At 37.4% G+C, this 125,445-nt stretch overlaps 3 protein-coding genes across 4 annotated transcripts; 2 read left to right on the top strand and 1 right to left on the bottom strand.

Moving 5' to 3' along the window:
• The first annotated feature begins 28,759 nt into the window (after window positions 1-28,759).
• LOC149819072 (uncharacterized protein At1g51745-like) lies at window positions 28,760-40,615 on the top strand. Its single transcript, XM_089983967.1, has 3 exons — window positions 28,760-29,078; window positions 37,031-38,055; window positions 39,029-40,615. Exons 1-3 carry the CDS (start codon window positions 28,897-28,899, stop codon window positions 40,117-40,119), a joined length of 2,298 nt encoding a protein of 765 aa, XP_089840093.1. The 5' UTR covers window positions 28,760-28,896; the 3' UTR covers window positions 40,120-40,615.
• A 14,128-nt stretch (window positions 40,616-54,743) lies between these two features.
• Window positions 54,744-100,983, bottom strand: LOC149819071 (DNA (cytosine-5)-methyltransferase CMT2-like). Of its 2 annotated transcripts, none has more exons than XM_089986034.1 (21): window positions 100,489-100,983; window positions 100,262-100,296; window positions 100,065-100,164; window positions 80,550-80,654; window positions 80,350-80,466; window positions 80,064-80,163; window positions 72,918-73,123; window positions 72,727-72,792; window positions 72,393-72,644; window positions 71,012-71,070; window positions 70,878-70,944; window positions 70,442-70,771; window positions 70,310-70,378; window positions 70,145-70,231; window positions 69,991-70,078; window positions 56,181-56,302; window positions 55,784-55,888; window positions 55,625-55,668; window positions 55,481-55,550; window positions 55,297-55,400; window positions 54,744-55,129 (listed from the first exon to the last, which is right to left on the bottom strand). In XM_089986034.1, the coding sequence occupies exons 1-21, from the start codon at window positions 100,858-100,860 to the stop codon at window positions 54,958-54,960; spliced, it is 2,670 nt and encodes an 889-aa protein (XP_089842160.1). In that variant the 5' UTR covers window positions 100,861-100,983; the 3' UTR covers window positions 54,744-54,957. The 2 variants fall into 2 exon arrangements, with proteins under 2 accessions (XP_089842160.1, XP_089842161.1); XM_089986035.1 differs by having other exon boundaries at window positions 100,065-100,155; window positions 100,489-100,933.
• Window positions 100,984-118,863: 17,880 nt separating this feature from the next.
• On the top strand, window positions 118,864-121,722 carry LOC149819070 (transcription factor EAT1-like). The gene is made up of 3 exons (XM_089986339.1): window positions 118,864-119,682; window positions 120,286-120,744; window positions 121,627-121,722. The coding sequence occupies exons 1-3, from the start codon at window positions 118,864-118,866 to the stop codon at window positions 121,720-121,722; spliced, it is 1,374 nt and encodes a 457-aa protein (XP_089842465.1).
• Window positions 121,723-125,445: the final 3,723 nt, after the last annotated feature.

The following is a 125,445-nucleotide window of genomic DNA, read 5'->3' as shown; positions in this document are numbered from 1 at the left end:
AATGATTGTTTGTATAGACTTTAACCCCATTTCCCTTGATGTCTTAAATACAATATCTTGATAAAGTTTCTTTGTCAACGGATCCACTAAGCTTTGACAAGATTTCACATATTCAAATGAGACTACTCCTTGCTTGAGTAAACTATTTACATAATTGTATTTTACTGATATGTCTAGATTTTTATCATAAATATTACTTTCCGCTTCGTATATAATTGTTTGACTATCGCAACACATAGCTATATGGAGTATTGACTTATCTTCTAATGGTATTTCTATTAAGAGATTTTTAGCCACTCAGGTTCCACACTAGTTGATGCTAATGTTATCAACTATGCTTTCATTGTAGAATAAATTATTGGATTTGCTTCTTAGATCTTGAAGCAATTGCTCCAGATCTAAGGGTAAATATTCAACTAGTTGTGGATAATTACTCATACGAATCAAAATTTCATATTGCATCACTGGACTCTTTAAGTACAATAGGTTCTATTACATAGAATATTTCATATTCTAGAGTTTATTTTAAGTACTTTAGGACTCAATATATTGCATCACAATGCATTTGTTCTAGATTGCTCGTATATCAGCTCAAGTTGCTCATATTAAAAGCTATGTCTAGTTTAGTTTCATTCATAGCATATATGCAACTGCCAATAATACTTGCATACTCTAATTGAGATATACTTCTTTTAGTGTTAATCGATAGCTTAACACTATGATCAATCGGAGTAATAACAACCTTATAATCATAATGATTATATTTTCTAAATATTTTATCAACGTAGTGAGATTGAGTTAATGCATAACAACTTTCATGTCTAATCAGTTTAATATCAAGTATAACATCAGTTAATCTCATGTCTTTTATGTCAAATTTAGATGAAAGAAAACTTTTCATATTATTTATGCATTCTACATTATTATTCTTGATTAGCATATCATCTACATAGAGACAAATAATTATAATATGACTATTTTCTACTTTACTATATATGCATTTATCAAAGTCATAAATTCTAAAACCATATGAAATGATTACTTCATCAAATTTTTTATGCCATTGTTTAGGTGATTATTTTAAACCATACAATGACCTTAACAGTTTGCAAACATTCTTTTCTTGACCTGGTGTGATATAACCTTTAGGTTATTCCATATAAATTTCTTCTTCTAAGACACTATTGAAAAATGCACTTTTGACATCAATATGATAAATTTGAAAATTACAAATTGATGTCAAAGCAACCATAGTTTTAATAGATACAATCCTACTTACAGGAGCATATGTGTTAAAATAATCAAGTTTGACTTTTAGTTTAAAATTTTTAGCTATTAGTCTAGCTTTAAATTTTTTAATAGAGTCATCAATTCGAAGTTTTCTTTTGAAAATCCATTTTTATCCCAAAGGTTTAAAATCGAAGAATAAATCAACCAAAACTCAAGTTTTATTTTCTATAATAGAATCTAATTCATTCTCTATAGCTTCTTTTCAAGGAGCATCCTTTCCAAAAAATAAACAAGATCTATATCTATTATATAGAGATGAAAATCAGAACCAAAATCTTTTTGTTTTCTTGATCCTTTACTTTTTTGAATTTTAGAATTTTCAGGCTCATAAATTTTTTTCTTGGATTATTTTCAATAACTTTTGAAGCTTCGAGTGATTTTAAAGTTAAATCTTCTCTCCGGCTTAGATAGACTCTAAAATTATTTTGGTTTCAATATCAATAAATCTATGTCATACTATTTTGAAAATATCCAATAAAGACACATGTTCTGGTTTTTTGACCTAGTTTGGTTAACTTTGGTTCAATAAGTTTTACATAAGCAATACAACCCCAAACTTTTAAATAATTTAAATTTAGTTTTCTCCCTTTCTAAAGTTCATAAGGTCAGTGTTTAGCTTAGAATATGAAACTCTATTTAAGATATGACTTGAACTAAGCAATGCATCACTCTACAAGTTATAATTTATATCAAAACTAATAAGCATTGAATTAACCATGCCAATTAGTCATATTTTAATGTTCAAATACACCATTATGTTGAGGAGTATATGGACTAGTATTTTATCTATATATTTCATGAATTTTACAAAATTCAATGAACTCATTTGAAAGCTATTCATCACCTCTATCAGATTTAAAAGACTTTATTTTGTAAGTATAAAAGTTTTCAACCTCTGCTTTAAAAATCTTAATTTTTTAAGATGATTTATCTTTTGTTTTCATGAGTAAGATATAAGAATATTTTATGAAATCATTAATAAATGTTATAAAATAATTGTTACCCCTACTAGTTAGAGTATTTTTCAAACCACATACATAATTTTATATTAAATCTAATAATTTAGAAGTTCTTTCAACACTCTGAAATAGCTTTTTCATAAACTTTGCCTTAATACAAACATCACATTTTCTAAGAGATTCAATTTTGTATTTAGGAATCAATCCTAAGTTACCCATGCTTCTCAAATATTTATAATTTACATGTTTTAATCTAGCATGTTATAAATTATATGACTCAAGCATATAAACAGAAGAAGAATCAACTTTATTACTCAAATTGAGTTTGAAAAACTCATTGGTGGTATAGCCTTTGCCTACAAACTTGTGGTTCTTCGATAGTATAATACTGTCGAATTTTATTACAACTTTGAAACCATGAGTTGTAATTAAGCAGATATGCAAATATAAGATTTTTCGTGACAGTAAGTACGTGATATACATTTTGGAGGGTTAAACATTTTTTGGAGGTGAAGTAAAGTTTCACATTTTTTTTTCATGAACCTTATGTTTATCACTCATATAGATTATATGGTTTTCCCCCATAGTTTTGTATGTTTTGACTATCATTGCATGAATGGATTATTGATCTAGAATCCACGTATCACCTTTTATCCGAATTAATCATAAATATCTTACTAACTACCGCCACTAGTCCGTTATCGGGTTTATTAGCTTTATTGCCTTAAAAAAATTTCGTGTGTCGACATTCTCTCATATAGTGACCTGATTTTTCACAAGTATAGCAGAAAATAGTCTTTTTTAGCATCGAATTTAGACTTCTTGTTCTTTTTCTTAAGTATGGATTTGAGTTTTGGTTTGCATTCAACCATGTTAACCTTAGCATGACCTTCTTTCATATCATCTTTCTTATCTCGAGATTGAGTTTCCTCTTCGATTCTAAGATAATGAAGAAGTTCTAATGTAAACTCTTCATTCTTATGTTTCAATTCATTTTAACAATCTTTCCAAGATAGGGGTAATCTTTCAATGATTGTGGCCACCTGGAATGATTCATCAAGCTTCATACCTTCAGAGTTGATCTAATTAGCCAAGATCTATATCTCATGGACTTGAGGTAGCATTGGCTTATCATCGAAGAATTTGAAATCCATATACTTATTAACCAAAAGCTTATGATTTTCTCCATCCTCTATTTTGTACTTGCTTTCAAGGGTTGATCTAAGCTTTTGCCTTCTCACGAATGATAGAACGATGGCCTGTATTGGGTAAACCTAACAACCTCAACACGCACTACCTTGAACAACCTATTGACTAGGGTTGAATCGGGTATGGATCTTGGGGTTAGATCTGGATTCTAACAGTAACTGAGTCGGGATCCAAACAACAATTAGATATGGGTCTGATCAACAACCGAATCTGGATTCTAGATAGGGATCTAAACACAACTGAATCTGGATCCTCGATAGAGATCCAAACCATAATTGGAAAATAGCCTACTATAGGTATAACAACCCATGCATAATACTCCAATTATACGATGTTGGTCAGACTATGAACCATTTTGAGCAATTTTGGTCAGGATCACTAAGCACTGCAATGAAAGAGGACCCACTGGTAGCTAGCCAGAGAGTCAGACTAAGGAGCTATACCTGCCTCTAAGGTTCATGGATCATGCTACATCTTGGTCTGCCTAGAGTCTCAAATCATTGTGTGAAACATAACCCTTAGGATACATTATGAAACTATTGCTTTTCTCACATGAACTCCCTCAAGTTCATTTTTTCTCTATCTCAAGTAAGTTTCTCATAGTATTCTTAGGGTTCTGATATTTACAAAAATCTAAGCATATAGACGATGCAGTGTCTCTACATCAATGTAGTGTCTCTATATCAATAAATCGCTGGTGGCCGACTCTTATGGCGGCTCTCACTCTGACTATCATCAGGCAGCTATTTTCATCTAATGCCTCTTCCAAAATTTATGGGGTTAAGTCTAACATGCTAAGATAATTCAATTTGCAGTAAATATAACTAAAAGAAAGGACTCAAGAAATCACTCAAATACTCAATTTCTTCACATGCATGTAGTTCTATATTTTTAAGAAGCATAGAATATGAATTTTTATCTAAAATCACATAATTTTCACAAATGCATAGAAAACTCAAAGATACATAAAACTATTTTAGGCATTATGGCTAACTCGCATGTATTCATTCAGCCTCTCAAGCATGCACACAATTCATTTCTAGAATACAACATTATATATGAAGTAACGACTACATTCTCAAACATATATGATTTCATGCAAACTATCTCATATACGCAAACAAAGACATCATTTATTATTAACTAGAAAATGCTCATAATATTCCTTATGTAACGTCCCTAAAAAATCCAAAATCAATGAAAATCAACAATTAAGGGCTCCAATTCAAAAAATAGAAACACCATTGTGATGAAGATTACATACCTAACATGCTGGTGGAATGGAAATGAGCATACTCCGCTGGGCATAGATCCCAATATAGGAAAACATGCATAAAATAAAATAACATAAAAAGAACCCTAGTTAGGTCATATGACTAAAGTAAAAACACCCAAAAAAATTCAAAATACACTAGAAGAAGAAGGGGATGGGGTAGAGGAACTCACCATTGGCATCAATGGTGGTTGTGAGACGGTTTGAATCAGCTGGGACACAATTCTCATGGCTGCAAAGGCGCAAAAAATTGAGAGAACCCTCATTTGGGTGAATCAGCTAGCATAACATTCAAAAGAAAAGGGGTAGAAAAAGGGAAAGAAGGAGAGAGATGAAAGAAGTGATGAAGAAGAGGTAGATGGGGAGGGAAGAACTCATCAACGGATGTGAACGATGGCGGGCTTGGCATAGCTCCCAATGAAGGAGATGGTTGTAGCTGTAGTGTTTTCCCCAAATCAGAGTGGGTTGCAACGACTCCTTCCAAGATGGGTCAGCTACAAGAAATCAAAAAGAGAAGATGAGTGGTGTTGAAAGTGAGCTCTATTGTAAAAAACCCTCCGGCGAAGTCGTCGGAGGGGATAAACTTAAAAAAAAGAAGAAGAGAGAAACGGTTTCCCCAAAGGGGAAACCGCGTAACGGGAGGGGTGAGGATAAACCTCACCCCCCAAAATCCGCGGGGGTGAGGGTTATCCTCACCCTGCGTGAGGGCTATAAAAGCCCTCACACAGCCTCCTTCCACCGTATCTCAACGAGCGGCAGAGGGAGAGATAGAGAGAAAAGGGGAGCGAGAGAAAGAGGAGGCGCTTACCGGTGGCGGCGGTGACGACGGCAAGGTAGGTCTCAGTCTTCTCCATCTTCTTCTTCGTTCTTCTTTCCGGTTTGGAGCACAGAGGGCAAGCAGCCATGGCTGCCGGCGAGCTTCAGAAAAAAAGGAAAAAAAATCGACAGAGAAAGAGAGAGAGGGGTCGGTCGGCCCCTATGGCGGCCGACTCCGACGGCCGGCCCCGGCGACCGGCCGACACCGTTGGCCAACCCAGGCTGGTGGGTGCAGAGAGAGGGTCGGCAAGGGCCGACCCCCTGCACCTGAGATTGGAAGGGGCACAACCCCTTCTGCCCTTTTTAATCGAATGACCGGTTCGATCCGGGCACCCGGACCGAACCGGGTTGGTCTGGGTGCGACCCAGACCGAGCCCACCGGTCTGGGTCCCACCCAGACTGAGTTCTTAAAAAAAAAAGAGGTCGGTTCGGCCTGGGTGCGACCCAGACCGAACCGGGTCGATCTGGGTCGCACCCAGACCGAACCGGGTCGCACCCAGACCGAACCGGGTCGATCTCGGTCGCACCCAGACCGAACCGGGTCAGGTGATTTGGGTGAACCGGTTCGGGTCGAACCGGTTCAAGCCAAACTGGTTTGGTTATTTCTGGTTCAAGTAGAACCGGTTCAGACCGAATCGGGTCTAAACCAATCCGGTTGAACCAAGGTCCGAACCGAACTAGTCGGGTCTGGATCTGGGTTTTTAGTCTGGACCGTGTTCGATCTGGACATGTCTTAGATCCAGATTAACCGAGTCTAGATCTGACTGGATCAGTCTCGGATCTAGACCCAGTCAGACAGGTCTGGACCCAGTTAGATTATCCTGGATCCAGTTAGGCATATATGGATCCAATCAGACTGTCCAGGATCCAGTCAAGCAGGTCCAGATCCAGTCAATCTATCCTGGATCCAGTCAGAATAGAATGGATTCAGTTCGGATTCAATCTGACTGTTTTGGATCCAGACTGGATGTTCCAGATCGGTTTGAATCAGTTCATATCAGGAATGGATATGGATCAGATCAAAAGATGGTCTCGAATTGCCCCGAAATTTGAAATGTACCAAGATACCCATTTGGATACTTGATATCCATTTTAGTAAAACAAACATATCTTCGCACTCTGAACTCAGAATCGAGTGAGGTTTGGTGTGTTGGATTTGTATTGAAGAGGGAAATCCATTAGTTCATAAATTCCAGTCAAACTGATAATGCAGAAATCGTAGATTCTTAAGTAAGGTTCGGTAGGTGTATTTTGGTAAAAGGTTTTGTGAATTAATTTAGATATGTTACTTTAATGACCAAATCACATTGTTAGAGCTTCGCGAGGCTCGATTTCGGAGAGATCACAGGTTCACACTTGAGGTAAGAGATGTTATAAGTAACTTTAGATGTGAATAAACATTTTTCATGTTGTTTGTTATCGTAGTGCTATAGATGTTATGTGATTAACATGATAGCTTTGAGTGAGGCCATGACATGCATAAATTTCATGCTTGACATTATGAGTTAATTTATATACACATTTATTGTGATATGCATGTTAGTTTTGATATGTCATGCATGATAGAAAGCGATTGTGTTTGTGATTGCATGTCTAATTGATCATTAATATCATGCATTGTGATGAGATTAAGTTTAGATTAGAGTCTCATTTAGTTCCTTCATGTAGTATGAATGGATATGTAGAGTTCAGCATGCAGTACCCCTTAAATCCCGGAAGTGGTGACCTGTGGCAAGGGCTACCTAGTTCGCGGCCAGAGTGCAGCCACCATGGAGAGTGGGTTGCCGGTGATTTAATGATGTAGAGTCACTACATCATTGTGTGCTAAGTGAGAGCGGTGTGAGTCCTAATGTCATCATGAGATTAAGAATGAGATTGTTGTGATTAGTCATGACCCCACTCGTGAGGGAACGAGTGAACTATGAATTTGAGAATATTGTTCAATGTGTGAACTTAGTTATGACTTAGGATTTCACTCACACTGGTTTGGGACTCTGGAGGACCCTAGATGGTTGATAACCATCATGGTTAGGATGTAGCATAAATCATGCCGAGATTGAGAGCTTGACCTTCCGGCTAGCTACCGGTGGGGTCCCCGTGGTGGTTCACTATAGTGCCTGGTGGTCCGGGGACCACTAGGAGTGTGTGGTTCATTGTCTGGCCAATATGTAGAATTGAGGTGTTCTACAGGGTTGTTACGCCCATAGATGGCTATTACTGGTATAGCCAGCCTAGTGATAGTTGAGGGAGAGTGTATTTGAGAATGATAATGGGGGTAATTAAAATATACAAACATGTGTGGTGTATCGAGAACTAAACTAAGACTAGGGGCTTAGAGCTCACTATAGTCGTAAATTGATTATTTATTTACTTATAATTATTTCTTACTGGGTTGTAGACTCACCCCCATTCTTTTTTAATTACAACTGTAGGTTCCAGGCATTAGTATCAGTCAGAGTGTGAGCAGTTTCAGCAGAGCATTTGGTATAATTTCTTTTCTTTGTCATTGAATAAATTGTAATTGCTTTTATTCTGTTATGAATGATGAACATTGTAAGAAAAAGTTGATTATAGAAATAAAATGAAAAGTTTTTTTAGCCACGTTTTTCTCTGTGTAAACTTTGTACTATTTCCCTCTAGGAAGTAATACCAACCGAACTCGAACTTCTGAAGTTCCAGATTGGGGTGTTACATCTATCAAAAAGATGGAATGGCTGGTGGTCTGTGCATCGACGAAACAAGAGGCTCTGACGTCCAGCTGGGGTAGTGTCATCCTCGTAAAGGAGGCAAAACCAGAGTGTGTGAAGAGAAGAGGAATAAAGGTGTTTATGGTTTTGGGGATATTTGGTTGGAAATGAAAAGAAAAGGAAAATGAGAGCATTTGGCTGGGGTTTGAGAAGAAAAGGATTAGAGGGTAGAGGGGGATCGGGTGCCCTAGTCGGCCCCACCCAACTTAACCTTCATAAAGCCTTGTGCGCAAAACATCTTGGGTCTGGATCGGGTCCGTTTCCCACTCAAAACTGCATAACACGACACCCACAAAAAAAATACAAAACAATAATTATAACGAAAACAAGAAATTTAGTTTTTGAAATAATAACAAGAGTAAAATAAGTATTCAAATAAATATTTAAATCGTAAGAAACAATTGTCATTATTATTAAATTGGGTCGACCAATTTGGGTCCAAACCCACTTAAATCTCAAGTCCATATTAAAAATCCATTTGCATTTTAAATCTTTGAAATATATTTAGAACCTCTAAAATCCGTATTAAATTATTTATTTTGACAATATTTAAAATAACTAATATATATCAAAATTAAATGGTCAATTAACTATTATGTGACCAAAATACCCTTCTTTAGAATTTTTTCCAAAACACTACCAAAATGCATCTAGTTAAATTTCAAAACACCTAAATGAGTTTGTGACTTACTAAAACAAATAATTTTCATGATAATTTAAATATTTTAACCATATTCTGTCAAAAATAGTTTTAAAAATACCAAGTTTACCATTGTTAGCTAGAAATGAGTAATTGAGCATGTAAAATACCCATAATTGACATTTAAAAGGTAAAAACACATTTCTAATTTGAAGATAAAACTAATTTTTTTATTCTTTTATAATATCCAAAATTTATAGGTTTTACATCTTACCTCGAATGCAAGCACTGAACTTTAACCTGCAGTCGAGTCACTCATAGTAGTAATAAGATTTGTTCAGTACATAAAGACTCACTTAATTACTATAAAAACATCTCTTATATTTTATAAAATTACCAAACTACCCCTCCAACGGTTGTAAATCATAGGATAAAGGTTGGGTGGATGAAATGGAAAAGTGCAACTGGAGTGTTGTGCGATCGTAGAATGTCATTGCGGTTGAAGGAAAAGTTTTATAGGACGACTATTAGGCCTGCTTTACTATATGGTACGGAATGTTGGGCTGCCAAGAGACATCATATTCAAAAAATGAGTGTAGCTAAGATGGATGTGTGGAAATACAATAAATGATAAGATTCGGAACGAGGAGATACGTAAGAAGGTAGGCGTTGCACCCATTGAAAATAAGATAAGAGAGAATCGTTTACGGTGTTTTGGACATATTCGACGAAGGCCTAATGATGCTCCAGTTAGAAGGATAGAGAAATGGGAAAATATATTAGTTAAAAGAGGTCAGGGTAGGCCTAGGAAGACATGGATGGAGGTGATAGGAAAGGATATGAATGCTTTGAACCTCACCGAGAACATGACATTGGATAGAAATGATTGGAGGAGAAGGATTCATGTGGAAGACCCAGAATGATTTTCTTTTTTGGTTCATATCGCCGACCCCAAGTTTTGGGATGAAGGCGTAGTTGTTGTTGTTGTACCAAACTACCCCTCCAAATGGCACTACATGTTTGGTAATTAAAACAGGACAGACAAATTCTCTTCTGCGTTCTGATTTCAATGAACTAAACCTTACCCGATTCTGAGTCTGAGGTGAGGAGTTATGAACGAAATTATGAAGCACATGCTTTAAGTGTAAATTGGTCTTTTTACTAACTTAACCCGGTCCAGGTCAAAACTGGGCTCATTCTAAGTTCAGTCTAGGATTGACCAACTGAACCCAGGCTTGATTGACTCGAGTTTCACATTTCATATATATATATATATATATATATATATATATATATATATATATATATATATACTCAAATAGAGTTCGACCCAACCCAAGCATGTTCAACCCATTTTCTCTCTCACTTTCTTTCTCACCCACTTCTTTATGGATTTACTAACTTCTCAAGGTATTGACTGCGGATCTACATTTATATATAGCTATAAAATGTACCGAATTCACTTTTTTCTGTCTCTCTCTTTTGTTTTTCTTTTTGGTTTCACTAAACCTAACCCAGACGTGGCTAGGTCTAAATTCAGTCTGAACCAAACATGACACAATGCCTAGTCTCGGTCTCTCTCACTCACAAGTTATTCAAACTGGACCCAGACTGATTCGATTTGGGTTCAATTTGTAACTTGAAACCAAGATAGATTGTTTTCATTCTCTCTCTTCATCTCGTCTCGTATGGTCAAGCTCGGTCTGGGTTCGAACCCAAGCTAAATTAGTTTGGTATGCCCTAAATAGACAGAGACAGAGAGTGCCCGCTTTTTTGTCTCGCTTCCACCAACCCGACTCAGTTTGGGTTCGAATCCCGACCAAGTCGGCATGTCTTCTGATGACAAACTGAGACAGAGATCGACCCGCTATATGTCTCGTGCATATTGACCAGACTCGGTCTGGTTCCTCCCAGACCGAGTTGGTCTGTCCACTGTCGACAAATCGAGACAGAGAGTGATTTTTTTCTCTCACTCTCTCATATTTGTGATGATGCTAGAAACCCCTTGTCGGTGTCGTCACTCTCTTGTCTCTCTTTCGAATGATGCTGGCAACCATGCATGATTGTCGACAGAGACAGAGGCACACTCCCTCTATCGTGCATCTCTCTTTCTCTCATTCAGGCAACCACCCCGGGTGGCCGACCTCTTCTCTTTCAACCTCGTTCGGGTTGATGACGGCAACCACTATAGTTGTCGGACTCGTCCCTCTTATACAAAAATGAGAAATGGTGGGCGACTTACCTGCAGGTCACTCTCCTCAGTTGAACGACACTTTGGTCGTGTGAAGTGTTTCGAGAATTGTTTTCTAAAACTTGGAGGGCTTCATCAGTTGTTGTGCAGGAGGGCTGCTTTGCGTTAGATCTTATCCTTGGCCCTGCTATAATTAGACACGAAAAGAAGTGGAGGACTATTTGAAGAGTTTGGTTATTTACACTGTGGTGGTTCATATGGATGGCCAGAAATGATGCTACTTTTCGGGATGTCCCGTTCAACCTTAACTGTTTGACTCATAGGATCTTGACTGATGTGCATGCTATCTTACGCATATATCTCAAAGACCTGCCTCTGCCTCCAACCGATCTTCATCTAGATGTTTGTGGTCCTTAATGAGTTTTCTATTTTGTGTTCGGGTTTTTTCTGTTTTTTGTGTAAATAGTGTTTTCATGTTTTGCTGTTGTGTTTGTGCTTGTGGGACTCAACGCTTTGTTGAGTTTCACTTTTAAGTAATGTTGATCGCTTTTCGGCTCTCTCTCTCTCTCTCTCCCTCTATCTTACATCTCTTTCTCTCTCTAAAAATGGAATGGGAGAGAGTGGTCATGAGTTTATATAGCCTCATAAGTACGTGGGGGTTACCCCATTACTCTCTTGTTTTAATGTGGGGTCTTCCCCACTATCCCCACTTTTACAATAAGTGGGGGAGGGGGGAGAGACTCCCCTTTATTACACTTAAATAGAGGCCTCTCCACTCTCCCGTAGAAATGGGCAGATACTATTCTACAAGAAACATCTCCATGCTTACAGCAAAAAAAATAGAAAAGAAACCTAAGAAACATATTTGCAAGTGTGAATGGCATGCACTTAAGGATGTCTATAAAAATTATTGAATAGATAATAATTACATTATTGAAATGCAAATTACTTCTAAAGCCAATTGTCTTCATTTGTATTGGACTAGTAATATTTCTAAATATGTTGTCTCAACTTCTAATATCTGGCTTTATATATAGATAGGTTTACCCATATACATAATATATATATATATATATATATATATATATAATAATGTGCTTTTAGTTCCTCTTTTTCGTTAGGCTCCTTCAAAAATCATAGTTTTAAGTTTTTTTTTCTCACGTATGACACCATAGATGTGATATATACAGGTTTTTTTTTGGTGATCCAAAATCAATGGCTGTGAAGGTACCAGTTCTTTCTGGCTCATAAAAATATGTTTTTTTCATCACAAAACTTGATCCAATAGCCTATTCTCACTAAATCGAACATGCTAAACACATGTAACAGTTCTGATCTATCATAAAACAAAACCTATGGGGCAGAACGGGGCAGAAGGAGAAATGGGGCTTTAAGTTCAGTTCACACACACACACACACACACACACACACACACATATATATATATATATATATACTAAAACATTACCTATATATAAATAAGTTTTAAAATTTATTTTAAACCTTATATAAACTTTTCTTGGTTAACTAAAATGATATGTTGAAATTATCATTTTAACCTCAAAAGTGTATTAAAAAAAGAACCTAAAAATTTGGCATGAATGAAAAACGTGCCAATGTCTTCAAAATTGAAGGTTGATGCCTAAAAATCTTTATGCACCACAAATTTAATTTTTGAGGCCTATGTAACAATTTATACTAAAAAAATATTAAACCTGTAAAGACTACTTAGCTACAAGCCCAACCCAACCTAGTAGTCAAAATCATGAAAATAAGAAAAAAAGATTAAAGCCACCGGCCTACCAATTTAATATTTTGCAAAGGGCCTGGTTCTCTATGATACTTATCCAAATCTAGGTGAATGATCTGGTCAAATTGGCTAGGGTCAGAATTGGGTAACTAAACATCTAGAATTGAGCATTATCCATATTATGAATATCTAGATGAGACTTATACTTAGGTGGGTTATTAACAATATCTAAAACTAAGGTTTATTTTTTATATCGCCAATCTTTAGGTACTTATTTGAATTTTTTCTCAAAAATAAAATATTTTTTAAGGATAAATTGGTAAGTTTATCATATTAACTCAACTTTGAGTTAAAGATAACCCTAGTTTAATTGTCTCGAATACATTTTTAATTAACAAAGCATAAATTTATGGGTGCTTTTAATAATATCCAAAACTTAAGACATGTTTTTATGATAACTAGAACTTCACTTGCGTCTTTGAAAAATTCAAATCTTATTCAATTACATATTCCTAAGATAACATTGAAGCTAACAATTAGGAAAATGAAATGATCTTCTTGGTCCACTTTTCATTTTCTACACCAAAAAAAAATGTATATATATATATATATATATATATATATATATATATATATATATATATATAAAAGAGAAATTTCCCCAAGAACAGGGACCTAGCCGCGCTGGCTCCATCTGCCGTCCTGGCTGCTTAAAACTCCGTGGGCTTACCCCTGCCCTGGGATCAGTTTCTCTGTGTAAATATCACCAAAAAAAAGTAATCATGTGAGTTTGAGCATAATCAACAAAACTTTGTTTAAAACATGTCCTTTTCAGAGAGACTTTGAAAAAAAAGAAAACCAGTGAAGCTTGGTCCTATTAAAAAATCAGCAAAGAACATGTTTTTTTGAAGAAAACATTTATAACATGAAAATTTACATAAAAAAACATCTTAAAAAAAAAAACTCATATATAGTTGGTTCTTGAGTTAGGATCACATTGAGTCTTGAGCTAGAATCCCATATTTCTCACAGTTTAGCTTGATTTTCTGGGTAAAATCTCATAAATATGTTCCTTTCTTTGGCCACCTTATAAAAGTAAATTTGAATTAAACCCATCTATTTTGTCTGAAGATCTTTTATAATTCATTTTTTATGCCTTTTTTTTCAGCCCCATCCTTTTGAATGTGATACCTTTTTAATAATATAATGTTTGACATTTCAGATTGGGTCCAACGGAAAGTAACTGGGTTTGACACAAAGGCACATTAAATGATAAGGAAAAGTGGGGAGGGGGTTACTGTGATCATCGCAAAATTTTTCCTCTTGTGGCTTTCTCTCTCTTCCTTCTCTTTTTCTTTCTAATCCCTATTTCTCTTTTTTGAAGAGAGAAATAAAAGACAAAAAAAGAAGAGAGAAGAGAAAAGAAAGGAAAGAAGAGAGAGGAACTCTTTTGCGGGGTCTCACTTGACCTTGATTTGAAAATATTTAGAACATTACTCACCTCCATTTTGAAATATTTGTGGGAAAATTGGGAGACGGGATTCGCTCGTCGGTACGAAATTCGATCGTTCCTGGCGCCTTTACCAAAGGTAATCGAACCAAGGATCGAATTTATGCCTCTTTGCTTTGCTAAAATATCATCTAAGAATTTATTCTAAGTCTAAATGCACAAAGAATCATGCTTGTGCGATGCAAGGATGTATGCTCTTTTGAAAAAAAAATGATTTTGAAAATCTGAGATTTTCCAAGTGAAAATGTAATGATAAAATGAAGAAATGATTTCTGAATAGTTAAATTTTAACTTAGAGTTTTGAAAAAGAGATTTGAAGTTCTAAGTCTTTTAAATAATCAGAGTTTTTGGGAAAATAAATCTTGTCTTTGAGAAAGAATGATTTTGAACCTGAGATAATAAGGTAAAGGAAAGGAAGTTTCAAAGTCAGAAATGGACTTTGGATTTAGAATTTTGAACTTGGATTTAGGAGAGGAAATGAATATTTGAAATGAAATTGACTCTTATATTTGAAGTTTGAAATCAGAATGAGATTTGAGAAACTCAAATAGAATTGGATTTAAGAGATTAAGATGAAATATGAGAAACAGAATTGGTTTTTGAAATTTAGGAATCAAGATAAACTTGGATTTTGAAATCTGGAATGGAATTTGGAATTGGATTTGAAATCTGGAATTTGGGAATGAAATTTGAATCCAAAGTCTGAATTCTAAATGGAATTGAATCCGAAGTTGGGGATCCAAAATGAAGTTGAGCTCTGAAATCTGGATTCCTAAATGGAATTGGATCTGAAGTCTGAAATCCAAGATGAAGTTGAATTTCTGGATCCTAAATGAAATTGAATCCAAAGTCGGAGATCCAAAAATGAAGTTGAATTCTGAAATCTTGATTCCTAAATAGAGTTGGATCTGAAGTCTGAGATCCAAAAGGAAGTTGAGTTCTGAAATCTGGGTTCCTAAATGGAGTTGGATCTGAAGTCTGAGATCCAAGATGGAATTGAATTATGGATCCTAAATGGAATTGGATCCGAAGTCTGTGATTCTAAATGGAATCTGGATCTGAAGTCTGAGACCCAAAAGTGGAGATTGCCTTTGGAAATCTGGATCCAAGTTGGGATTGGGTTCTAACTTTGGATTTGGTTTTTGAAAGTCCAAATGGGACTTTTGAAGATGGGTATGGGTTTTGAAAACCCAGATTGAATTTAAGACTTAGGAAAAATCAAATTTTGAGATTCAGAATCAATCTCAAAACCTTGATTTTGATTTGAGAAACATTTTGAAGATAAAGAATAATTTTGAATTTTGAAATCAGAAGATGAATCAGAAATTTCAAAGTTAAATTGAACTCTGAAATTGATTTTGAGATATGAATTTGAATCTGAATCTTGAAAATGAATTTGGAATTTCAAAGTCAAATTGAACTTTGAAACCTGATTTGAATATGAAATGAATTTGAAATCGTAAAGTTAAATTGGGCTTTTGAGATTTGGAACTAAAATAGAAGAGATGAATTGGAATTTACGAGAATTGAAGATTGGTTGAAGAAAAAAATCACTCGGAGTTTTGAAAAAGAAAATTTTGAAAATATGATGCAATTCTATCCTAAATGATGAAATGGGTTGAAGAATTTTGAAATTGAAGCATATTTCATTCTTTAAATGAATTGAAATAAGATTGAAGATATAATACACTCCTGACTATGGTCATTGAATGTATTATATAATAATCATATTTAAATTCAGGTGAAGAATAAAACATATTTTGGTGCTTTTATAGAGTTTAAAATGAAATTAACTCTCAATATATCCTGACTATGGCCATTGATATATATTTTGAGTTAATTTTAATTTAAACCTTGATAAAAGAAGAAAATATTTAAAAATATGATGATTTTTGAAGAGGGATCCAGTGTGGATCCGGTGTTATTCCATAAAAGATGAAAATCCTAAGTTTTGTTTACATCCTGGCTATGGCCATTGATGTAAATCATCAACTTAGGATTAATCACCTTTTATAAAATGGTGCATGTGCCATTCGTGGTCCTATTTATAAAATCTTTGAGAAATAAGATGAAAATGATATGAAAACAAGTAATTCCATATTTACATGCTCATGCATTCTAATCTAGAAGTTGGAAATGTAATATTCTTATTAATGATCTAACTATTACATTACGGAAATGGATTCTAAAATAAAAAATAAAAAATGAGAAATATCTAACTTAAGAAAGGAAGATTTAAATTCCTCATATATTCCTACAAAACAGAGTTCGCATGAGCAATTCAAGAAAAATGTCATATTGAAGAACTAGCATGCATATATATATATATATATATATATATAAGAGCTAAATGAGAGTATACATATTTACAGTACAAGAGTAGCATCCTAAAATTGAGTGTGACAATGTAAGTGTAATACACTGAACTAATAGGAAAATATTCATTGGTATTGGTGGTAAATGCATATTAAACTAATGGAAATCCAACCTAAGAAAGTGTTTTGGCCACACCAAGGACCCATTTAAGCTCATAGTTATCTGCATTATCCATAAAGTAACATCTCCAAGATGATATACCTTGACATATGTTGTTTACATATGATATAGTTTGGTATTGCATATCACAAACTTCAACAATAACTTACTGCCATAAATTTCCAGTAGTAGTTCAAGGACATTGTCATCAAGGACAAGGTCTCCATATAATTATATCTAGTTCTTACCTACTCATAGAGATAGAGACACCTACACGTAATATTCTGGGTGCACATGAAAAAAATATATCTAAACAGAAATCTAGTTTAGGGATTTATCTGGGAAGGTCAATTCCATCTAATTGCCTCATTTCCACCCTATGAGAAAAAGCTAATCGTTGCTAGAGGAAGATTAATGTTAATATCACATTTTCATGGCCATAGGCTATAGGTGGCATGTGGTAAACAAGCCACATGAGCAGAGTTTGTGTTGTTGAAGTTTGGCTAGTTTAGGCTCAATATGTGTTTGAGCTTAAGACTGAGTTTGGCATGTTTTAAACTTGAGCTCAGCCACAACCTCTCATAAAGCCACACTCAAACTGACTCATTTCACTAGAAGATAACTTTAAAGAATGACAAAAAAAAAATTGATGTTGTCAAGGTAACAAACATTCATGAAACAAGGAAGACCCCAAGCCCATGGATTTTAGCAACTCTATATTGATAGGTAAATACCTAATCAATCACATGAAAATAAGAAAACACTATGCTAAGCTGAGAACCATATGTTCAAACTGATCAACAAGCTGATAGTTCACCTCTCAAACATAAATTATCAAAGAAACCTGGACATTAGTTTTTTTATTTTCTGGTAAGAGATCAAATATTTGCTAAGAAAAAATTGCTTAAATTAGTGGAGGGAATTTATGCATCACATAGAATTGATTATCTGGTAACAAATGAAAAACATATGAGGATGAGGCACCTTAACAGCAGCCAACACAATCGGCAAATAGATCTCAGGAAGCCACTCGTGCCTTTGGTAGCTTGGAAAAGGTAAAATGTGGACTCTGCTAGCTCAGTTCTGGAAGCATCCCACACCTCTTCCCCACGAGAAAAAACTCACGATGTGTTGAATTGGTAGCTTGATTTCCCAGCAGTCTTTCTAAACCTCTGAATCTGATGTTTTCAAGATAAAAACAGGCGCTGCATTAATTCCAGCATAGATAGATCTGAGTCCTTCCTTTTGTGACTTTCCACAGTAGGCAAGCATTCACCATGAACATGCATCCAGACGCAGCTTCAAGTCATGGAGCATGCGTTTCCAGTTGCAGAGATGCAGATCTGAAGGTGTATAGTGACGATGGAACACAGAGGATGGAGATGGATAGTGTAGGATGTTGCGAAGGCAGTCAACCCCATGCCTTCAATTACGTGGCTTTTGTCGTGGAATTCGTTGGCTTCCTTCAGGCAGAAGGAAGGTGGGGAGGTGAAAAAGCGGTGGTGAAGAGGAGGGAAAGAAGTTACGGAGGTGAAAGCAGACAACTGATGGTGGGCTGGATTTGATTCCTTCAGCCGATCAGAGGAGAAGACCAGGCTCGCTTGGCTTCATGCAGAGTTCTCTTCAATCGATCGAAAGTGAGAAAAGAAGAAAGGAGAAGAACGCAAATGGAGGGGTGAAAACCGGATGGGCTGAGGGTTTCCCCTTTGTCGATTTTTAAAGAGGAGAATGGAAGAATCGGGAAGGGGGAGGGGTTGTTAAGGATCGACGGCTAATGGAGAGGAAGAGGATCAGAGGGCGATGGAGTTCGAGAGGGAGAGTGAGAGCCCCGCCGCTTTCCTGGCCATCCAGCCTCTTACGAAGGTTTCTCAAACAGAAACCCTAAAAGAAATTTGCAATGGGACCCTTCATTTTTTTTTCAAAATTTTTCAAAAGGGGCTCCTTTATAAGGTTTTCTAAAAAGTGGTTCTTCATAAAAACGATTTTCAAAAGGGGTTTTTAGAAAAAGGATATTTTCAAAAAGGAGGTTTTCAAAACTATTTTTTTCTTTTCTATTTTTTTGTTTTTGTATATATATATATATTTGTATTTTCTAATTTTTTTTGTATTTTTTTTTAAATAAAACTCTAAAACTATGGGATTTCTAAACTATTTTTGCAAAAATTTGGAAATATTTACAAAAGAAAGGTTTTATGAGAATTCAGGTTTGATTTCTTCAGAAAATGGGTTTAGATTCAAGTTTTGAGAAAATGTTCAAGTTTTAAACCTCAAATCGAGGAATATAACACGATGGATCCAAACGGATACCGGACGAACTGTCTGAGCCTTTCAAAAAGTTATTTTGGTAATTTTGAGAATTTGGTTTAAAAATTGGATGACAAAGCTCAGATTTGGATTCTGATATTGGACCCAGATCCGAATTCGAGTTAGATATAAAAATGAATTTAATTTCAGTAAAACCTGAGAAATAAACTGAAATTTAAATTTAAAACTGACTCAATTACTCAGAAAATGGGATCAGGGGCAAAAAGGAAATATTTACAACATTTTAAAAAATTTGGGGTGTTCACAGTTACCTGAATCAGAATAGTTCACATTCAATATGGGCATGAGAAGGGTTCACATGCATGAATGCCATGCATGTAACCCACACTCTCCTCCCACTATAAATAGAAATGCATGGTAGCTTGATGAGTGCAACCATGGTGCTCTCTCACATTGGGTTCAAGGGTCATGCTCAACTTTTGACCTGACGGCATGGGCTCATCGTGGGCGTCGATAGGCAGAGGAGAACGTTGACAACCCACGTCACTGCAAGCTTCATCCATACAAAGGATGGCCGCTTCTGATATATCTTTGTTCTCCATGTTGTTTTGGACAACATTGGGTTATGGGCCCACACTTCTCGCAGCCGTTGTGCATGTGGGTGTGTTGGCGCGTTATGTCGAATGCTCGTCGAAAAATTCTTTTTGGTTTTTTTTTTCTCTCGTTGGACTCCCATATGGTCTTTGGGATGTCAGACGGTGATGGGGAAGGAGAAGGTCGCTGCACCACCGCTTGCGGGCCAACAACTATTGCTACCTCCCTGTGGAGGCGATGGTGGTTGCTGCCGGCGATTAGGATCGCCAAAATCCCTGCTTCAGTCATTTTTTTTATGCACCCCTTAAGGAATGCCCTTGACACCCCCACCACGGTAAAGGGATGCTTTTGGATGCCAAAAATTTGGATCGGATATTGTCGGGTGACGATCGACCGCCTGAGGTCGGCCATCGTGGTTGGCATATCAAGTGGTGGGGCAGTGGAACCCCATCTGTAGTTATTGGGGTTGGCAGGCGCTACAGACGTCCCTGGCGTTGACAGCTGGCCATTGGCGGCCGGTCGATGCTGGTGGCTACCCAGGGTTGACCGCCACTGGCGATGACCGACGACGGAGGTCGGATGTCGCTAGGTGGGGATCAGTTCACGAAAAAATTGAAATGAGAGGTCGCTTTTTTTTTTTTTCTTTCTAGACTACCGACGACAAGACGTTGTTACCGGGGGGCAGCTTTAGCGAAGGGATGTCATCACCAATAGCATCTCGATCCACCGCTGGTGGTCGATGGTTGAAATGGTAGGCGCCAGAACACCAGGTTTTCATTGTAGCTTTTAAGCTACAGTAAAAGATCTGACCCGGGGGTAAATCCTATTCAGATCCGGACCCATTAAAAAAATGGGGTGGGTCCGGTTGGATCGGGTCATTGCCTGCCCTATCGGTACTGGACCTGGACCCGTTGTGGGTTCCAGGTTTGGGTCTAAAATCAACCCGATGTGATCCGAATTGGGTCTAAGATTTGGATCCGATCTGGGACCCATTGAGACTGGGTTTGGATCCTGGACTGGGTCTAGGATCCAGATCTGACCTGATATCTAGTCTGAATCCAGATCAAATTTAGTCGTGAGATCCAACCCGGGATCTAGTTTGGACTAGGCTTGGATCCTAGATCAGGTCCAAGATCTGGATCCGACCTGATATCCGATTTGTACTGGGTCAAGATGTGGATTGAGTTTGGGTCGTGAGATCCATCTCGAGATCGGGTTTGGATCCGGACTAGGTCTGGATCGTGAGATCTAACCGAGGGCCCATTTTTTATTGGTTTTGGATCATGGGATCTGGCCTGAGATCCATTGAGACTGGATCTGGATCCGAACTTGATTAGGTCCAAAATTGGATCCAGGCACTATTTACCCCTTTTAAAGAGTTGAATCAGTTATGTGGCTGATACAAGGTGTTTTGAGACTGGTTCAAAACCTTTTTTGATCGGTTTCAATCGGTTTTTCACTAGTTCTTACAAGTAGAAACCCTATTTTCATGAATCAATGAATGAACATAGGTTTTCTTATTCGATTTTAAGGGTTTATAGGCTTTAGTACATGTTTTAAACCGGTTCGACTATTTTAGGACCTGTTCAAAGTCTTGGTTGACTGGTTTGAGATCGTTTTAGACTGGTTTGAGGTATTTTGTGACCGGTTTTAATACTTGGACCCCAGGTATTACCTATAAAAGCATGTTTTGTCATTTTCTCATGCTTTATGTATATTTATTATCATTGATGCATGACTTTTGCATGACTCATGCATGTATTTTATGTTGTTTTCAGTTATCCATGATATTTAAGCATGAATTACAACTAAATTCATAACATATGTGATGTGTTTCATCAAAATTTTATTTATGCATATAAGATGAAACATCAATTTGTATTTTTTATGTTATAATACATAATTTGTCATGAATATACATGCATTATCATTTGTGCATAGGCATGCACTATAATACAAATATGTTTGTTATAAAATATCTTGATTAACTGACTCATGCAATCACCAAAGTAATCCTGAGTTGTGTTGATTAAGGATTCTTTAGACCACATTAAAATTTGGTATTGTGATTGTGTGTGACTTTATAAAACAATGATTCTACCCAAAAATAGGTCATTATGCTTCAAATTCACGTAGGGTTTTATAGTAGGTGTGTATATTAGCCCATGAAGCATGTTTGTTGGTTACATGATCTGCTAATTTCACTAATTAAACTTAATTTCTTGAGAATTGAGGAGAAGAAGCGACTTTAAGTATTGTTATTTTCACCAAAGTGGAATAATAATGACCATATTATGCTTGTCTCAAAAAAGGTGAATAATAAAGGATCCCAAATTTTACCTTTTCAACATAAGTCACGTTTGAGCATTTATATGTCTTTTCCTTTTGTTCTTGCAGTATTAGTTTTTTTTATCATTGACGATTCTAATAATATCTTCATCTTAGACAGATCCAATTTTTTGGATTGGAAAGATATAATGTTATTCACTCTATGTTACATGGACCTAGATTTGACTATTAGAATTGATGAACCTCTTGCTCTTACAGAGCAGAGTACAGTCGAACAGAAGACTACCTCTAAGAAGTAGGAACCCTCAAATAGGCTTAGCCTCCTGCTTTTGCAATCAATAGTGGCTAAGAACATTTGACACACCATCCCTCACTACAAAACAGTGAAGGAATTCCTTGGAGTCATTGAGGCTCAGTTTGTCAGCTTTAATAAGGTTAGAGTCAGTACCTTGATGTCTAAGTTAGTGTTTATGAAATATTTTGGTGATAGTCACATCCGACAACACATCTTGAAAATGAGAAATGTTTCATCTCGGTTAAATGACATGAAGTTTGTCATTTCAAACTCTTTTCTAGTCTATTTGATTTTGACCTTATTGCCTATTGAATACGGACACTTCAAGATCTCTTACAACACATATAATGATGAGTGATCCTTTAATGACCTCTTGACCAAATGTTTTGAAGAGAAAGAAAGATTGAAGGGTAACATAGTGTCGAGTTTACATATGACTTGTCATAAGAAAAAATATAGGGCGAGGGCAAAGAAGGGTTCCTTCAAGAAGAACAAAAAAAAACTCTGAAAGAGTTCCAATTCTCAGGCGAAAGCCAAATCTCAGGCAGAAAGTTCTTCTATAAAGTAATTCTTCTATAATAAGAAGGGATATAAGAAGGTGAACTCCCTGAAGTATAAGAAATGACTTAAGAATAAAGGTAACAAGTCATTTATTTTTCATGAGTGCAATTTAATATATGTTCCATTGCATAATTGGTGGATTGATTCTGATGTCAAATGCAACAATAAAAAATTAGACATTGTGCATACAGATGTTTGTGGCCATTTTTTCTTGTATTACATGGGTGAAAAATATTTGTTCACCTTTATAGACGATTGTACATAATATATGTATCTCTACTTATTATTTAAAAAATCTGAAGTCTTTTGGGTTTTCAAGACTTCAAGAAAGAAGTAGATAAATGAACTGGTGAAGTTATTAAAGTGGTTAGGTCTGATAGAAGTGGCGAATATTATAATCATTTCACTGAGATGAGACAAAAAATGGTCATTAGCATGGTTTCTAAAAGAGAAAGGTAGTATACCTCAATACACCATGTCTGGTAGTGCTTACCAGAATTGTGTAACTGAAAGGATAAATCATATGCTTAAGAAAATGATTTGAGTGATGTTGAATCACTCAAACCTTCCCTTGACCTTTTGGAGTGAAGCTCTTAGGACAACAATTCACATATTGAACAAGGTTCTTACAAAGGTTGTCCAAAAGACTCTTTATGAATTATGAACTGGTAGGAAACCTTCTTTGTCATATATGCGCATATGGGGATGTCCAACTGAAGCTAAGTTGTATAACCCACATATAAAAGTCTTTGATCCTAGGACAACAAGTGGATTTTTTATTGGTTATCTAGAAATATTAAAAAGCTTTAGATTTTATTGTTTATCTCATACACCACAGATAGTGGAAACACATAAAACAATATTTCTTAAAAATAGTTATATTGGGATAAATCTATCTCAAAGTTTTGAATTTAAGGAATTGCATAATTCAGTTTTCATAACTACAAAGAATAAAGGCTCAGTTTTTTCAACCATTGTCCTTTTGGATAATACTAGGAAAAATCCAATCAATGAACATCAATTCCAAGTAAATCAAGTTGTTGATGAGGATATATAACAATAATAGGATACAAAAGATGATTTTGAACCACTTGTAACACATGTATAGCGGTCCACGAGGACCAAAAAATCTACTATCCATTCAGACTATGTGGTGTATTTATATGAGTACCATGATTTCATAGACATTAATGATGATCTCTTAACCTTTGCAGCAGTCATTGAAAGTAGAAGATCGATATATTGGATCAATGTCATGAAAGAAGAGCTTGACAATATGTCAAAGAGCCAAGTATGAGATCTTGTACGTCGACCTGATAGTGTAAGACCTGTTAGTTGTAAGTGGGTCTTTAAGACCAAAACAGACTCCAAAGGGCAAGTGAAAAGGTACAAGGCTATGCTTGTTGCAAAAAAAATCACACAAATTGAGGGCATTGATTATAATGAGATTTTTTCTCTTATCTCAACTAAGGAATCATTGAGAATAATCATGACCCTCGTAACTCATTTTGATTTATAGTTACATCAAATGGATGTGAAAATGACTTTTCTGAATGAAAACTGAAAGAGGTAGTATATATGCAATAACCTCTTTGTTTCAGTATAGATTACTCAAATAATTTATTTTGCAATTTGACGAAATCAATCTATCGACTTAAACAAGCTTCCCGCCAATAGTATAAAAAGTTTAATAAAGTGTTTTTGAACTTTTGATTCATTGAAAACATTGTTGATTAATGCATATACCTTAAGGCTAGAGAGCATAAATTCATAATTTTGGTTTTATATGTTGATGATATTCATCTTGCAACTAATTATTTGAGTATGGTACATGAGACAAAAGATTTTTTTTCTCTCATTTTGACATAAAGAACATGGGTGAGGCCACATATGTCCTTAGAATTGAGATCTGTTGTGATAAAACTGAGGGTGTCCTTGGCCTCTCTCAGAATTTCTATATCCTTAAGGTTCTTAAAAGATATGAGATAGATAATTATTCTCATAGATCGGCACCCATTGTGAAAAGGTGATAAATTGAGCCTAAAGGATTGTCTTCAGGATGATAATGAAAAGACTTAAATGACAATTGTCTCGTATGCTATGGCAGTTAGAAGTTTACAATACATGCAGACCTGAACACGACTAGATATCACATTTGCTATGTGAATGCTTGGTAGATATCAGTCTAATTCAGGCATTGTGCACTGGAAGGCAGCGAAGAAGGTCATACACTATTTGCAAGGAACGAAGAACTATATGTTAACTTACAGAAAGGTTGACCACCTAGAGGTCATTGGATACTCTAATGTAGACTTAAAAGAATGTATCAACAGTAGAAAGTCTACTACTGGATACATCTTCCTGCTGGCAGGTGGTGTTGTCTCATAAAATAAAAAACAGTCTATAATTGTAGCTCATACTATGGAGGCAGGATTTATTGTTCTATACGAGACTTTATCTTAGCCCATTTGGATAAGAAGCTTCATTATGGGTCATCGGATTATAGACTCTATTGAGAGACCACTGAAGGTCTTTTGTGATAATGAAGTTGTCGTGTTCTCAAATAACAACAACAACTCTACCTCGTGTCGATACTTTAAGTTAAAATACTTTGTTGTTAAAGAAATGACTATGAATCATTTAGTGTGTATTGATACAATCAGTACAAAGAAAATGACTATGAATTCCCTTACTAAAGGGGTAGCACCGAGATTATATTCTCACTATGTAATGGGGATGGGTCTGTTTAATTCCTTCTAATGTATGACAATACATTATAGTTATATGTGATCATATTTATGAAACTAAACTGATTCTCTATAGTTTTTGTGCATTGTTGATTCTGTATAAAGTATCTCTCATTTGGGTAGAGAGAATAGTAGAATAACAATATTAAAAAATCAATAGAATGAGTTAGAGACCGACCTTTTAATAAATGTAATCTTAACACGCTAAAACACTGAAAAATTAATAATATTGTAATATATAAAAATATGACATCTCGTATAGAGGTGTTCATCTCCATAACTCATATGATTCATTCTTGTGATACAGGATAACATGTAAACCCACATGAAAATTGAATCAAGATAATGTTAATGAACCTCGATTATGTATTTTTTCATGTCAATGGGTCAAGTGAAAGAATGTTAGACATTTCAGATCGGGTCCAATCAAAGGTGACTCAATTTGACATAAGGCACACTAAACGATAAGGAGATGTAGGGAGGGGGTTATGTGAATATGAATAGTTCACATTCAATATGAGCATGTGAAGGGTTCACATGCATGTAACCTCCACTCTCCTCCCACTATAAATAGAGAGGCATGATTGATTGATGAGTATAACCAAGGTGCTCTCTCTCATAGTGGGTTCAAAGGTCTTGCTCACCTTTCGACCTGACAGGCTGGGCGCCACTTTTGATATGTTTTCATTCTCCTTGTTGTTTTCGCCAACATATAATTCAATATTTATTGATGTTTCACATGTCATTAACCATGAGCTTGAGTAAGATCTTAGTCAATGTTGTTCGCATTTCTCATTGTTATCTCTAAGCAACACAATAAAATAACAAAGTTAATTAAAAAGGCACCCAAGTCCTTAGGTTCCAAGTTATAAACCTTGTAAACAAAAATATGATCATATTATATAGACAAGTAGTCTACTGCAGATCATACATGCGGGGGCATCTGACTCATATAAGTTTCTTTCTATGTAGGGGTTGTTCATTTTTTTGATGTATTCACAAGAGAATCCTTTAGATTTTTTTGTTTTAATTTGCAAACTGAGGGATGATAGGGGCTGAATGAGATAGCTGACTGATTAGTTTCACTGTCATAACCAAGGGATCTTATATTGGAAGCTCAACGGAGTTATCCTCTAGCTTGCTTAGCATTAGCAAAAAAAAAAACGGCTGGAGGATAATCTAGTGGGATTCGAACTCAAGACCTCTTCGTTAGGACAGTGCCATCAGTTAAAATTTATTTGAAATACTGTACAAATGGATATTCAAACCACGCAAATAGGAGAGTAGATCAGGTGAAATCACATTGGACACTTTAGTGTGCCGCTGCACCTGATCTGCCGTGCTTAAATTGCCTAGCATTAGCAAAAAAAGAAAAGGCAGAAGGATAACCTAGTAAGATTTGAGCTTAAGACCTCTCAGTTATGATGGTGCCATTTATCTGCAATAGTAAAACAAATAGGGTTTCAAACAACATAAATGGGGGTGTCAATGGGTTGGGTTTGATTCGGACCCAACCCGTACCAAAACCCATAGGGTTAGGGTCTGGTGATAAATAAGATCTGATTAGAATTAGAATTGGATCCAATTAATATATGAATCCGGGTACAGTTTGTGAAATTTCATACCAGACCCGGGCTCAACCCAAGTTCTGACTAAGATCTGGAAATTTTCAATGTAAAAAAGATAAAAAAATATTATTTACTGGGTATCGTCCTGGTCTGGTTCATGTAATCCTTACAGGACCCGCCTGTGGTTTCTCTTATGGTAAGCCCAATTGAACCCGGTTCTAGACCCCGTACCATCATCTCAAATCAGGTATGGGTATGGTTTCAGCTGAGTCCGAACCATACCCGATGACACCCCTACACATAAATAGCTACTAAGACACCATACCATGCACTATTCAGTCCCCCGACTCCCCCCATCTACAATTACACAGGTTAAATCAGTACCATATTATTTTAACTGCATATGCACCGACACCTAGGGATGGCAGTGGGGCGGGGTGGGGGACAAGGTCTCCACCCCCGCCCCGCCTCAAGATTTTATCCTCCACCCCCGCCTCCATCCCCGGCCGGGAATGAATTTTATCCTCCATCCTCGCCTTCATCCCCGTTTCATATCCTCCATCCCCGGTTCAAACGGGGATGAGGCGGGGCGGGGATATTGCGGGGAAAAGTGGTCGGGGCGGGGTTGAGGCGGGGAACGGGGCGGGGAAAAGTGCACGTCCATCCCTGCCTCCACCCCCGGACGGGGATGGATTTTAACCTTTGTCCCCGCCTCCATCCCCGTTTCATACCCTTCATCCCCGGTCCCAAACGGGGCGAGGCGGGGCAGGGCCCCGCTTTCCCCCGGTCCACTGCCATCCCTACCGACACCAACACATGCAACCTTTATAATTACATCAACCACTGTAAATCCCTACTTTCTCTTTCCATCTCTCAGGTAAACCAACATATTGAAGACCCAGTCACCTGTGAAACCGACTCGGCTGAGACAGCTCAAATGACACAGATATCATTTCACACAAGACAATCCAACAGATGAAAATAGATTAGCATCTCCATCCCCAATGACCACTTATGAACCGATTCATCCGAGACGATAAAACCGAGTCTGTAAAAAATCTGGTACGGGAGTATCTTTCTATTAATAAACCAAAACCCCAATCAAGAGGGTTCACTGCTGTAAATAGCTTTGGTCAAAGAGTTTGCCCTAATTACCTCCGCTAATACCCTAATTATTTCCTTGGATTAACCCTAACCCTAGATGGGTTTGAACCTCTGGTTAAGAAAACCTTACTCAGGTCCGGCAGGTCTAGCCCCTCCCTCCCTCTCCCTCTCTCACACTGCAATTTTCTGTGTTCTCTCTCCTCCCCTGTACATCTCGAAACTACGGACAAGAGGAACAAAAGAAGAGGGGAAAGAAGGAAAGAACGAGAAAGGCCGAAAAAAGAAAATAAAACCCTAAATCTCGTTGGGACAATGTTTGGAACTCCGGAGACATCGCACCCATGATGAAGAAATCTCATAATTTCACGATTCGGATGATTTTATCAGAATTTGGACACCACCCACATCGAGAAAACGACTCTACCCGTTGGATTCAGAAACTGTGGGCCTTATCCTTGTAGGTTTTGGGAAAACTATGTGTTATTTTCAGAGGTTCGATGGAGGATGAGCGGATGAGCAGCGGTGATTTTGATCAGATCTATGTGAACGTGAGTTTTTTTTTAAGGGAAATAGGACTTTGGATTTGTGGGTGTCCGTGGTTTTGATCGGAGAGATGGGAATTCCTGAGGGGGAGGTGATGGATTGTAGCGTGGGTACCATAGTTTGGGTGAGGAGGAGGAATGGGTCATGGTGGCCGGGAAGAATTCTGGGGCAGAGCGAGCTCTCAGCAGCGCACTTGATGTCGCCGAGGTCGGGGACGCCGGTAAAGCTTCTTGGAAGAGAAGACGCGAGCGTGTAATCTCTCTCTCTCTCCGTTTTGTACTATTAGCTTGCTCTATTTGTTGGATGTTGTTTGAAATGGTTGGTTTGATCATTATCACTATGTAGAGTCTATACTCCATAGAGTTGGGTTCAGTCAGATTGTATGCGGTTTGTGCTTGTTTTTTGGTCCAAAATATTTCGAATGATTTGGTTCCATCAGTAGCATCATATTGAGCTTATACCTCTATACAGTGAGTTCAGGGTTTATACTTTGTGTGTGTGTGTTTTGTTTTTAATTTTCTTGAATGTTGTGTTGGTTGAATGCTGAGAATGGGTTTAGTCGTTTATTTGTTACCTGCTGGAATTTGGTCTCGTCTTCAGCATAACTTTGGTATTTCACTTGATTTTCTGTCTGCCCTGAATTGAAAATGATGCAAAACATGGCAAATTTGAGCAATTAACATGTTGTGGACATTGTACTTTTTATTTGATCTTAAGATCAGCGATGCTTACAGTATTGGAAATTGTTCGTTGGTGTTACTACTCTCATAGTTTGTTCTCTTGTTTCATGCCAAGTTATTTCTCTGCCATCCACTTTCTTTATCTCCATGATTGAGTGAAATATAGAGTTGGTTGCAGAAAAAAACTGTAGAAAAACATCCTCTGCCTTTGTGTGGTTGTTGGAATACTAAATGTCTCTCGAGTTAATTGTGGAAACAATTAGTTTATAATGGTATTGTGTAAAGTAAAGGATATTATGTGGTGCATCTGCCACAACTTTTATGTAGTGAGCTTGAAAATCAAACACAAGTTATGATTGTTGAACTAACCCACCCATTATATGTGTGGGTCAATAGTGAAAGTTATCAGTTAGTTTCTAACTGTTGCACGATGTTGTGTGAGGAGTCATGAACATTTGTGTTTGACTACAGATTTGAAGTTGTTTGACTTGGTTTATTGCGGGACTATTGTAAGGGATAGCCCGTTTGTTTGTTAGCCCATGTGAACTTAATTATATTTTTGTTTTGTTCATGAAGCCAAGCACATTAAGATCCCTGTAATTGTCTGGGAGGATAATCACTTTTATTCTATACTTCTTTGAACCGTGTATACTTTCAATTCTAGTTAGCTGTCTCATATGCTTGCATAATTTTATGGATTGAAAAGAAAATTGGATAAGTTCTATCTGCAGACATTAAGGCCTCCTAAAAGGACCATCTAATTTCATTGAGTTGTTCCAATGAATCAAAACTTCTGGTTATTAGTAAGCTTGCTTTTAAGGAAATTGGATTGTAAGCCATATTCTCGTTTGTCACATAGACATTTCATTTAGCATTCATGTGTTATGTTAAAAATGATGGCATACATGAAATGAAACAAGGGTGAACAAATATAATGCCAACAAAGGGCTTATACACACACAAATCGAGGTTCAAATGAACCGATTACAATCTCGTACGAGATGAAATATAAAACAGCAAAAAGGCATAAAAAGCCTATTGGAAAAGAGAAAGAACTTTTATATATAATACCAAAATGCTTCAAAGAGCAGTGTTTTTCAATTAGGGAGTGAGGCTCTATTTATAGCGCCTCACTCAAGAAGTGGGAGGCAGTCCAACAGTCACTGGACTGCCTTCCAACGTTAATATTTATGACCGTTGGGAGGCAGTCCAACGACAGTCATAATATGACTGTTACAAGGTTTTTTAAAAAACAAAAAACTAAAAAGAAAAAGAACTAAAAAGAAAAAGAAATATTACACTTAAGTCCCTAGTGGACTGTACTATATACAAAAGATAGAAATACCCTTGTCAGGTATTTGTATACATATAATTTTAACACTCCTTTTCAAACTTACAGTGAAATCAACGAAAGTTTTCTAAGAAGATACAAAAATCGAGGCAATGGGAGAGCTTTGGTGAAGAAGTCTGCAATCTGAAATTCGGACTGGACATAAGGCAACATAATAGTCTTCTTCAAATATTCTTAGCGAACATAGTGACAATCCATCTCAATATGTTTTGTTCGCTCATGAAATATGTGATTGTTGGCTATATAGATGACACTTTTGTTATCGCAGCATAATTTTGAAGATTCGGAGACATCAACACCCATATCAGAAAGTAGTGCTCTCATCCACATGACTTCAGTGGTTGTGGTAGTCATTGCCCTGTACTCAGTTTCTGTAGAGGATAAAGACACTTTCTGTTGTTTTTTGTATCGCTAAGACATGAGGGAATCACTTAAAAATACACAAAAGCCAGTAGTTGAGTGACGATTATTGAGATTTTCTCCCCAATTAGAATCAGTATAAGCAATAAGATTTAAGGATGAGGAAGAGGATAAGAATAACCCTTTAGATATTATTTTCTTGATGTATCGAACTATTCTTAATACTATATTCATGTAGACCGTTGTGGGCGCATGTTGAAATTGACTCGCAGTGTGTATGGCATGCACAATATCTGGCCTTGTAATGGACAAGTACATTAATGATCAAATAAGTTGTTGATAAGGGGTTGGATCATCTAATAACACTTTATCTTCAGCTCGCATTTTCGCATTTATCACTTCAGAAGTGTCAGCATTTTTATATTAGTGATTCCTGAACGCTCAACAATATCAGTTGCAGACTTGATTTGAGATAAAATGTATCCTCTTAGTGAATAGACTACTTCAATGCCTAAGAAGTATCTCAAAAAACCAAGGCCAGTCATATCAAAGGACTTTTTAAGCAAAATTTTAATATCTTCAATTTCCTTTTGATCATTCCCAGTGATTATCATATCATCAACATACAAAAGAAGAATGATCAATGAGGTACCTGTAGATCTCACAAAAAGATAAGTGTCAGTGAAACAAGATTTAAATTCAAGTTTTAACATTGTACCACTAAACTGATCATACTATGTTTTGGGGCTTGTTTAAGCCCATATAGGGCCTTTTGAAGACAAAGAACCATGTCATTGTCAATAGTCAGATCAAGGGGAGGATCCATGTATACTTCTTCATTTAAGTTTCCATTTAAAAATGTATTCTTAACATCTAACTGATATATCAGCTATTTTCTAATGGATGCTACTGCAACTAGAGTCCTAATTGTAGTCATACGAGCTACTGGAGAAAAGGTTTTATCGTAATCTATACCATATTCTTGAGAATATCCTTTTGCAACTAGCCTTGTTTTATATTTCTCAAGAGACCCATCACTTTTTGTTTTAATTTTAAACATCCATCTACACCCTATTGTCTTCTTTCCGATAGGAAGAGGTTGAATTGCCCATGTGCAATGCATCTAATTCAATTTTCATGGCTTCAATCCATTCTTTTATATTTTTAGCTTCGTTATAGTTGGATGGTTCATGATAGGAATGAATGGATAGAAGACATGCCCTATAGTTTGGGGAGAAGAATTCATATGAGACAAACCTACTTGGAGACCTATGTGTTCATTCCGACCTTCTAACTCTAGTTTCTTCAGTATTTGTTAGTTGATCATATCTTTCAAGGGCACATGGATGTTTCCCATTATTTCGTCTGGAGTATTGAAGAAGATCATGAGATGGCTCACTACCTGAGTCATTAATAGACTTGAAAGTTTCAATATTATTACTAATACCTTTATTGGGTAATAAATTAAATAAAAAATCCTACTCGGGTTCTTTCTTAGGAACTTCAAAATCAAATCTATTGTCATTTTCTAAAAAAGTATCATTTCTAGAAACGTAAAGTTTATCATAATATCGATATCATTTTCTATTATCAACATAACCAAGAAAAACACATTTTATGTTTTTAGGAGAGAGTTTGTTATATTTTTCAAAAAGCACGAAGCATTTACAACCAAATACCCTTTGTCTTTTCAAATTAGGAGAAATTTTAAAGAGATTTTTAATAAGAGATTTGTTTTTCAATGTTTGAGAAGGCATTTTATTTATTACATAAACTGCGGTTAGGGCAGCTTCGACCCAAAATTGTTTTGAAATTTCTTTTGAAATAAGTAGAGTTCTAGTAGTTTCAATAATGTAATGATGTTTTCTTTCAGAAATCTCATTTTGTCGTGGGGTCCTAGGACATGATTTTTTAGATATAGTTGAAATTCATTCGAAAGAAACTCTCTCCCAGAGTCAGAGCGAAAAACTTTAATATTTGTTTTAAATTGATTTTTAACAAGATTATGAAAGTTTTTAAAACATGAAAAAACTTTGGATTTGAGTTTTATGAAGTAAATCCAAGTATGTCTACTAAAATCATCTATAAATGTAACATAATACGAATAACCACCTTTTGACATAACGGGAGCGGGACCCCATACATCCGAATGCACTAATTCAAAATTTTCATGTGACAGAGCGGTTTTAGATCCAAAATGTACCATTTGCATTTTTTCAAGTATACAATCTTCACATACAAAATTTTTATCTTTACAAATTTTTTTCAAAAATGAAAAAAGAGATAATTTGGATATACTTGGATGTCCTAATCTTTTATGCCAAAGATCCAGATTAATGCCTTTGATATGATTGCAAAATGAGTTTTTTGATAAACACAGAAAATCTATGTAGTAAAGGTCTTCTTGTCTATGGCCTTGCCCAATCAGCTTCCTTGACTGGTGATCCTGCACCCAACAAGCTTTAGATGAAAAAAATACTTTACAACCGTAGTCAGAAATTTAGGAGACCGAAAAAAGATTTAAATCTAGTTTGGGAATAACTCTCACTTTTGGAACAAATTTTTTTTTTGAAATATCATCAAGGTTTCTTATGCTTTTGACTTTTAAAGAGGTATCATTGGTACTTGATACCAAGGTTTTAAAACCCGTGACTCGGAACTCGACTCGTTCTTTATTGACTCGTGACTCGGCGGGTCAACTCGGTGACTCAGACCGGGTTTTGTTAACTTTTGATTTTAAAAGAAAAACAATATATAATTTGTATCAAACCATGTTTTTCAGTAAACATATAGTCTAAAGAGTTGACAATAAAAATTGCAAGTTCAGAGTAGAAAAAGTACAAACTTCTTCATAACAAGGTTACATGGAAAGATCAAGTTACATGAAGAAACTTCTTCATAACAAGCATGTCTTTGGTATTTAATGAAGGCCCCATGTAACTGAGTCTAGAAACATACTTAAACTCAAATTTCTAAATAGAATGGTTTAGGAATTTCAGCTAAACTTCTCCAGAAGACACCCTAGCTTTTGTTAGCTCTCCTTTGATCCTTTCTAGTGATCTCACCTCATTGAGAACAACAACACATCATCTTGCATAAAAAGCCAGATTGAATTAGTTGCAACAAGGTAAAACAACAATAAGAGAATGAATCACCAGAAGAAATTCCAATTATGACCAAGGGAAATGTTGTCACATGGATACATGTACAAGCATACTGTACAAGATCAGCACAACTGGTATGATATGGGTGTTTATGTCAAAAAATAAGGATGACAGGGTACAGATTGTTATGCACAGGTGTGATACAGACTTTGTACAAAAATGTATTTTTATATACAATGAAGGATATGATATGTGTTCATAAAACAACACTCAAAGGCACCCAACACCAGAACATGAAGTACAAGCACCGATACGTGTATGCTTCACTTTTTTGTTAGATCTTTGAATCATTTTTTTTGCCAATATGTTTAATCAACACATAAAGATTGATAGATTATTGTATCTTTGAATTTATTATTAAATTGTTATTTTGAAATACCCAAAAAATCAAATTTCAAATATCCCAGAACTCGGCCGAGTCAAGGCAGGCCGAGTCAAGGCGAGCCGAGTTTACCCTGCTGGGTTGACTCGCTGGAGGGCCGAGCCGAGCCGAGTCACCGAGTTGACTCGGCGAGTTTTAAAACCATGCTTGATACACATGAAAAATATGATTTAGTGCAATCGGATAAGGGAGACTCATTGTGAGTCATGTGAAAAAAGGCACCCGAATCTAAAATCCAAGAAGTTTTACCTGGAGGAAAGGAGGAAGAGATGGCGGCGCCGGATGTAGAAGGGGTGGCCTTAAGAAATTGTGAGACTGCCTCTGCTATTTGAGCAAGGTTTAATTCATTGTAGTTGCTCCTTTTTCTTGATTCTTGAGATTCTTCACTTATGCAGATACTTTTTTAAATTTGGGACACTCTGGTCTTATATGCCCTGGTTCCTTACAATAATAACGGATAATTTTACTTTTGTATCCTCCTCCATCATGTCCTTCCCCATTGAACTTCTTCTCAAAGTGAGGTGGTTTATATGTTTTCACAAAGTTTCTGGGTCTTGCCATGATAAAAACCTCATCATTAGACTTGTGCATTCCAAGTCTTGTCTCTTCCTAACAAAGTTGAGCAAGGGCCTCACTTATAGAAGTAGCAGTGACCCTATGAAGTAAGAAAGATCTTACTTGCTCAAATTTCGGTCGAAAGCCATAAAGGAAAGAGAAAAGATTCTCTTTCGATTTGGGATCTTCTTGTATCAATGGCCGAACCTTCCCATTTTTGTTTTAAATAGCTAATTCATCCCAAATAAGAGATAAGATACCGTAAAAATCTCTTACACTCTTATCTTCTTGTTTAGAATTACGCACCTGATAATAGAGTCTAGCCTTATCCTTTTGGATAAAGGTACCTTTTAGAAAGTCCCATGCATCACATGCCTTCTTGAACTTGATAATATTGGTGGCGATTTTAAACTCCATGGTATTCATAAACCATGAGAGTATTTGTGCATTACTTGCTTCCCAATCTTCCATTTTATTTTGATATTCTTGCAAGGCTTTCTCCTTTTCTTCTTTGGACAAGGCCTTGACTTGATCTCCTTCTCTTCTTGTCAAAATGAGTTGTGGTTCACAAGTAGAACCACTAACAAAACCCCATAATTTTTTACCCTTGATGTGATTTTTCATCGCCGTTGACCACATTAGGTAATTGTTTTCGTTGAGCTTGTAAGTGATGACGGTGGCGGACTCTCTTTCTCCCATGATGAATACTTGAATATTTAAGTAGAGGATCAAAGGAGCGAAGAATACTTCTTCGCTTGAAGTAGATACGTGATTCACCTTCTCTCAAGAGCCATGCTCTGATACCATGAAATGAAACAAGGGTGAACAAATATAATGCCAACAAAGGGCTTATACACACACGAATCGAGGTTCAAATGAACCGATTATAATCGCATACGAGATGAAATATAAAACAGAAAAGGCATAAAAAGCCTATTGGAAAAGAGAAAGAGCCTCACTCAAGAAGTGGGAGGTCGTTGGACTGCCTTCCAAGCCTTCCAACATTCATATTTATGACCGTTGGGAGGCAGTCCGATTACTAGTTGGACGGTCTCCCAACAGTCATAATATGACTGTTACAAGGTTTTTTAAAAAACAAAAAACTAAAAAAAAGAACTAAAAAGAAAAAGAAATATTACACTTAAGTCCCTAGTGGACTGTACTACGTGCAAAAAGACAGAAATACTCTTGTCGGGTATTTGTATACATATAATTTTAACAATACATGCCTCTGATGGACATGATCAACACCATGTCACTTATTTCATCTATTCCTTTTTATGACCTTGGTCCTTTATTTTTGTATTTACTTGCACTTTTTTCCTTTAAAATTATTCGTTGAAAGTATGTTACTTTCAATTCTCAAGTTGGATTTATTATTTGAGGTGAATTAGTTATGGCATAGAGTAGTTGTTCAAGAATTTGCAATTAAAATCATATTGATGCTTTCTTACATTACATTCAGAATTTTGAATACACATACACATATCTATATGTATTTATGTGTGTGTGTGTGTGTGTGTGTGTGTGTGTTTGTGTGTGTGTGTGTGTGTGTGTGTTGCCACCATGTCCTCTCATCCTAGTTTTGCAAAGCTCCTGTGTTTCACCAAGTGCGTTTATGTTGTTTCCGTATCAATTCCATGCCTATGTGCTGCAGATTCTTCAAATTAAAATCTTATGTCACATAAATGTGCAATGGTTTTACTCTTCAGAGATTGGTACAATCTGGAGAAGTCCAAGCGTGTGAAGGCATTTCGATGTGGTGAGTTTGATGACTCTATTAGAAAGGCTGAATCTTCCCTGGGCATTCCAGCAAGGAAAAGAGAGAAATATGCACGTCGAGAAGATGCCATTCTTCATGCTCTCGAGCTTGAAAAGCAGCAACTCGAAAAGAAACAACAAAAATTTGCTGGTATTTCTAACTCTATGGATGATAAGAGGCTTCCTATTGTGAAAAAGGACTTGGAGCACTCTTTTCCTTCAAATAACAATTTCAGGGAACATGAACCTAAAGGTATAGCTAGATATATGAATATGAAGTCACAGCTACTTTCCAGAAAGATGGGTTCATCCTTGAATGAAGAATACAGGTCAAGTCCTATATCTATACGAAAGATTAAACAGCCTAACCAAATACGCTGGGAAGATGATAATACTGAAGCCATGCCTCGGATGAGGGGCCTACAAGACTTTGGACTCAAGACTGCATCATCAAAGAGAAGAAGTTCCTTCTCAGCATTTGAAGGTAGCAGAAGAACCCTTCCATCTGAAAATCTCGTTCGTGCTCTCTCTTCCAGTGGTCGTGTCTCTGGAACTGCACATCTGATAAGCAGCAAGAGAAGTTCTTTTGCCATAAAAAGGAAGCGGTCACATGGTGGCTCAAGTGAAGAATCTCTTGTTAGGAGACGTGATAGGCGACGTACTCTTGTCCAGGTATTGCAAAGTAGTGCAAAACTACCAGTATGCCAAGCATCACAATCTGATGGTGTGCGTTTGCCTATTTCAATGCAAGGGGAAACAGTGCGGAGGGATACTTTGGGCTCTTCAACAGGGGGTAAAAACCCATCATATGATAGTATGGGCTGTACTGTTCAACCCCAGTTTGGGGCGGGTAACTCTCTTCTCTATCCCAGTTCATTGACAGAGAACAGGTTGATGGATGAGGGAGAATCTGATTCTTGTGAGCAGGATTCCTTTAATCATGACATGGAGGAAGAGGAGGCTGCCATGGTTTCAGGTTTGGCAATAGTTTTTTCTCCATTTATCCAGAAATACTTGTGTGTTTTGGTGCCTGTTTATTGATTCATGTTCTGCTCCAGATTGTCCACACTTTTGAAGTTTTGAATATTTATTTAATATACAATACGTCCTATCCAATTTGAGCGTGAACTCAGTATAGACCATATTATTCATGTTTGTTTTATAAATCCAACCCAATAAGTGTGATGGCTATAGTTTTTTTATTAGAGAACATCGATTAGATGAGGAAATTTGTTAGGTTTAAAAAAAAATGAAAATCAGGTGTATATATTTTTCACCCAAACTTTTCAATAAAAAAAAAAACAAATTTTCTCATCGAAACAATTCAAGCCAAAAGCATGTTTTCTAGTAAATAAACAACAATAATCACATCTACAACAGATTGATCAAAAAACACATTCAGCTGAATTTTTGAAGTGTGTGTGTTTGTCTATATATATAGCGATGCAAACATGCTAAATGGAGTTTTCAAGCTGTATTTTGAAATTCTGACTGTTCAGATGTGATCTACATACTTGATTTTATAGAGACCAGCTCTTGGAGCAATTGATTCCGACACATGGGTGGGTTTTCACAAGATTCAAAAAATCAATGGTCCAAAACCTTTGTGAATTTTTGAGGCTCTAAATATTGTTTTTTCATCGAAAACACATGATTCGGGCATCAATTCCTAGTAAATTGACCATGCCGAACACATCTATGGGGTGGGAATCACGAGAAAAGCACCGGAAAAGCCGAAAAAACCATTTAGCATTTTTGCATATAATATATGTATATATCACAAGTTGGTGACTGCTCGTTACCCATTTAGATAATTATGTCATGCTAGTTTAATTTTTTTTTTATGATGTGAAATCAGTGTCAATAATTTTATCAGTTGGAGCCAGCATTTCTTCTTCCATCCTTTTCTTGTTACCCTGATCATATTTGTTATGATCTGTTCTGCACAGATGCCTCTCAGATACTTGCTGTACAAGGATCAAGAAACACAGAAAGATGTCATAGATACAGTTCATCTGTTTTCCGAGTTCAAGGGCGGCCAGGAAAGGTGAGCAGTGATGATTTTGATGACTCAGGATATTCACATTCTGCATCTCAGTCGCACCCTTTCAAGCAGCGTTCAACCAATGGCACCAATGGTGTGTCCAAATGGCAGTTGAAAGGAAAGCGAAACATGCGAAATCTAAGCAAGAGGTATATGGATATACCTAGTGGATGTGCTGATGAAGATTTCTATGAAGCAGGGGAGAGTATAATGAGTATGAATTCAGGGCCGTGGTTTTCTCAGGAAGCTTTGGGTGGTTATTGGGAAGAATCGGATGATTGCTTTGATCCAAGGTTTTATGCATCTGAACTTGACCCGATGTATACTGAGCATGGTCAAGATGGGATGTTTGAATCCATGCTGGTCAATGTCGACCTGATGGTCCAAGCAATCTACCAAGGTGAGCATGTCCCACTAGTTTCTTTGATGAGCAGATTGAATGGAAAGGCAATAATTGGACATCCCGTGCAAATTGAAGTCATGGAGGATGGTTCTTCTGAGCTTCTTCTTGCTGGCTCCAGTTTCCATGATGATATCAGTGAGAAAAATGAAAGTGCACCACTTCCGCCTGTCTGGCGAACAGCAAGAAGAACAGCAATGCAACGAGTACCCAGGTCCCAGCGCTCTGCTCAGGAGAATGAAGTGAGCTTGGTACAGTATTCATCTCTAGAGTCTAGACCTCTGCTGAATATGGCGAACACTGCAAATGCTAATCACAGTAGTGGGTCAAAGAAATATATTAACCATGCTCGTCGTGTTCCAATGGGAACGAAGTTGTCAAGAAAGCTTTTGAAGAAGGTATGCTTATCTAACCAGAAAACCAGGATGCTTTCATCATTTGCTGCTGAACAGAAAGCCAATAGTAAGAATGGTGGTCCAGAAGGGTCAGCACCTCTAGTAGCAAGCATCCCTGTGAATGCTGTCTTCGATAGGTTAAAAAAGTCCTTTGGTGGCGTGCCTGCAGCTCATATAGCTGTGAACAAAGATGCTGACTAGGAATCTGATGGATGGATGGGTATAGCAGGGTTGGAATTCATCATCCCTTTCTTGTATCTGGGCCTGGTTCTATGGCTTCTAATATATGATTGGGACCCCTTCAACACACTGGAAAATCTCTAATTGCAGTGGGATCTGCATCACTTTGGGGTGAAAGTGGTCCATCTCCCACAGTCTTTTATAGGTGATTCTGATCAATCAACTATTTTAGAAGGTGATTGTTTCATGTTCTGCAACATGATTCATCCTGTAATTTTATTTCGGCTTAGGAAGAGTAGGTGATTTACTTCATTTCCGTAAGCCTGACTACTCGGGGCTATAGCTGGTTATTCACTGCTTTCAACTACAAAGCCTTTCTGTATAGTATTAGCTGAAAATTGGTCCAAAGATCAAGCTTTACATGGATTAATGGACTGGCTGACTTCTTGTAAATTACTGCAACACTTTTTAGCATATTGATCTAATCTTAATCATGCTTCCAGTGCAGATTAACTAATTTTTGTTATTCAACCATGGTTGTAAGGCTCTCATATGTAATGTCTATGTGAACAGTATGTCCAGTTTTGCCTAAGCATTAGATATATAAAAGTCTATCATTTTGGGAATTCTTACAAAACAAATTAAAGCATCATAATACCTGAAAATTAAGTTTAATCATTAGATAAGAACGTCATGGTAATTAATCCCTAAGCATTGGTTTAGTTGCTTAAATAGTAACCTGTAGTAGCTATAAGATTTGCTGCACCCTAAAGGTTAATTTGTGTGTGTGCATGTTTTCCCTTGCATGGTACCTCTCTGATTTGAGTTGTTTGTAGTAAATCAAGAAAGGAATCTAAAATTTGAAGTTGGAAACCTTCAAATTTGTTTCAGAGTGCCTTTGCACATGATCCAATAAATGGCTTACTAAATAACTCCAGGTGTGGGAGCCACCATATGGGAAATTTTTGGCCTGTGTACCACGGCAGAAGGTGGGGAACAATTTCATACGAAATAATCTCATAATCCAAATTCTATCAAAGATTGATTCACATGTTTGCTAATGCTAAATTCTCCTATGAAGCTGTATGCTTCCCTGGATGAGAGTATTTTATACCTTCGGAAATATGCCTTTGGGATGTATGTCCCCCCTTCCAAGTGCTGTTTTAATTAAGACCTTTTTCTCTTTGGCACTCGACGATTTCTAGAAGTTCCCGTTTTTGTCGTTGGGGTTCCAAGTTGCGTGAAAGCATGCAAGACTTTGAAAGGCAAGCTAGGGTATGAACCCTATAGGATTCAAACCCAAGACCCCTTGGTTATGATAGTGTGACTTAACCATCCAACTCTCCCATTCCACCTCAACAAAAAGTTACGAGGTTCATGAATTCTAATTGTTGTGTGTCATGAGCTGCTCACGCTCACGATTACCTGCAAACATGTTGAACATAGCAGAAGTATCGATAGAGTCCATTGACTTGATTACTGCTTCTGCATCCAAATATATCCGTCTTGTTGGCTCCCAACTTAAAAGACAACATATTGAGCATGCTGAATGCAAATGCAAGTCTACTTGATTCATGAAAATGGGAAACTTCGTGAGAAACAAAAACGAGAAACCAAGGTGTTTTTTCCTTTTTCTATCTTCATGCAAAATGAGAAATGAAACAAGAAATGCGTGCAATAAAGGGTTTTTTTTTTATTTCAACTTATATGTTAAAAAATGAAACAAGGTTTTTAATAATTGTCTTCTGCTATTTCCATTTGGAAGTGGGAAACAGACGAGAAAAACATCAACTTTTTTCCCAGGCATTCCAAATGCTAATAAAAACAATTGTCCAAACACTTAAAATTTTCTATACGAGAAATTTCTCCACCTCCACAGGTAGAGAAAATTTCCATATAAAAAGTTTTCCGATCTGGGGCTTCTCCCATGTCAACAATCCCCACTCCCCAACTGCATTTGGGTTGTTGCCTTGGCCCTTGGGAGCCGCACAGGAAGGTGATTGTTGACGGTTGTGATCGCAGTTCCCCTGCTCCAAATAAAACTTGACTCTAAGACTCCAGCCAACAATCAGGAACACTCAGAAACGGCGTGCTTTTCTAAAGTTCGCTGGATTCCATTACTGAAGCGTTATATATCAGGTGAATAACAGACTTGAAGTTCATGTAATAAACAGAAATGGAAGCTAAAGAAGCTGGCTTTCCCAAACACAAAAACAAGCATTAAACTATTTCCCCAGCTTATTCCACAAATTAGCAGCTCTTTGAGCTAAAACATTACCAGTTCTTCATGTTATAGTAAACAAATGAAGAATAACAATGCAACCCCATCAGCACAAATAATAATCATATCAAATATTGCATTTTAGGTTTCATAAGTTTTATTATTGTTTATTCCGGTGTTTTTTATCACATTTTTTACTGAACAATTATTCAAAATTTGCCACCAACCGGTGCTCCAATTGTCTGGTAGGAGCAGCTAGTGCACGTCACCTTGTGTTGACGTTGCAGGTTCAAAACCTAATGGTATAGTTATATAACTGGTAAGGGGCTGCCTTTCAAAAAGAAATTTATTCCAAATTTGTCACCATCCACTTTTAGTTCGTTACAGTACACACACGTGGGGAAGGGAGACCGTCCGACTAAAGAAAGGTACAACCCGTACAAGCCACTTTTAAAATCATATTTAAAAACATTTTCTGGCAAATCCGACCTCATGAATATGATATTCATGATTAAAAAAACTAAGACTTACTCTTATTGTGAACTTTTTTTATGCATAGATTTATTTTTATCAAGAAAACTTCAAAAATTTTAAACGACTGATCTTTAGCACATTATAAAATCCTACCTAGACATCTAAAAAACTAAAAATGAAACTACTGTCCTATAAAAATGGCGTGTTCTAGCAAAAACCAACAAATATGTATTCTAAAATCCTCCCCAATGTCAAAAATAATTGATTCTCAACTTTTTAGGACAATTTGATCCTTCACAGCATTTTTGTGTGAACCTCTTAAACATTAGCACAAATACTGTGAACCTCCAAGTATAATTAAAATTACCGAGGAGATTCATAACATATTTACGAGGACCTTCTAATGTTCACACAAACATGTTGCATACCTTCGAATATGGATAAAATCACCGAGAAGATTTGTGATATATTTGTATGGACCTCCCCACGTTTGCACAAATATGTTGTGAACCTCTAAATATAATTAAAATTATTGAAGTGATTCACAACATATTTGAATGGACCTCCCAACGTTCGCACAAATACATTGTGAACCTCTGAATATGGTTAAAACTAACGAGAAAAATCACAATATACTTGCACGAACCTCCTCACATTAGCACAAATATGTTGTGAACTTATGAATATGGTTAAAATCATCAAGAATATTCACAATATATTTGAGCAGACCTACTTATATTCGCACAAATATGTTGTGAACCTTTTCACAACATATTTGTGAGAACCTCCTTATATTTGCATAAATATGTTGTAAACCTCCGACTATAATTAAAATCACCCAAAAAAATTCACAACATATGTGTGCGAACTTTTCACATTTGGAGAAATATATTACAAACTTTCAAATATGGTTAAAATCAAACTAAAGATATTCACATGTTATTTACGTGGGTCCGCCGACCTTCATACAAATATCTTGCCAACTTACAAAATATTAGAATCAATCAAAGAAGTTTCGTATAGTATTTATGTGAACCTACCAACATCTGTACAGATATCTTGCAAACTTCTGAAAATTAAAATCAAACTAAGAAATTTACATAGACCTTTTAACATTCACACAAAATATTTTAACATCTTATAATTATGATTTCATACTCATAAATACTTGTGTTTTTTTCCGACTATGTTGTGAATCTTCTTGATGATTTTAACCATATTCAAATATTCATAGCATATTTGTGCTAGTGTGAGGAGGTCATTGTAAATATGTTGCCAATTTCTTTGATGATTTTAACCATATTTAAATGTTGAGAACATATTTGATCGAACGTGAGTAGATTCACACAAATATGTTGTGAATCTTCTCAGTGATTTTAACCATAGTCAAGGGTTCACAACATATTTGTGCAAAGTTTGCACAAATATGTTGCAAATCTCCCAATTTTGATTTTAACCATATATGAAGATTCACAATATATTTATGTGAATGTGAGAAAGTTCGCATAAATATATAGTGAATTTTCTTAATTTGATTTTAACTATATTTGAAAGTTCACAACATATTTGTGCAAACATGAAAAAGTTCATACAAATATATTGTGAATCTCCTCAATGAAACATATTTTGTGCAAATGTGAAAAAATTCACACAAATATATTGTGAATCTTTTCGATGATTTTAACCATATCGCAGTATATATATATATATATATATATATATATATATATATATATATATATATATATATATTAGGTCTTGTAATTTGGGTATTTGAATAGGATGATTGTGGTCATTTTATACATGTAATAAGGATAATAGGGGTCAACAGCTTTTGAGGTTTATTTTTAATTTTTTATATTTATAAATTCCCTAAATAGTTAGAGGCTCTATGGTCAATATGACCATAGATGTTGGGGCTCTCCAACGGTCACAAATGTGACCGTTGGGGAGCTCCCCAATGAATCCTCTTGTGTGCATAAAAGGGGTTGTTAGCCTCTCCTTTGAACTATGTTTTCTTAAGCATATTTGAAATAATATGTTTTTTTATACTTGGCGTTCTTTCTCTCTTTTGAAAGGTTTATGTATTTTGCCTATAAGTGGCATTTGTATTGTGTGTACACATTTGTAGCCTCTTTGAGGCATTGTTGTAGAGCACTTGTTGTTTCATTATATGGTGTCGGACCTTGAAGTTCTTAAAGGTGTGTGGTGTAATATCTGAAATGTTTTGAGGTTTTTCTTAATTTTTATAATTTCAGAATAATAGAATTTTTTAGGCATTATTCATGAATTTTGAGTTTACAATTGCGTTCATATTGAAATTTTGAAGAGAAAGTTCTTCGTTTCATAGAAAACAGAGTTGATTTGAGTTCGGGGCGAGCCTAACAAGTTATGAAGGTATTTTAGTCATTTTGAGAGAGTTACGGTGGGCGATATTTTGGACCCGAGGGACATTGTCATCTATTTTTATGTTGACTTAGCCAGTCAACTGCATAAGGGTCATAGTTGACCCATTTTTTATTTGACTAATAGCATGTTTGTTATTCTAGAAGTTGACCAAGGGTGAAAATGGGTATAGGGGACCAATTTGGCATCATTTTGCATGCAAGGGTATTTTAATCTTTTGAGAGATTAAGTAGCCACCCAGCTTAGCCAACCCCAGCAATTCAGACCTGCCAAGATCAGTAGAACTCAACCACATGGCTGAGCTCCTTAAACGACTTGGTTAGGGCAACTAGGCTTTGGATCTAGTTAGCCTAATAGAGGGCTAACTAGGGACCAAAAAGCCCTTTCTAGTTAGATTTCAAATTGGGTTTTAGTGGATCTAATTTAGGATCCAACCCAGTTCATTTCTTTTTAAGAGGCCCAATGTCTCTCAACTCCTTTCACGAATCTACAATCTCTCATTTCCCTCCCTTCTCTCTCATTCCATAGTCATTCTCTCTCCATTCATTGTTGGAGTTGTTGGAGTGCTTCTTCCTCTTTCATCCATCCTCTTCTCCTCGTAGCTGCGTGGTGGAGTTGTGGAGGACATTGCAATTTGGTAGAGCTGGAGTGGAGTTGCATAGTGGATGCTCAAGGACCAACCAAGGTAAGTTGGCCCTCTCCTTCTCTGTCATTGTCTTCTTCCACTTCTTTTCTCGTTTCTTTTCTCATTTTTCTCCTTTGTTTTTCCTTTTTTGGGTGTCCTCAAGGCGGAGGACATGTTACAACATAGTGGGCATTGCACGGGTCAGGAGTGTATGATTTATCGCGTTATGTGGACTTATACTTGTCAGAACAGCGAGCAAAGGCAGGAGCTCGACTTTCCTCTTGCGATAGTGGCATGCATAGGCACGAACTATGTTTTGTTGTGTGTGAATGCATTTGTGAAATCATGAAATGTGTATCATGCGTACATGATATCAGTGAAGGATGCTCATAACTGAGCCATTATTTTTCTAAATATTTATATGTTGAAATATTTCAGAAAATATATGAATTGTTGAGAGTGTTGAAAGGATTTGTTTTATATGAATGAGCATGCTGGAAGATGTTATTTTTGTATGATTTGCATGTTGGATGAAGGCATGGATGTTTTGTAAACATGTTATGAGAGATTTTTGGGCATTGTGTTTACAAAAAATCAAGTTTTTGATATATTGTTGAGGGTTTTGAGAACATAGGAGTTGACCCTTGCTCTGCAGGAGTCAACTCCCTACATGTTCAGGTGATTTAAGGTAGCCCAAGGGTTGACCCTCGATTTTGGAGAGTTAACTCTCAGGGTGTGTTGCAAGAACCTGAGCCAGTAAGGGTTGACCTTTGCTTTTCAAGAGTTCCCTTTCTATTTTGTTTTATGTTTCTGAGGCCCGAGGGTTGACCCTTTCTTTTGAAGGGTCGACCTTGCTTTTGAAGAGTCGACCATTTGCAATGCTTGTGTGTGTATGTTGAGCATACCCATGAGGGTCAACCCTTGAGCTTTAAGGGTCGACTCTTGTCGAGCTATGGTGTTCACCCAAACCCATGAGGGTCGACCCCTGATTGTAGGAGTCAACTTTTGCTGAGTCTTGGGTTGACCCTAAAGTGTTTGGGTCGATTCTTGCTAAGTCTTGGGTTGAACCTAAAGTGTTTGGATTGTTCCTTGCACTGTGTCCATGGACTCCAATGTCTTAAATAGTATTTCTTCAACTCTTTGACCCCAGTTTTAGATAAAATACATTTGGGTTTTTGTTTGTCAATCTATGAGCATGTGATTTTAGAAAAAGAAACTCATATTTTCTTTAAAGTTTTGCCAAAGCTTGTGTTGTGAAAATGATTTTGATATTCTTGAAAGATTGGATTTCAAAATACTTTAGAAGTGATTTTGTATTCTTGAAGGTTTCGAATTTACATATACTTTTGAAAATGCTTTCTGAAATCTTATAGCCTTACATATGTATATGTGTTCTTGAGAAAGTTTCCAGGTTTTAGAATAATTGCCAAATTAGTGTGCTTTTCAAAAGCTTTTGCTGAATCTAGAAAACATGCAGATTTATTATGTATATTTTGAAATGATTTATGTTATCTTTAATGCATCAAGATGTATATATATGTCTGTTGAAAATTTAGTATGTATGTACCTTGTCATGTTTTGAATTATGTTATTTTTGTACTCTCTGTTTTGGGAAAGCACCTAAGACTGTGAATCAAAGGAATTGACTTTGGCAGTTCAGGGATGACCCTTGTTGGTTCACAAGTGTAGGGTAGACCAAAGGGTCGACTCTTGTTCTTGGTTGTCGACATTCTAGGTTCAAGTGTTGACTCTTGGAGTCAACTCCTGCTTCCTAAGGGTCAACCTCTGCTTTTAACAAAGTCTACTCCTAAAAGGTGTGAGTCAGTCTCTTTTTGGAACAAAATAGCTTATGTTTTAGAAAGAGTCGATCTTTGAGAGTTGAGAGTCGTCTCTGCTGAGTAAAATGGCTTTTTGTTTCAGAGAGAGTCGACCCTGGCGAGGTGTGAGTCGACCGTTGCTGAAAAGAATATTTTTTTGTTCATGAAGAGTCGACCCCAGAGTTGATAGAGTCAACTCATTTGCACCTGATTTCATGATTTTGGTATTTTAAACCCGGATGAAGGTTGTTTAGCCTGGGTAATGCATGAATCAACCCTAAAATACGTTAAGGAACATGTGTGTGATGTGATGAAGGGTTTTATGCATCAATTGAGTTTGATAGTTCAAGGAGGGACCTGAATCATCTTGAGACACTAAATCAGATTCTCATGAATAAATGATCTTTAAATTTGTTTAGCATGTTGCATGTTCCCAGTATGTTTGAACCTAGTATGCAGATGTATTATGAGCATGTTTCTTGTTAAAAAAATACATACATACAATCATACATATATATATGTATATATATATATATATATATGTGTGTGTGTGTGTGTGTGTGTGTGAACATGTATGTGATTAAGTTAGGCCAGTATGCATACATGTAGTTATTAGGATTAATGATGTTATACATGATATAATAACCTTGTGTTGAATAATGTAATATAGCACTAACTTGTGTAATTAAGTTCACTTTCTAAATGATTAGAGATATGTAGGTCTAAGGTGACTACATATTAGTTATGAAGTTCATAAAAGGGTCAGTTTCATGAATTTACCTCTTATAATTAGATTACACCTTGGGAGATAATATATGCCCAAGTGTGAGCTTAATGTGGATGATGGTAAGGCATAGAAAGAACATGTTAAAGCACAATGGTGGCCCCAAGTATGCAACTAAGTGTTGGTACAAGAAATTAAGAATCTCATAAGTAAAGAACTTAAGGAAACTTGTTGGGCAAGGCCCTGTGTACCCAATGGTTATTATAAGAACTAAATTTATAATGTATGATAAGTAAATATGAAACAAGTTACACAAAAATTAAAAGTCATGCCTTGAAAGATTGGGGTGACCTATAAAGGAACTCAGCCCATTGAGTGAGTTAGCACTAACTCCAAGGATGTCGAGTTGGAGGTGGTGGCAGTTTCTAATAGGCCCCATCCTGGTCATTGACGGTGGACCAGTCCCCAACCATGGTGGCTTAGTGAACGAGAACTTTTAGTTGGAGGTCTTGACTACGTACGCTAGTCATAATGCACTACAACTTTTCAAGAAAATGAATGTCTTGACAAAGAGTTCTGGACTCTTGGTGTTGATGAATCTGGATGATCTTGGAAGATAATAATAAAATATGAAAAAAACACGTGTGTGAAAATACACCAAGTAGATCGATGAGCCTACAACGGCTCGAGCAGTGGTGCACCCGTGGAGAATAAAATAAAAAATAAAACAGTAAATGTAATGCATCATGTAGAGAGCAAAAGAATAAGATAAATAAAAGATCAATAAAACATGTTCATGCATATAGGATATGCACGTGTGATCAATCTCTTAGTTGGAGGTTGAGTCAAGTCATTCTCGCAGGGAGTCAGGAGTTTGAACTCATGTTGAGCCAAGAACTTATTTAGAATCTAGTTCGACCAATGACCTATTTGTGTCCACTATTGTGGGATGGGTGGTTTTGTTCCTTCTGAGACAGGTGGTTAATCTCAACCCTACTTCTTTTTCTCCTTTCAGGTACTCGTGGGAAGGCTCACGTTGAGGTTGATGGATGTTCAGGATTCAGACACTCCTAGAGCTAATTCTATACTCTTATATTTTTGGGACCACAATTGTATTTTGGATTGTTTTGTATATTGGGTCAATTGTGTATTTAGACCCTTGTATTCTTTTTGTATTATTATCCTATGTTGGGTATATTTTTGTAAATAGTATTAGTTGTTTACCAAGTTTTGATTTAGTGAACATTGAATTTAGAAATGATGGATTTTATAAACATCCTATACTTCATTGAACTTTTATATGAAACTTTGAATATTCAATGAATGAAATTGTTTTGTATTTTCTGTTGTACAAAGAATTCTCTTGTTATAAATGAGTTTTTTTATCATTTAGTTGGTTTCAAAAGAAAACTTTTTTGAATAGTATTCCTTCCGTTGTGTTCTAAAATAGCCAAATCTTTTTCTATATTAAAAAAATAGCTCAAATTTTTGTTAGGTTATCACATGTAGACTCATAAAGAAAAGGTGTTGAAAGAAGGTGTTGGAAGCTCGAAACCTGCAAAGAAGCCTAAAGCATATCTACATCAACTTGAAGCATCACCTCTTCTTCTTATCTCTCACTCTTACCACTCTTTCTCCTCTTCACTATGGCCAATAGAGAAGTTGTAATAGTTGTTCTCATCAAATTAGATGAAAAAAAATACAATATGTGGGTTGTGGCGATTAAGAGAATTCATAAGAGAATAGATATGTGGCAATTTGTTGATCGTTCCACATTGAAACCACAATCAATTATCACAAAAATAGTTATTGAAGAAAATGGTGAATCCAAGAAAGAGAATCTTAAAGGAATTGATAGAGAAAAGGCTATGATTGAATATAAAAAAACCTATAAATAGTGGAAAGTAGTCGTGCCAAAATACTCTCTCTTCATGAATAATATGCTTGAGGAACCATGTTTCAACATACTTGAATTTGAAAGAGCCGATGAGGCTTGAGAATATGTTAAACAAACATATCCCCCAAAAGATGTACCTCATAAGTGGGATTTCAAGGATAAAATACATAAATTACAAACAAGAACACAAAACCGTGAGAGAATATTATAGTACCCATAAGAGGATTTGGGATCAATTAGTCAAACTTGAGCCTATATGGAGAACTCTTAATAATGCTCAAGAATTGAAGAAATACAAACATAAGGAACAATTATTCTAATTCTTTAGAGGTCTTAGACCCGAATGTAAACAAGTTTGAGTCAATATTATTCATAGAAAAAAATGTTTTCCCTTACGTGAAGTTTTGACTCAAGTATGCATAAAAGAAACAAGATCAAGATTTATATCTAATTCTAAGGAGACAGAATAATGTATTGACTATCTCAAGACCGGGTGCCAATACAGATGTTTATAAACCACCATATTTTTCAAAACCTTACTATCGGAAGTCTAGATATGATGACAAGAAAGGAACTATATTGACTTATCATAATTGTGGAGAACCGGGCCATAATAGATCATATTATCCCAAATTCAAAGGAAGATAAGAAAAAAATGTAGAATCTATAGGAGCATCTCATGAAGAAAGAAGTGGGATCAATGAAGATTAAAAATCTATTAAAACCATATTCTCTCAAATCATGGAGGTCATTCATCCACTAATCAAGAACTCCTCTTTCTCTCTTTTTGATGATACAGTATCTACATCTTCACATTTCAATAATGTTTCTTGGCTTTTGAATTCTAGAGCCTCATTTCATATGACTCCACATTTCTCTTTGTTTCTCGAGTGTCGCATTAATTCAACATAAAGTAATGTTTTTAGTGCCGATGGATTCTCTATTAGCATAAAAAGCATTGAAACTTTTCAATATACTTCAAAATTCTCTATTCTAAAAGTTAGACTTGTTCCAAAACTAAATTTAATTCTTTTTTGTTGCATAAATTACTGACCATTGGTGTAGTGTCTCCTTATCCAAAAAGTATTTTGTGCATGATCTTAGTCTAGAAAGCAGATTGGGGAAAGACATAGAGAATGAGACCTTTACTACATAGATCATATTCTTCTTTCAAAAAACAATTTTTATTATAATGTTAAAAATGTAAACTTAACTTTATGACATCAAAGATTGAGACATCTTAGTTTATCAAAATTATCTCATGTACCCCATTTGAACAAATTTTGTAATGAAAAATTCAATTGTGAGGATTGTGTTTTTGGCAAAATGAAGGTTCTTTCCTTTTTTTAAAAGAACCTTCTCTTCTAAACCATTTGAATTAGTGCACTTGGATGCATGGAGACTTTCTCACATTTTATTTAAATGTGGTTTATCTCATTATGTGATATTCGTTGATGATTATATAAGATTCTCGTGGATATACTATCTTATAAACAAAAATAAAGTTTTTGATAACTTTAAAAAATATCATAACCTTATTAAAAATTCATTTAAGACCAAAATTTATATATTTCGCTCGGGGAGAATTTATGTCAAATGATTTCAAAACTTTTAAAAATAATGAAATTATTCACCAAAAATCATATACTTTACTCATCAACAAAACAGATTAGGAAAGAGAAAACATAGACACGTAATTGAAACTACTAGAACTCTTTTAATTTCAAAAGATGTTCCAAAACATTTTTGGGTTGAATCCTATTTGACAATTGTACATCTCATCAACTCACTTTCATCTTTTAAGCTTCAAAATATTTTTCCTTATAAAAAACTTTTTAAAATATCTTTTGATTGTCTTAGACTAAGACCTTTTGGATGTAAGTGTTTTGTTCTCACCAACAAAAATAATATTCTCTCCTAAAGCCATACCCTGTGTTTTCTTTAGATAAGGGGAGACTCAAAAAGGGTGTAAATTGTTTTGATTTCAAAAAAGACAAACTATATATATCCAAGAATGTTTACTTTTTGGAAAACAAAAATTTCTTTCAAAGTGTGCCTAAGCAAGACTTTGAGTATTCTTTTTTGCTTGAATTATTACATCAAAGTGGGGATGATTCTCTATTTAAGAATAATAGAGATGAAGAGCCTCAATCAAATCAATATGGTAAAAACATTGAAATTGAAGGACCTAATGTATTCAATATAGAAGATGTAAAAATAATAGTCAACCAAATGCTTTAGAAAAATACTTTACAAAATCAACAATCAGAAGGAGTTAGGAGATATGATAGGACTTCTAAACCTCCTGATAGATTTGTTTCATATGAATTTTTTTCACCACAATATAGGGCTTGACTAGCTAAAATTTTGTCATATTTTAAATTTGCCACATATAAACAAACAAAGAAATATCCCAAATGGATAAAAGCTATGAATGAAAAATTAGGAGCACTCGAGAAATCTATGACTTGAAAAATATCCGACTAACCTAAAAGTAACAAAACTATAGGTAGTAGATGGACGTATAAAGTCAAAACTAAGAGTGATGAAAAACCTTAAAAAAAACAAGGCCAAGTTATATGTCAAAAGGCATGCACAAGAATACGGGATAGACTATAATGAGACATTTGCACCAGTAGGTAGGATGACTTCGGTTAGGATCTTTATTGTTGTTGCTTTTAAAAGTTAACCTATCTACCAAATGAATGTAAAAAATACATTTTTAAATTAAGATTTAAAAGAAGTTTATAAGGATTCACCTACTGGATATGAAGTATCTTATAGTAAGATGTTTTGATTGAGAAAGGTTTTTTATGGTTTGAACAGACACCAAAGCCTAGCATGACTATTTTCGTTTTGTTATATTGATGCTTAGTTTTAAATCTTGTTATGTTACTACCATGTCTACTAAGAAATCTGATGCAGGGATTGCTATTTTTCTTCTTTATGTTCATGATATGATCATTATAGGTGAAGACAAATAGGAAATAAAGTATACTAAGTGTATTCTTAAAAAATATTTTGAAATGATTGATCTTGTATTTCTTAAATTTTTTCTAAAAATTGAGGTTGCCTACTCTCTTAAAGGGATATTTGCTTTCTCAAACCAAGTTTGCTAATAATATCATTGACAAGTCACTCATTACTAAAGAAAAAATAATGGACACACTTGAAGTTATTAATGCCAAGATGAAGATTGATGATGGGACACCTAGATGATCCAACATTGTATCACCAAATGATTGGTGTCTTAACTTATTTAACTATTATTATGCATGATATTGTCAATGGGACCAGCATTCCTAGACCTCCACCAGTTTCACAAGGGAGGTATAATGATCAGAACAGGAACTATGACAGGCCACTGTATGACAGGCAAAGAGAACCGATGCAGCAGCAAGACCCTGCTCAATTTGAGAGACGGGATCTAAGTGCTACACAAGGTGGAAGACAGGATTATCCACCACCACCAAGAAACTTTTCTCCCGGTGGTGATTACCAGAACGTCATGCAAGGTGTAAGACATGATTATCCATCACCACCAAGGAACTTTGCTCCCAATGGTAATCAACAAAATTCCGTGCAAGGTGGAGGACAGAATCACCCACCACCACCACCAAGGAACTTTGCTCCCAGCGGTAATCAACCAAACTCCATGCAAGGTGGAGGACAAAATTACCCACCACCACCAAGAAATTTTGCTCCCACTGGACAAGGACATATGCGTGGTTATGGTCTGCCAACTAGTAGGAGCTTCTCTCCACCATATGGGAGTGACTACAACCAAGGGGGCCAACTGTGAATCTCTTCGAGTGATTTTAATCACATTAGAAGGTTCACAACAAATGTGCAAACGTAAAAATGTCTGTACAAATATATTATGAATCTCCTCAATAATTTTAACTATATTCAAAAGTTCTCAAAATATGTGGTAAAAAATTCTGCACAAATACATTATGAATGGTAAAATAATCCTAAAAAGTCAAGAACCAATGGTTTCGAACATAAGGAGAATTTTGGCATATTTGTGTTTTCGCAAAAAAAAACACTAATTTTATAGGACTGCACAGTCATTTTTCAAAGAAATTTGGTACAACTGGTTCTTAGGTTTTTTTATCATGAGATCACATCTGTACAATCATATTTGCCAAAAAATATTTTTAAAATCTATTTTCAAAAGTGGTTTGGATGGCGTACCTCTTCCGTTGATTCGACGGTCCCCAGTCAGAAATTTCACAAAAACTTCTGATGTGTAATTTTCTTCCTATGAAATTTTCTCGCACTTCCAAACAAACCCTTAAAAAGGGTTGGCGGTTGGGAAAAGAAATAGGATTTACATTCCAATTTCTGCCACCTTGCATTGCAATTGTGCATAATAAGGTATTTCTAGAATTAACAACAAAAAGGTGAAAAAAAATTGAGAAAAATACTCACATGTCTACGTGCAGTCCCTTTTGGCCACAAATAGCAAACATGTCAAATAGTTTCTTCACCTTCCAAATTTTTTATTTTAAAGAAAAGAAAATCGAACTTCGAATATACAGCTCAACAGTCCAAGCTGTGTTAAATTGCTTTCAGATTATTTTCAATGCTACACACTGATTAGCTAAAATCTATTATTAGTGTGGAAGGATGACTCGTCACATTCCAAGCATACGGCTTCAATCTAAAACAGATTATAATTAGTAAAAAGAATTACTTTCTAAATCTTGACGGTTCTGTCTTGGATAAATGAAGAACACGAGGATATCTCGTTGGTAGTGTCATGAGAGGCTCATTGCTGCTCAGGTTCTGGTACGCTACACCCAGTGCATACCCCAGCCCCCAAGAGACAGGAACTGCAACTGCATTACCAATCTGGGTATATCTGCAATACACGGCAGATTCAAGAAAAAAGAATAACGGCAGCAATGACAACAAAAACAATGGGAGATACATGGAGACGCAGTGAAAAAGCTTTTCCAGGAGCAGGCAGTTAGGTGAGGGATCTAAACATTTAGGCTAGACTCATACAGCTTCCAACACATGGCATACCTTTCTTTAACAGTGCCACAAAATCTATACCAATCTGGAAAACCTTGCAGCCTCGCAATCTCGCGGACAGTGAGGACCCTATCTTCCTCAGGATGTAATATAGCCTAAAGAAAATGAACATTTTTGCAGAATCATTTTTTACTACCCAATATTGTTCTTAACTAGAAAATAGATGCATCCTTACCCGGTCATGAGGCACAGCAGTGGTTAACACGGTGGATATTATCTCATCCCACCATAATCGCCCAAAAGGCCTGCAGATAATCTGGCATCAAAAGGCATTACAAGGGACAAAAGCAGAGCACCTAAGCACAATGACTGATCTCACCTCTTAGATCTTCCATGTCCATAGGTCATGGCATAATCTGGAACCTAGTAGCAACAGGAATTACACTAAAGTGACTAGTTGTAGGACGAGGCATGCCCACATGGACGCACAAATAGCAACATATTCAAGCAATTTTGATGAATTAGTAAACCATCTTACCAGCTGTTTTCCTGAAGGCAAAGTGATCCTCCTAATCTTTTGATCCCATGCAACAGTGCCATCTTCTCCTACTACAATACCCGGAAGGTCCCTAAAGCATGCACCCTATGGATCACACAAATACTCCTATATGATAAGAACACTGATATGAAAGGTCGGAAACTAGAATACAACTTATGTTGAAAAATCGTGCAACTTGGTCCTATCTGGGTGGCTCACCAAAGACCGCCAAGTCTTTAGCACACTTGGAAATAGTTGCTGGAATTCATGCAGCTGATGATTCGGACTCGAGACAAGGTTTCAAAATTGTCTAAGTTCCAAATAGCAATCAGATCCATAGATTCCAGTTACAGTCTTAAGTTGCTATTCCTACAACGATTTTATCTTGTTCAACCACCTTCTTCTTTGGAATTTGACAAACTCGCAGGTAGTCATCTTCACTTAATGGAAGAGGTCGATGATCATATAGTACAGGTTCTCCACGCCTTCTTTTTACACCATGACCAATATCTGTTTCACCTAGAGAACAAAGAAGGCAGAATAGGATGAGACTAAACTTAAAAACGAAAGAGAAAAGGACCTTCCTACTACCTGCTGCATAAAAAAGCAAAAAAAAAAACTGAAACTTTCAAGGAACTAGAAAAAGGTAAACTTCAAAACAAGAAAAAAAAAGCACTAGCAAAATCCTAATTTGATTTAATAAACCTATCATGAAAGGAGACAATTCAGTAAAATGTGTTTTAGATGCTTGAAGTCTAATGTAATTTAATGTGCAATGCTTCTGTGTACTCTATCTTATATCTTTGTTCACTCTGATCTGAAGTCTGCATTCAACTAATTTATTGTAATTGGAGAGCCAGTCAATCTGCAATTTCAGCTTACTCTAACAATTTATGTTAATGTGGAACTCCAATTCTTCAGTTAAAATTGTGTACCAAAACCTATCTTTAGATGGTTTTATCTCATGACAATCCTCTACAATCTAGCGTGGTGTTTAGTAAGACTAACATAGTACATGACAAAGCCAGTTTTTTTTGTCCTTTTTCCATTCCTGGAAGGTATGTCACATGGGTATGGGTACAGCTGCGGGTCCGGAGGGTACGACACGGCAATTTCAAAAAATGCAGGTACGGGGACACGGCAATCTATATATTAAATATCACATAAATACAAAATAAATTCAAAATAAACTGAATATAATCTAAATATATATGCTATATCCAAAGTATATCTTATATACTGAAAATATAAAATTATAAACTGAAAATATAATTATAAATTATAAATTGAATACAAACTTGTATGTACGGAGGGTAAAATGGCGTGACTAGGTATTGACGTGTGTCAACATGGGTACGGAGGGCAAAATGGAGTGTCCTTGTGACAGCCTGGAACAGATAAAAACTAAAACTTGTAAATTAAAACAGAAGAAAAGCAACTTTTCATGTGCCACTAAAGTTTATCTATTTTCAAAGAGATAACTAAGGACACTTAAGACCACCTTTTGCATTTTGCAATGATTTGTTCAAGGGAATTTTGCAACCCTACATTTTTTAAATTCCGGAACTTTTTTCTGGTCGTCTTCAGATACTAAACTATAGACAGACTGAAATGTAGAATCTCTGTTAAAATGACTTCATAAGTTCCAAAACAACCACTTGTTTGCAAACTGTTAATCACAGCATCAGGAAGAACCATAAAAAGATCATTCGCTTTAACGTAGTTGCCAATGGCAATCTCGTAATAACCAAGGTAAGAAAAAATATTCTAGCATAATTGATAACTTCAAGCAGTTCTATCATTAGTGTGTGTGTGTGTTTCCAATTAAGGTTACACAAGGGTCTGCTTTAAGCCCATACCTTTTTTCTTTAGTTATGGATGAAATACCATATCTAGGTAATGTTGTGAAAAGCATTGAGGCATGGTGAAACGCTCCACCAGAAACTGAGATGAGGCCTAAGCCTCAAAAAAAATTGAAAACTTAAAAAAAACTTTAATAAATATCTAAAATACAAATAAATAAAAGAAACACTAAAAATAAATGCCAAATTTTTAACACTTAAAAGGACATAATTTAAAGCCCTTAAAAACATGTATCTTCACCAAACACTATATCAAAAGGGTCAGCCAACACATTTTTGCATGTATAAACGCAATAGAATGCCAGAATATTAACAAACACAAAAAAGCCCCTAATTTAAAACCCTAAAATACATTTATCTTCACCAAACACTACATCAAAAGGATTGGCACCTATGTCACATGGGTGCAGGTACAGGGGTGCGGCACTTTCAAAAAACTTGGGTGCGGGGATGCGGCAAATATATATATATATATATATATATATATATATATATAGTCCAAAAGTTGGACATAAATGACCCTGGATGCGGTCAACGCACTCAGGGTCAGGTTGACCTTAGCCACACGCGCACCCACGTTGCGTCGACGCGGGTGTAGCACCCAGTTGGCCGAGTCCCTGTGACATAGATTGGCACACACATTTTTGCATGCACACACATAATGGAATGCCAAAAAATTAACAAACACACACAAGCCCTTAATTTGGAGCCCTAAAATCCATTTATCTTCACTAAACACTACATCAAAAGGGTCAGCCAACACATATTTGCATGCATATATGCATCTACTTAAAACAAAGCAAAAGATTGCAAAAATGCCAAAAAAATGCTTAAAATGAAACCCTCAAAATCCACTCATTTTGCCTATAACCTAACTCAAAGGGTCAGTTAACAAAAAAGAAAGAGGAAGACAAAGAGAGACAGAGCAACACCGAGAGAGAGAGCAAAGAGAGACGAGAAACAATGAGAGAGAGTGAGAGTGAGAGATGAGAGAGACACTAAGATGGAGAGACAAAGAGAGAGGGAGAGAGAGAGAGACCCTAATTAGGGTCAAGGCATCCCGCTCTTTCTTCCTTAATTTGGGACAAATTGGGGCTTTGACCCCCATTTGACCCAATATGCCATTTAGATGTGCCTTAAGGCAAGGGACTCACCTTGGGGCGAGGCGCACTTTTTGCACCTTAAGATGCATTTTTAACAACGTTGATCTAAGTAGAAGTGTCTTTCTGTATGCTCTTTGCAGATGATATAGCACTGGTGTAATACCCAATAATTTTTCAAAGATTTTGTTCGGATATAAATATCTAAGGTAATGAATATTTTTGACAAACTATTCTATGATTTTTTAATGCAAGGTTGCGACTGCGTCGAAATTTTGAGAAAAACAAAAGTGATTTCGTCGAAATCGCAGCTCGTACGCTCGCAAAACACACCCAACAACCTCAAGGAAAAATCATATTTTTTAAGATTTATTTTATAAGTTTCGAACACATTATTTCGTTCGTATCGAAATTCTAAGAAAGTCAATCTCAATTTCGTTGATATCAGAGTTGTAATGCATTCAAAACATGCTCGACAAGTTTCAAGGGTAAAATAGTCATTTTATAAATATTGCAGGGATATTTATGAACAGTACGATCATATTTGTCCATCCACAGGTTGACTAAGCCAGTCAACTATAATTATGGTTTGATAAAAAATTTAAAATAAAGTAAAATAATGAATATATATATATATATATATATATATATATATATATCTTTAAATGCATAAGTTGGAACTTAGTTACATTAACTAAGTTTACTCAATTAATATATCTAAGTAGCTTGACCAGTCTAGTTCAACTGGCCGGGTCATGGATCCCAACCCAAGATCCACTTTCTCACCCCAAAAAGGTGTCAACTGTTTTGAGCCCCTTGTATAAACACTCAACACTTGTGAAGGGTAGCACACTCACAAGGCCCATTTGGTGTTGCCATTTGGCAACACCAAAGGGGTCTCTCCAACCCTATTTAAAGGGCTCAACCACACACACACACCCATTAACACATCCTCACTTCTCTCCCTCTATTACTCCCTACTTCACTCCCTCTCCTCCTCCACCATCCTCACCATCACCTTCCATTCTTCTCTTCATTTTGGTGGCTGCACCACCAGCAACCACCACAACTGGTGGTTGCACCCCTTAGCCCTGCAACTTTCAGCCCTTGCACCAACCCAGTTTCCTCTTCCCGTACCCAATTCAATCCTTGACCCGGTCTTTCACATTTTCCGATTCTCTTACCGGTTCTTTCAAAGCAAAATCAAACCGATTTTATCACTACCATCACCATCACATGTCAAAAATTTATTAGAGGAAAAATCCCCCAAGATTTTTTGGAAATTTTTCCATCTCTTATCAAAGCACTATAAGAGGTAAGCTCTATCCAAATGCAAGTGAATTTTGAATATTTAAAAATATTTTGAAAGCGTACATGTTCGCTTATATTCGAATTGTTATAGATGACGTATTCGTTACCCAATTCAATCTTGACCAAGTCTATTGCATTTTTCGATTCTCTTACCGATTCCTTCAAAGCAAAATCAAACTGATTTGATCGCCATCACACGTCAGAAATTTATTGGAGGAAATTTTTCCTGGGATTTTTTGAGAATTTTTTCGTCTCTTATCAAAGCACTATACGAGGTAAGCTCTATCCAAATGTGAGTGAATTTTGAATATTTAAATATATTTTGGAAGCGTATATGTTCGCTTATATTCGAATTGTTACACATGACATATTCATTTTTGCCTCATGAATACAATATATATAGGGTGCTTCAAATAAAATAACTTATATATATACACATTTAATTTCAAATAAAGTAGTTTTTTATATGTGTCATACTTTGAATAAAACAAATATATTTCAAATAAAATAATAAGTTTTGGTACTATCCTACTTGGAATAAAATAATCGTATTTCAAATAAAATAAGAGTTTTTGTATGTACCATACTTTGAGGAAAATGATTATATCTCAATAAAATAAATAGGTGTTCCCTTCCGAATAAAATAATATAAGCATTATGTTTCGAATAAAATGGTAGTTTTTGATATGCATCACTCTAAAATATTATAAAGATGCATGCATATATTTTGAATAAAATAATACTTTCTGCTTATAATCCGCTTTGCGAAGATAAAATATTTGAAGCATGCATAACATCTCTGCTTAGCTCAAGAATAGAGCTCTAGGTTCAGAGAACCCTGCTGAAAATAGAACAGTCTGCTCTGAATAAAAAAGAATATAGTTGCGGCGCAAAAGAGGATAAGGTTCTGAAAGACCTTTCTGGTACACAGTTTTGTCCTGGGATTGAATCGGGTACGAGATTGAAATAAATTAACTCTCAAAATGTGAAATAAAGCACTATCTGATAAATAAAACATGCCTACACACAAAAACTTAAGATATTGATCTGCCACATTGGCGAAGTGATGGTATATACAGAGCAAGTACTGATTGGGTCAAGTACACATACATGACTCTGGTTATTACCCTAAAAACGGGTACTTGGGTTACTGAATCTCATTCTGGCCTATACAGTGTAAGGCACTTAAAATAATCTCTGTAATAAAGATAGCCCTTCTAACCCATTTTGTTCTGATCTCTACCTTGAAAAAGATAGATGGTACATCTTCGAGTGTTTGATCAGTGTTCTGATTTTTGGGAGCGAAGTGTAATGAAATATGCGGAAAAACAAAGAGTGTGATAAGCACTTACAATACCCACTAATGAACAAACAAAAGAGGTAACACTCAAACCCACAAGAGACAACACAACATAAAAATATAAATGTCTCTTATTGAAAAAGAGAGAGACCTCTCAAGAGTAAAAAATACAAGAGGGGTTCACCCCTATATATACACAAAAGGAGAGAAGGGATGGCCTTATGGCCTTAAAAGAAGAGCCACCTAAGGGCTCTCCATGGAGTCATTGGGAGCCCCCAACGGTCACAAATGTGACCGTTGGGGGCCCCATCGACTCCATGGTGGGGCCCCTTTTAAGTGAGCAAAAAAAGAAAAAATAAAAATAAAAAAGAGAATTACAAAAAATAAATGAAAAGAAACAAGTACCCCTATCGGGTACTCGTGAAATGACTAAAATACCACTATTGGGTATATTAGACAATATATATATAAACAGATATATATATGGATTACATGTATTTTAACACCCTCCCTCAAGCTTTACGGGGATATAACCGAAAGCTTGTTAAGGAGAAACAAAAAGCGAGGAGCAACAAGGGCCTTAGTGAAGAAGTCCGCCAACTGGTACTCGGATGTGACGTAAGGTAGTGTTATGGTTCCTCTTAATATTCATCACGTACGTAGTGGCAGTCCATCTCAATATGCTTAGTACGCTCATGAAAGGTGTGATTGCCTGCAATATAAATTACGCTTTTGTTGTCACAACACATCTTCGAAGGAGTAGAGATGACAATGCCCATATCACTGAGGAGACTTCTTAGCCATACAAGTTCCATAGTTGTAGTGGCCATAGCACGATATTCCGCTTCTGTTGAGGACAAGGATACTTTGTGCTGCTTCTTGCATCTTCAAGAAATCATAGTCACCTAAGAAAACATAAAAACCCGTAGTTGAGACTCGGTCATTGGGATTTCCGTTCCCAATCAGCATCAGTATAAGCAATTAAATCGAGTGATGAAGAGGAGGAAAGAAAAACTCCCTTAGTTATGGTGTTTTTGATATATCTGACGATCCTTAAGACTGCACTCATGTGCACTGTTGTAGGTGCATGTTGAAACCGACTGACAGATTGGACGACATGAGCTATGTCTGGCCGAGTGATGGATAAGTAGGTTAGAGACCCAACAAGTTGCCGGTAGGGAGTAGGATCCTCGAGAAGTGTTCCATCTTCCAACCTTAACTTTGCATTGATGACTTCAGGGGTTTCTGTCTTCTTATTAGCGGAGATACCAGATTTGGAACAAATGTCAACAACAAGTTTCATCTGAGAGAGAATGTACCCTTGAGGAAAGTACGCCACTTCAATTCCTAAAAAATATCTTAAGAAACCAAGGTCAGACATGTCAAAATTTTCTTTCAAAACTTTCTTAATATCATTAATTCCTTGCTCATCACTTCCAGTGATGATCATATCATCAACATAAAGTAGTAAAATAACTACTAAAGACCCTGCACTTTTCACAAACAAAGCAGTGTCAGTATAACATGAACGAAAATTCAAACTTATCATTACATTATTAAATCTATCATGCCAAGCCTTTGGGGCTTGTTTCAAACCATATAATGCCTTTTTAAGTTTGAGAATTTTATTTTTACCAATACATACTCCTGGTGGATGATCCATGTAAACTTTTTCATTTAATTCACCATTTAGGAATGCATTCTTAACATCTAGTTGATAGATAGGCCATTTTTTGACTGACGCAACGACGATAAGAGTCCTAACACTGGTCATCCTAGCTACGGGTGCAAAAGTTTCTTCATAATCTATACCGTATTCCTGAGCATATAATTTTCCTACTAGTCGGGATTTATAGTGTTCTAATGAACCATCACTTTTAGTTTTAATTTTGAAGACCCGTCTGCATCCAATCGATCTCTTTCCAGTGGGTAATGAAGTTATTTCCCAAGTTTTTGCCTTTTCAAGGGCATTAAGCTCTAAGTTCATGTCTTCAACCCATTGGGGAATGTTTTTGGCCTCATTATAGTGTGAAGGTTCATGAAATGAGTGCAACGCAATTAGACATGCTTTATACCTTGGAGTTAGTGACTCATAGGAAACAAACCTATTAGGAGGATTGGAGATTCGACCGGATCTCCTTAAAGAGGTTTCTTCTATGTTGGATCCTTGAGAGTATTTTTCTAAGGCGCTCATTTGAGCTTGTTGACCACGCCTAACATAGGTTTGGATTGGTCTATCACTTTCATTTTCAACATTGTCAAGAGGAATATCCTCTAGGTCATTCAACGACTCATTAGAGATTTCTTCTTCTTGAGCAGTCTCATCTTCTTGGGAGAGAAGATCAAATAAGAAAGCATATTCACTTTCGTCAATATCTTTAGTTTTCATAAAACCATTTTCATTTTCCAAAAAAGTTACATCTTTGGATACATAGAGTTTATTATTTTTCAAATCAAAACATCTAAAACCCATTTGATTTTCTCTATATCCTAAGAAAACACACTCAATAGCTTTAGAAGATAATTTGTCTCTTTTATGTGTAAGGACAAAACATTTACACCCAAAAATTCTTAATCTATTGAAATCGGGTGTTCTTTCAAATAGTTTTTCATATGGAGATTATTTTGTAAGGATGAAGATATCATTCTATTTATCAAGTAAGTTGAGGTTAAGGCGACTTCGGCCCAAAAACTCTTTGAAATTCCTTTGGAAATAAGGAGTGTCCTAGTGGTTCCATGTAGTGTCTATGCTTTCTTTCGGCTAAACCATTTTGTTGAGGAGTCCTAGAACACGATCTTTGATAACAAATTACATTTATTTCTAAATAATTTTGAAATTCATTTGATAGATATTCTCCACCTGAATCGGATCTAAGAGCAGAGATATTACTTGAAAATTGATTTTTGACTATCATATGAAATTTTTTGAAGAAGTCAAAGACTTCGGATTTTAAATTGAGAAAGTGATGCAGTGCAGAGGCGATGTTCTCACGATAACGGGTGCTCCCGCTGCCGCTCCTCGATGCAGCCACAGGAAACAAGCTACAACGTAACAGGCATGACACTGTTATAGTTCTCCCACGCACGATCAGGCGTGTGACAATAAATAACACAGGCGAACTGCACTTGATGCAACGAACAGGGGAAATCGCAATGGTCACGCGAAGAGGGGTTGACGCTGATGGCTTCGTGCGATGCACAGTCGTGTAGCGTGAATAAAGTAGAAACACGTGAAGCAATGACAAAAAAATAAGAAACTGGGAACAAGGAACCCAGTACTACGTATCTGAAGGAAGAATCCACTAATAATGCCCACAGAATGGGTTTGCTAACAGGGAGTAATGAATAAAAAAAAACAAAAGATCAATGGGTCTGAGTAACGTGTTATTAAAAGACTGACATTGCTGACAGGAAAAGAGAAATCATTAACTAATAGGAAAAATGATTGGCAGTGCTTGGAAAGGAAGAAAATAAAAGGGTTTGACAACAATAGACGCCAGACTGTAAAGGAAAACAACAACAAAATAAGGAAAAAGAAAACAGCTGAAGAAGGAAAAGACGGCTGCTGCAATTCTGAAAATATTCTCCTCCTTTCACGAAACCCTTGGCAGCTTATTTGAAGGGCTTCAGCTGGATTCGGGTCTCGGGTCCGGACCTGGATCCGAAACAACATCTGCGTGTTGTTGAGTCTGTGATGCCCAGGCCTGCTCTGCATCGTTGTTCTGGGCCTGCTCTGCATCAGAAAGTAGATCCACACATATCTAGTGTAGTCATCAATGAAAGTAACGTAATAGGAGTATCCGCCTTTAGACATGATCGGAGAAGGACCCCAAACGTCCGAACGGACTAACTCAAAAGGTCTTTTGGACATAAAAGTTCCATTTGGAAAAGAGGTGGATTTCATTTTGCCAAAAATACAACTCTTGCAAACAAAATGTTTCTCATTACAAAATTTCTTTCCAAATGGAAAGGAGTACATTTTGAGAAACTTGGATGTCCAAGTCTTTGATGCCAAATTTCAATATTTTTATCTTGGACATAGTTACAAAAGGAGTTAGTGAGAAGTTTCAAGTTGCTCATGTAATAAAAATCTCCCCTCCTATGGCCTTGCCCAATCTGCTTCCCGGATCGGAGATCCTGTATAGAGCAATCCGTAGTTGAGAAGGAGATTTCACATCCATGATCACATATTTGAGCAACAGAAAGGAGATTTAAATTAAGTTGAGGTACCACTCTCACGTTTGGCATAAAGAAATCTTTAGAAAAATTTAAGGTTCCAAAACTTTTTACTTGTAAAGATGTACCATCGGCAGTTGAAACATAGGAGTTTTTAGAGTTATTACACAAATCGGAAAGCTCATTTTCAAGAGGGGTCATATGAAAGGAAGCTCCAGAATCAAGGATCCAAGAAGACATACCTGGAGGAGAGGAAGAAGTTATGGCGGCACCCGAGGTTGATGGAATCTTGAGTAGAGTTTGTAGTGCTTCCGATAGTTGAGCAAGAGAAAAAGACTCCTTCCCTTTGATAGTTTTCTCCTTCTTTTGAGTAGCTTCTTCAATGGAGGCAACCTTGTTTTTAGGTGCTTTATTCAACTTAGGGCAATTAGGTCTTATGTGACCCGCTTCTTGGCAATGATGGCAAATGGCTTTTCTATAGTTGCCATTGTAATTATTTTGCCTTCCAAAGTGTGGAGGCTTATAGGCTTTTACATGGTTGTCGGGTTTAGATACGGCCAAAACATCAACTCATCCTTTAATCATGCCAAGACGAGTTTCTTCTTGACATATTTCGGCTATGGCATCTTCCAAGGGAAGAGGCTTAGATCTATGAAGAAGGGAAGATCTAACTTGTTCATATTCGGGCCTAAGCCCATGTAGAAATTGGAAAAAGTGTTCTTTTTTCATTTGTTCTCTTCTTAGTTCCACATCCACACTAGAAACCTACTTTGGTTCTAGTAAAGATAGCTCATCCCATAAGGGTCCAAGAGTGTTATAGTAATCCCTTACACTCATTTCTCCTTCCTTGATAGTCCGGATTTTTTCTTGGAGAAAGAATTGACGAGCAAGGTCTTTTTGAGTAAACATACCTTTCATAAAGAACCATGCTTCATTAGCCATCCAAAACTTAGCAATGTTTGCGCAAATCTTGAGCTCCACATTGTTCATGAACCAAGCAAGAATCTTCGCATGCTTACTTTCCAAATCTTCCACTTTAGATTGGTGATCTTCAATGGCCTTCATGCGTGCATTTCCTTCAAGACATTTTCTTGATCACCATCCATCTTAGTGAGTTGGAGTTGTGGTTCTGGAATGGTGCCCATAACGTATCCCCAAAGTTTTTTACCTTTGAGGTTGTTCTCCATGACGACGGCCCACATCATGTAGTTGGAGTCATTGAGCTTGAAGGAGAGATCAATCTTTTGTTCCCCTTCCATTTAATCACTACAAGAGGACAAACAAAGAGATACAAAAAACAATAATATATAACTACTCAACTAGCTATATTAAGAAGAAGAGCATACACAAGGCTTTGATACCATGTAATGAAATATGCGGAAAAACAAAGAGTGTGATAAGCACTTACAATACCCACTAATGAACAAAAAAAAGAGGTAACACCCAAACCCACAAGAGACAACACAACATAAAAATATAAATGTCTCTTATTGAAAAAGAGAGAGACCTCTCAAGAGTAAAAAATACAAGAGGGGTTCACCCCTATATATACACAAAAGAAGGAGAGGAGGGATGGCCTTAAAAGAAGAGCCACCTAGGGGCTCCCCATGGAGTCGTTGGGAACCCCCAACGGTCACAAATGTGACCGTTGGGGGCCCCATCGACTCCATGGTGGGGCCCCTTTTAAGTGAGCAAAAAACAAAAAAATAAAAAATAAAAAAAAGAATTACAAAAAATAAATGAAAAGAAACAAGTACCCCTATCGGGTACTTGTGAAATGACTAAAATACCCCTATTGGGTATATTACACAATATATATATATAAACATATATATATGGATTACATGTATTTTAACAAGAAGTACTAGTGATCTCCACTCACTCGTAGGTCTACGGAGGTTGGCGCTATCCACGTGTCCTAAGTGATAGATCTCCAACTACTGCAGTAGTACAGGATGCATCCTACATTTTGTTCTGCCTTAGAGGTGATTCTCCCGATCACGGACCGCTCACTTTGGGTCCACTACAGTAAAGTACCCGAGTTTAAAACATCTGAGAATAATACACTCCTGGAATGTCCCAGTTGTCTGCGAAGGTCTTCCCCCACGTGCTAGGGTGGATGATTAATTATCGAAACAAAGACCCTTTTGAATCACAATTTGAAATGAAAATATGCCTTAATTATGCAAATAATTATGTTTTATATTTTGTCTTACTTTTCGATGAAAATACTCTATCTGAATAGATTGCATATGTTTAATATTTTGAAATAGCAGAATTGGTATAGACTTAGCAGACCGTCAAAAGTCTAACCCGCGTTCCTAAGTTTTGAACTATCTGTACATTTGTCAAAAATGATGTAAATAATATTTTGGTTTTCACTCTAATAATAGTTTTGTCTTATTTCACCCTTGTGGCTCGCTCAAAATTTTCAAATTCAAACTCAATATTAAATTGTTTTCCACTATCAATATTTAAAAAGAAGAATTTTCAAAAATTTTGGGGCGTCACAACTGGCTAATCAAGATATAGATGATATATAGCATAGTCACTGATACTGATGATATTTTGAAAATATTGTGAGAAATATTGATATTTTCAGGTAGCTGATATTAAAGGTATGATATTTTCAAAATATTGCCAAAAGACAAAAATATCACAATATTATCACGATAATATCGTGATATTTTTGGGGAAAACTCGTTTTTTAGTTTGCATTTCCTATTTTTTGTTTTATATTTTAAAACCTTTAAAACATGTTTTTTTTATATTTTTTGGAAGAAAAACAATGCAAAACTTATTATTTTCTTACCTTTAACAATACAAGTGACTACGAAAAAAATTAAAACTTACCACCGAGGTGGTATCCCATGTGGTAAGTGGGGTCATGTGTCAAGCTGAAGGCCCAAGATTGAACCTCGCTGCCAGATGGGGCTCCTATTGCTTTTACAAGGTTGGGGCACGTAAGGCTAGGTGGTTGTGTCCCCAACCCAAAGTTTTACCTTGCAGGGAGGCGGGCCTGTTAGTGACCCGATTCTCGGTGAGGGTTCCTTCATTATAATAAAACAATTAAAACTTTGGAAGAATGTGTTGGAGAAAAATGGTTTACAAATTAGAACAAAAACTGAATATATGGATTGCAAGTTTAGTACATAAGCTAGTGATAGAAATGTCATTAGAATACAAGAGATGCTTATTCAACAATGCCATAAGTTTTGGTATTTAGGGTCTACACTACAACAAAATGGGGGATTTGAAGAAGATATCACTAATAGGATCAATGCTGGTTGGGTTAAGTGGAAACATGCTAGTGGTGTGCTATATGATAAAAGAGTACCTCTACGACTGAAAGGTCGTTTATACAAGATTGCAATAAGACCAACACACTATTATATGGAATTGAATGTTGGACGATTAAAAAACAACAAGACAAAATGCATGTTGCAGAGATGCATATGTTAAGATGGATGTCTGGCATTACAAAAAAAAAGATAACATTAGTTTGGACATGTTGCACCTGTGACAGTGTTTGTGAGAAAGGTTCACATGGTACAAGTAGAAAGAGCTGGGAGAAAGGAAGACCAATAAAGAATTAGGAGGCAGTTAGAGGTGACATGAAAGATTGTAAAGTGACCAAAGTTTTAGCTTTAGATAGACAGGAATGGAGAAATGGGACTTGTAAAGCTAACCACATGTAGTTGGGATAAGGCTTGATGATGATGACGTGATATATATATATATATATATATATATATATATATATATATATATATAATTACAATTTCTTGAAACAAAAATTGCAGGCCTATCAAAAGACATTTTCACAATGCAACGATTATGAGCTCTAAAGAAATAGAAATATAGCTACCCTTGGCTGGATTTGGGTGATAAGAATCATACTGTATATGTTTTCTTAAACATAAAAGATGTTGACTTTTTAACACTTAACACTTAGAGCTCACCATTACATACTCTAATGCATGTAACTTATCATGTTTCATGCTAAAGTTTAATTTTCTACCTGTTAGTCTGGTATTAGTGAACGAAATGTTTGCTTGGATAGGACATGTATATAGACTATTTTTACAACCCTATATTGCAAAAAACAAAATTCTTTTAGAAGCTATTAGTACATTAACAGATAACTGCTTTTAAAGATGAAGAGCTGGTTCAACTTGGAGAAAATGATGTATCACATAGTTTGATAATTTTGATTCATTTTTACTTTGAAACATTCAAAAACATGCTGGTGTACTTGAATGCTTCTAGAATCTCACTTCACATAAACCTAAAAACTCCCCCTTTCCATTTTTGCTTCCCATATTGCTCCATGTTTATGCTTACCGCTTTGGACTTGAGTTTTTGAGATATTTATGACTGTTTTGATTAACTGATGAGCATATGGTGGTCAAAGTTTTTCAAATGAAATTTCAGAAAGAAATGATGTACTATACTAACCATGTTCAGCTGCTCTAATATACTTCTGAAACTCAGTTTGAGGAGCTTTTCCATACGGCATCATGTCACGAATTTCAAAGTTTGTGACCTGAAGAAATAGAAAAATGACTTTAAGATGGAAAAATTAATTATCTATCATTGCAATCAGACATACATTTGGCAGATCAGAAATAGCATCACGAAGAAGAATCGCGCTTTCCAAATGTCGAGGCTGGTTTTCATCATAAGCTACGATGTTGCACTGCAATGGAAGTTAAGTCAACCATGAAAATGCCACATGAATGTTATACCACACAAGACAAATGTCCACTAGCAATACCTCAAACAACTTTGGCGGTCCACCCTTCATAACCACATCATGTGTAGGGAGTGGATATGGAGGTAGCTTCTGTAATAATGAGATCATCAAAAAATGAAATATTTTTGAAAAAAAAAATATGACTGAACTTGCCTCACGAGGATGGGCACCCCATAAGAAAACACGAAGTCTGAATTGTGGAATACCATAACACCCTGCAGCCATGATACCAAGTCGGGCTTGGTATTTCATATGAACCAAACGGCTCAAAGCATATTTTCCAAGGGATCCCCCAACAAATGTCAAAATGTCAACTACATTTTCCATTAAAACATATTTAGGCTTTAAAAAGTTTACGATGTCCATAAACACCACTAACTGATAGTTCCGCCGATCTTCCAATGGTTTTTCAACATTTCTGTATTGATTAAATTTAGTGATGCCTTGGCATGGAGGGCCTCCACAAACAACATCAACATCACCCTAAGAGCAATCACAGTCAGAGTGAGCTATGCATCCTCATACAGAAATATAGCATTGGTCAATTAAAATTTAAAGCACTATATAATATTCATTCAAAGAGCCTTACTGGAAGTGGTATTATCTTTGATTTTAGGCCTTCTCTTACAAAGTCACATATTCGATCTTCACAATTTCTGTGGGGAAAATAAAAGGGAATAATGAGGAATGTGTCAGGCATTAAGCTGTTATCACATGACATACCTCAAGTTTTCAATTGGTTCCCATGTGTCATCACTTGGGTCATAACCTTTCCAACGAACCTAAGCAAATAAAAATTTCAAGATCAAAAGTGACAATTCCATACAGGTCCTGCTGAAGAAGCAGCAGCAGCAGTAGCATTGGCAACAACAACAACAACAACAACAATAATAAGCTAATAACAATAATAGAAAAACACAAAATCTATATTCCTCAGTACAATGAGAGTTCAATAATTTTTCTGGTAAACACCCACGTGAAAGTACCTGGCACACGATATGAAATATTACTCAAGGTCATCACTACAATATTGTCATATAAAACTTCATCTTGAAATAACGAAGGTGTAATCTATTATAGAAATTAAGTGATAAAACTAGAAGCAATTTACTTATTCTCTTATATTACTATTGAGCTTTTCCCTTTCTTTACCCTAGTTTCTCTCTCATAGAAACTAATATGTTTCACAAGTATACCCAACAAGATCACTTTATCGGGAGAGCACAATGCTCACTGGAGGGTTGTTTTAGGATAAAAGGGGAAGAGATGTACTAGTGGAGGAGGCTATGGTAGAAGCAGCAAGAAGGACAAGATTATGTGTTCTAATTGCAGAAAAGTTAAAGATGTTGTGAGCAAAATTCTTAGAATGTATTGAAGAACATTTTCCTATATTTATAATGAGAAAAAAAATCAACATAGCAGAGAGAAAAGAAAAGAAGGGAAAGGACATTGTATTAGGAGTAACCAGTTTTTCATGAGAGAATTTATGGATGGCCTGGAATAGGTGGTAATCTCTTTGACCAACCATTCTCAAATCTGTAGGAATTGCAAGTCGCTTCAACAGAGGATCTTTTTAAGCAAGCGGATAGAATGCAATCCAGTCTCTTGCAAAAGGAAGGGCCCAGGAACCAATGGCTTACAATTGGAGTTTTTTAAATAGGTCCGGTCTTCTTGTAAGATGGATCTGGGCAACTTTCTGGATATTAAAAAATTCTGGCCCATCTCCCTTCTAGGGAGTGCTTACAAATTTTTTAAAAGATTCTAGCTAGCAACTTGATGATAGATTAGGAATATTTAAACTCAAATTTTAAGAGCAAAGGCCATGAACATTATACTAAATTTCTTCTGTTTCAAAGGCAAGAACAAATGCCGCAATTTATCCATTAATCTAAGCAGGTTAGCTCACGAAGTTTCAACAGAATAACTTTTATTTATGAAATGTTATTGTTCATATAGCATACCATAATTTACATTGCATCACTACAAATGACAGGCTATATTCCTACTCTGAGTACAAGAAAAAATATTATTGGTATAAAAACATCTAAAGAAATAAAGTACAATGTCCAAGAGGACCAAGACCAACTTAGGTATGTAGGTCTACCTTAAACCTTAGCTTGCGTTCCCCAGTTCCACTAGGGTCTCCATAGCGAATGCCAACTAGATGAGAAACTTCATATTCGTCAGGAGGAACCTTGCAATCATGAGTAAGGTCACCAGTTTCCACTCTGGCAGAGTTTAGCCCCACAGAGCCAGATTTACATGGTCTCTCCAGTGCGTCTGTAGCATAACATTTGGAAAGTTTCTCCCACTCCTTTAATAATTCAAGAAAATCTTCTGCAGATTCATTCCTAACCTAAGATAATAGCATATAGGTTATTATCTATATGCAGATTTGTACAACCATCAGAAGCAGGAAACTCATGAGGAGCCTGTACCTTCGTCTCAGGATGATTTAGCTTTATACTTTGACAAGCAGATTTGTTCGAATCTATGGCCCATCTCTACAATTACAATTACAGATAAACATGATGGCAACACAGCCAAGATAAGCAACACAAGACTGAAAGGATATGCAAAAAAGAAATCTTCAAAGCCTGTTGGTGAAGAAATAATAAAGAGAGCTTACAGCCAAAATATTCACACCAGAAACTTTTGCTCCAAGGCACAATCCAGTAGACATACCCCCACAACCAGAATACAAGTCTAACAGTGTGAGATCCAACTTTTTCTCACAGTATGAAGCTTTTGTTTTGGAGTTGAGCCCCAGACCGTGCAAATGAGCAGCATCAGCATGAACTTGCATGGATAAATTCCTAGATAATTGAAAACTATCTGAAGCCAGGAAGAACACAACACATAAGTGATGGTAAAGCATATGTTACTTTAAAATATTTAATCTGACCTTTCTTCCAAAAATCGTGCCTTTATTAAAGTTTCAATAGAACAAATATATGAATAATGAGATGTTTAACAGTGAAAATCATAAGATGTCAACTTGAGAAAGGAATCTATGGTCTTTAAGAAGATGAAAATCCCACTTGACGGAAAAATATACTATTTCAGAAAAGGTCATGATGCACAGCAGGATGGGCCCGGACTCATACAGCCTGACCCAGGCAGCAGACCGGATTTGCACCATGGGATGGGGGATCGGACCCAAGTAGCGGATCCGATCCAGGTTCCCGTACCGAGACACGGGGAAGAGGTCCCTTTGCGTACCTACTCCAGACGAGCACAGAGAGTACAGGCTGGGACACCCCCGATCCAGCAGCACTCAGGCATTGTCTCGGGTCCGGGAACGGACCCGAGACCCAGATCCAGCTAAAGCCTTTAAAAGACCCTCCTAGGGTTGTGTGCAGGGGATAGAGATTTTCTTGAAGAATAGCAGCAGCCTTTATTTTTCAGCGGGTCGTGCCTTCAACAGCTGTCATCAAGAACACGTGAAGGCTGAAACCTCGCTGCATCAAAGTAGTATAAGAGCACCAGGGTTCCTCCGTCATCAGCAACATGTCTCAAGATGCAAGGAACGACCCAGCAAGTGGAACGGAGCGGGAGGACACCGGCACCGAAGATTCAATGGCGCAGATGATGGCCATGATGACCAAGGTTCAAGAAAGTATGATACGAATAAGTAAAGAGGTAGCCGGTATGTCGAAGCGCATGGATGGGGTCGAGGCGTGGATGGGTGCTCTTGAATCAAAGGTAAATGCACACGCGAGGCCATTGAACCAGTCAGGCGAGCGTGCGATTGCCCAGTTGACGTTCCAGCACACTGCGGGGCGAGAGGGCGTTGAGGGGACCCTGCACAGGGATGCAGGTCGCGGCAGCCTTCCCCATCCGGTAAACCCCCTCCATCTCGAACCAGCAACAATTGTAGCTCGCCCAGATCTAGGAATCCTCCAACAGAACCATCAAAGTGGTACACCCCATCGCTCGGGTGTAAACCAGCTGTGGCAGCAAGTCCCCGCGACTGCATCGCAGGTTGGGCCTGGTCTGCAAAAACCCAACATCACGTTGGGTCCTGTCGGAGGTTTCGATGTGTGGCCTCGGGCCATGGGGGTTGTGCCACAAAATGGGTCAGATCTGCAGGCTCCAACGTCACACTGGGCCATGTTGCAGATCCAGGTGCGTATGTTCGACCCGGGAAGGAATTAGACTTCCCCCATGAACCCGTGCGTGGGAGCCATAAGGCAGCAAACCCACGAGCGGGAGCAGGGGGGCCCTGTGGACGGGTCCAGACCCAAATTCGTGAAAATGGGGCCCAGGTCTCGAGGACCATCCTTTGGGTCCCCGAGAGCGGGTCCGAGTCTCGAAGCCCATTACCAGACCTACCCAGTTGGGTTTGGTTTGAGGTTCGTCCCGAATCAGGCCCAACCCTTTAGTTTTGACCCACAAAATGGATCCAATGTCGATCCAAACTTGTATTGGACACGGACGATGCTCCAGTTTGAATTTGAGTCAGGCCAAAACCAGCCCCATCTTGTTATGGATCAAGGATCGAGTTCGAACCAGGCCTCCTTACACCACAACTCGATCCCTGATCCTACCTATCCCATTCTGGGTTCGACGAGTAGTTTAGGACTTGACCCGATCCAGATCCAATCGGGTGAATCATCCCACCAACCCATTAACCCATCCCTGATCCAGAACCCCGTATCATACCTGATCCACTACCCCTACCCTAATCCAACTCATAACTTAGGCTCATGTTATCCTGTTCCTACCCACCTAAAGACCGATACCCAGCAAATTTGTCCACCTTTTGTAGGACCTCCTGTCATATCGGCGCCACAACGCCGGCCACAAATGGCTTCCCCCCACGCGCAAGCCAGACCGAGGCAGAATCAGCAGGGACCGGCGCGACCTGAGCGTCGACCACATGTTGTTGGAGTTCGTCAGCACCAACATCTAGGCGAGCAGTATCGCGCAGAGGGTGATGAAGCAGTGTGGGACGACGACACTTTCTGGAACAAGCATCCTGCAGGAATGGTAAAGACTCGTCAACAGAGAGCTCGCCTCCACATACGGGGTGAAGCTAGACCTTTCAGAGTTCGCAGGACGATTCGATGCGGAGCAGTTCTTCGACTGGTCTTATGTTGTCCAGTTCTTCTTCGACTATCACACTGTCGTTGAGCACCATCGTGTCTCCCTAGCCTCTACTCGGTTGAGGGGCCTAGCGCAGACATGGTGGGTTGAGTTATAAAGGTCGCAGGAATGATAGGGGCTAGGGCGTGTACAGACTTGGGAGGAGATGCAGAGGTTAATGCAGTCTAAGTTTGTGCTGTTATATCACGCTGAGAGAGCCTACAAGGAGTACCTTACTTTGCGTCAAGGCACCCGAACTGTGGCGGACTACACTGCGGAGTTCCATCGCCTATCCCTGTGAGTGCAGATCGAGGAGACCGTCCGTCCGCCAGCAGGTCACGAGGTATGTTTCTGGTCTCTGTCCTGCTATCTTTGATGATTTCAGTGATGTCACAGTTAGGACATTAGATCAGGCAAGCAGTTACGCCATGAATGTTGAAGAAAAGTTGAAAAAGAGGCAGGAATATAGGACCTCCCGTAGTGACCCATCCAGTCGACCAAAGTCGAGTTTCCCAACCAGGGGAGCAAGCTCCCCTAGGAAGAAGACTCAAAGTCCATCCCTAGAGCAGACCCTAGCAAACCTGACCAATCCAGACCCGCATACAATACCAGATCCAAAGCCAAACCTAGCGAGTCTACCATCCATTGTTTTAGGTGTCAGGAGTTAGGACATGTCGCGTCTAAGTATCCCACCGTGAGCAAGAACGCCCATTTTGTCGAGGGTATTGTTGAATCAACATCAGATAGCGAAAGTGAGGGTGAATCATTCGTTGAGGAAGATAAGAGGGAAGTCGTAGAGTTCGACGACAACGTCGAACATTTATTGTCTATCCGTCATGTTTTGACCGCACCCCGTGAGTCGACCCCTGAAAAATGGATGTGAAACAACATTTTAGAACCCGATCCAACTGTGAAGGTCATGCATGTGATGTTATCATTGCTACTGGGGCATGCGAGAATATGGTATCCGAGAGTGTCGTTTCCACCCTAAACCTAAAAACAGAAAAATTGTTCCAACCATACAAAATGGCGTGGTTTAAGAGAGGGAACGAGGTTCTCATCACCCAGCGTTGTCTAGTTCGGTTTTCCATGGGGGAGCATTACCGCAATGAAGAGTAGTGTGATGTAGACCCTATGAGTGCGTGTTACATTCTTTTGGGATGCCCCTGACAGTTTGATCACAAGACCATTCACGATGGCCGTAGGAACACGTACTCTTTTATTTTTAAGGGTCATAAAATAGTCCTCCTTATCAAGGAGACCGGTTTCCCTATTGTAGATAAGCCTGAGCGCGTCCCCAGGCTCGCAGGCCTATCTTATCAGTCTTTCTTGAGCTAGTGCCGGGAGGATGGTTATTGTTATGTCCTGGTGGGTAAGTCATTGATGAGTACATCAGTTTCTGTTCCTATGAACATCGCTCTCCTTATTGAGGAGTTTCGTGACATTATGTCGGATGACCTTCCTGATGGTCTACCTTTGATGAGGGTGGTTCAACACGCCATTGATTTTGTCTCGGGATCGAGTTTCCCTCACCTCCCCGCATATCGCATGAACCCATCCGAGCATGCCGAGTTGTTGAGGCAGGTTTGGGAGTTACTGCAAAAGGGTTTTATTCACTCCTAAGAAAGATGGGTCCATGCGCATGTGTATTGATAGTCGTGTTATAAATCACATCACTGTCAAATACCGTTTTTCCATCCTTCGATTGGATGATATATTTGATATGTTGGTCGGTGCCTCTATCTTCTCCAAAATTGATTTAAAAAGTGGGTACCACCAAATCCGTATCCGAGAGGGGGATGAGTGGAAAACGGTATTCAAGACACGTGATGGATTGTACGAGTGGTTAGTCATGCCCTTTGGGTTATCAAACGCCCCGAGTACTTTCATGAATATGATGACCCAAGTGTTGCGTCCTTGCATAGGGAAGTTTGTTGTTGTCTATTTTGATGACATTTTGATTTATAGCTCGGTGTTGTCCGATCATTTGCGTCAGATTTTAAGAAGGAAAAAGTTGTATGTCAATGCTAAAAAGTGTGAGTTTATAACGTCAAGTGTCGTATTTTTGGGTTTTATTGTGTCTTCTGATGGAATTAAGGTTGATCCCACCAAAGTCCGTGCGATTGTGGAATGGCCTACCCCAAAAACTATAGGAGAAATTCATAGTTTCCATGGGCTAGCCACTTTCTACCGTCGTTTTGTGAGAAACTTCAGCACCCTCATGGCCCCCATCATGGAGTGCCTAAAGGGTACTAGTTCCCATTGGACATCTGCTGCGAGAAAAGCTTTCACGTTCATCAAAGAGAAAATGACTAGTGCCCCTGTTTTAGCCCTTCCTGGTTTTAGTGCAGTCTTTGAGGTTGAGTGTGATGCTTCTAAAGTAGAGATTGGCGCAGTCTTGAGTCAGAACGGCAGACCCGTTGCTTTCTTTAGTGAAAAGCTGACTCAGGCCAGGTACCAATATTCAACCTATGATGTCGAATTTTATGTCGTGGTACAAGCCCTTCATTATTGGAGGCATTATCTTATTTATAAGGAGTTTGTTTTTTACACAGATCATGAGGCTTTGAAGTACCTGAATAGTCAAAAGAAGTTCAGTGCTCGTCATGCCAAGTGGGTCAGTTTCTTGCAAGAGTACACCTTCACGATTCATCATCAATCTGGTACTTTGAATAAAGTAGTTGACGCTCTTAGTAGGAAGAACAATCTTCTAATGACTATGTTAGTGCAGGTCATTGGGTTCAAGCAGCGTAAGAAGTTATACCCGAAGGATCCGGATTTTCAGCAAATCTGGAAAAGGTGCCTCTCCTCTAATCGCACGGTCGACCCACGATTTAGTATACATAACGGTTACCTCCTTCGTGGTAACAAGTTGTGTGTGTCTGATTTATCTCTGAGACTTCAGTTGATTTTCGAGTTACACGAAGGGGGACTAGCTGGGCATTTTAGACATGATAAGACGTTCACTTTGTTAGATGAACGCTACTTTTGGCCAAAGATGTTGTAAAGTTTATTCAAAGTTGTCGAGTGTGTCAAGTGTCTAAGGGTCATCATCAGAATAGTGATCTTTATACTCTGTTACCCATCCCAGAGCGTCCCGAAGAGTATGTGTCCATGGATTTTATTGTGGGTCTTTCCAAAACCCCGCGTCGTTTTGATTCAATTTTAGTCATTGTTGACAGGTTCTCCAAAATGGTTATTTTTGTCCCGTGTAAGCGAACCACCGACGCCTCATTAGTAGCTTCATATTACTTCAAGGACGTGACCCGCTTTCATGGTTTACCTCACACGATCACTTCCGATCGTGACACGCGTTTTATGAGTCATTTCTGGAAGTCGTTATGGGCCTTGTTGAAGACCAAGCTTCAGTTCAGTAGTGCTTATTGCCCTCAAACAGATGGCCAAACCGAAGTTGTCAACATCACCTTAAGAAACCTATTACGGAATCTAGTGAGGGAGAATGTCAAAACTTGAGACCTAGTATTGCCTCAAGCCGAGTTCGCATATAACAGCTCCACCAATCGGTCTACAGGCAAATCTCTGTTCCAAGTGCTTTATGGTCTGTCACCCACCCATGTAGTAGACCTAGCACCCGTGTCTATTATCCCAGACCCGGCCCCAGACACATTTGATGTCGTCAAGTACATGCGCAATATCCACAGACAGGTCCGAGCCAAACTTGTTAAAAACTACGAGACTTATAAAGCCTTCGTCGACCAAGGTCGTCGAGATGTCCAGTTCCAAGTCGGTCAGTTAGTATGGGTTTACCTGCGTCCTGAGCGTTTTCCAGTAGGCACCTATGGCAAGCTGAGTCCTAAAAAATATGGTCCTTTTAAGATTCTTAAGTGGTTGGGTCCTAACGCCCACCTCCTTGAACTACCCGACGATTGGTACATTTCACCTATATTCAATGTGTCTGATCTATATGCTTATTGTGGAGACAACAAGTCATCAGAGCCGACTTCTTCCCAACCAGGAGAGAATGATGCACAGCAGGATGGGCCCAGACCCATACCGTCTAACCCAGGCAGCAGACCGGATTTGCACCATGGGATGAGGGATCGGACCCAAGTAGTGGATCCGATCCAAGTTCCTGTACCGAGACGCGGGGAAGAGGTCCCTCTGTGTACCTACTCCAGACGAGCAGAGAGAGTACAGGCTAGGACGCCCCCGATCCAGCAGCACTCAGGCATTGTCTCGGGTCCGAGAACGGACCCGAGACCCAGATCTGGCTGAAGCCTTTAAAAGACCCTCCTAGGGTTGAGTGCAGGGGATAGAGATTTTCTTGAAGAATAGCAGCAGCCTTTATTTTTCAGCATTGTTTTCTTCTTTCAATCGTTTCCCATTCTTTATTCTTGATCACTGTTTGTCCTTTTTTTATATTCATTCCATTGTTCATTGAAGCTGATATTGATATAAAATAAAGCCCCATCGTCTTGGTGGGCATTCTTATTCCATTCTGCCCAATGCACAACCGTGAGGGTCGTGCCTTCAACAGCCGTAATCAAGAACACGTGAAGGCCGGAACCTCGCTGCATCATGTCAGTAGCACGTAAAAGAAAAAATACATAAATCTGGATGCAGGCAATGAACATTTGCAAGAAGATAGAAAATGTGATCCAAATGGGGCACCATGAATCTCACACAAACTAAAGAGCATGTCCTTGTAAAGAACACCAAGGCTTACCAATTTCTAGGTTAGAGAAAGTTGAGTAGTCCTCAGAGTAGCACATGTCATAGTAGAAGTCGCAGGGTGGAATGGATTCCTCTTTCCCTTCAATGTCCACCTTTCAGATTCCAGTCCCATGATCATCAACAGGCCATGAATACAAACTTATATGGTTGCTAGTAAAAACTAATCAGCTAAAAAAGTTGATAAATTGCACTCTCTCCAACAATTACATAGAACAAGGCAAACTCTGAAAGAAGTTAAAACTGTGCCAAAGTTAATCATAAGCAGAAGAAACCCATACAGGAGGTATTTGAACGGTCTTCACTTTTGAGATGATGCAATCTAGAGGATTGTCATCCTTCAGATCAGATAGGAAAATCCGCTTTTTGTCATGAAATGCAACTTGATCTTTTAGGACCTGAGAAAACAGCATCTGAGTGGCAGCACAAGATAGTAAGAAATCCAGAAAACACAAGAAACATATAAATAACAAGCCCTCACAGTTTCTGAAGCTCTGAAAAACCACTGGGAAGTAAAATAGTATTGTCCATCCATTGTCTCAAAAAATTCAATAATCCTGCATATATGCTTGGATCCTCCTTCACCCTAAAGACAGAAAACTAATAAGATGCACCACCTGTAATGAAATAGCAGAAAATACAAAACAATGCCACTAAGGGCTTTACAAGATCACGATCACAATGTGCACAAGCACAAGTCCACTATAGGACAAAACAATAGCCAACAAGGGGTTGTAACACGATATACGAAAATATAACCAAGAGCCACTATGGGCTTACAAGATTGCAAACACAAGAAGTGCACAAGCACAAATCCACCAAAAGGACAATACACAAGCCAATATTGGCAATAACAATAACACAACAATATAACAAATTATAAGATTTATTGAACAAATGCTTAACACAAGCATGGAAAAAGACCAAAATACCCTTTACAATAACAGAAAATAAAAAGGAGTAAAAATATACTATATATATGAATATATATAAGTATATATATACATATTTTAACACCCCTCATCAAACTTATGGTGTGATATACCGAAAGTTTGGAAATACAACAAAGATTCAATGAGAAGGATCCAAATCTTCAAGTGTCTTCAACAGAAATCTTCATCCTTATGATATATTAGAGAGTTTTGCAAATACAAGTCTTCAAATGTGTTTTATTGGTGATCATCCCCAATCGCTTTCATCGGGTATCTCGATCTTCATGATGCATCAAAGATATTTATTTCTCAATCAATCACATCTTTGAGAATCTGTAGAGAAAACAAAACAAATGTCCCAACTACAAAAAGAAAGTATTCTAACCAAATAGTTATGAAGTTTCAAAACAAAATATATATATTTTGAACAAGAATAACAGTCAAGAAAAAATTGTTAAGCAAAGTAGTGATAATTTTTAAAAATATTAGATAACCATTAAGAAAAACAGGACAAACATACCTCAAAAGAGAAATTATTATGAAATCAAATTTAGACAATCGTAAACTCAAAATCAACATATTTTTCAAGAAAACATAAGTATTGATCATAAGGAAACTTAATCACTAAAAAACATATCAATTATCAAAAAGAGATAAACAATGATGTATTAATAATATTCCAAATTTTAGAAAAACTCTTCAATTAAACCAAATCATCAATTTATACTAAAAACATGTATATAAAGTATAATACTAAAAAAAAATCAAGAAAAGAGGAGTTAATTAAATTTATGCATGTAATAATGTGAACAAGATAATCAATATGAAACACACATATATCTATCATGCAATTAAAGCATATTTAATGCAATAAGACGACAATAAAAATAATTATCTTTATCGATAAAATGCATGACTTTAATGTAAAGCTATGTCACAGGGATTCGGCAAAACAAGTGTTGCACCCGCGTCGACGCAAAGCGCCGCGTGCGAGTGCGGCACCAGGTGCGGTCAACACCCAGGGTCCTTTTGATCCAGTTTTTGGATTTAAAAAAAAATGCCCGATGAAATCGGCTGCGGAGGGGAGGATTAGGGCAAAAAAATTTTGCCCTAATCCTCCCTTTGTCTCCTCTATGACTCCTTCTGTTCTCCGCCGACCCCGACGCCGTCGTCGATCGCTCCGCCGCCGACCGCTCCAGGTATGCCCCCGACTCCCTCTGCTCTCCTCCTCTGCTCTTTGTCTCCCCTCTATCCCTCTTAGAATGTCGGTAAATGATGAGGAACCTGCCTAGGGCCAGGGGTCACTTAATCGCCCCCATTCTAGACAGTAAATCCTAGTTGAGTGCTCTAGCCTGCAAAGAGCACCCACTGAGTAAGCCATCAGTGTGATCCAAGGGAGAATCGATTATGGGCAAGATGGGGTTTCACCATCTTTGTAAGAATTGCTCTAACTAGAATGCATGGAAGATCTTATTTTGGTAGTGAGACCTTTTTTTGAATTTATAACCTGCAAAAACCGCACCCGGCACGAAGACATGATCACGCTGACTCAGCCTGCCATACCCAGCATAAAACTCTAAGGCTAGGACCCCTTGCCCGTGGGGCCTAAGGTATACATGGGTGACGCCCATGAAAGAGACTCGGTTGTATGAATTGGGAGTTTGTGGAGTGCATACCATGAAGATCTACAAATGTGGCACCAAATAATTGTTCAATAAATTTTTAACATTTGGCCAATTTTAAACAAGATTAATGCAGTAAAGAGAGTTGGTGGGCAATTATTAGCAGAGAATCCATGAAATGGAGTTTGTTTGAAATGTTTGCAGCTTGGCTTTTGCCCATTTTGAAACATTAATGACTTCTCCAACCCCATTCTCGTTCATTAAAGATAATGTGGACTATTAATGACAGCTTGTGCTTTTTTGGGTCGTTGTGTTTGCTTTCCATTTGCCGCAGTGGAATCGTGTCCCTACTCGGTGCTAACGGCTCAACTGCAAGGTTCCTTGTGCATCTTGCACAGAGGGATTGGACATGCGGTTTGGTAGGCCACACTGCAGCGTGTAATGAGATATTGCGAAAATATAAAGAGTGCATACAAGCACTTACAACAATGAATAAAAGAGACAATATCACAAGTCCACAAAGGGACAATACAAGCACAAGCCTTTAAGAAGGCAACAATATAAAAAGCCTCTTGTTGAGAAGAGAGAAAGCTCTCAAGAATGAGAATACACAAGGGGTTCACCCCTATTTATACAAGAGGGAGAGGAGGAAAAAGGAGGGCCAAAAGGCCTCAAAAGGAGAGCCAAAAGGGGGCTCCCATAGAGTCGTTGGGAGCCCCCAACAGTCACAAGTGACCGTTGGGGGCTCCAACGACTCTAAGGTTGGAGCCCCTTTAGGTCTTCAAAAAGAATAAAAAAAAGAATTTAAAAAATAAAAATTACATTTATTCAAAAAAGAAAAATAGTTGTTTTCTAAAACAACAATGTGAAATTACAAAAATACCCCTATCGGGTATTGATGTAATATACAATATATATATATATATATATATATATATATATTAGATACATTTTAACACCCCCCCCCTCAAACTTTACGGGGAAATGACAGAAAGTTTGCCAAGAAAAAACATGAAGCGAGGAGCCGGAAGAGTTTTAGTGAAGAAGTCCGCCAACTGATACATATGGCAGAGCAATAGTTCCTCGCAAGAATTCGTCACGAACATAGTGGCAATCCATTTCGATATGTTTTGTACGCTCATGAAAAGTATGATTGCTCGCAATATAGATGGCACTCTTGTTGTCGCAACATAGCTTTGAGGCTTCGGTAATATCAACTCCCATGTCTTTAAGCAAACCGCGAAGCCATACAAGTTCCATTGTCGTGGTTGCCATAGCCCGGTACTCAGCTTCAGTGGATGATAGTGAAACTTTTTGTTGCTTCTTGCATCGTCAGGCAATCAAAGAATCCCCTAAAAAGACACAAAAACCAGTAGTTGAGACTCGATCATTGGGATTACCTCCCCAATCTGTATCAGTATAAGCAAGAAGATTCAAGGAAGAAGAGGAGGATAGAAATAGCCCTTTATTGATGGTATTCTGAATGTAGCGGATGATTCGGAGAACAGCACTCATATGCACAGTTGTAGGAGCATGCTGAAATTGGCTAACTTAGTGAACCGCATGAGTGATATCTGGTCTGGTGATGGTTAAATAGGTAAGAGACCCAATGAGTTGTCGGTAAAGTGTGGGATCTTCCAGAGGAACCCCATCCTCCAACCGCAAATTGGCATTAATAACCTCGGGAGTCTTTACTTTCTTATCATCAGAAATCCCAGACTTAGAACATATATCGGCAGCAAGCTTCATCTGTGACAAAATATATCCTCTAGGAGAATATGCAACCTTAATTCCAAGAAAATATCTGAGAAAACCTAAGACAGACATATCAAAATTATCTTTTAACATATTTTTAACATTAATAATACTACTTTGATCATTCCTAGTGATAATCATATCATCAACATAAAGCAACAAAATTACGATACTAGAACCTGCATGTTTAACAAAAAGAGCAGTGTCAGTATAACAAGAGTGAAATCCTAACTTTATCATGATATCACTGAAACGATCATACCAAGCCTTAGGGGCTTGTTTAAGACCATACAATGCCTTCAAAAGCCGAAGTGTTTGACCTTGCTTAATATTTATTCCAAGTGGCGGATCCATATAAACTTCTTCACTTAAACTTTCATTTAAAAAAGCATTTTTTACGTCAAGTTGATAAATAGGCCATTTTTTGGTTGATGCGAGAGCTATTAAGGTCCTGACACTAGTCATTCGAGCTTCGGGAGCGAATGTTTCTTCGTAATCAATGCCATATTCTTGGGAGTATCCCTTAGCAACTAATCTAGCTTTATATCGTTCCAAAGAGCCATCGCTTTTAGTTTTAACTTTGAAGACCCAGCGACAACCAATAGGTTTTTTGTGTGAGGGTAGATTAACTATTTCCCAAGTATTGGCCTTTTTTAAAGCATTTAGTTCAACTTGCATTGCTTCAACCCAATGAGGTATAGATTTAGCTTGATTATAGTGGGCCGGTTCAAAATAAGAATGTAGGGTTATTAAACATGCCCGATAGTTGGGAGCAGTGTTATTAAAAACGCGCCTCAAGGCGCAAAAAGCGCGCCTCGCCTCAAGGCGAGGGGCTTTATGCCTTGAGGCGTATGGGTAAAGCGTAAAAGGCCCGAGGCGTGCGCCTCATACGCCTTGAGGCGCACGCCTTGAGGCGCACGCCTCGAGGCGAGGCGCGCCTCAGGATGAGGCGCATATGCCTCAATAATTTTGGTCAAATGAGGGTCAAAACCCTCATTTGACCAAAATTTAGGGCTCAAACATAAAGGGGTCGGGGGCCTTTATGTTTAAGCCCCTCTTTTTTTTCACAGCAGTCTCTCACAGAAACTCTCACAGTAGTCTCTCTCTCGGCTCTCACAGCATTCTCTCACTCTCTTGTGGTGAAGCCCCAAAACAGGTTCTCTCTCTCGTTTCTAGTTTTTTCTCTCTCTCGGCTCTCACAACATTCTCTCGCTCTCTTGTGGTGAAGCCCCAAAACAGGTTCTCTCTCTCGTTTCTAGTTTTTTCTCTCTCACGTTCTCCTCTTCTTCTTCTTATCTCTTCTCATTCTCAACCCATTTACACGTCTTCCTCAAGGTAGCTTTGTGCATAAATTAATGGGGACAGCATGATGCAACCAATTTTTCCATGTTCATTCATATATTTTTGTAATACATAGATGTTGTTAAAAGTAGGATTGTGATGGATTTCTATTCTATTGGGTCTAATTTTATTGCTTTTAGAAATGAATGCAAAAATGATTTATCAGGTCTGACTGGGATTCAGTTCTGATCATTTAGACCCGAATCAGATTTAATGCGATTAAGTTGGATCTGAATCGAAACTATATGTGGTAATACTGGATCCCATAAAAAAATAAAGTGAAAAGCATGTTATTTGCATGTAGAAAATGCAAATGGATTGGATTTTGATCCATCTTACAATATTTATCTGGATAAAAAAATAATCCAATTTAATAGATCCATTTGCATCCCTAGCTGGAAATCATATCAGCTCGTTGCTAGTCCATCCAACGCAATCCTATCGGTTGCAATATAAAACATAATCTTTCCTGATAGAACACAAATTCTATATGATCTGTATTCAAATGCGGATCAATTTTAATTAGTTTGTGACTTTTACACGTAGACATGTTTCAACCTCTTCTTCCACCAAATCAAGTATTGCCTTATAAAATTTAATTCTGACTAAAAGTTTCTTACAGCAGATCTAGTTCGGATTTGGATTTAAAATTACCATTTAAAATTTATTTTGGATGTGGATTAGCCTTGTCCCCAGTCTCCTGACCCATATATGATCTCATTATTTCCTAGGATATTGTAATTGTGAGCATAAAAGGTACCTAGGTATTCAATTGGATCAGCCTTGGCTCCACCCTCTACTTCTTCTGCTTCGAGCCACACATGTTATTGCTAATATGCATTTTGTTGTTAATGTTATTTTTTTATTGAATGAATGCTCAGATTTTATTTCTTAGATACTTACATAGATCATATTTTTTCCATATTTATTTGAGATTTTTTATTTTTTGTTGGTTTTTGCTTCATCAATAAAGCATTTCTTATTTATTTATAATTTTAGATAATTTTTATAGTTTTTTTTAAGTTTTAATAAAAAAAAATTTGAGGCTTACGCTTTACGCCTCGAGGCTTACGCCTCGCCTTAGATTTTGGTGGAGCGCCTCGCTACGCCTTAACGCTTTTCACAACACTGGTTGGGAGTTAAGGAATCATAGGATACAAACCTATTTGGGGGTATTGATATTCTAGAAGAATGCCTAACTTGTGGTTCCTCAGTGGATTCAGAAATTTGAGAGTATTTTTCAAAGGCACTAATAGGATTTTCTTGATTTCTTCTTGAGTAAACATTTATATTGGTATCACTATCATGAACATTTATATTTGAATCACTATCATTTGAGAGAGTTATGTCAAGAGGGGATACCTCACGAGTATCGTCTATGTTTTCAAGAAAATCTTCTTGTATGTCATCAATAAGATCATATAAGAATATATAATCAATTTCATTTGTTTCTTCTATTTTATCAAAACCGTTTTCTTCTTCTAGAAATGTTACATCTTTTGAAACATATAGTTTATCATTCTTAAAATCATAACATCTATACCCTTTTTTATTTTCACCATATCCTAAAAAAACACATTCAATTGCTTTTGGAGATAACTTATCCCTTTTGTGTGATAGGACAAAACATTTGCAACCAAAAATACGAAGACGATTGAAATCGGGTGAAAATTTAAAGAGTTTTTCATAGGGAGAAGCATTTTTTAACTTAGAAGATGGCATTTTATTGATTAGATAGGTTGAGGTTAGAACGGCTTCGGCCCAAAACTTCTTTGGAATATTCCTAGAAACAAGTAATGTTCTAGTGGTTTCTATAATGTGCTATGTTTCCTTTCCGTTAGGCCATTTTGTTGAGGAGTCCTAGGACATGACTTTTGATGGTAAATGCCATTTTGGGTTAAATAGTTTTGAAATTCGTGAGATAAGTATTCGCCACTGGAATCGGATCTTAAAATATATAAGTTACTTTGAAATTGATTTTGAACCTTTTTATGAAAGTCTTTAAAGAAAGTAAATACTTCCGACTTATGACTAAGGAAATAAATCCAAACATACCAAGTAAAGTCATCAATAAACGTAACATAATATGAATAGCCCCCTTTAGACATAACCGGAGAAGGCCCCCAAACATCCGAATGCACCAATTCAAAAGGCCTTGATGAGAGAAAAGTTCTAGTTGGAAATGGAATAGACTTCATTTTTCCAAAAAATGCAATCTTTGCAATTAATTTCTTTTTCCTTACAAAATTTGTTTCCAAAAGAAAAGAGATACATTTTGGAATAACTTGGATGACCAAGTCTTTTATGCCAAGTTTTCATGTTTTTTTCTTAGACATAAGAACAAAAAAGTTTGTAGGGAGATCAAGATGGTTCATATAATAGAGGTCTCTGTTTCTATGGCCTTGCCCAATCCGCTTCCCGGATCGGAGATCCTGCACAAAGCAACCATTAGATGAGAAAGATATTTCACATCCATGGTCGGCAATTTGAGAAACCGAAAATAGGTTTAAATTTAGTTAGGGAAAAACTCTTACTTTTGGAATACAAAAATTTTGTGAATCTTTAAAAGAGCCAATACTAGAAATTTTCAAAAAGGTTCCATCGGCCGTAGAGACACAAGAGTCCTTTGAATTGGTGCAAACATCACTAAGTGCATTTTCATGAGGGGTCATATGAAAAGAAGCTCCGGAGTCAAGGATCCAAGAATACGTACCGGGTGATGATGTTGAAGCAATAGCCGCACCCGATGTGGAGGAAAAAACTTTTAACATTTGTTGGAGAGCCATAGATATTTGTCCAAGAGTTTCTTTAATGTCATTGTTCTTGCCTTCATCTTCTTTGGTGGTGGTTTCTTCAAGAGAGGCCACTTTAGGCTTGAAGGTTCCAATGAGCTTTGGACAAGCGGGTCTAATGTGACCTGGCTCATTGCAATAATGACAAACAATCATTTTTCTTCCTCCATTGTAGTTTCCTTGTTTCCCAAAATGAGGAGGCTTATAGGTTCTAACATTGTTACCCGGTTTTGATACGGCATGGACTTCATCAACATGCTTACTCATGCCAAGCCTTGTCTCCTCTTGAGTGATTTCGGCAATAGCATCCTCAATAGGAGAAAAAATAGATCTATGGAGAAGTGAAGATCTCACTTGCTCAAATTTGGGACTTAGCCCAAAAAGAAATTGAAACAATCGCTCTTGTTCCATTTGTTTTTGCCTTAAATCAGTATCTTCCATAGAAACTCATTTTGGCTCCAAGAGAGCCAATTCATCCCATAGTGGGTTTAGGGCACTATAGTAGTTTTGAATGCTAGAATCACCTTGCTTGGTGGTTCTAATCTTTTCTTGCAAGAAGTATGCTCTTGCAAGATCCTTTTGGGTATACATACCCCTCATAAAGGACCAAGCCTCATTGGCTTTACGAAATTTAGCTATATTAGCACATACCTTAAGCTCCACATTGTTCATAAACCACGCAAGGATTTTTACGTGATTGCTTTCCCAATCTTCCACTTCCTTTTGATGACTTTCAATGGCCTTGAGGCGAGCAGCTCCCTCAAGAGCCTTTTCTTGACCTTCTTCCACCTTCGTGAGCATAAGCTTCGGTTCCGAAACGGTCCCCATGACAAAACCCCAAAGCTTTTTCCTTTTAAGATTATTTTTCATTGCCGATGCCCACATCATATAATTCTTTCCATTGAGCTTGAAAGATAGGTCAATCTTTGTCTCCATGATGTTGCCAAGAAGTGAGAAGATGTCCACTAAATATGAGATACACGAACCACACCTTTCCTTCAAGAATCGAGTGGCTCTGATACCATGTAATGAGATATTGCAGAAATATAAAGAGTGCATACAAGCACTTACAACAATGAATAAAAGAGACAATATTACAAGTCCACAAAGGGACAATACAAGCACAAGCCTTTAAGAAGGCAACAATATAAAAAGCCTCTTATTGAGAAGAGAGAAAGCTCTCAAGAATGATAATACACAAGGGGTTCACCCCTATTTATACAAGAGGGAGAGGAGGAAAAAGGAGGGCCAAAGGGCCTCAAAAGGAGAGCCAAAAGGGGGCTCCCATAGAGTCGTTGGAAACCCCCAACGGTCACATTTGTGACCGTTGGGGGCTCCAACGACTCTAAGGTTAAAGCCCCTTTAGGTCCTCAAAAAGAATAAAAAAAGAATTTAAAAAATAAAAATAAAAATTACATTTATTCAAAAAAGAAAAATAGTTGTTTTCTAAAACAACTATGTGAAATTACAAAAATACCCCTGTCGGGTATTGATGTAATATACAGTATATATATATATATATACATATATATTAGATACATTTTAACACAACGTTCTGTCGTTGTTGGTTCCCTTGCCACTATGTGGGCTTTCGGATGTTCGGTATGTGTTGGCTCAAGTGGGGAGTCGAAACAGCTCTCCTTGCTGCATTGATATTTTCAATGTCGGAATCGACGGATGACGCTTCGCAGTTGCACGGCCTTCGGGCCAATGTTGCGTCGTTTACGAAGGATGCTACCTGGTTGATCCTGCCATTAGTCATATGTTTGTCTCAAAGATTAAGCCATGCATGTGTAAGTATGAACTAATTCAAATTGTGAAACTGCGAATGACTCATTAAATCAGTTATAGTTTGTTTGATTTATTGCATGCATGATGAATTGATTTGATGATATTGTGATAATTGTTTTTTATTTCATTAGTGTTAATGTTGTTAACCGATAAAACTTAAAAATTATATAATGTTTTTTTTGCCGCACCCCCGCACCCAAGGTTTTTGAAAGTGCCGCACCCGCACCCTATGACATAGATGTAAAGAATCAAATAGCCTTCAATTCCGAACAAAAGTATCCACCCATATAAAGTGGACAACACAAGTGTTTTCGCAAAGAACACATTTTCAACATCCACAAAGGGACACACGTAAAGAGGCTCACAATATAAATAAAAAGATTTTTATTAAACATCACAAATATTCAAAATTCATGAAATTTTTATCAATAAACATTTTTCCCTATAAAGAAACGCAAGTAGAAAACATTTTTGAAATTTCATGAAGAGATTCTAAAAAATCTCACATAACAAAAGGAATAATACTTGCAAATTTCAACAATAGTTCAACCACTACAAGTGGTCACCTCACTAGACCTCCAAACCCCAAAATTAAAGTGTATCAATGATTAGAACAAGAACATAACCAATGGGTGTACATAACTCACCACATTGAAAACAACATCTTTTGTCTATGTATAATGACACTTAACACAAGTGTATCAGCAACTAGAACAAGAGCATAGTCACAATGCCAACGATGGGCAAAAATCACACATGAAAGTATGAATAAACATCTATTGTATACATATAATAACACTCAACAATCAAATGTACCAGCGACTAAATCAAGAGTATAATTATAATGTCACTAATGGGCTAAAAACACACAAAAGTATGAATAAACATTTCTTATCTACATAAAATGACACTTAAATAAGAGGCATAATAGGAAGAAATACAAAAGGTAAGAGAACTTGTAATGAAAACAAACTAATGTCATGAATTTGTATAATCTTTTGAAATACCATGGTTTAAAAAATAAATAGTCATCACATATAATTATGAGCATCCAACATAATAATGACCAAATAAACAAATGAGTGATATAACACACTCATAAAACCAGAGATTAAACAACCGTAAGTTGGAGTCAAACTATAAGTTGACAATCTAAATTGACATAACCGATGTACACAGCTCACTCCCATCAACAAATTTCGGTTCAACAACAACAAGGCCAAGAGAAATGATGCATCATATGACACAACAAATGCCATAAGAAGGCAATAAATACTCACAAAAATTATTTTCCAAATAAGTGAGTTCAAATATAAGAACTTATTTGAAAAAAAAATCAAATCCAATAACGGTAGATGAAAAACTTAGACTGAATATAGTGCAATCACATGCACAACAAGATGTCAATCACATGCACAACAAGATGTCAATTGATGCAATCATATGCAATGCAATCATAAGCATCATTAATATAAGCAAGCTATATAGAGAGATAGCTCAATCTAGATTACAAGTCTACTATGAGACAATCAATGCCATATAACATTAAAGAGGACCAAAACATATATAGAGATTCTCAAAAAACCATAAAAAAAACCCAAGGGTATACACAAGTACAATTAATCATGGATACACACAAAGAGATGAAAAGAACTCATGTATATGCAATAATCTAAATAACTTAAAGTTGCATATCTTATACAAAAGACATGTATAGAAACAAATTTAAGCATATATGCAAGTGATAAAATTAAGGCACTAAGGGCACAAAAAATTTATATTTTATAAATAACAAGTATGCAATGAATCGAGTCTTGAATCAAGAACATACATATCCACCAAAGATCTAAGTTGACAAACATGTCCATCATTGATGGACAATTACTAAAGTGAACCATGAAGAAAACACTTATAACACCCACAAAGGGAAAACACAAAGAAGTTTATCATGATTCTTAACTTAATGTTTTATTAAAAACTAATTGTGCAACATAAACATAGCATTTAAATCTCATGCAAAACATATAAGATAATATTCATTAAAGAGCCATGACAATAAGAAAATAACATAATCATAAGGATCACAAAAAAAGACCAACAAGAGAAACACCCATTATTTTAAAATTTCTAAAATTATTTTAAGATATATGACAATTTTTCAAGAAAAAGCAAAGTTCAATAATAGAACAAAAGCAAACAAATGCTCAAGCATACAAAATTGTATACATATATATAAAATAAAGCAAGTTTCTGAAAAATTAAGATTCAAACATGATTTAAAAAAATGCATATGTCTAATTTCACAAGATTAAACAAATAAACCTTATAAGTAGAAGTCCAACAATAAAAAAACATTCAAAGCTTTTTTTGTTTTAATAAAAAAGGCATATATATAAAGATTAAAGAAAATAAGTACTTCCCCATGCATAATGCACAAAAAAGATAACACAAGAAATGCTTAAAGATATAAGATACATATTGGGTCTAGTTTTTCCTTAAATCCAAGTCACACAACGATCATGAATCCTTCACGAAGCACAAACTCAAACCAAAGAATCCCAAGACCCAAGAGGCAAAATGCCAAGAAGAAATTATTGGCTCTAATACCATGTAATGAAATAGCGAAAAATACAAAAACAATTTCACTAAGGGCTTTACAAGATCACGATCACAATGTGCACAAGCACAAGTCCCCTATTGGACAAAACAATAGCCAACAAGCGGTTGTAACAAAATATGCGGAAATATAACCAAGAGCCACTATGGGCTTACAAGATTGCAAACACAAGAAGTGCACAAGCACAAGTCCACTAAAGGAACAATATACAAGCCAATATTGGCAATAACAAGAACACAACAATATAACAAATTATAAGATTTATTGAACAAATGCTTAACACAAGCATGGTAAATACAAAAGGGGTTCAACCCCTATTTATACACAAAACACCCACTAAGAGAGAGGCTATTCGAAGCTCCCAAGGAGTCATTGACACACACACATGGATAAACATACATATTTTCTACAATCGATTGTCGTAACAATCGAGTTGGAATCTCATGATGCGAGTTGTTTTGACACAATCTAAACTCATATATGTGTTCAACATGCTTGATTTAGCAAGAATCAACTCTTGGATCATGTTTTTTTTACAAAAAAAAAAACATTTTTACGAGTCAAGAAAAATAGATACATTCATAACTATTATGGAAATCATGAACAACCATGAAGCAAACCACAGGATAAAGAGAAGTGTAAACAAGAGAAGACACAAGATTTATGCAGTTCAGCACTCAGGGCTACATGCACGAACGAAGGAGGAGCAAAAGGGCAAGCCCATACTGATTTCTTTCAAGGCGAAGAGGCTACTATATACATGACGAAGGGTGAGATACAGAGCTCTCAAAACCCTAATCAAGATGTGAGCAAAATACAAGGTGAGATACAACGCTCTCAAAACCCTAATCACCAATACACCCAAAACTCATACCCAACTCTCAAAAGGAGGCAACTATGTACATGACAAAGGGTGTATAACCCTAGCAGGTACCAAAAGGAAAAATTACAAATGAATTGCATGTGAAATGTCAAGGCGTGTGCACACCACAGCATACACAATACCACTAACTGCACTACAATAGGGCAAGTTTGACATATATTCTACCCTTTCATCTTTCTGGGGAGATAGTGTAGATACCCAATTTTTCCAAGATGACCAAAATACTAATATCTTTTGAAGAATCAAGCTGCAGGTTAAAGTTAACAAAGAGCATAGCACGAGAAAACCCAGAGGATCCGTTGGATGACTAAAGCAGTTTAGCCATCCGATCCTAAACGACTATCTCAGTTTAGTCGTCCGACCCTGGACAACTATCTCAGTTTAACCATCCAACATTTGCCTTGTTTTCAGACGGCTACTCCAGTTCAACTGTCCAACCAATCCAACATTTGGTTTATCTTCTTCAGAGAAGGGCCAAACATGTTTAGCAATCCATCTCTAGACAAACAAACCAATTTAGTCATTCAATCAGTTCAAGCAAATGAGGCACATTTGCCTCATCTTTAATCAGTTTTGCACGATTCTGAGAGAATATTACTCTCAAATAAACTTTCTCCCAGGAAGGACTCCTCCCAATTAGCCTCACCTCTTGTTTTGAATAAGCATAGATCAATTTGGACTAGATCTGAACCCGAAAAGTCCCATGATCCAGTTCTGTTTTGAACACCTACAAATAGGGGTTCACCCCTATGATCAAGGGGGAAAGGAAGACTTCTGAACAGTGGCACTGAGAAGAACGAACGCAAGACCGATGACACCCGTCTCTTCGATCTTTCTCACTTGCACAGAGGTTCTACTGGAACAACTGCAGAAAACCCTCACTTTCCTGTGAAAGTGTTGTTAAACGGACGAAAGAACCCTAAAGCCTAAAACATACCCCAAGTCCGAAAAAAGTATGTTTGTTTTTCTTTTCCTTCCTTTTATTTGTTTATTTTATTCATTTAGTTAATTTTATTAGTTTAAAGCAGATACTTACACGTTTCTTTTGTTCATTTACATTATCCGTTGTTTGCATTTCAAGCTACGAAAGTTCAAAACCCATGTCTTGGCTTTACCTTCTCTTTGGCAAAGGGCGGCAAAGACTTGAACGATGACGCCACATCTTTTAAAAGAAAATTTTGCAATTTAAAAGGTAAGTCTCAAATTTTCTATCAACAATTTTTGGCGATCACGGTGATATGCCATTTTTTTATTTTGTAGCTAGACCTACGTTTCAGCCTCTTTTTTATTTTCTGCTCTATTGGACAAACCCTGTTCTTTTCGTAGACTGGGCAGTCTGAGGGCCTTTCTGCACCTCATTTTGACAACTCTTGACAATATTATTGTTTTGTTTGCACGGCTAAACTGGTTTAGCCATTCATCCTGCTTTTCTCGCAGATTGGGCAATTTGAGGGCTTGTCTGCATTCCTACATTTTGACTGCTCCTGATAATATTGTTGTTCTGTTTGGACGGCTAAACTGATTTAGACGTTCATCCTGCTTTTCTCACAGAATGGGCAGTCTGAGGGCCTGTCTGCATTCCTGCATTTTGCATGTTCTTGATAATATTGTTGTTCTATTTGGACAGCTAAACTGGTTTAGCTCTCCATCCTGCTTTTCTCACAAACCGGGCAGTCTGAAAGCTTGTCTGCATTCCTACATTGTTACTGCTCTTGATAATATTGTTGTCATGTTTGGACAACTAAATTAGGTTTAGAAGTCCATCTTGCTTTTTCTGTAAACTTGGTCATCCAAAACCATGTTTTTGTATTGTCCTCTCGCCGTCTACTATGTTGTCTCTGATAGGTTTGGACGTCCAACCAGACTTTGCATTTGATAGGTTTGGTTGTCCTGCCAGACTCTGTTCCTGACAAATTTGGTCATTCGGCCAGAATCTGCCTTTTCCCCCCTTTTCTGTCGATGTAAATTGGTTGTCCAGGTCCTGCAAATCCTTTTCGCAAACTTAGTCATCTTGGCCCTGCGACCTCATTACAGACTTGGTCGTTAAGGACCTACAAGTTTCCTATAGAGTTGGTCATCGAGGCCCTGCAATTCTTCGCTCTTTGATCATCCAGGGCCTTTTTATGTTTTAATTGTCTGACCCAGTTTGGTCGTCCGACTCTATTTAGCTGTCTGGCCTAATTTGGTCCTCCGTCTAGGTTTAGACGTCTAGCTCTGTTTGGTCGCCTGGGACCCATTATCTCGAGCCTTGATTCATTTAGTTTCTTTCCAAATATAGATATGTTGGAATTAGGATCATGCATAAATATTAGGTTAGGTTTTATCATTTTTAGAAACCATTGCTAAAGAAATTGCATGACATTTAGAAATTAGGAAAACATAACATCTAGCAATTTTAGAATATTGTGTGAAAACCTTTTTTTTAAATTGTGTGCTTCCTATTTTTTCCTGTTCTCTCTCTTTTAGGATTAAAACCCTTTTTTGTTTTAGATTTTCAACTCTCATGTCCTACAATTTAGATCTTCGGATCCCCCACCTATACCTTTAATCCTAAAAGAAAGATAAAGAGAATGATCCAAAACAAAAAGATGGCTTTAATCCTAAAAGAGAGAGAATAGGAAAAAGCAGGATTGAAACAACAATAGAAGGCTAATCAATTGTTTCCCCGGGAGCCTGAAAGGGGAGGCATTAGATTGGTTTACCACCCCGTTTTAACGTGGAGGCCCTGCCCACCATCAGTCAATTGTATAACCTCAAGCAAAAGGAGGAGGGCGCCCACGAGTTTATAAACCGATGGAGGTCTATAGCTAACAAAATGAAAGAGTCGATCTCAGACTCGCATGCACTGCTCATAATCATGGATAATTTCTCTAAACTCCTGAGAAGCCTGATCGGCATGACTCAAGCATAGACTTATGTTGAGCTTATCATGAAGGCTATCACCTTTGAGGTAAGCATTAGAAGGAGAGTGTATGACGGGTTTCTGAAGAGCAACAAGAACAACAATGTTTATAAAAAATTAGACTCATCCAAAGCCCAAGTCAACATCGTCCAAACCTTTGGACAAGGTTAGAATCAAGGTCATCAAGGTCAGAAGCAGGATCACCAAGACCAGAGGCAAGGCCACCAGGGCCAAATGGGAGGTAACTAGAGAGGTGCCCCCAACAAACAGAACGAGAAGGAAAGTGCATACGGCGAAAATCCGAAATGGACCAGAGACAAGAGGTTCACAAGGTTCAAACCAACCCGATCACAGGTTTTGGATTTGCTACTGCAAGATAGTCTGATTAAATTGCTCGTAACATCAAACCCCCCACAAATGAAGGGTAAGCACCCATCCAAGTATTGTCTGTTTCACAGGGCAGTGGACCAAACACTGAAGAGTGTTATGTCCTCAAGCACATCATTCAGGACAATATTGAGAGTGGCGAGTTATTGATTGATGAGGAACCAATTAACCAGAGCAACAATGACCTAGGCGTTTTCCAAGAGCCCTTTCCAAATCATAATTCAGAAGAGGAGGTCTTGGCTTGTGAACAAACGGAGAATTAGCACCCAAAAAAGGCTATAAAGCAAAGACACCCGCCAACTCAATGATTTGCATTCCTCGAGTCCTCACGTGCAATATTAGTCCTGAGCAACTGCATGTAACTTCGCAAATGTGTTTCCAACAAAGGGTGAGAGTACAAGAAAGGCAGATTTCAAGGAAGAACCAAGAGATATCACGAGTCTCCTCAGATAAGTGCAATTCGTCTGGACCCTCCAGATAAAATTTACACCAGGGTTCCTCCCCCAGTGTTCTGTCATAGAGACACTAGAACAAAAAGGGATAGTCTCCCTGCACTCTATCTTAAGAAGAGTCAACCGAAAATTGATTGGAACAGGCCTAGAATTCAAGACACCCACAACAATACTGTTGATTTTTGGATCACTAGAAAAATCTATGTGCATGTCGAATTCCGGTGATCCAAAAGTCGGTTTCCACTAAATAAAACATATAGATCACATATATGGTGTTAGATGTGAAAAAAACAGACCAAAAAGAGGGGGACACCACTTTGCAAAGTCAATTGTATTTTACAATTGACTGTAGCAAATATATATTGTGTGTGTGTCTATATATATGGGGTAATGTCTGTTACCCTCATGGGTAAGGAGCCCCACAGTGAAAAACAGCAATTTTGTTAAGTTTTTTGCAGATCTGACCCTCCAGATGCAGTTTACATGTATGGTTTTAGTAGAAGATGGCCCCTGGATCATGTCTTTCTGACATGCATATTAGATTTTCCAGCGCGTTAAAAAATCAACAGCCTATGATATATTTAATTTTCAATCCTCAAAAAATTGTACTGTTATGTCAAAAAAATACAATCCAAGGATTGTTTCCTACTGTTTTGATCATGCTGAACACATTTATGAGGTTAGAATGAGTCGAAACAACTTGAATCGTGAGATACCAAGTAAATTGTAGGCACACACACATATTGTCCCCTATTTCAGAACTCATCCAGCCACCCATTAAGCTATACTCATGTAACCTTGTCATAGAAAAGCTTGTATGCTATGTCACACGGACTCGGCTCCAAGGTAGCCGCACCCGCGTCGACACGCACCAACACGGGTGCGGACACGGGTGCGGCTCAGACTCGGTCAACCCGACCCTGGGTGTGGTGAACGCACCCAGGGTCATTTTGGTCCATTTTTTGGAATTTTTTTTTTTTTTGAAATTTTTTTTTTAAAATTTTTTGGGCTACAGCTGTAAGGAAAAAAACCCATCACAACTAAAAAACCTGTACACTTTCAAGTTTTAAGTACAGAATGGGCACAACTCAAGTTTTTGTGGTTTTTTCCTGTATGAAGAAAGTGAATTATTACAGTGTATGAAGAAAGTGCCCAAAAGTGAATTATTCCTGTATGAAGAAAGTGTACAGAATGCCTTCACAACTCATCACATGTCCCCTAATGGGCACAACTTTGACCGAGTGTTATTTATATATATATATATATATATATATTTTTTTTTTTAATATATATATAGCCGAGTCCCCGTGTCCAAAATTTTTGAAATTGCGCCGCACCCGTGTCGCACCCGCACCCGCACCCATGTGACATAGCTTGTATGTCATACAAAGTCCGTTCATATTTTTCAATAACCTCATTTGCATCTATATGATCAGTGATCAATTTGTTAGGACACCAGGTCCGCCAATTGCCACTTGCAGCATGGTAAAGATGCACCCAGCAACTATAACTGGGAAGAAAGACATTAAGGGTTTCCAAGTATCGAAAAAACTACCTAATTTTTTGAATGAAGAGACTAGAACTTTTGGGAAAAAATGACAACTATAACCATAGTATTCCCATTTATGCTCAAAACATAACAACTTTTCAATACTTCACTGACTAACTTTCTGATAAGGAACATCCTAGGCGCAAAGTCTCGGATACCTTCTTTTATAACTTAAGGACACTAAACCTGTGTTTCAGGGCCACAATAGTACCACCATTAAATATTAAAGACGATGCTTAGCACCAATATAAGTTGCTCACAAATTTCTCAAAATGGCATAGCAGCTATGAGACAACAACAACTACGCCTTCATCCCAAAACAATTGGGGTCGGCGATATGAACCAACAAAGAAAATCATTATGGGTCTTCCACATGAATCCTTCTCCTCCATTCATTTCTATCCAATGCCATGTCCTCGGTGAGGTTCAAAGCATTCATATCCTTTCTTATCACCTCCATCCATGTCTTCCTAAGCCTACCCCGACCACTTTTAACTAATACATTTTCCCATTTCTCCATCCTTCTAACTGGAGCATCATTAGGCCTAGGTAGAATATGTCCAAACCACCGTAAACGATTCTCTCTCGTCTTATTTTCAATGGGTGCAACGCCTACCTTCTTACGTATCTCCTCGTTCCAAATCTTATCTTTTATTGTATTTCCACACATCCATCTCAGCATACGCATCTCAGCTACACTCATTTTTTGAATATGATGTCTCTTGGCAGCCTAATAGTCGTCCTATAAAACTTTCCCTTCAACAGCAATGGCATTCTACGATCGCACAACACTCCAGTTGCACTCTTCCATTTCATCCACCCAACCTTTATTCTATGATTTACATCTCCATCAATTTCTCCATGCTATGAGACGTCAAGCAGAAAATAACACGCATGTTACAGAAAAAATAGCATGCATGTCTGCATGCACACATAGAGGAATAGACATAGCAAGGAAAGTGAATTAACTGACCTTTACAAATGCAGAGTCACCAAGATGATAAATGCAACCATCAACATAAGCAGAGCCATAATGGCATCTAACATTGAGAATGCCAGCATCACTATCATTTCTACAGCAACATTGAAAAAGTTAAATAACAGCATGAGGAAATCAAATTAAAAAAGGGAAAACTCCCAAGATTTTGAACAGGTTCTTCAAGGCATCACTTGGATAGGCTCTTCTGCGCTTCTGTTTGATTTAGCTGAAAAATAAATAAATAAATTAGCAATTTTAGGTGCTAACAAGCCAAATTTTGAAGAGAAAAAACACTTTGTTTGTTCAATATTCTCAATAAACCCGCAAATCGATTTGAAATTTGCCAAAACTCTGGAACACAACTCTAGTCGTGAACGAAAGGCCCAATGTCATAAACATGCAATTCTTTCATGCCTACCCCGGCATTGTAACGTTCAGGCCACCGCTGGAGTGCTTCTGAAACCGGGATCTGATCTCTGCAATACCACGGATCTATGCTTGTCTTTCTTCTCTTCACATGTTGACAGCAGTTTAGAGACAGAGAATCCGTGGAAACCGCCGGGCGCGACTTCCGTCGGGTGGCGTCCGCAGAACCCAGGAACCTGGGGGATCTGCGGACTGGCTTAACGGAGGAAGAATAACTTCTGAATTCACCATTCCTTCCCTTCGGCGGAGGTTTCGCAGGAATGTCAGCGGAGATCGCCGGAGAAGCGCCCCCGGAGACCCTTTTTCCGGCAGCACGTGGAGCAAAGAACCTCGGAGATCGACGAACGGGACCCCTGGGCTCCATCGGGAGCGAAGGAGTGCCGACCGATCCGGGGGGAATTAGGGTTTCCTGCCGTCGCGGATTGAACGAGGGGATGGGGATTACCGGATTAGGGAGACGAAGGGTATTTATACAATTGTTGCGCCTGAGTCTGAAATGAATCTGGCGGGAATATAGATATAGGAATGTGAATTTGCCAGGCTCGGGCCGGATCTAGTCGGATTTGGAGTCAAATAGGGATCAGCTAAAACCAAATCCGAATTCCACTTGCTTAAAATCCAAAGTTTACATGTAGTCAGATTCGGATTTTTGTCGAATTTGGACTTGGACTCGGATACAAAAAAACTTGATATTGAATGCAGATCCTTGTTAATTGGATCCAAACTTGTCTACCAAAACCAACTAACCGGATTCAGATTAGGTTGGATATCTGACCTGAATCCTAATCATTTGGGCCCCTACGTGAGAACAAATTTTCCATTAGATGACCTTTGCTAATCAGAAAATCGCCTTTCAAATGTCATCTATATTATGAAAAATATCGCGATTTTATCATGATATTTTCCAATGTCATGATGTTAACATAATAAAAACGCTTTTTGCACTATCATGATATTTTCCAATGTCATGATGTTAAAAACCAACTATTGTATTGTTTTTAATTATGCCGATATTTATTTATTTTTTAGATCTTCTCCAGGAACTCAAGAGGTACTTATAGACAAGATTGAACAAGATTTTTTTCTTTTTAATATGTCGACATTCCTTTTATTTTAGGGCAAATTAGGGCTTGAATGGAAACCATCATCAATATTCTTTCAAGATTTGAAGGGGGAATACTTATCCAAGTTTATTTTTCTGTTAGAGTGGCAACCTAATTCTTATTCAATCTCCCATTGACGTTGTTTCATCATATGGGTCAGTTAGTTGCTTAAATTAAAATTGATATTTATGCACTGATATACAATATTGATATTTGTGTATAGATCACATGGCCAATCTAGTGTTTCATGCCCACATGAGCATGTGTCCCTTTATTTTGTTTGTGAATGGGTTGCTAAACAGCTACTTGTGGTCCACTATATTTACTCTTGAGAACAATTTGGCTGACATGCTGTCTAAAGTCCTTTATTTGGTTTAGTCTCTCTCTCTCTTTGATTCAAAGATAAGGATAAGGTTGGTCAATAATTTCTCACCAAGATTGTTATAATTTTTTCCAACAGATAGGATCCCTATCGTTAAGGAGATAAGCTATATGATACCTTCGACTTTCCATGCCTTGCGAAGGTCCCTTAATTGTGTATGATTTTTGCGACTGCAAAATCATTTGATATATACATGTATATTGATATCGTATAATCCATGCCAAAAAATTTGATTCTTTATAACCATTTTTTTTATTTTTTAAATGACATTTCTTATATGTGTTTTAAGAATGTAAAATATAAATTTATTTGGGAATATTTAAAAGCTCTCTCTCTCTCTCTCTCTTTGATTTGATGGTGCCGAAAAAAACAACTCTAGAGATCATTATTGGAAGGAGAAAAGATCACGTGGGGGGGCATGCGACTTTTTCCCCATTTTTATCGATTACTTTTCTTTCAACCACCCAAAAAAAGGGGAGAAGTATGTGTGGAACCCATGCAAAAACCGAAAACTTTTTCCTTGGGGGAGAAACTTTTGAGAGTTTTTTTCTCATGGAAAAGTTACGTTTGAAAATTACTGTTGCAATTGCCCAACTATTTTAGCTAATTATTTCTTACCTATAATTTTTAAAATTTGACCTCTGATCTTTACCTAACTACTTTAGTATTTTCTTTCTATGTTAGATAATTACCTTGCATATACTATTTTAGATTTTACGTCCTCTTGAGCTAACTATTTAATCTATTTTGCTTCTTTTTTTATTAGTTTATTTTTCTCTTATCTTATCACATCTCTCTCTCCTAGTGATCACATTTTGAGAGTCGCTATAAAAATTAAATTAATGTATTATCTCTTTATTCATTTTTTCTCACAAGAAATTTAATGTAAACATGATTTATTTAAGGGTGGGACATATGGAGGGGCTGTTAAACTTTGCAAGTAACAATAATTGAAAGCACCTCAGCCTCAATCAAAGAAGATGGACTGAGCTCTGCTACGTTTGCTGCAATTCCTTGTTTCCCAAAGCTTATTTATAATAATGTCAAAGAGACAATGTGATAGAATTGATCATATGCTTCTCATTAGACAAGAATACTATTTACAATGCTTAGAATAACTTAATCCCTTTATTACAAGGAGTTTCAACTTCATTTGTTTAATTTGTTTTTTGAAAATGGATTGGCCTGAACGCCCTTGATTGGCCCCTCCAAAAAGGTACATGTATCCCTTTTTCAAAACTAGCCAACATTAGTTTTTTTTTTTTTTTAAAGGCAAGCCGGGGTTAGGCAGACCCCCCCACCCCCCCCACCCACCCACCAGTTATTAATCAACTTATACTAGAAGGGTTTGTACCAGAAAGGTCACACCACAAATAAACGTGCACTGACAGCTCCTACCAACCACGTGAACCTCACTAAACCAAAAGAAAAGGAAGTAACAAGCTAGATTAAAAGAGCCACAAAGGTGTTTGGCATAGTGGGATGGGACCTAGGCTGCTAGGCAGGTGATCTAGGTTCAAATCCCATGAGTGTCACCCCTTGCGCAAGGCGGAGCATGGTGACTCCCTGCGTTCAAGGGGTAAGCCCACGACAATGACTGCAAGTACGTCAGGCAAAGCCAGTGCGGCTAGGTCTCTGATCTTGCGTGTGGTTTCTTCATGTAAACAGGGGTGTCACCCCCGGATTTTTTTTTTTTGAGATAAAATAAAAAATGGCTACAATTATTAATAAAAATCTATTTCTTATGGACAAATCAAACTATTTGCTGCAGTCAGGGCTGGGCTAGGACTCGGCTTTTAAATTATTTTTTTTAACTGGGCCGGGAGGCAGGACTGGGCTACAACCCAGTTCTGCCCCCCTCCCCCAGCTCCGCCTATGATTCCATTTAGTTGTAAGTCCGCTTCCTCCTCATTTTCAAAATCTATTCCCACTCACTTGTCATTTCTCACTCTCTTCTCTTACTTTTTGCATTTTCTCACTCTCTTCTCTTACTTTTTGCATTTTTTGTATCTGGCTTGCATGTTGATTGTACATTAATTATTTCATATTTGTGCAAGCTTATCGGTGAGCTCAGATAGGCATTGTCCAAATCATTGTTGTGCCAAAGTAAGGTTGTGGAATGAGTCAATCAAGTTTTAGCCACGTGGTGCGAAGACAGAGACCAAATACACATGCCATCTTGTCAATATTTTTAGAAAGCAAACCACTGCTATCCAATTGTCACTATCTCTACTTTGGTAAAATTTTCTATTCAGCTCTAAACAGCTCCATGCTAACTTTGATAAGGTTAAAAGGTGGGTGGATTTGTTACCTACCTGTTCATGTGCTTTCATGGGACGTCGTTTGTGCAATCGTAAGGGACACTAACTCTTACTTTAGTATACTGAATTGCATGTGTCGCTATCCTTACTAAATTATTGTTGATGTTAATGTGGGGACACTTCTAGTTCTTGGTTGTCCTTTCCTTTTGCGCCAGCCTCCCTCGTATCCCTACATTATATGGCTAAGTCTCTTTTCCAGATTAGTGTTGTTTGGTTGAGTCTCATGAGATTTGGATTCTCATGCAAATGAGAGAATGAATCTCATTGGGATAAGCTAAACAAGAGAAAACTAGTGGTGAGAAATGGACTCTCATTTTCCTTTACATGAGAGTTGCTTTCTTATTTAAATGAGAATCAGAATAACATGTCACCAGCAAATCAAAATTACCTACTACTAGTGTTAGAAAACTTAGAAGGCTATACATCTAATCTTACACTTGAGATGGCGGTAGTTTCCTGAGATTTTTCAATTGTTTTATGAGAAAAAAATAGAAAATAACGTTACTGCATGACAAAAACGATGCATTTTTTAAAATACCCCACAATTTACCAAATCCCCCAAATAGACAATTTTGTAGGTTCTCACTTTTACCCATCGCAGGTGTAAATTTTTTATTCTTGTGGGTTACGATGCTGAAAGTGGATGGACCCATGAAACTCATAAACAAAATTGCAATTGAAGTTGTGATATTCCAAAAAAACTTTGTGAAATTGCAAAACACTTGTAAAAATCGTGACAAGTATCACAAGGTATGTTGCGAAAATTCTTTAAGTATTGCAAAAGTTTGTACCTTGCGAATTTTCAAAAAAGTATTGTAATTCTTGCAAAAATGCTTCATTTCTCAACCCCTTATTTGCATCTAGATGCCCAACTTTCACAACCCTAGGGTTGTTTTGGTCCCCAATCAATGGTTTTCAATCCTTTAAACGATATTCAGGCTTTGCAAAACTTCTTTATCAGTGACAGTTCATCGGCAATAGTTCATCAATGCTGGTAAACCCCAAAAGCATGGGCAATGATTCATTGATGGTGAGTTTTTTCGATAAAAGCATCAGTGGTGAGAACATCAACAACACTTTATCAACAAAAAGACGTGAAGGATGATGATGCAAAAGAAATTCGCTCTAACGAATTGTGATAGGCAAAAAGATGTGTTGGATGCTGATGATATAGAGTTAACATATATCACAATCAGCATTCGTTCGATCACATGGTATGCGTGTGATAGAAAAAATCAAGAGAACAACACATAATGTAGAGTCAACGATAGTATATTGTGTCTTCTCACTATCAAAGATATAGTGATATACAACATTCTTGATGCCCAATATATGGAGGTACCTTTGCACATACTTTATTTTTTTTTTGCATCAAAGAGGCAATGAGAAGCAATATTCTTGTGAAAGAATGGAATGAATGCAATGCATGAACGACTTCATTTTGTGAATGAATGAAATAAATGCAATGTATGAACGACTTCCTTTGTCAAAGAATATAATGAATGCAATGTACGAGAATCTTTATTTTGTGAAAAAAATGAAATGAATGCAATATGTGAGTAATTTTATTTTGTGAAAGAATGGTGTTTTGTTTCTCAACATCTTTTTTGCATCTAGATGCCCTGTTTTTGCAAACATCGAATTTCGGCCTCCTTTTAATGGTTTTTTCAGCAAATTTCCAATGAATGGTGGAGGAAAATAAGAAATTTCTCAAGAAAAAAAATTTGCAACTCCCATACAAAATTCATAAGAAATTTTGCAACCCAATGCGAAATTTTAAATTTATCACGGGAATTGTGAAATTTCTCACGATTTTTGCATCTATAGTACAAAAATTGTGACACTACTTATGAAGTTCGCCAAGAGTTTCGTATTGTTGGTTGCGAAATTCCTGAAATGTTTATAGAATTTCTGAAATATTTATAAAATTTATGAAGTTTTGCATGCGGTGATTCAGAATTTCTTTTCAGCATACGAAATTATTGCCACATTAAATACAATGTTTTATTTCCAGCGAAACACACATTGAGGACACTTCATCCATAAGATTTCATCTTATCACTGATTTTGACCTAGAAAATAAAGGAATCCAAAAAAATACAAAAAAGAGCAGAGATTCTAAACAAAAATATCATTCCAACAATATTTTATTCACTGAAAAATGATGAACATGCGTTGAGATACAACCTAGAGAACATTCTTAAAATAGAAGATGAACAAGCGCAACTGCACATCTCAGTGATTATATACTGTTGTTTGGCTAATTATGCCAAGAATTCAAGGAAAGATAAAAAATAACAGAGGAAGATCAAGACGTTAACTTTCCAACTCTACTAAAATCACATCGATCTGATGAATGGTTGACAAAAAATGTATTCTAAAACACAGACTGTTCGGTTGTAATAGTCTGCCGAACAATTTTTTGTTTCGATTTTGGATCTCATAAACGAGAACCCTAGAGGGTTTTTCAGTTCTTACTCAAAACAAGAGAGTTCAAGACTTGTGTCTCTGTTTTTCAACAACTATAAAAAATTATAGGTTTTCAATGTCGAATGACTGAGATATAGATATGAGAACAAAGGGTATTCTGCAAAATTTTGAGAAAATTCACATGGGGATTGCGAAATTCATGAAGTTCACACATGAGAAAGGTAAAAAGGTCCTAAAAATTTAAGAACATGTAGAATTGTCTATTTGACGGATTTGGCAAATTATGAGGTATTTTTAGAAATGCATCATTTTTGTCGTACCATAAGGTCATTTTTTGAAAAAAAAAGGATTGAGATGCAAATTTCATTTGTTTTAGAGAAGTTCCAAAGGTATCGTTAAAAAGAATTGCTTAATGTGTCACTCAGTTTTTCTTTTTCTTTTTTTAAGGGTAATTTGCGCCTTTTAGAAATGTAATGCACATTAAAGAGAGATGGAGCTTATTTTAGGAAAAATAAGTCGGATCATTCTCTATCTCGTACGCTTTTTTATTTTTTATCTTATGCTTTTGCTTCATATCATATTATTGATTAAAAAAAACTTTTCTAAAGAATAGATAAATTAACTAGGTCGATCAAGCTTGACTTACCTAGATATAATCATGTAACATTGATTAAACTTCTTTGATTTAGACCCATTATATATATATATATATATATATATATATATATATATATATATATATATATATATATATATATATATATATATATATATATATATATATATATATATATGGAGAGAGAGAGAGAGAGATGCTGTACTAGCAAGGGGACTTTCATTAGGATCTTTCAAATTACAGTTGGAGGTGTTTTTGGGTTGATTTGAACTGGTAGATGTTTTATCACAGTTTACTCAGTAAAAGAGATATATCGAGTTGGTCATTTATCGTGTTTAGATGTGTTTGTTAGAGATGCAAAAAATCAACAGCTGATATCACACTAGAACATGATGATAAAATATTAGTTTTTTAATTAAATCAATTCAATCCAAATCATCTTTTTCAGTAAATAAATAATGATAAAAATATCAGTCCACATCAAGAGAAAAACACACACAACTGTGATTAATTTTGAGGGGCCTAACAAAGACATTCATGTGTATGAGAGAAGTTTTCCCATCTAGCTGGAAATCATGGGTGTAATTAAAGTGCAACTGCTCAATCTAACTGCATAGACGTATTCAACATAACTTGTACATTAGCTATGGTTCGGACTTTGGGTTATCTTATTTTTGGACGTAAAGAACACGATCCTTTTAAGGCATAAAATTTTGATATATTGTAGGCTGTTGTGTCAAATTGGTTTCCTAAGAGTTTGGATGTAAACGGGTCAGATTTAGCCATTATCGAGTCTGACCTAATCGGATCTGACATAATTGGATTTGGAGTCGGAGTCGGAGTTGGAGTCGGATGGGATCAGACAAAACTGAATTCAGATCCGACTAGCTTAAAATCTGATATTTACACATAATCTGATTATCAAATCTTGGTCAGATTCGGACTCAGATGCAAAACTCAATACTTCGTCCGGCTCCGAATTTGGCTACCTGAATCTGACTAATGGACTTCGGATTCGGGTTACATCAGATCTACGGGGTTTCATACTTTTCTATGCCTGTTTTAAGGAGTAACACATAAGCACATGTTGTTCCCCTAATTGTAGCAAAAAATATGGTAATTTTTTTCTTTTTTATCACCATTGTGATTATGTTACTTCTCCCATCCTCATCCGTTTTTTTCCTTTTTGAACTGAGAATTTAAATTCCAATTGGTTCGTTGGGCCTTGACCAATAATATATGAACTTGTCTTGAGCCACAATTTAGTTGATTAATTAAATGAGTTTACTGCCTGTGGTTGAGAGAGGCATGCCCTGCATTTCCCAACTTCCCACGGGAACAAAAAACAGCAGATACAGAGTGTAACGAGCATGTTGGAATTATTCTAGTCAATAAAAACCATGATATTCCCCTTATTTTCCTCTCCCAAGAGGAGTCATCATGATTATTCGGGTCGGATTACCAACATGAACCGAGTCAGGCTGGGCCTCTACATTGCACAGAATCAGAACTACTGCTGCAGGCACAACGAGCAGAGCTAGCTCTAGCTCAGCTTGGGCTCGACCAATTTAAGCTTATCTCGAATTCATTAAAAAAAAATAAACAAGCCTTGCTTGAACAGTGACTCAAACTCAAAATAGATTACCGAGCCGAGTTTGAACAGTCAATCGAGCTAGGATCGGGATGTATGTCAGGAAGTCTTAAGGAGAGGAAGAGTGAGTAATGATTAAAGGCTTGTTTCAGGAGGGTTTCTCAAAACCTCTTCAGTGATGTGCTATAGAGGTAGGAGCTGAGAATTTAACCTTCTTTGAGTAACCGTTATTCAGCCTAATTGTCTCATTGAATTCTCAAATCCAATGTGTAATGGGCTCCATCGTTATCTGGCTGGTGCATATCTCAATGGCCTACTACTCAAGTGAGTCATTGGATTTCAAGTGAAACCTATTTAACCACACTAGATCCATATCAAGATCCAAATGACAACATGATTGTGATAATCACAAACTTTCCAAGAACCCACCCGATTCATGTAAATGCACTTATTCTTGAGCTGTCTCGGGCGGGCTTGCATATGAAAAAGAATCAAAATTGACCTTGAGTAAAATAATTAGCATGGCATCAACAATGTTATTAGAGAAAAATAAGCAGTGGTCAAAAGCAATGTTGTCAAAATCGTATGGCTTATAGAATCGTTTGGCCAACGATTCAGGTGAATTGGCTGACACCGATTCTCAAGTAAATCGTTAGAAATGCTAAAAAAATAATTTAAAAATATTCGGTGTCAATCAGACATGTTAAAACCATTAAAATAATATAAAACAACTTAATTTTATATATTTATTAAAAATAGCTGGTTCAGGTTACTATCGTATCCATCTTTTGCTGATACAATAAAAATCGGCCGATTGGCACATTGGTCAAAAGTCAAGAACTAGTTTAACAAACACGATTAGGTCTTGTATTAAATAATAATTTCTTGTTAGTCATCAACTTTATGTGACCCTTTCCAATCAAAACAGATTTTACCCTCATTGGTAAAAAAAAAACGGCCTTGTTTTGTTAGTTTGGGGAGCAGGTATGCGTCCATGGTAAGAAAGTACAAGACCCCCCAAGTCCTCTCGGGTTATGTTGGGGTGGCATGTCTTTAAATATTTATTTCCCAAACTACCCATGGCATTTAAATCAATTGTATAGTGATCAGGAATTCAAGACACCCTACCATGTGGACAACCTTCTGGGTGCTGCATTACAAGAATATCCTGATATTTTGTTCAGATGGTCCCTGCTTGCATGATGATTTTCACATGGAAAATTTGTATATTGATCCAAATATCCATAAACTTGAGTTATTTTGCTGGTCAATGCTCAATGAAGTAGCGCTACCGAGTGGCAACTGGCCTAGGGAGAAGGTGCTAACCCTTTCATCCTAGGTTCAACTTCCACTGGGCATGCAGGTGTCTGCAACTGGTGGGCTCCATAATGGTTTGGGCATCAGTCCCTACTCGGCGAAGCAGGTTATATGTTTATCTGAACACACAGATGCATTTTTGGGTGTCCGAATGAGCACGTACGTATGTAAGCACGTAGGGCTCGTATCCCCATATGTGTTGACATCAGTTAGCATCAGAGTTCGGTACAGTTGCAAAGACTTAAGTACCCTTTCTTGCCATTTTCGTCATGAAACAAAAATTCTAAAAAAGGACAAAAATGTCTTTCATTCAAAAAAAAGAGGATGATTTTAACTCTTTAAAGTCCAAACGTTCTGTTTTCGCCCTAAGCAGTAAACTCCTTTGCTGTAATAGGAGCTCCTCGCAATATTTTGCCCTAAACGTTCCGGATCACCCTTTGACAACGCACCATCTGCTGTAACAGGAGCTCATTTTGATGACGCATCCTTTTCCATCGTCTGCTGTCGTCAGAACATTCTTTGACATCGTCTATTACCGTCGAAGCACCATTTGTCAACGTCTATTGCCGCTGAAGCACCCTTTATCATCATCTGCTCGTGAGAAATAGTTAAACTAGCAGTAGAATCAGTATTTTGTCTATTGTTTATCATGACATCATGGTGCAAGTGTTGAACTAAGTATACAGATAATAGCGATTTACACCAGAGATAACAGTGACAATGTTGAACTGAGTAGACAGAGAGCAGCGATTTACATTAGAGATCAGATCAGAGAGTAGCGATTTACAGTAAAAATCAGATCAAGGAGTAGCGATTTACAGTAAAAATCAGATAAGAGAGTAGCGATTTATAGTAAAAATCAGATCATAGAGTAACGACTTATAGTAAAAATCATATCAAAGAGTAGCGACTTACAGTAGAAATTAGATTAGAGAGTAGCGATTTATAGTAAAAATCAGATCAAAGAGTAGTGATTTATAGTAAAAATCATATCAGAAAGTAACAATTTATAGTAGAAATTAGATCAACGAGTAGTGATTTACAATAGAGATCAGATCAGAGAGTAACGATTTACAACAGATATCAGATCATAGAGTAGTGATTTACAGTAGAGATCAGATGAGAAAGTAGCGATTTACAGTAAAGATCAGATAAGAAAGTAGCGATTTACAGTAGAAATCAGATCGATGCTGCCACCATTATCTCTGTTGTAAATCACTATTCTCTGTCTACTCAGTTCGACACTTGCACCCTGGTATCATGATGAATAATAGACAGAATGTCGATTCCTCTGATAGTTCAACTATTTATCACGAGCAGACAATGACAAAGGGTGCTCCGACGGTAATAGACGATGGCAAAGGGTGCTCCGACGATAAAGTATGCTTCGACGACAACAAATAGTGCATCGTCAGAGGGAGTTCATGTTATAGCAGATGGTGTGTTGTCAAAGGCTGATCCAAAACGTAGACTCATGGGAATGTGGACTCACATGAATGTGAAAAGCTATTTATGAGAGGACATTTTTGTTAAAAGCATATTTATCTTTTAGAGGCTGATTTTTTACAAAAGAGATCACCAAAACATCCATGTTGTTCATCATCGAGTTAATTTTCTACTGCAAAGCGATTCTATATGCACCTGAGAATACATCCTCTTTAAGCAAACACGCTCATTAGTAATGACAACCAACTGTATAATTTTTCTCAGACTGAGGCTGATTCATAGAGACTCTAGCAATGTTGTCCTCTTAAGAATATGCTTCACAAACTTCAGTTCAGGTATTGTCTTCTTGAAGGAGCCGATGGGCTACATGATAAATCACTTTTACGATGTAGGAACGAACCCAAAATATTTTGTAACATAAGGCAGGAACGAGAAGGCAACAATTTATTATAACACAAGCTAAAAACCAAGGCAATGATAAGAGTCACAGAATTGTGCAAAGCTATTTATGAGAGAACATTTCCGTCAAAAAGATATCTATTTTATGGGAGAACATTTCGGTCAAACACATATCTACCTTTTTTATATATTATTTTATTATAAAATCATCATAGGTAACATTGGCATATGAATTATCGTGGGTCCCAAGATATTTCTCCGTACACACCGGAACATGCAAATTTGTCTTCGGGGGAGAACACACAACACCCTCTACTCGGGGTTTACTTGGTTGGGGGTTGGCCCCATTAAGTGACTTGGTTCTCGGCATTTCTCATCATAAAAAAAACAATAGGTTATCGCATGACTGATGCAAATGACTCAATTTCCCTAGCATTGCTCACATTGTAGGACTTTAGCGTCTCCTAAACCAAACACCTCCCTTTGTGATGAAGGTGAAAAAAAAAAGACAAGTTATAGAAAACGTGTATGAACCTTTTTTTTTAATGGCAAGGTTAGGCAGACCTCCACCAGTTATTATTCAGTGCCACTGGGTTTTGAACCTCCAACGTCCCACTACAAGGAGACGTGCACTGACAGCTCCTACCAACCACGCGGAGCCCCGGTTGGTAAGCTGTATGAACTTTGCTAATAAGGAGTTCGGACTAAACTCCCTAGTGCCAGTCCAAACCATGGATAAAAGAGGGTTAGCGTCTTTGGCAAATGATCCTAAACCTGTATCCACAATATATGAATGTGTCCCAAGACCATTAAAGGCAGGAAGTCATGTATGAAGGATCGTCATGTAGCTGGGATAAAGTTTGATAATGATGATGACAGGAAGAGACAATTATGAACTATATATATGGGGTGTTTAATATTTGGTCATGACCTAATTGAACCACATAGATGGATTTAACATGGTTCAAATGTAATATGTAATGAACCAGCTCATGAATCATGTTTTTCATAAGAAAATTTTATTAGCCGAGAAAATATCATATATTGCAGGAAATTGATTTTTCAAAGCTCATAAAAATGTGTCTAGCGTCGTAATTGGATGGTTCAAAAGCAGAATTTTGTTAACCAAACCATATAGATTACATTTATAAGGTTATAGTTTCATGAAAATAATAATAAAAAATAAACTCATTTGTACATAATGGCGACGACCATAGCTGTCATATATATATATATATATATATATATATATATATAAGAGAGAGAGAGCTAAAAAATATAGGCATTTGCAGCACTTTTTTTGCAAATCTAACCATGTAAATGTGCTTGGCGTGGTGAATTTGCTAGGAATCAACCATTGGATTTTGTATTTTTGATGAAAAATGTGGTTTTTGAATGCTTGAATATTTATGAAGATTATTAGCCAATGGTTTTAAAGCTCTAAAAAAAATCTCGTTTATGCATCAAAATCCGATGATTCAAGAGTAAGTTCTTATAAAACCAAGCATGTAGATCACATTGTATGGTTAGATTCAAGAGAGAGAACAAAAAATTCGTGAAAATCGTGGTTTACATTAGTTCTCATATATTCAGTTCTTATGTTCTAGTGAATATATATATATATATATATATATATATATATATATATATATATATATATATATATATATATATATATATATATATATATATCACTTGTCTAATTTGGAGGTATAGATGGCGGCTTAGTTTCTATAACAAACGGGCCAACCTTGTGTTGCAATGTGCACTACAAAAATATCTATGTATAGTGCCATGCATGAACTGAAAAAAATATCTTTTGATATTGCAAGATGGCACACTTGTACGAATAAAAGTGCACCATTTTGGCAGAGATTTTGGAATGAAACTGCGTTATCATGCAACTATTTCTTGTTAAGAATTTTACACGGGTGAAACTGCATTATCTGAGATCGCATAGTGTACAACGTATGGAGCAAAATACAATTAGGCAGAGTTTGAATGCACTGGATCTGTGATCCGAGGGTCGGATTTAAGGGTCACACAAATGGGGCATTTCAAATCTGAGGAACTGAGATCCCCCAAGAATACAGTTTTTTTTTTTCAATGAGGGGGAAACCACTCTGGAGATCAGAAATTGTTTTAACCCGTGTTGCACCCTATGTCCCTAGGGAGTCGCGGGGTTTGGGCTAAGTAAGATCTTATCCCTTGCCCTTGTTAATGCAAGAGGTTTGACACTTATGTGAATGAAATCCTATCCGTCAAAGCGACCAAAGCCCCCTCAATTGCGCCAAACCCCTTGGGGTTTCAACATGTAAAATGGAAAGCAGATCAGGTCATACTGAAAATGAGCATTTTTGCTCATGCGGACATCGTGGCCAACTGTTTTCCTCAAGCAAAGTGGCTCCTTGTTGGACAAGCACCTCATGGAAACCCATAAAATGGTGCCAATTTCCACAAGCAAAGTGGATATCCCATGTTTGGGAAGCAGGTGCCAATTTCCACAGAAATGGATCTAGGGCGGCAAATGCCATCTTGAAAAGTGTGTAGTTTCCTTTCAAAGGTCATAATAGTAATTTAGATAGAAGCACACCTTCATGCACCAAAGACAAAAATGTATGGGTAGGTTAGTCATTTTATGTGACCCCATAATTACTTTCAGAAAACAGATCCTTGTCTTTGGTTTCAGCTCTTTTTTTTTTAGTATTTACAAAAAAATGGGTATTTGAAAGCAGTTCAGTTGGAGTCTATAGGAACATGGTTGGAATTAAAAAAGAAAGGAAAGACCCATTCTAACTCCCAACGTTCAGATTTGGGACTGAGGACCACACACAGCAGGGTGGCTTTACAAATAAATTTCAAATTTTGTTTCATGTGGGTGAACGTGGCTTTTCGGTACCAAAAGAACCTTCATTTACAGATGAAAATGACGTCCCCACGGTGCCGGATATCATGATCTTTCTTATCTTAAAATTTCCTGTTACTGTGGGAGCACTGAAATTCAGGAAATTCGAGGGGGTGTCCCTATGCATTCACATTAGGGGTGGCAAAACCTGACACGACCCGCCAACCCGCCTCTTAAGCGGATTCGGGTTTGGCTTAAACTAACCCGTTTAATAAACCGGTCAACCCGCCTAACCCGTTTATTAAACGGGCCAGGTTCGTGTTAGGCGTATGCCAACCCCCCAACCCGACTGACCCATTTAATAAACGGGTTAGGTGGACGGGTCAACCCGTTTACCCAACCTGCCAACCCACCCACCAACCCGTTTACCCGCCAACTCGCCCGCCAACCCGACCTGTCAGGTTACCAGTTTAATAAACGGGTCGGGTTTGTGTTTGGCACAGTCGACCCGTTTATAAAACGGGTCGGGTTCAGGTTAAGGTATGCTGACCCGCCAACCCGCCAGGTGGACCCGTCAACCCCACAGGATTGCCACCCCTAATTTACATTGGCGTTATCAACTGCACTGCAGAGAAATAGACGCCAACAAACTCATGGAAACTAGAACACGGTAGAAAAGACAGGTGACTGTTTTTGTAGAATTTTTTCTGTTAAAATGGTATACAAGAGGACACGAGAGTGAACCGAAGCATCCCTGTGACATAGCATAGAAACTCTTACTATATGTTTGGGAAGTTGTGTTGGAGGGAGTTGCAATGAGTCGAAAAAGTAGAACTATCAGAATTCAAGGGAAATGGATTTGGGAAGAGTTGTGACTCCCGAAGTAAAAACAACTCTAAAGATTCAAACTTGTAACTACTACTGATTCCTCACTATATTTGGGTGCCCTATCATGGTATGTAAGGGGGCTAGGGCTTATGAATTAGGAAGCTGAGCTTATATATATATATATATATATATATATATATATATATATATATATATATATATATATATATATGCATATATATTATGTATTTCTATATATTATCTATATATACATATATATTATGTATGTATATATATATTATGTATGCATATATTATCTATATAACATAAGATTTTGGGATTTATTGAGGTAAAATCCTATTGTTTATTGAGGTAAAATAGGTGAATACAAGGTTTAATGAGGTAAATGAGATAAAAAAATTTGAACCATAAATTTAAAAACCCACCCAAATTCTTGTGATTCAAGGAGTTGCAAATACCGCCTCTTATTAAGAGAAGTTCAAATGGATATTTTTAAGGAGTTGGAGTCGCTAATTCCTAACTTAAAATGTTGATTCCCTCCAACTCCTTCTCCCAAACTGCAGACAAATCCATGAGACGAGTGCCACATAAGATAACGGATTACATTGCAAATATTCCCATAACATGCTCCCAACCATAGCCTTAAGGATGGATGTGATGCTTTCCATGATGAAATTACTTTATTTAAGAACTATGTCACAAAATTTGGTTGATATTTTTAAAATCTCGCGATTTTATGATGATATCATGGATGATTGATATAATGCGAAAAAACATGTTATTTTCAAAATATCACCCTTTCATGTTTTTTTATCATAATACTAATGCAATTAGGGGTGGCAATCGGGTCGGGTCGGCAGGTCAGAATACCTCAACCCAAACACGACCCGTTTATTAAACGGGTCGGATGTGACAAACACGAACTGTTTATTAAACGAGTAACCTGACACGACACGGTTAACCCATTTAATAAACGGGTCGGGTTGACACCCGATTACACAATGTTGATAGGGTTTTTTGAGTTTTTTCTGGTAGCTGCCGACACATAACCCCTTTTGTTGGAAAGGAGTTTTCTGATGGGATGCTCACCGGAGCTCACTGCCTCGCCGACGATGTCCTATCTCTCACCGAGGTTCATCATCGTGCTGACAAAGTTTGCTGTCGTCAGAGACGCAGAAGGAGCTTTTCCTCTCTTCGGTCTCAACGATGGCTGACCATCAAGCTGTCGTTGACGGAAGGCTCCAAGGACCTCTTTCGGATGCCGCCATCGCAGGGTTGTTGAATGGTCGCCGGTAAATGACATGAGTCACCAAGCATTGACCGACGTTTTCTTTCTTTGACCCCGATCATGATGCTAATGGGGGACAATTGCCATTGTCAGTGGCCCTTCGGCTGGCTGTCGGTGCCGGTGACCTCTGGCTACCACTCAGGTGACATGGGTTGGCTATTGCTCTCTTGCGGGTTGACGGGTTTGTGTAAACGGGTTGACCCGCCCGCTTAACCCGTTTATTAAACGGGTCAAACGGGTTGGCGAATTGGCATACCCGTAACACGAACCCGGCCCGTTTAATAAACTGGTTAGGCGGGTTGACCCGTTTACAACACGAACCCGTTTAAGCCAAACCCTAACCCGGCTAAGAAGGGGGTTGGCGGGTCGGGTCAGATTTTGCCACCCCTAAATGCAATCCAAATCTTTTTACATTTTCAACTCTTGCAAAGAGGCCCTTCTCTTTCTATTAATTAATGATAACCCTTTCAATGTTAAAATCAATATATAAAAAAGTATAACAACATAGATGAGGGGGCCATGAGCAGAGTACATCACGCGCCGTATCAGAATACGGAGATTTTATGCAGGACCCTCTTTTATGGAATCTCAGTAACGACTGCTAAAGGGTGGTGTCAGGGAAGAGGGAGATCAACAGATTAGGGCCACTAAGGAATTTTGGGGGGCCCACGTCGTCAAACCTACAAAAAGTAAACCCACTTTTCCTTTTTTTTCCGTATTGTTCAGTTCCCCACTTTTCTCCAGTCCCACCCAAATTCCTTGCATGGTTTTCCTCTCTCTGCCTGCAAAAGATATGGATGTCTCTTTCTTACTCTTCCTGACTCCTTCCCCTCTGCCTATTCTTTAGTTAATAATACAGTTCTTATATTTATGAACAAGAGCTTGTTTGTTGGTAGCCATGAAGCCTTCAAGATCTTTCAAATAGTTCAATCTTACCCATTTTCTAAGTGTTTCACTCTTATTTTTGTGGGCCATCAGGTTGAAGATTTTGGGTATTGCCTCAAACTACTACCTAGGGGTGTTTTTCTTTGTTACTTTTCCCATATTTTTCTTACAATTAAATGGTATTGATGATTATTCTGGTTGGTTGGTTGGTTTGTTCATGATTGTGAAATCTTTTGGGTTCCTTCAAAAACCATTCTTTTGCCTAAAGTGGACAAGCTTTCTAAGAAAAAGAGTTGTTATGGCGGTTTTAGTTTTTATAGATGTAAAGGTGATGTTTTTTTTTAATTTCTGAAGAATTACTCTCTCCCTCCCCATAGAAAAGAGGCAGCCCAAGAAGAATCATGGAGGACCGAATTTGCAGAAAGATATCTTGAGTTTGCTCTCTGATCCCTGTAACCGTCCTTCAAATTCTCTCCTTTATGTGACTATAGCTTTCTAATTATCATCACCACCACCAATTTCCAAATTCAGTACTGTGCCAATTTTAGTTTCCTTCCTATACCTCTTGAGATAATCACTCACTCACGGGAACTTTTTCTAGCCTGTCTTGAAACAAAAACATTCTGCAAGAAAAATTGAGCAGGTCGCAAATACTAGCTCTCGTCTTCTTTCAACTTTTGTTTAGTTTTTGGAATTTTTCTAATATACCATCCAATTAATTAGATGATGAATGATATCGTTGACTGACCTCACTGCTGTCTGGTGCAGCCAAATCCCTGAAATCAAGGAAACATCGCCATCCAGAATGTATGATGAAAGTGATTACTTTGATGCTGCCCATCATCCTATCACAACAGAAATTGATGGCTCCACCGTAACTCCAACCAACTAAGCCATGGGAGCAGGCCTAGACCAAAGCTTCACCTTTGAAGGCCAGCACAAACCCACAGAAGAATCAATGGACATTGAGCTCCAGAACCAGCTCAACTTTGAACTTGATCCAGAATTCAACACCCAGATCATCCAAGAGGCTCTTCAAGTTCAAGCAAACCACCCTCAACTAGACCACCACCACCACTTCGCGATGCTGATGCCGCTGCCGCAGCTTCCCAACTGGGAGGCTAATGAAATTCATGATGCATCACTCCACCAGCACCATCAACAGCAGCAAAGCAGCAATCTGACCGGCTTGAATTCCACCACCTATGGTTTAAACCCTTCCTACACTACACCAGACCTCCTGAACTTCCTTCAGCTCCCCACAATATTTCCCATTACTTCTTCCATGTCTTTCAATGGCATTAACAAGAAAAAAGCACCGGATTTTACCAATTCCCTTGATATTTACTCCGAACTCAGTGCAAATGATGCCAATTCAGCACCCACTGTGTTGTATGATCCACTCCATTTGAGCTTCCCACAAAACCCACCAATGCTGAGGGACTTGTTTCAGTCACTGCCTCAGAATTACCACCTCCCCAATTCAAAAGCTGGGCCATACTTTGGGTTGGATGAGGAGGCAGGTGGCGTGCTTCAGGAGGGGGAGATTGTCAGGAAGTATGGCAACTCGGTGTTGGACTTCAGGAGGGAGATGTGTGGGATGGCTAAGGGAGAAGGGAGGGGGAATCACCACTTTGCTACTGAGAAACAAAGGAGGGAGTCCTTGAATGAGAAGTATAAAGTTCTCAGGTCTCTAGTTCCAAACCCAACTAAGGTGATCACCTCTCTCTCTCTCTCTCTCAAATACATTAGTTTTGAGATCGTGGTCACCAACCATTATTTCCATCTGCGACATGGTGCTCTCTCTCTCTCTCGCCAATGCATTAGTTTTGAGATGTCACCGACCATCATTTCCATCTGAGGTATAGTACTGAGCTCTCTCTCTCTCCGATGCATTAGGTTTGTCGACAAGAAATTCTATTTTTACTGGCGCCGATTTTGCGCCAGTAAAAGTCTTTAGTTTTGGAATGTGATCACCAACCATCATTTCCATCTGAGGTATAGTACTGATGCATTAGGTTTGTCGACAAGAAATTCTATTTTTACTGGCGCAGAGGTTGCGCCAGTAAAAATATTTAGTTTTGGAAGCTGATCACCAACCATCATTTCCATCCGAGGTATAGTGCTGAGCGCTCTCTCTCTCTCTCTCTCTCTCTCTCTCTCTATATATATATATATATATATATATATATCCAATCAATTAATTTTGAGAGGTCATCAACCATCATTTCCATCTGTGGTATGGTGCTGCTCTTTTTCTCTCTCGCTCTCTCGTCCTTGTTTTGGCTGGTATGAAACTGTCCACGATCTGCCGCAGACTGACAGAGCTTCGGTCGCGGGGGATGCAATTGACTACATCAAAGAGCTTCTAAGGACGGTTGAGGAACTCAAAATACTGGTAGAAAAGAAGAGGGGTGAGGGGGGAAGAAACAAGAGGCAGAAGCTAGGGGATTATGATCAGGACTCAGCAGTCCTGGACATGGAGAGCTCCACACACAACAATCCCCCCATTGGGGATGCTGTTGCAGTCAGGACAGAGAAAGAGCAGACTTTCAATGGCCCCCTCAGGAGTTCCTGGCTGCAAAGGACCTCTAAGGGCGGCACCTGGGTCGACGTTAGGATCGTTGATGATGAGGTCACCATCAAGCTCACACAGAGGAAGAAGAAGAACTGCCTTCTCTTAGTGTCGAAGGTTCTAGAAGACCTCCAGCTTGAGATCCTTCATGCCAATGGCTCCAACTTTGGTGATCATAACATCTTCTTGTTCAATACCAAGGTACATTACCTTCCACTTGGTTACCATATCTACGTGACGTGCTTGCATAATGTACATATGAATGCGCATATGTTTGCATGTATGTCATCAAAATGCATTGCCATTGCATAAAGTGGATATGAATGTGTATTTAAGCCATACATAGTATTTTTTTATGTGCGCATGTATGGCATGAAGACACATCCTATATATGGTATTAGATTGCATGAAAGAATTTAGCTTAAAAGGAGTCATTAAGGTATGTATGCAGTACCACCGAGGTGGTATCCCATGTGGTAAGTGGGGTCCTGTGTCAAGCTGAAGGCCCAGGATCGAATCCCTCTTCCACATGGGCGGTTGTTGTTCTGGTAGCCCCCCCCCCCCCCCTTAACCCCAGATTGCCTTTCAAAAAAAAAAAAGAGTATGTATGCAGTAAAGGGTGTAAGTTTAGGTTTACGGTAAAGGGTATCACTTCTCAGAGTTATATGTACATTTTGTATGTATGGGTGGTTAGGTATATGTGTGTAGGTAGCCACTTATAGATGTAGCTTAAGAGTTGATAACATGTATTAAATCTGGTACCTTTCATGTTCATATTCGTTTCTTGAAAAAAAACAAATAAAAGGCTTAACTAGAACTTGTTCATAAAAGATTCAGCTTTTCATTAGATCAGTTTGATTTTAAGCATCTTTTTAAGTAAACAAGAAATAGGTTCAGATTAATCAAAAAGCACCTACATACATACATGTGTGTGTGTGTTTGTTTTTCTCTAAGAAGCTGTTGTCTTGTGCATTCATTTGGTTTCAATATTTTTCCTAAATACATGCACCATATATTTTTTTATGATAATGATGTTTCATTTTGAGTATCCGTTCCTAAACCTTGTAAAGCTTTTGAATGCAGATATGTGAAGGGTCATGTGTTTATGCAAGGGCAATTGCTGACAAGCTCATTGAAGGTGTCGAAAGGCACTACCCTAAGTTTACAGCAAGCTTTTAGACCATAACTGCCACGGATTCTGTGAAATTGAGATGCAGCTTGCCGTGTTTTCTTTCGTAACAGTCTAACACAAACATTGGTTTCCTTTTCTTTTTTTCCTTTTTGGTGACATGATTTTCTGGTATTCTGTTGTTTGAAAACTTTAGATGGAAATCTGATTTTGGTAGTCTGGACTTGTGTTGCGGACACACACACACACACACAAGTGACATAAATCGTCAATAGGTGCATCATGTCACTTGATCACATGGCCTCCAATATGGTCTCACCCACACCAAAATTTTATGATGCTCGATTACTGATGTTCGCTCAAATGTTTGCGAATACACAACAGGAATCAGGTAACCCCACAAACTTGAATGACAAAAGGAGATTTTGCCATCCATCTAGAAGCTGACTCTCCGACGTCCGTTACGGGATGATAGAACAGAAATCGTCCAGTATTGGCGACGACAGAATAGAAGTGTTGTCCACCATAGGACGACATAACTGCTTTGCCATCCGCTAAGCCAAATGTGGAGATAAGCTTCGAGGCTTATCCATTCTCTTTCCAATGCCCTACATGTTTTTCGATGCAAGATGACTTCGCTTGGACAAACCTTCATCTAAGAGGACTCTCTGGGATATGTCTTATCCCCCACTTGGGATAGACATAGATCTATTTTGATTGGATTTAGACCCAAAAAATCCAATAATCTATATCCTGTTTTGAATTCTATAAATAGGGGCTCACCCCTATAATTTGATCATCTGAAAATTAGATACCCAAGTGCTAGCCCTGCAAGAACACGTCTACTCAAGTCTTGTCGATACACTATCCTAATGCCATTGAAAAACAATCATACCTACATGGAAGCACTAACAAACAAAAAAAGAGCTTGAACTATAAAACATATTCCGAGTTCAAAAAAGTATTTTTCAGATTCCTAATATGTTTATTTTAATTTTATATAATCTTTTGATTAGGTACTTAAACATGTTTCTTATCTTTGTTTGCATACTTGAATACACGATGTCCCCATAGCTTGTTTTGACTTTACCTTTCTTTCGGTCAAAAGACGGTTAGAGCTTGCAAATGGTGTCCCCATAATCTTAAATTTTTTTTTGCATAATCAGGGTAAGTCCCATGTTTTCCAAACATTAAAATTTTTATCAACACTTTTTTATGGTCATGTTGGAACATCGTACTTTTTTTTAGTTTTAGTAGCTAAAATTCCATTGTAGGGAGATTTTGAGCCCTAACAAGCCTAAAATCTCCATTTTTGGGGTTCTATCTATATCCAAACAACAAAACCTTGTTTTGTCATCCACTATATTTGGTCATTCGCTGACCGCCATCCGACAATGTGGTGTCGTCCTAGTTCTATTGTCTCCTGACAAATAGCGTCGTTCACAGACCCTCATGTCTATTGATTCTACCATCTACTGACATGCAACGTCGTCTGCAGACCCTCGTGTTTGCCAATTCTGTTGTCTACTGATAGACTTCACTGTCTGCTAACAGCGCTGACCGACAACATGGTGTTGTCCAGGTTCTGTTGACTGATAGACTTCGTCGTCCACTGACAACACCATATGCAAGTGTTGTTTAGACCACCGTGCCTGTTGGTTCTACCATCTGCCAGACAACACCATCTACAAACAATGAGATTCACTGTGTCTGTAATCTTGGCAACTTCCTTTTTTTTATTAGCTTGTTTATCCCGCGATAGGTTGTTTGGAATTACATACATGCATCAACAATAGATTTAGGTCATATTACCGTTTAAAAACCCTTGTTGGAGATTTGCATGTCACATAAAAGATTAAAAAATATAACCTCCAGCAAGTTAGGGTTTTGTGTGGGATATTGCTTGATCTTAGCGTGTGCTTTTCATTTTTTTATCTTTCTCTCTCTTAGGAAAAAAACCTTTATTTTCTTGTAAAATTTTCAAAATCTCTTGTTCTATCTTTTGAATCTTTGAATCCCTCCACTAACACTACAAGAAAAAGGACCATTAGCGACAGAAGTTTGTGACAGATTTTTTTCGTCACAACTTTGCGGCGGATTAATGAGAGAAACAAATTCGTCGCTAAAATATGTAATATTTACGAAAATAGCGACGGAAAAACTTTAGTCACCAAATCCATCGCTAATTAGCAACGACAGGTTTTGTCGCAATACCCACCGTATTTAGCGACAGATTTGGCGATAGAGGTTTTTTTCGTCGCTACATAGTGATGATGTTAGCAACAGAAATATTCTGTCGCTAACTGGTCATGTAAATTTGTGACGTAAGTAGGCCATCGCCAAATCCATCGCTAACACTACAAAAAAATGCTAATTAGCGAGGGAATTTTTCTGTCGCTAATCCATCGCTAATTAGTGACGAAAAAATTTCCTCGCTAATTCCATCGCTACTTTTCGATTTAAACCGTCCCACCTAAGGCACAAAATTTTCCCTCTCTCCCCCGTTCGAAATTTAAATTGATGTGAGATTTAAATCGTTCCCAAACGAGCGTTCATGTGAGCAATTTCTCTGCCTTCGTCCTGATCTTCCCCTTCGACCCCAATCGGAGCCCAGATGTCGAGGAGGTCAAACGACCACTGGCAATTCTGCAAGAGGAAGCTACTGGTGTTTAATTTGATCCAATTTTTCTGATTGTAGATCATCTTGTTCCACCTGTGCATCACTAAATTGGAGTCCTTGAAGCGATCCCAGGGGAGCTCGAAGACCATGTCAGTAAACATGGCGTCGTTGTCCATCCACCAAAGGAATTCAACCTCCAGGTGTGAGAGGAGGAGCTTCTAAATCAGTGGGAGCTTCGCCCAGAAGCCAGCCATCTCGGCGTCGAGGAGGGCCATGTTGTAGAAGATCTTGATGTCGTGGTGGCGGCAGTAATCGATTTTGTTCTTGATCGATTTCAGAAGGTAATGGTTGCCCATCGGGTTTTCGCATGCCTTCAACGATGAGCCAGTGACGAGGAGGACCCGGGGCTTGCCGGGGGGAACCAAATTGGGGAAATGTGGGTGGCAGGCGATCCATTCCGACCTCTGCGAGTCCCAATCGAAGATCTTGGGGCCAAGGGAGTATGGCTTGCTGGGATCCGGTGATGGGTCGTCTTCCTCCTCCTCCGTCGTCGACGAATTGGTCCAAGTCTGGCCTACTGCTGCCGGAATACCGCCCGATAGGGAGCAAATGATTTTTTTTTTAAATTTAGCGATGGATATTATCTGTCGCTAATTTTAAATAGCGAAGGACTCATGACAGATATTATCTATCGCTAATTTAAAATAGTGACAGACTCACGACAGATCATTTTCATCGTTAATCCATCGCAAATTAATGATGAACAAGTTTTATCGCTACTTAGCGTCAAAAAATTCGTGATGGAAGCTATCTGTTGCTAATCCGACGCTAATCCGTCGCTAATTCATCGCTAAGCTGTTTAGCGACAGATTTAGGTCATCGCTAATCCACAGGTTTCTTGTAGTGTAATACCCTTGAGATATTAGCTTGGGTATATTAGTGGTGGTACCGTTGGAGTCAGATATTCTATACTAGTACATTTAAGTTATTGAGTTGGGTATATCGGTGTTGACCTAAAAGAGAACCCTCAAATCTTAGAACTCGAAGAGACCTCGTGGATCAGTGGATACAACTTTCTAGGGTATTCATTTTTTTGAAAATCTCTCATTACCTGTTGTGAGCCTCTGTGAACCAATTGTCTGAGGTATAATGA

Source organism: Nuphar pumila, chromosome 13 (assembly GCF_984573655.1).
Source record: "Nuphar pumila chromosome 13, dmNupPumi1.hap1.1, whole genome shotgun sequence".
NCBI classification, from domain to species: Eukaryota; Viridiplantae; Streptophyta; class Magnoliopsida; order Nymphaeales; family Nymphaeaceae; genus Nuphar; species Nuphar pumila.
Note: the sequence above shows the minus strand (reverse complement) of the source record. Positions and strands in the feature narration are given on the sequence as shown.

Bases quoted from the DNA above. Each gene is read 5' to 3' on its own strand.
- LOC149819072 (XM_089983967.1), top strand. From the start codon at position 28,897: ATGGGAATTCCTGAGGGGGAGGTGATGGATTGTAGCGTGGGTACCATA. The intron at 29,079-37,030 runs GTAATCTCTCTC...TTTACTCTTCAG, and splicing joins GGAAGAGAAGACGCGAGCGT to AGATTGGTACAATCTGGAGA. The intron at 38,056-39,028 runs GTTTGGCAATAG...TGTTCTGCACAG, and splicing joins GGAGGCTGCCATGGTTTCAG to ATGCCTCTCAGATACTTGCT.
- LOC149819071 (XM_089986034.1), bottom strand. From the start codon at position 100,860: ATGGAGCCCAGGGGTCCCGTTCGTCGATCTCCGAGGTTCTTTGCTCCA. The intron at 70,772-70,877 runs GTAAGGCTCTTT...GATTGCTCTTAG, and splicing joins CAAAGATAATACCACTTCCA to GGTGATGTTGATGTTGTTTG. The intron at 70,379-70,441 runs GCAAGTTCAGTC...TCATTATTACAG, and splicing joins GGGGTGCCCATCCTCGTGAG to AAGCTACCTCCATATCCACT.
- LOC149819070 (XM_089986339.1), top strand. From the start codon at position 118,864: ATGGGAGCAGGCCTAGACCAAAGCTTCACCTTTGAAGGCCAGCACAAA. The intron at 119,683-120,285 runs GTGATCACCTCT...GATCTGCCGCAG, and splicing joins TAGTTCCAAACCCAACTAAG to ACTGACAGAGCTTCGGTCGC. The intron at 120,745-121,626 runs GTACATTACCTT...TTTTGAATGCAG, and splicing joins TCTTCTTGTTCAATACCAAG to ATATGTGAAGGGTCATGTGT.